We start from the raw sequence: 144,179 nt of genomic DNA on the forward strand, positions 1-144,179 counted from the left end.
CAGGTACTTACTCATTCTTCCTCTCCCTACTCTCCCTCATTTCCAGACGTAAATCCTGGCCCTATACTACCATCCAGCATGGAGGTTTGCTCAGTACCTTACACCCCAGTGGCAGACATGACAGTCCCTAGCTTGTCTGATCCTATCCGAGAAACTGCAGTATTAGCAGAGATCAGGGCTCTAAGTGCTCATAATAAAGCTATGCCTGCAAAAGAAGATATGGAAGCTTATATTGCCAGGCTGGAAAAGTCATGTAAGACAGAACTGACCTCTGTTCATACGGAGATTCTAAAAATTGATACAAGGGTCACCACCGTAGAAAATTCCCTAGCTGACTTAATGCACTGAGTAAATGCACAGGAGTCACTGATAGCAGCTCAAACTCATCAGATGCTGTCTCTGATGGACTCTGTGGACAATACAGAGAACAGGGGAAGGAGTAACAATAACAGGATATGGGGTGTCCCTGAGGAGGTGAAACAACAAAATCTGGAGAAAATGCTCTGCCACATTTTTAATTAAATTCTAGAGGTTCTCCTGGAGTCTCCTCTAGAATTAGACCACATCCATCGGTCTCTAGAACGCACATTGAACGACCCAGAACACTGTAGGACATTATATGCAGAGTCCACTGCTATCAAGTTAAAGGGGTATTATAAAATAAAAAGCGTGTGAACGCCTATTATTATATCACCAGGGCAAACACATTCCGTTACTTCCTGACCTGTCCTGGGTTACCCTACAAAAAAGAAAAGACCTTTGCCCTTGCCGAAATTCACTATGACAACACAATTATTTTTCATTCACCTAGGTCTTTCTATTCAGCCTACAGTTCATCAAGAAAGCAGCATGCACTTTTTCAGGAACTGCCTGTATCTCAGCTTTAGGCCTTACTGCGATGACGATTCATGATTGGTCCTCCCTCCCCTCAACACTATCAGACAATGCTTCCCCACATACTCAGACAACAGGTCGCAGACGTGTAAGAAACAGGATTGGGCAGAGACAGAATTAAGGTTTACCGAGCTCCCCATTAGCTAAAGCTTTTTCTTCAAGCATTTGAGGAACTCTCAGAGCTTATCACCCTGGACGCTGGACACTTCAGGCAACTAACCCCTCATCCAGTTTCTATGGCAAATGGAACCCTCTCCCACCTTAATCCCTATATACATAACTGTTTAAGATTTTTATTTCTGCAGACCCCCAGGAGAAATGGCAGTTCATTTTCACTCATCTTGTTCCATGGACAGGACTTTGACATCTTTCAACATGTGAAGGTGATAAAAAATTCCAGCAGGTTTGCTAGCTACGGAGGGTTGGAACATTACATCAACGCTAATCTTGGGGCCTACATCGGATATGTGAGTTATCCAATGTACTCATCTGGGGTTCCATTTTCCTTAAAAGAAATTATGCTGAGGTGGTACATGTATAGTGGCCCAGTACATCTATTCCTGGTCCACTCCATAAATGTCATACATGTATTGTCTTGTGTTGGTGCGCTGTACAAAAGTGTTTTGTCATTCTCCTATGTGTATTGCACAGCTGCAGCAAGTGAGGAGTTAAGGGTTTGCATGACCCTAGGAGATGCTTGCAATGTATCAATTTGTCTTGTCATGTGGTATGATTGAGAATATAAATAGGAGTGTGTGAGAGCGGGAAAGGGTCCATTGCTTCTAGGTTCCTGAGAGTTGCAACTCCCATGTGGTGAAGAATGGAGGAAGAAGAGCTCGTCCTGACTACCTGTAAGACAGCAACCGTGGCAGAGTGAGTCCTTTAAAAGAGAGAGAGCGTGAGTAGAAGAAGGTGCATACAGCCAGGCCAAGTGCAGAGGTACTTGCATACCCTCTGTGCTATGCTGGATGTGTTACAGGACATGTACTTTTTTGGGTTCTAGTTATCACAATCTATGACCGCTTGGTTATGTGCCTTATATGTTTGAAATTGTGCCTCACAAGATTGGTTTGAAGTTCACTAACAGTGTCTCGAGATAGGGAGAGACTTCTCTGCTAGAAAGCCCGCAACTAGAGATGAGCGAGCACCAAAATGCTCGGGTGCTCGTTACTCGGGACGAAATTTTCGCGATGCTTGAGGGTTCGTTTCGAGTAACGAACCCCATTGAAGTCAATGGGCGACCCGAGCATTTTTGTATATCGCCGATGCTCGCTAAGGTTTCCATTTGTGAAAATCTGGGCAATTCAAGAAACTGATGGGAACGACACAGCAACGGATAGGGCAGGCGAGGGGCTACATGTTGGGCTGCATCTCAAGTTCCCAGATCCCACTATTAAGCCACAATAGCGGCAAGAGTGCCCCCCCTCCCAACAATTTTTACTTCTGAAAAGCCCTCATTAGCAATGCATACCTTAGCTAAGCACCACACTACCTCCAACAAAGCACAATCACTGCCTGCATGACACTCCGCTGCCACTTTTCCTGGGTTACATGCTGCCCCCCCCCGCACGACCCAGTGTCCACAGCGCACACCAAAGTGTCCCTGCGCAGCCTTCAGCTGCCCTCATGCCACACCACCCTCATGTCTATTTATAAGTGCGTCTGCCATGAGGAGGAACCGCAGGCACACACTGCAGAGGGTTGGCACGGCTAGGCAGCGACCCTCTTTAAAAGGGGTGGGGCGATAGCCCACAATGCTGTACAGAAGCAATGAGAAATATAATCCTGTGCCACCACCATCAGGAGCTGCACACGTGGGCATAGCAATGGGGAACCTATGTGCCACACACTATTCATTCTGTCAAGGTGTCTGCATGCCCCAGTCAGACCGCGGTTTTTTATACATAGTCACAGGCAGGTACAACTCCGCAATGGGAATTCCGTGTGCACCCACAGCATGGGTGGCTCCCTGGAACCCACCGGCTGTACATAAATGTATCCCATTGCAGTGCCCTGGACAGCAGAGCTAACGTCAGATTAAATGCAGGTGGGCTTCGGCCCACACTGCATGCTCCAACCTGACCGGGGTTTTTAATTCATAGACACAGGCAGGTACAACTCCCTATTGTGAAGTCCCTGTGGACCCACAGCATGGGTGGCTCCCTGGAAACCACCGGCGGTACATAAATCTATCCCATTGCAGTGCCCATCACAGCTGAGGTAATGTCATGTTTAATGCAGGTGGGCTTCGGCCCACATTGCATGCCCCAGTCAGACTGGGGTTCTTTAGAAGTGGACACATGCAGTTACAACTCCGTGTGGACCGACAGCATGGGTGGCTCCCTGGAACCCACCGACGGTACATAAATATATCCCATTGCAGTGCCCAGCACAGCTGATGTAACGTCAGCTTTAATGCAGGTGGGCAAAAAATTAATTGGATTACACTGTAGGCGAGGGCCCCAAAAAATTGGTGTACCAACAGTACTAATGTACGTCAGAAAAATTGCCCATGCCCAACCAAGAGGGCAGGTGAAACCCATTAATCGCTTTGGTTAATGTGGCTTAATTTGAAACTAGGCCTGGAGGCAGCCCAGTAAAAATAAAAATTGGTTCAGGTGCAAGTTTCAACGCTTTAATGAGCATTGAAACGTATAAAAATTGTTTACAAAAATTATATGACTGAGCCTTGTGGGCCTAAGAAAAATTGCCCGTTCGGCGTGATTACGTCAGGTTTCAGGAGGAGGAGCAGGAGGAGGAGGATGAATATTATACACAGATTGATGAAGCTAAAAGGTCCACGTTTTTGATGGTGATAGAGAACAATGCTTCCATCCGCGGGTGCAGCCTACGTATTGTTTAGGTATCGCTGCTGTCCGCTGGTGGAGAAGAGAAGTCTGAGGAAATCCAGGCTTTGTTCATCTTGATGAGTGTAAGCCTGTCGGCACTGTCGGTTGACAGGCGCGTACGCTTATCTGTGATGATTCCCCCAGCCGCACTAAACACCCTCTCTGACAAGACGCTAGCCGCAGGACAAGCAAGCACCTCCAGGGCATACAGCGCGAGTTCAGGCCACGTGTCCAGCTTCGACACCCAGTAGTTGTAGGGGGCAGAGGCGTCACGGAGGACGGTCGTGCGATTGGCTACGTACTCCCTCACCATCCTTTTACAGTGCTCCCGCCGACTCAGCCTTGACTGGGGAGCGGTGACACAGTCTTGCTGGGGAGCCAGAAAGCTGTCAAAGGCCTTAGAGAGTGTTCCCCTGCCTGTGCTGTACATGCTGCCTGATCTCCGCGCCTCCCCTGCTACCTGGCCCTCGGAACTGCGCATTCTGCCACTAGCGCTGTCGGATGGGAATTTTTACCAGTCCTGTGGTATAGCATCACTCTCGAACCCCTTTCCTCTTCGGGTATGAGAGTGGAAAGGTTCTCCTTATACCGTGGGTCGAGCAGTGTATACACCCAGTAATCCGTAGTGGCCAGAATGCGTGTAACGCGAGGGTCACGAGAAAGGCATCCTAACATGAAGTCAGCCATGTGTGCCAGGGTACCTGTACGCAACACATGGCTGTCCTCACTAGGAAGATCACTTTCAGGATCCTCCTCCTCCTCCTCCGGCCATACACGCTGAAAGGATGACAGGCAAGCAGCATGTGTACCCTCAGCAGTGAGCCAAGCTGTCTCTTCCCCCTCCTCCTCATCCTCCTCCCCCTCCTCCTCAACGCGCTGAGATATAGACAGGAGGGTGCTCTGACTATCCAGCGACATACTGTCTTCCCCCGCCTCTATTTCCGAGCACAAAGCGTCTGCCTTTATGCTTTGCAAGGAACTTCTCAAAAGGCATAGCTGAGGAATGGTGACGCTAATGATTGCAGCATCGCCGCTCACCATCTGGGTAGACTCCTCAAAGTTTCCAAGGACCTGGCAGATGTCTGCCAACCAGGCCCACTCTTCTGTAAAGAATTGAGGAGGCCGACTCCCACTGCGCCGCCCATGTTGGAGTTGGTATTCCACTATAGCTCTACGCTGCTCATAAAGCCTGGCCAACATGTGGAGCGTAGAACTCCACCGTGTGGGCACGTCGCACAGCAGTCGGTGCACTGGCAGATGAAACCGATGTTGCAGGGTGCGCAGGGTGGCAGCGTCCGTGTGGGACTTGCGGAAATGTGCGCAGAGTCGGCGCACCTTTCCGAGCAGGTCTGACAAGCGTGGGTAGCTTTTCAGAAAGCGCTGAACCACCAAATTAAAGACGTGGGCCAGGCATGGCACGTGCGTGAGGCTGCCGAGCTGCAGAGCTGCCACCAGGTTACGGCCGTTGTCACACACGACCATGCCCGGTTGGAGGCTCAGCGGCGCAAGCCAGCGGTCGGTCTGCTCTGTCAGACCCTGCAGCAGTTCGTGGGCCGTGTGCCTCTTCTCTCCTAAGCTGAGTAGTTTCAGCACGGCCTGCTGACGCTTTCCCACCGCTGTGCTGCCGTGCCACGCGACACCAACTGCTGGCGACGTGCTGCTTCTGACACATCTTGATTGCGAGACAGAGGTTGCGTAGGAGGAGGAGGGTGCTTTAGTGGAGGAAGCATACACCGCCGCAGATACCACCAGCGAGCTGGGGCCCGCAATTCTGGGGGTGGGTAGGACGTGAGCAGTCCCAGGCTCTGACTCTGTCCCAGCCTCCACTAAATTCACCCAATGTGCCGTCAGGGAGATATAGTGGCCCTGCCCGCCTGTGCTTGTCCACGTGTCCGTTGTTAAGTGGACCTTGGCAGTAACCGCGTTGGTGAGGGCGCGTACAATGTTGCGGGAGACGTGGTCGTGCAGGGCTGGGACGGCACATCGGGAAAAGTAGTGGCGACAGGGAACTGAGTAGCGCGGGGCCGCCGCCACCATCATACCTTTGAAAGCCTCCGTTTCCACAACCCTATACGGCAGCATCTCCAGGCTGATAAATTTGGCTATGTGCACGTTTAAGGCTTGAGCGTGCGGGTGCGTGGCGGCGTACTTGCGCTTGCGCTCCAACACTTGCGCTAGCGACGGCTGGACGGTGCGCTGAGAGACATTGCTGGATGGGGCCGAGGACAGCGGAGGTGAGGGTGTGGGTGCAGGCCAGGAGACGGTAGTGCCTGTGTCCTGAGAGGGGGGTTGGATCTCAGTGGCAGGTTGGGGCACAGGGGGAGAGGCAGCGGTGCAAACCGGAGGCGGTGAACGGCCTTCATCCTACCTTGTGGGGTGCTTGGCCATCATATGTCTGCGCATGCTGGTGGTGGTGAGGCTGGTGGTGGTGGCTCCCCGGCTGATCTTGGCGCGACAAAGGTTGCACACCACTGTTCGTCGGTCGTCTGCACTCTCAGTGAAAAACTGCCAGACCTTTGAGCACCTCGGCCTCTGCAGGGTGGCATGGCGCGAGGGGGCGCTTTGGGAAACAGTTGGTGGATTATTCAGTCTGGCCCTGCCTCTACCCCTGGCCACCGCACTGCCTCTTCCAACCTGCCCTGCTGCTGCACTTGCCTCCCCCTCTGAAGACCTGTCCTCAGTAGGCGTAGCAAACCAGGTGCGGTCAGTCACCTCATCGTCCTGCTGCTCTTCCTCCGAATCCTCTGTGCGCTCCTCCCTCGGACTTACTCCAATTACTACTACCTGAGTGATAGACAACTGTGTCTCATCGTCATCGTCCTCCTCACCCACTGAAAGCTCTTGAGACAGTTGCCGGAAGTCCCCAGCCTCATCCCCCAGACCCCGGGAACTTTCCAAAGGTTGGGCATCGGTCACGACAAACTCCTCCAGTGGGAGAGGATTTGGAACCATTGCTGCCCATTCTGGGCAGGGGCCCAAGAACAGTTCCTGGGAGTCTGCTTGCTCCTCAGAATGTGTCATTGTAATGGAGTGAGGAGGCTGGGAGGAAGGAGGAGCAGCAGCCAGAGGATTCAGAGTTGCAGCAGTGGACGGCGCAGAATTCTGGGTGGATGCACTTTCTGCCATCCACGACAGGACCTGCTCACACTGCTCATTTTCTAATAAAGGTCTACCGCGTGGACCCATTAATTGTGAGATGAATGTGGGGACGCCAGAAACGTGCCTCTCTCCTAATCCCGCAGCAGTCGGCTGCGATACACCTGGATCAGGAGCTCGGCCTGTGCCCACACCCTGACTTGGGCCTCCGCGTCCTCGCCCGCGTCCACGTCCTCTAGGCCTACCCCTACCCCTCAGCATGCTGTATTACCAGTAGTGCAGAAACAGAACGCTGTAATTAAATGTGCCGCTTATTGGCCTGTGGCTGGAGGCTGACTTCGCTTATGGAACGCACAGCAGAGGCAGGAAAGAATTTTGCGCAAGCCTGCTGTAACACTTAGCTGGCTGCGTATGAATTAGGACAACTACCCCCAGCAGAGACGCAGTACAGTCAGGACGGTCACAGGCAGCCCAAATAGATTTTTTTTCCCAAATTTTTTTGGAAAAGCCCACTGCGTATATAGACTAGATATGTTTTTCACTGTCCCTGCCTCACCACCACTACTGGCCGTGGACTATGTAAAATTACTGCAGACTGTTTCACTCTGGACAGGATGACAGCGGTGATGTAAGAGGCAACACAGAGGCAGGAAAGAATTTTGCGCAAGCCTGCTGTAACACTTAGCTGGCTGCGTATGAATTAGGACAACTACCCCCAGCAGAGACGCAGTACAGTCAGGACGGTCACAGGCAGCCCAAATAGATTTTTTTCCCAAATTTTTTTGGAAAAGCCCACTGCGTATATAGACTGGATATGTCTTTCACTGTCCCTGCCTCACCACCACTACTGGCCGTGGACTATGTAAAATTACTGCAGGACGCAATGCTCTGGACGCAATGCTCTGCACGGCCGATATACAAAAAAAAAATGTGCAACACTGCAAAAAGCAGCCTCAACAGTACTGCACACGGTCAGATGTGGCCCTAAGAAGGACCGTTGGGGTTCTTGAAGCCTAAAATCACTCTTAACGCTCTCCCTATAGCAGCTCCGGCATCAGCAGCACTTTCCCTGATCTCTGTCAGAATGCATCTGTGGCGAGCCGCGGGAGGGGCCAATTTATATACTCGGGTGACACCTGATCTCGCCAGCCACTCACAGCAGGGGGGTCGTATAGGGCTTGAACGTCGCAGGGGGAAGTTGTAATGCCTTCCCTGTTTTTCTATTGGCCAGAAAAGCGCGCTAACGTCTCAGAGATGAAAGTGAAAGTAACTCGAACATCGCGTGGTGTTTGCCTCTAGTAACGAGCATCTCGAACACGCTAATACTCGAACGAGTATCAAGCTCGGACGAGTACGTTCGCTCATCTATACCCATAACCCATTAGGGACTTTGTGTCCTTGTATTAGGAAGCAGATTTAGTTATTTATTTCCCATTTTCATATTTTCTGTTTTAGATTTTCTAACCTCTCTTCTACAGACATATTGCCTGTTACTTTATTTTATCTACAGTAACTCTCCTCTACATCTCCCCTTCTTCTTCTTTCCTCTCTTCCCATATATTTTACTTGTATTTTCAAAACATAATTTGTCAGACTTGGCCACCTTTTTCTATTGCTCCATGGCCCAGTTCTGATGCTCATGTGCCAATTGTAGGTGCATTCAGTGATGGATGGGTTTCAGCATTGGGCACTCTGACTAGTCAGGAGCTACAGAGATCCAAACACAGCAAACAGCATTGTAGTGTGTTTTCTGACACACTTCTATCATAGTCGGTAGTAAAGCCCCATTTACACGCAACGATTATTGCTCAAAATTCATTCAAACGATGGCTTTTGAGCGATAATCGCTGTGTGTAAACGCTTCTATCTTTCACTCTTCGGCTGAACGATGATTTTTAGGTGAGCATAAAACCCATCATTCAGCCGGAGAGAGATGGCAGGGACCGCACGCTGTGTTCTCCATGGGAGCAGCTGATTACATTGTTTTCAGCTGACAGCCCACGATAGCCCATGCGAAGACAATGCAGCTGAGTGCAAAGTCCAGACCACATGCTATGATTTGCAAGCGGCTCCCGGAGGCTTATTTACAGGCAAATAAATGTAATAATCTGCTAATGGACATTAGTGCCCATTAGTAGTGTATGTAAAACGATCGCTGAAACTGTCAATCTTTCAATTGCTTAAAAGATTGTCTTTGTGTGTAAATGGTTCTTAAAGCGGTTGTCCCGAGAAAGCAAGTGGGGGTAAGCACTTCTGTATGGCCATATTAATGCACTTTGTAATATACATCGTGCATTAAATATGAGCCATACAGAAGTTATTCACTCACTTGTCTCCGTCCTCGCGCTGTCTCTGCGTCCCCGTCGCCATGGTGTCGTCTAATTTCTTCCTCAGCAGTCTGTTTTAGATGTGCTTGCGCAGACTGTCCTCTCCCCGCTGTGAACGAGCCGCTCCAGCGTGCCCGCGCGATACAGCTCGTCTGCGCATGCGCAGACGAGCTATCACTGCACGGGAGCGGCGTTTCATTCAGTACAAGTGCACGCCTCCACCGATGACGTCAGTCACCTGCTCACGTGACCGGCGTCTCAAGAGCGCGCATGAAAGTCTCCTGGAAGCGCGGTGCACCGTGGAACGCACCCTGGGACATCACAGGCGCCATCTTGGAAGAAGAACTTTATAAGTTATTCTTTCTTCAAAACGGTAAGTAGGAAAGCGGTTTATAACCGCTTTAAAGGGCTGCTTTATGCCGGGGGGTGACAGGGGGAATGGGCTAATAGTAAATTTTGAGGTTTTGGCTCGGGACAACCCCTTTAAGTTTTTCAGCAATTTGTGCTGCAGTAGTTCTAAAGTGTATTCGGACTAGATGTGTTAACCTTTACTTCCCATGCGCATCAATGAGCCTGGTGAGACCAGTAATCTGTGAGTGTAATTAGCATAATTACCCAGCTTCCTATGGGTCTATTGTGTAAAAACTGTTTGTGTGTGGTTAAAAACTTTGTTTGCTACTCATATGAAACCAACATAAGATTTAAATATTTGCTTTTGTATTCCAATTTTTTGTGAATATCTCGCAAAGGACAGGTCCTAGAGAGCTGAGGCATATTCTCCTCAGTGTCTACACATACATGTGAGGTATATATTTAGATGATGGTTTACTGCAGTACACAAGAGTCCCTGCACCTGTCAGGATTAGGAGGAGGACAGCAGGGTCTGAGCAGCAACCACTACAGTTCTTATCAGACTGGTTTACTACTACTAGTTAGCAACATAAAGGATTTTTAATGTAACAATATAAAGTAACAAATATATGTGACGCGTTTCGGGCAAAAATTGTGCATTTTTTGATGCTTGACAAAGATGCGATTAATGCCTCCAAAACGCGTCCGTTACTTTATATTGTTACATTAAAAATACTTTATGTTGCCATCCTGCAGCTCTAAATAGTCCCAGCATTTTTTGAGCGCGGAGAAAAAACTTTTTAAACTTTTTTCCTTATGGGTGTTTATTTCCCTGTTGCTCTCCATATTACCACCACAATTTGGATACATGCGGGACCTTGAAATCATTGGACCATAGAAAAGTGATCCAGGACTCTGAGGTGCAAGCGGGCTGTATTCCTATCTAGGAGCCCCGCTGAGCAGCGGGTAGGTCCTCTTTCAATTATTTCATGCATTCATTTATTTGATTCTGGTATATCACGGTGCAGTCCCGTTCATTTCTGGGTTTATTACTACAGTACACAGAGAGGGTCCTAACCAATCAGAGACTGTATGCAAATCCTAACAGTCCCAGCCAATCGAAGAGAAGTGAAGAACCCGTGTAAGGTCGCCTGCAGATGGCAGAGCCGAATTCTGAATGCGGGAGCCTGCAGTGAAATACAACCCCGACAGCAGCGGCATCTGAGCGTACCTGTATTTTTGCTTCCTCATCTGTACTGCGGATGGATCCAGCGGTTCGCAGTCGGACATGCGCAGCACAGATTTTTACTTTTTTTTCCCAGCACCATCGCTAGGCGATGACATGGAATCTGCGACCTGTCCAATGTTAATTGCGGACGGGCCATGGGTTCGATGGCTTGCATTGACATCAATGAAGCAAGCTGCAATTTTTTCTCCGCTTGCGGAAACTGCGATTGGTTTCCACAAGCGTGCAGGAAAAATGTTTTTCCATAGCATGCTGCAGATCCGCAGTGCAGACGCCCGCCGTGGATTTCGCAGCAAAAATCCACCTGTGTGCAGGCGACCTGTCTTGTTTGTGTGACTGCAGTCGTGCCTCATTCTGCTGGGGAGTTTCAGCATCCGATGATTTGTGAATAAGTCATGAACGGTCGGTCCTAGGGAGCCGAAACCGGGCTAAACCTTCCCAAGCGCCTGATTTAACCATGTAGCACATTTGGCGTATATTGGTCCAGTCGTTTGGCCGTACATAAAGAACACACAAAATATATTTTTAGACCGGCTGCACACGAGCGGGTCAGATTCTGCCCGACCGCCATCCGTGCGTACCGGGCTTTTCGCTATCTTTTCTGTATTGCGGAGGGTCCGCAAGGCTCGCTGTCAAACATGCGCTGTACTTTTTTTTTTAAAGACCTAGCGATGACGCGGAATCCATGACTTTTCCTTAAGGTTATTCCAGAAGGGCCGCGAATCGGACAACTTCCATTGATTTCAGTGAAAGCTGTATGCGCGTAATTCTCGCAAAAATAGAACATGCTGCGATTTTTCCTCTACGAGCGGAAAATCGCAATTGATTTCCAGTCGTGTAGAGGAAAAGGCGATTTTCCATAGGTGGACGCTGGCTCTGGATTCCGCAATGCAAATCCGTCTGCGTACAGCCGGCCTAACGTATACAAATACATCTATAATCACTCATATACCATGGCAACCGTCCTGCCATCTTGAGCCAGGCTGGGAAATACAACAGCTTTGTCTGCCACCAGGTTATTTACTTAGCGATTCGTTATGTCCGGCGCAGACATGACATGAGGATTTCTGTCGGGTAGAGTATCGTTTCTCCTTAGGGAGACACCAAAACGATGAGTGAGGAGGCTTATAAGGCCATGTAAGCTCCTCTGGGTAATATGCAAATAAGGGAGATGGAAGAATACCTCTGCAGCGCCACCTGTAGGAGGAGCACAGATGGCTATAAGTCCCCTCACTCACCTTCTTGGTGCTCTCCTGCATACGGATTCCTGCAGCAGGGTTCGCTCCGGTGCCCAGCGTACCAGTCTGGCAGCTTCTTCCTGCACTGCGGATGTGCCCACCGGCATTCTGTCGCGCATATGTAGTAGCCGCCAGCGCAAGATTACGCGGATCCTGCGATACTTCTGCAGTGCTCACTGCAGATGGGCCAGGGGACGGACGGCCTTCATTGACTTCAATGGAAGCCGGATGAGTGTAGCCCGCACAGAATCGCAGCATACTGTGATTTCCGCTCGTGGAGATGAAATCGTGATTCGCCATAGCATGCTATGGGTGGTATTAGCTGCGGACTCCGCAATGCAAACCGGCCCGTGTGCAGGAGGCCTTATGGAGAGATGTTACCCTCCCGCCCCGTGTCACACTAGCCTCTCACTAGCCCAGCCAGCACCCCCCCTGCACACCGATGAGGCCGCTTTCCGTGGACGGGATTCACTTGCCAGGCATTATCATAACCCTTGTCTAAAGAATCCAAGACTGCCTAGCAGGAGCGCTGCCTTCCAGTAGGTGGCGCTGGACGGGTAGTGTCCATCTTCCTTAGGAGGCTTTCTGTACCACCTTCTAGAAATTACCGCAGTTTCATGTCAAAGCTGCGCCCGGCGCTTACACTAGTGAGCCACTAGACGTCGCCAGAGAGCAGAGCGGGTTCCTCCTAGTAACTGGTGACGCGCGGTGTAGTGAGGGGGCCGATGGATGGGGAGGGGGGCGCTCTGCTGATGACGCGTTTCCGGGGCGCCAGCGGAAGTGCAGTCTGTCTTCTTCTGATTCTAGAACTTGGGAACTAAATGGCGAAAACCGTGGCCTACTTCTACGACCCGGACGTGGGGAACTTCCATTATGGTGAGCCGCTTGTGTGCCTGCTTCTGCCGGTGTATCAGTAGTGTGCGCCCCTCCCCCCCACCGGCCCGATACCTGTGTGTGGAGTTACTGAAAGGGTTAATTAGAAGATGCAGGGAATCCGGTAAAACCACAGAATTCGTCATACTGGCTGCACCCTGCTAGGCTCTGTGTCCATGGCAGCCACAGTCAGGTGCCCATATACCCCCAGCGGTATACAGCAGCTGGGCTACTGATTGGCTGCAGCGGTCATGTTGGTAACTGGCGCGTGACTGCGGCCGACACGTAAACAACGCCGCAGCGGCGGCGGAGACGTTACTAACTTAGTTTTAAAACCTTTCCTGCTTCTATAGCTTCGCCAACTCCTGGTATTCCTGTAGGGAGCCGTTCTGGCTTCTGCTGGCGCGTCCTGTGTGTGCATATATATATATATATATATATATATATATATGTGTTATGTCTGATCGCTGTGGGGGCGGTGCCCGTAGGCAGGACACCCGTGTGCGCATCTCTCTATAATGTCTGATCGCTGTGGGGGCGGTGCCCGTAGGCAGGACACCCGTGCGCATCTCTCTATAATGTCTGATCGCTGTGGGGGCGGCGCCCGTAGGCAGGACACCCGTACCCGCATCTCTCTATAATGTCTGATCGCTGTGGGGGCGGCGCCCGTAGGCAGGACACCCGTACCCGCATCTCTCTATATTGTCTGATCGCTGTGGGGGCGGCGCCCGTAGGCAGGACACCCGTGTGCGCATCTCTCTATAATGTCTGATCGCTGTGGGGGCGGTGCCCGTAGGCAGGACACCCGTGTGCGCTTCTCTCTATAATGTCTGATCGCTGTGGGGGCGGTGCCCGTAGGCAGGACACCCGTGTGCGCATCTCTCTATAATGTCTGATCGCTGTGGGGGCGGTGCCCGTAGGCAGGACACCCGTGTGCGCATCTCTCTATAATGTCTGATCGCTGTGGGGGCGGCGCCCGTAGGCAGGACACCCGTGTGCACTTCTCTCTATAATGTCTGATCGCTGTGGGGGCGGCGCCCGTAGGCAGGACACCCGTGTGCGCATCTCTCTATAATGTCTGATCGCTGTGGGTGCGGGCCCGTAGGCAGAACACCCGTGTGCACATCTCTCTATAATGCCTGATCGCTGTGGGGGCGGCGCCCGTAGGCAGGACACCCGTGTGCGCATCTCTCTATAATGTCTGATCGCTGTGGGGGCGGCGCCCGTAGGCAGGGCACCCGTGTGCGCATCTCTCTATAATGTCTGATCGCTGTGGGGGCGGCGCCCGTAGGCAGGACACCCGTGTGCGCATCTCTCTACAATGTCTGATCGCTGTGGGGGCGGCGCCCGTAGGCAGGACACCCGTGTGCGCATCTCTCTATAATGTCTGATCGCTGTGGGGGCGGTGCCCGTAGGCAGGACACCCGTGTGCGCATCTCTCTATAATGTCTGATCGCTGTGGGGGCGGTGCCCGTAGGCAGGACACCCGTGTGCGCATCTCTCTATAATGTCTGATCGCTGTGGGGGCGGTGCCCGTAGGCAGGACACCCGTGTGCACTTCTCTCTATAATGTCTGATCGCTGTGGGGGCGGAGCCCGTAGGCAGGACACCCGTGTGCGCTTCTCTCTATAAGGCGGGGCTCGCATGATTATAACTTAATGGCGTGTTACTTGCGCAGTGAGTGGAGATGGTCAAAGTACATTGATGCGTTCACGCTAATGTCAGGAAGGGCGCCGCACGTTGTGTTCTACAGTGTATTCTTTGCGACAGAGCCCTGTTGTTGTCTAAGGGCACGAAATATACACACTACGTACGAAATTACATTGCGTACGTGCGGCCTTTATGTGCAATGTCGCTAAGCGTCAGCGGGAAATAAAATAAGACGGCCTGTGAGATACGCCATTATGCGCAGTGAAATATCGCTGCGAGCCGCCGACCTTGTGGATTCATTGGCGTTACTCAATAGAAACACAAAAATGATGTCATGATGATTTTATTAGCTATTTTTTGAAAATTAAAAGTGAGTTAAGTTTCACATCGGAGAGATACCTTGTATCAGCCTGTAAATATGCACACATTTATATAAGAAGGCTCTTCATTTCTCATTTTTCCAAGGATAGATAACTTAGTTTCTCTAATGATATCTAGTAGTGTGCCGGACGGCTCTCAGATGGTGGGGATTGCTCTGCATGTGTATATGACATTAGGCAGCCCCCATCATCGGCGCTGCGCTGTCCGGCATAGTGTCATGCAGAAGTGCCCTCGACATCGGAGAAAGGGGTTAGACCTCGGCCGTAGGGCAATCTGAATGTCGGAAGAGGTCTCACGCTAGACTGGAAAGGGCAATCAATACCATGCTTCCCCAATGTCTTATATAAATTTTTTATGCAATTTTATTCAGACACTAAGGGCTCCTGCTCGCTGGCGAGGGCGATACCGGGCTCGCAATTCTTCTGAAAACTCCTGGCTGCGAGGCGTTTTCACATAGAAACAGCCTTGCATCCCTGCGGGGTTCCCTTCATCCCTGCCGTGGTGGTCACAGCTGCAGCAAGAGATTCCGATCTTCTCCCATTGGGGTGTCAATCGGGCTGCCGTCGGACCCATTAAAGACAACGGGCAATATCGCCAAAAAAAAAAAAAAAAGAGATGCAGCGATTCCACACACACACAGCATCGCAGGAGTGAAAACATTGCAAATGAATGAAAGCATAGAAAATCATCGGTTTCATAAACTAAATCGTTTTTTATTGTATGTAATAGACTCAAACTTGTCTTACAGATGTGGACATCAGACATGGAGTGTAAAGAGTCTCATTGCATGTAGTGCGAACACGTTCTACTGCGCTGCCCGCAGATCATGACTTGCATCAGTCCCTATAATCTCTGTAGCAGACACAACATCTGAGCCCTCCATCAGATGTAGACATGGGGGGGGGGGGGGGGTATGTCCAACTTACAGCCTTAGTGGAGGGCCCTGATGCTTCATGCTGTATGGGCATACCTTGGCATACTTTGCCCGTAGACTCCATATTTTCAGTATGCCTCAACATAGAAAGCAAAAACAGTGATTGATTACTACAGACAACTGCTTTAATGGGGGTTACCTCACCGCAGACAAACCCTTTCATTTGGGGTCCAGCTCCCAAGATCCTGGTAAACGACTGATCTTCATGGGGAAACTGTCTCATGAGGAATGACCCCTCTAGTGAAGCTCGCTGCTACCGTTCTATCTTCGAGAACCCCCTAATAGGGCATTTAGAGAAGTCTTAGCTCCAAGCAGTATATAGACTATATTCACATGTCGCAGCTTTAGCCTCATCCCATGCTCTACAAAGCTAATAATCTCTCTTCATTTTTAGGTACGGGCCACCCAATGAAACCCCACCGCCTCGCTCTCACTCACAGCCTGGTTCTTCACTATGGACTGTATAAGAAGATGATTGTAAGTATCATGGCGATGATTCTTTTTTTTGTTTTATCTTTCTAAAAGGGATTTTCCATATTTTAGCATTGATTGTGTCGGCCGGCTGCACACGAACGGATTTGCATTGCGGAATCCGCGGTCGCCTTCCATTGAAGTTATTGGAAGCTGTCCAACACGCGGCCCGTCTGCAATTGACATTGCGGATAGGTCGCGGGTACCCACGTCATCGCCTAGCGACGGAGTGGGAAAGATAAACATTTCGTTTGGACCATCCACAGTACAGATTCAAGGTTAGAAAGCGGGTACACACAGACGCCGTCCGGCCACAGCGACTGATTCTGCTGCCGGCGGAATCCGACCCGTTCGGCCTTATTGTAAGAATGCACCATCAATATTAGATTCTGAAAAAACCTTTTAGGCCTCATGTCCACGGGCACGCATGGATTTCACATGTGGAATCTCATACGGAATCCACCTGTGTCGGCGACCCTGCGTACCTGTCTGTGTCTCCTATCTTCTGTACTGCGGATGTGTGCAGACATGCCGGGCAGCACAGTACAGATTTTTTTTTTTTTTTTAAATCTCCTGCTTTTCCCACAGAATCTGCGGACGGTCTGTGGGTTAGATGGCTTCCATTGACTTCAGTGGAAGCCGTCCATGCAGGAACCGCAGTAAAATGGAGCATGCTGTGATTTTTCATCCGCTCGCGTGCATAAAGTGTTTTTCCATGGCATGCTATGGAGGGTTATTGCTGCAGAATCCAGAGGCAGGTCAAATTTTTTGGGACTTCAAAGGGGTTGTCCAACAAAACAATCGTATTCCCCATCCACAGTACAGGGGATAAGTATCTGATCAGTGGGCATCTGACTGCTGGGACCATTACCAGTCATGATAATGGAGGTTCCAGAAGGTCCCTGAATGAACAGAGTGATGGTCACATGTACACTACTGCTCCATCATTTGAGTGGGACTGCTGGAGATAGTCAAGCTCTTGTACTCAACTATATCTGGCAGTCCCATTGACATGAATGGAACAGCAGTGTGCATGCTGAACCACCACTCCCTTTATGCAAGGATGTTCAATCCCTTGTGATTAGTAGGGATTCCAGTGGTTGGAGCCTATCTTGTATATAGGGAGAGCTTTGCTTCATGGAATAACTCCTTTAATACATTTTGAGCATCTTTAGATGTCATTTGTGCCAGAAACTTAATTATCTGCAGGCTGTTGCTGTAGGGCATCAGTTGCATGTTAACAGCCGGCTGCTGCTGATGGCGTGGGATCAGTTGTTGAGCCCAAACTATCCTTGTTCCGTAAAAGTATGGCAGATCACATTCAGGCCTACCTGCCCATGGTGAAAATGTACATAATGGAGCGCAGAAGAGTTAAAAGGGTTTTCCTGGGAAATATATTAATAAGTTGACAATAGTTGATAAGCTGGGGTCTGTCACTCAGAACCCCGAGTGATCAGCTGAGCGGACGCATGCTGTCAGCACCACAATAACACAGAGGTCGGAGCGGAAGTCTCCACACGGACCTCTGCGTAGTGGCTGGTATGGCTCTAATTGAAATCAATGGGGGACGTGCCTGCAGTTACAAGTGCAGGCCACTATAAGGAGGTCGGTGCGAAGGCTTCCACTCAGACTTCTGTGTATTTGGAGCGGAAGTCTCCACGCCGACCTCCCACGTAGTGACCGACGGTTGTAAATGCAGGCAGGGCTCGCGTTGATTTCAATGAGAGCCATGCCTGCAGTTACAAGCGCCGGCCACTACATCCCGATAATGGACCCCGGCCGATCAACTATTGATGACCTATCCTGAGGATATCTCATCAATAGTATTCTCCCTGTAAAACCCCTTTAAAGCGGAAGCTCATAAATTTGAGAATTACTAAAATATAATTGTATTAGTTGTGTTAGTGGTGCTAAAATACTTCTGTGCTGCTAGAAGTGTTTTTTGTTTCACTAGGATTGCCCATTACTGTAGTTTGCGATCCAGACTGCAGCCACATGGGGGAGCCGCAGGGCACTTAAGAAATGACATGTCATCTTTTTTGCATTTGCAGGTATTCAAGCCTTACCAAGCCTCTCAGCACGACATGTGCCGCTTTCACTCGGAGGATTACATTGATTTTCTCCAGCGGGTGAGCCCCAACAATATGCAGGGTTTCACGAAGAGCTTAAATGCCTTCAATGTCGGCGATGACTGGTAAGTTGTGCTTCATCAAATGTCAGTCCTCGTTACTGAACTATTGAGGCTTCGGTGTTTAAAGTGAGGATTATATTGGAGAATTGCTGATAATGCAACTGAGAGCAGCCACAAGGAAAATAGAATCGTGCAACTGCTTTCTGACAACTTGCAGCACAAAACGGCTACCTGTACTGTGTCACACGCATTGTCCCATGTGGACAACCTTGTTCTACATGTCTTACTAGGACCTTACAGAGGAGGTCTCTTGGGGTGCCTGTACCTGCTGTGGTTGATCTACTGTAACTTCATGCATAGCACTGCTAATTGCTGTTTGTCACCTGGACTTAATTAGCGGTGATTGGCATGTGGCTAGAGCGGATCAACTGCAATGTGTACAGGCAGCCGTAAGCGCCATTTACACGGGATGATTTATGCGGAAGATTTGTTCAAACGACTGAAATTGCGCGCTAAGCCTTATGTCTAAATGCAAAAACATTGTTTATTATTCTTTATCACTTACTTTCAACCAGCATAAAAATCACCAGTAGATCGCTGACTTCTCCCCGCTCAGCTCTTCACATAGAATATGAAACCCTGGTGAGAAATCAGCGGTGATCTGCCTGTCTAAACACTCCGCACGAACATTAACCGTAGCGCTGGCGTCACCCGCTCGTGTAGTCGCTCCGTGTAAACCCAGCATTACTCAGGATCCCACTTTACTTACCCGAAGAAATTTCCGCAGTAAACGGTACTGCCAGACTCCACGCATGTATATCCAGACACCGTCTGCTCTCCATAGTGATTGGACGGACTTTCACCACCTGCAGTCAGCTGGTCCGGGCAATAAGGGCCTTGGATAAAGCTCAAGTACATCGGTAACTAGTCCAGTTCACCGCTTCTGACCACCACAATATTTCTCTTTTTTTTGCCACTTGTCTCTTTACAGCCCAGTGTTTCCAGGCCTCTTTGAGTTTTGCTCTCGCTATACCGGAGCCTCTTTACAAGGAGCTACACAACTGAACAATAAGGTATGTAGGAAACTTAATTCTAATCCTATCTATTTGCCTCTACCTGTCTAGACATTATGTAAAAAATGATTGCACAGAGACTAGAGGAATTATCAGCGGGACATTAATTTAGAATTAATTTCGTATCTCCACCACCTTCTTTCTCTGTGTATTTACTCGGCCTTAGTGATGTGACATGGCCACATAGTCTAATGGCTCTAGGCCTCTCTCTATGTTACTTTGGACAAAGCATCAGTGATTAATAAATACCTGGGAGCGCTTGCAGGGGGCAAGAGAAGAAATCCAATGGTAAGTACTGTGTGTTCTGTTAAACAGGTGTTTCTATCTTGTGAAATGTTTTTGGTGTGTTGAGATGTTCTGGTCATTAGTTTTGGCCTATACTTTTATAGGTTCATCCTTTATGATGTTGGTTATGCTTACTCTTCTTGCATTGATGTATTACTTTGATGTTTTACCCCAGAAGATGATTCTATACAAAATAATACATGACCGCAGACTGATTTGTATATATTATTTAACCACTTGCAGCCCAGGCCAGTTTTAGGCCCAATGTTTCAAACCTGACATGTTGCACTTTGTTGTAATATCTTTGGAATGCTATTACTGATTTGTGTGCTTCGGAGATTTTTTTTTTGTGTGACACTTTTTACTTTAGATTCATCATAAAATCCAAAATGTAGTGAAAGTTTTCAAAAAATTAGCATTTTTCAAAACTTGACATTTTCTGCTAGTCATACTTAGTCATACCACACACAATGATTAACATTTACCATATGTCCACGTTGTATTGGTATCGTTTTTTGTTTTTTTAAAATTTTCCTTCAATCTTTCTGGGAACGTTTTTAGTTTTGAAATGGGTTTGAGGGGCCTGGTTATTAGAAACCTGCTATAAAATTAACCCATTATAAAAACATAAAAGAAAAACTGCACCCCTCAAAGTATTCAAAACCACATTTAGGAGGTTTGTTAAAGGGAGTCTGTCAGAATGAACTTGCTGTCCAAAGTACAGGCATCATTTTCTAGAGCCAGAAGAGCCAAGTATCTGCATATATGGCTTAGCCACAGGTTTCTGCTGCGCTACTAGATGCAGAATCCATGTTGAAAAATCTACATCTGATTCTGTCATGTGAACGTACCCTAAGGCCCAATGTCCACGGGCAGGTTTGATTTGTGGAATCTGCAAATCAAGCTACCCATAGGGAAACCTGGGCGTCCGCAAATGAAATAAAGCATGCGGATTTGATTTGCGGACCATTTGGTTCGGAAAAAAAACTGCATCACGCTCTATTTCAGTACGGATCCCACACAGACAGCTTGCCGGCCGGCGCGTCCGCACATATCAGCAGTGAAGAAAAAGAAGACCCGGATGGGTAAGTGGAAGACCCGCAGTGTCCTCGACCCCAGGCAGGGTCTGATTCCGCTGTAGGCTCCCGCATGCAGAATCCGATGAGGCCTTACTGTGTGTAATGATTATACATGCCCATGTTCCTCCCTGGCAGGCAGTGAAGAGAGGGAGATAGTGTGAGCCTTCATAAAAGGTTATTTACAAGTAAAGTTTCCTGTGACTAGCTGTCGCTGCAATCACTCCAGAGGCCACATTGATGAGTCTCTGAGCCAAGCTGTGTGACCTCGGCTCTCTTGGAACAGCCTGGTTACAGAGCTGCATGCAAGGAAGCTGGAGGGGGAGCGCACCGCCGTGCTTTCTCACTGTGATGGCTGTAGTTGCAGACCATGCTGATTGGTCTCCGGGCAGCTCAGTGATCTGGGCCGTCATTAGACCCTGCGATCACAGAGCTCCTGCACAGCGGTGGGCATCAGGGGGGTTCTATGCAGACACTTTCTAAAACATCCCTGCAGAGATGGATAAGGACTGCATGGACATTGATAGTCTATGGGCGGTCTGCAAATGGTTACTATTTCTTTTGACCTGTTAGTTACGCTCTGATACTTGTTTGTGCGCAGATTTGTGACATTGCCATTAACTGGGCTGGAGGACTTCATCATGCCAAGAAATTTGAGGTAATTTTAGCGAATAACACATTATTAAGTATTCTCTGATGTTCTCTTTTCCTAATGTAATATAATTTATTCTAGGCGTCTGGCTTCTGCTATGTCAATGACATCGTGATCGGGATCCTGGAACTGCTCAAGTAAGACTTACTACTCTAATAACGGATTGTGCGGTCCAGAAGCATCAGCTCTGGGGACCTGTTTAATCTCATCTAGGAATTGTCCCATCATGCTTTACAGTATATTAGTGATTCGCTTCAATAGCTTTTCCCTAATATAGGGCATTTGCTGAATTAACCCTCTCATGCCCGTCAGCTTTAATGTTCTCCATTAGAAGGATACAGACCGATTTACCTCATTAGACGGATGTGACTTTCGCCTCAGCCTTGCAGGAAAATGTCCTCGTTATGGCCGCCTGCACACAGCTGTGTTAGATTCCACATACGGGATCCGACCCTGTGCCCGGCTGGCGACCCCACCTGTTTGATCTTCTAATCTGTACTGCGGATGGCCTGGATAGCACACATGCGCAGTATAGATTATGCCGACCATCGCTAGGCGATGACGCAGATCCCGCGACCTTCCCGCAATTATGACTGCGGAAGGGGCCTCCATTGACTTCAATGCAAGCCGTCCGCACGGAAGCTGCACAGAATTGCAGCATGCTGCGATTTCTTCCCCGCGAGCGGAAAAACTGCAATCGATTTCTGCTTGTGGGCAGGAAATCACGTTTTGCCATAGCATGTTATGGGCAGTATTTGCCGTGGAATCCGGAGGCGGTCGCCCACTCCGGATTCCACATTGCGTATCCGCCCGTGTGCAGGCAGCCTATATGGTTATAGTGGGTGTTGAATAAGTGTGACCTCTGGCTGGTCGCATCTCCCCAGGCAAAAAGAGCTGTTTACTGGGAGTCTCGGTCTAACATTTTAACCCATTCATTTCTTTTTCATCCCCACTTTCAAAAAAATCTTTTTTTTTTTTTTCCGACTGCAAGTGGGATAAAGCCTTGAGTTTTTTTGTGGGATGAGCACTATTTTTCAGTGGTACCAAATTTTGAAACTTTTACAGTATATGGTCTAAGTGGGATGAAATGGGGGTGGGATGGGGGGGGGACAGGTTTGCCATTTTTTGGAGGGAGTTTGTTTTTTATAGTGTTCATGGTGTGGTAAAGATGATATTCTGTGGGTCAGTACAATTATGTCAAGAGCAAATTATAATATAATTTCTTATCTATGTAGTACCACCTGAGGCTACTTTCATACGGCCCAAGAAACTCACACGAGTTTTATGCGTTCGAGACGCACGAGTATGAACCCTATTCTTTTGAATGGAGTTGTGTACATGAGTGATGTTTTCCCGGAGGGTTTCCATTTCACAGAAGTGATGCGAGGCCAAAAACGACCCCCATCTCTGTGAAAACGCGCTTGCCTGTGTATAGGTAGCCTATAGGAAAAGAAATGAAATAAAAGTTTTAAAAATGACTTTCTTTCACAGTTTTTGACCCTTATAACTTTTTTTCTTTATTTCTCATTTGATGGGTGTTGTGAGGGCTTGTTTTTTGCAGGGCAGGCTTTCGTTTCTAGTTGTACCATACAACTTTTTGACTGCTTTTTATTCAAAATCTTTTCTTGGAGACTGAGTGACTAAAAAAACGCATTTCTTTTTTTTTCTCTCTGACTGCATTCCCTGTGTGGGATATATAATGGGATATTTTAATACAGTTAATATTTTTTAATTTACCAGTAATTGTAAAAAAAAAAAAACTTAAATTCCCAAAGAGGAGTTGAATTTGCAGTCCCGGACTGCTATTGTAACTGATTGGCACAGAGGGGCGTACCTTCCCTTTGTCAAGCTATTTAAATGTCGCTGTCAGTTCTAACAGTGGCATCTAAATGGGGTAACTGCTGGGATCGGAGTTATCCCTGATCCCGGGTGTTGTGGCAAGATATCAGCTGTCAAAGCCAGCTGACACCTGCCGCATATTGATTTGCTCACTCCATAAATTGACGCTCAAAAACATGTTCAGTGGCTATTAGTAAGTGGCTAAAGGAGTTCTCTGTAAAGAGACAACCTCTTTAGGCTTCATGTCCACGGGGAAAATCAGGCCCGCTCCGGATTCTCCATGGAGAATCCGTAGCGGGTCCCTCCTGCCCCGCGGACATGAGGCATAAAAATAAGAATAAACTTACCTCTCGCCCGCTCCGGATCTTCCCTTCGCCGCGGCGTCATCTTCTGTGCGTCGCGGCCGGAACTTCTTTCTTCGGCCCGACGGATGCGCAGGGTGACGTCAGTGACGTGCCCCGCGCATGCGCCGGCCCGAAGAAAAAAGATCCGGCCGCGACGGAGAGAAGATGGAGCCGCGGCGAAGGGCAGAACCGGAGCGGGTGAGTCAATTCCGATTTTTGTCTCCGGACAGCTTCCATAGGCTTCAGTAGAAGCCCGCGGGAGCCGTCCCCACGGGAGACCCGCACGAAAATGGAGCATGGTCCAGATTTTTTTCATGCTCCATTTTTTTTTAAATCACTTTTATTGACCATCCGCGGGTATTTATCTACCCGTGGGTGGTCAATGCATCCCTATGGGATGCGGATCCGCGGGCAGGAGAAGAGTTAAAATCCGCTGCGGATTTTAATTCTTCTTTTGCCCGTGGACATGAGGCCTTAGGCTACCTCTGCGAGTGAAACTCGGCCGATATCACGCTCAGCAACCTGCATTTTACCCGTGGACGCGAGGCTATTTTCAGGCAAAAACTCCTCTGATCCTCTATAGACGATAGTATTTCACAGATCCAAAGTGTTTCCCATTAATTTTAATGAGACCCCTCACATGGCACGACATGTGATGCATTCAAGGTCCCATTGAAACCAATAGGCGATGCTTTCCGACGAACGCGTAAAGCTAGAGCATGCCACGATTTTTGTTTTCCACACTACATGTATAGGACTCCATTCAAAAGAATGAGGTTCATATTCACTCGAGATTTGTGTGTCTTGCAATGCGCAAGTTTCTCGGCTGCATGAAAGCAGCCTTAACAAGCAATCCTCATTTGTAATCATTCAAGGGCATCAGAGTCTTGAGCTAACAAACAGGTTGGTTTTTGGAAGTGTAACCAGGATAATAAGGGATATTTCAGGCATTTTTTTTCCTCCTGTTGATTGGCAAGGGTCCACCTCTCGGGATCCCCACCGATCAGTTGTTTCCCGGCACCACTGGAAGCAGAACGCACCGCTCATACTACAGCGGCCTGAGTTGGAAGTGGTGGCGCAGCTCCCATTGAATCCAATCCTGCACTACCAACTTAGGCCTCTGTAGTATAGACAGCATGATCTGCTTCCTGTACTGACAGCGGTGGTGGGAATCTGCTGATCTGCGGGGACCCCAAGTGGCGCTGATCATCCCAGAAAACCTACTTGAAGCTGTGGAATCTGCTTCTATCGCTTTATAATTGAAGGTCCAGTCACATGTTGCAAAAATCACTTAAGAAAAATGAAATCTGACCATAGTCTATAACTAGACCCCTTGGCTCCCGAAGGGCATCTGGCCATCATTGTGGCTCCCGAATAGCACATCTATTATAGCATATTACGTAAACCTTTTTCCACTTTGGCATGTGGAGATTCTGCAGTTAAATAGCAGTATGTCTGGATAAGGGATTCAAAGAGAAGGCCTAAGAGTATAGGAAAAACGTGATTCAAGGCACATCCGCGGTACGATATATTAAATGATGCTATCTTATGCTGTGGCTTGGCTTACTACAAATTGTAACGTTACGATAAGTCGGCTAGAAGGAAGTATCAGCAGAAACAGAGCGATCTTAAACCCAACTGTAGCAAATTGATTTTGCACACTAAGGAGATCTGAGAAGTAACTTGACTACAAGGCTTGATCTGTGAAATTACATAATCTGCATATATAATATGCTCATTATAAGGGCCTTTATCTGGACATATCCCGGCACACAGACAACGTCTTATCTACACAAGAATTCACACACATTAAAATTAGAATAAAATATTTTAATTCCTGCCATCGTCTTCTAGGCTTTATCCTCACGTGTAGCTTTTGTGTTTTACCTCCCAAAGTGCTTATGAGGTGCCGGCTTGCCGCATAGCCCTCTCTTTTTTTTTTTTTTTTTTCTAACACCGCTTTGGTTTTGTTTTCACATTAATGTTGTGGGTTTTGTTTTCCTGCTCCGTTATGGATTAGGAGAACTGACTCCACCGCCGAACAGATCGGTCTTATGATGGAACTAAACCAATTCTCATACATAAATGCAAAAGTGACTGCCTGTCTGTTACCTTTTCACGGCTGAACTGCTGAAGCAGTTTTGATGGAATGTGGCAGGGAGATAGCTTGCATCCTGAGGAAGGACATAGGCTATGGTTTATCCCAAAAATGTATATAGTTCTGTAGGGAGAGCAACAAGACAGATTTATTTTATTTGGTGATGCACAAGCGCACCTCCACTCTGTTGCCACGGATGGGAAGGGGGTGCACATCATAAGCTATGCCTACACAAACGGGCAGACACGTGAGGGCAGACGTCTTGACGTGCAGAGGGGAAGGTGGTGCACTTCATAAGCTGGGCCTCCCCAAATAGGCAATCATTCTTTTTGATAATCGTATTTCATTCTTTTTGATAATCGTATTTCCTATCCATTTTTACGTTTCAATATAAAGCAAAATGCAGATTAGATAACAAAAGTACAAATTCCACACGGACAAAGTCGCGGGTAACAAGCTAGTAGACTAATGGAGTTTGTCCAGTATCCGTTATGACGTCTGCGATTAAACAGAATTCAGCGACCGAGGCTCCGGATGGAGCACCAAATGCTGATCTGAGTGAAGCCTTAGCCATTTAACAGTACCTAAAATTTTTTTGAGACACTTCTCAGCAAGACTGATTATCAAACGCCCTGTTTCCAAGAAGGTGGAGGATTGTCTCTCCATTTGTGCGTGCAATCAGTGCATAGATGCCTTAAAGGGCTTTTCCAGGCAAATTCTATTGATGACCTACACTCAGGATATGTTATTAATAGTTAATCGCCGGGGTCCTGCCCTTCGTAATCCCCAGCCATCAACGGATCGTCCAACACTTGTGTCGGAGGCAGAAGTGTAATAGGAGGCTTCAGCTCCCACTGATTTTAATGGGATGAAGCTTCCACCTCTGACCCCAATTAGAACGTTCAGCCCCGCTGCACTGACAGCAGGCTGGGTGATCAGCTGATCACCAGGGATCCCGAGTGGCAGGTGTCCAGTGATTAACTATCATTGACCTATCCTGAGAATAGATCAATAGATTTTGCCTGGAGCCCTTTAAACTAGCTTCACCTTTCACTATGTGTGACATGTTAGAGTCCTCCCATGGTAAAATATTACATCTCTCTTAGTTCATACAAAACTTACATTAGAATATTTTAGAAATGCCCCTGCGTCTATATATTGCTTGTTGTGATGCCCCTTTCATTCTCTGAGTGCCCACCCAATGGGACAGATTTACTTTTAAGTGCCATAAAACCTTCAGGCATTGCAATACATTGACGTGTTTTATATACCCTTTTATCCCCACAAGGTTTGGAAAAGGGGCTTTGCGGAAAGGGCGTCTGACCTACATGTGCATCGTACACAGATTTTGCTGCAAAATCTGGCGTAAGCTAACTAATAAGTCTTATGGAGCTAGATACAAGTGCCTGAAGATGCACTCTATGTATCCTCCATAATAAGTCACTGATAACATTGGTGCCTTCTAAGACTGTCTAACTGCTAGGCTAGTTTCACACGGGTGACTGTGATTTTGCCGCAAGAAAATCGTGTACAAATCGCGTCTTTCCTCCCACGATTTTTGAGCGTCAGCAATGCTATTTCTTGAGCGTAATCTTACATCGCTGCCGCCCACCATAACATTTTGTTGTGCAGGGTTTTTAGCACGAAAGTCACTGATTTTCGCACCGCACGAAAATCGCAAGATTGTGCGTTGCGATAAAATGGAGGCTCCATAGGGAAACGTGGGAGATTTAAAAAAAAAAAAAAAAAAAAAAAGCAAAATGCAGGATAGGGCATGCCATGTTTTTTGTTTTATTTTTTTCCTCGCAACATCGCGTGAGTGAAAACAAAGCTAATGTGACGGAAACCATTGGTTTCATAATTCTGCTATTTTATCGCCCGTGTGAAAACGGCCTTAGGGTGCAGTCACATGGGCGAGCTTCATGCACAGTGTCTGACAGATTTCGATATGTCAGATCTTGCACGTGAAGAGAATGCATTGCTTGCGATTTTTCTCTTGGGCTGATGATCCAAGACTGAAAAAAAATGTAAAAAATGAAAATCGCTGCTAGAGATGAGCGAGCGTACTCGGATAAGCACTACTCGCTCGAGTAATGTGCTTTATCCGAGTATCGCTGTGCTCGGGTCTGAAGATTTGGGTGCCGCTGCGGCTGACAGGTGAGTCGCAGCGGGGAGCGGGCAGGAGAGAGGGAGAGAAAGATCTCCCCTCCGTTCCTCCCCGCTCTCCCCTGCAGCTCCCCGCTCCGTGCCAGCACCCGAATCTTCAGGGACGAGCACAGCGATACTCGGATAAAGCAAATTACTCGAGCGAGTAGTGCTTTTCCGAGTACGCTCGCTCATCTCTAATCGCTGCATGTCCCACTTTTGGACAATTCTTTTTTTAACTTTGTTTTCTTTATTAAAGGAAAATTTGCACAGTACATAATAACATCATGACGAAAATTGACTCAGTGTTCCATAGATTACATGCTGTGCTATAACTTGCTTAGTCGTAGTGGTATAACAACGTTTTCCTTGTATATTTTTTCATGTAGATAACAATAAACTTTAACAGATAAACCCGGACCGTCTATGTCGATTGTTTAAACTCTTTGTGGGATAAGGCTCTGCATTTGCTATTTGTTAAGAAGAGGGGGACACAGGAGTACATGTAGTGGGGGGGGGGGGGGGGGAGAGAAAGGGGGTATGAGCCTGGGAGTTCAGTCCGTGGATGAAGTGGAGTTGGTATCCAATCAAATATCCCATATTTTTTTAAATTTGTTTGGGCACCCTCTATTTTGGTAGATGATTTTCTCATAGGAGACTTACTATGTTTACCGACCGAACCCAACCTGAAATCGTTGGGACTCCGGCAGCCATCCAATGAGTGGCTATTGTTTTGCGTACCAAAAATAGTGTCTTCTGTAGAAAGATGCGGGTGTGATGCGGCCACTCCTCCTCCTCCAGTAGGCCAAACAGAATTGTCTTGGGGTCCATCCCAATGTTAAGGGGGGATGGTAATAGTGAGTTTATGAAGGATACAATCTCAGACCAGAATCCGTTTACCAGGGGGCAATCCCAGATCAGATGCCAGAAGTTAGCCTCTGGTTGACGGCATCTATGACAGGAGTTTGAGGAGGAATTGCCCATTTTATATAGTCGGCTGGGAGTGAGGTATGCTTGGTGGATAATACATAGTTGAATCAATTTGTTGTTGACTGCAGGGGAGACTAAGAGATGGGATTCCAATATGTCTGCCCAGTCCTCCGGTGATAAGGACGGGATGGCAGTTTTCCATTTATCGTAAGCTGAGGGCGGGTTATGGTCGGTTTTGGCTGAGAGGAGATGCGTATGAAGCGCCGAGATTAGGCCCTTAGGTCCCTGGGATCTGAGGATGCCGATTGTGGGGAATTTGGATATGTTTGTAGAGGTAGGTGGAAATTGGGAGTTCAGCGCATGCCTCAGCTGGAAATATCGAAATAGTTGAAGTTGTGGGGACTGTATTTTTTCGCATAGTTGATTGAATGTGAGGAGGCTCCCGTCCGTGTAGACGTCTCCCACCGAAACCACCCCAAAAGATCTCCAATATTGGGGGTCTGGGACCGACTGCAGGGCCTTAAGGCCAGGATTTTTCCATAGGGGAAGTTCACACATCACTCCTTTGTATTGTTAGATGGCCTTAGCCTCCTTCCACACCTTTAAGGCGAGTTTGTGAAGTGGTAGTGTATCGGAGGGATTGGTATGTTCTGGGAATTCCAGGAAGCTTAAAGGTTGTTACCTTTCACTTGTTTTTCCAAATATTGGTCAGCGATGGGCATTTCCCGTTCTAAGAACCAGCTCCGGACATTACGCAGCTGTCCGGCTAGGTAGTATATGTGCAGATCTGGAAGTGCCATTCCAGCCTGCTCTTTAGGTCTCTGTAGGGTCGAAAGGCTAAGCTTTGAGCGGGTGGAATTCCAAATGAAAGATGTGTTGAGGGAGTTGAGGGTTTGGAAAATGCGTTTGGGTACGAATATTGGCATATGCTGTAGTATGTACAGGCATTTAGGTTGGATGGCCATCTTTACCAGGTTTATGCGGCCGGCCACCGAAAGCGGTAATTTAGACCATCGCTCGAATTTATTTTTAACATTTTCCAGCAGTGGGTCAATATTATCTTCTATGGCGTTATTTTGGTTTCGGGACATATACATCCTTAAATATTTGAATGTAGAAACCACGGCTAGGTTGTATCTGGCAACGCAAGGATCTGTTATTGGGTTGAGATTTGTATATAGAATTGTGGACTTGGGCCAGTTGACATGTAGTCCAGATAGATGGGAAAATTTGTCAATTTGGGACATAGCGTGGGAGAAGGAGGTTGGAGGGTCTGACAAAAATAGGATTGTATCGTTCGCATATAAGCCCACTTTACTTTCAAGGCCCGCCCATTTAATGCCGGTTACATCAGGGGTAATTTTTGGACAATTCTATGTCAGTTGCCCATTATTTCCTGTGGCTGCAGAACAAAAAAAATATAGCATCCTTAGGGCTCCTTCACACTGGTGACTGCAATATCTGGTCGTAAATCATCCATGTGAGACCCCTGGTGGCGATGAGTTTTCATTGGCAGAGGATTGCGGAGTTCTCCTATTATTTTCCATGGGGCCCCCGCTGCTGCCGACTGCCCCATTCAAAATAATAGGCGATATCGCAAAAAGATAGAACATGCTGCGATTTTGTTTTTCTTATATAGAATTGCAATGCGATGCCATGCAGGAAAACATCGCAAATGTGAATGAACCCATTCAAAAGTATGGGTGTCATATCTGCAGGAGATTTATTTGTCTCGCAATGCGCAAATCTCACATGATTTTGACGCCAGTGTGAAGGCCCTCTTAAATAGATGCGATTTTCATGCGAGTGAGATGCAGTGTTTCCTATTGATACAACATGTCATTTTCACATGCATATTGCAGAGATGCAAAACGCATCAGACTCAGAAGAAATCGCAGGATTGCAAGTGCAATATCTGTCAGAGCTCCTCGGACAAATATCACACTCGCTCCTGTAAGTGCATCCTTACGTGAGATATTTACATGAGCGATTGTTTCCCCCCCCCCCCCCCCCCCATGCAAGTCGCATGGGGACAGAACAAATCCATTTGAATGGGTTCACTCGCATGAGCGATCCCCCACCCTCAGGATTTGTGTTAATCTCACTAACTTTAACAGTAAACGTTTTTCTGCCCCAGAAATGCTATGGAAAACTGCAGCATTTCTGCAATGTGTAAACGCACCCTTAAAAGGGTTGTCCTTTTTTTAAAAAATTTACCATGCACTGTTCCAAAGCATAATCAAATTGTCTATATTGACTATTCCTGGCTCCTCGCTTATCCCACGCTGCCTCTTAGTGTTTTGCGCTGGGTTTGTTCTGATTGCCTGCAGCAGCCTGTGACATCCCGTAAACACGCCAATGCAGGGATGATCTGGAGCTGCTGGCACTGGGCATACGGAGAGTCAGAAAAGGGGAGCATAAACTATTTTATTTTGGCGTGGGGAATACAAATTAGAGGAATTTAAGTCCGACGACCCCTTTTAAAATGTTACATAGTAGATGGTAAGAGCAAAAAGAGCTTGTACAGAGGAAACCGATTATGGAATGGTGTGGCAAGTTGGTGCTATTGAGCTCATCAGGATGCCATCTTTCCTTCATCTAGATGGGGGGTTGCGCCTTGGACAGTCCATTTATTTTGGCAGTACACTAGATAAAGGTAACAATCTTTGCACTGTTCTTTTGGCCACAGTGCACAAATGCATTACTTAGAGAAATATTAACCATCTGGCTACTAACGTCACATGTCCAAACGCCATACCCAACCAGGGTGTCAGTCTAGGGGACATCCGTCACACTCGTGGTATTCCCAGCGCTTGGTCTGCTCCAGCCTCTGAGCTAGCTCTCTCTTCAGCAGTGTGGCTGGAGGTTTTCACTCCTCCAACCACACCTATACAGCTGTCCCAGCCAATTGGCCTCAGTCTGCCTGTATTCCGGCCCCCTAAAGGCCATCTTGTGTACTGCATTACCCTAATGGCTAGAATTAATATATATGTGTTTGAGTCAGTGTGGCCACAAATGGTGGATGGTAGACACAGCCTCACAGAAAACTGGCAGGGGAACCACAGAGGAACTACCGATAGATAAAATAAAGGACACAGGAAAAGGTCAGAAAGTAAACATTTTAACATTATGATTATCTTTAAGTATCTAAGGCCTCCTGCTTATGAGCAGATATTTGCTGCGAAATCTGCAGCGGACGTCTGCACCATGGATCTGAAGCAAACACTGCCCATAGCAATTAAGTTTTCCGCAAGCGGAGGAAAAACTGCTGTTATCTACTTTTCCGCGCGGATGGCTTCCATTGAAGTCAGTGGAAGCCGTCCGATCTGTTGCCCTTCTGCAATTGACATTGCGGAAAGGTTGTGGATTCAGTGTCATCGCCTAGGGAGAAAAAAAAATCTGTATTGCGCATGTCCAACAGCTTGCCCTGCGGACCATCCGCAGTACAGATTAAAACGAACATCACCAGGTGTGCGAGGATGCCACTACGCCTAGGGCCGGGTTTCGCATGCGGAGCCTGGCTCTACAATGTGCAGGAGCCCTACCTATAGTAATGTAAGATGATATTCTTAGGGTCATTCACATCAGCACTTGGGGGGTCTCCATTTTCTTGACCCGGTCGGAAAGTAGGAAAAGCGTAGCCCCTGGCCAAAATAATTCATCCTATGATCAAACTGAATGACTAATGGGGTCCGTTTGGTTTCTGGCAACTCGCTGGCATTTTACAGGACAATAGCGGTGCAAGCAGCGCTGTAGAAACCAGCATCTGAAGAACCTCCAACACTGATGTGAATGAGACCTTAGACAACATGGAAAAGCATGGGGTGTGCAGCCCAAGGGGTGTTAACCTTCCCTAGTAACCTGTCCTTCCAACACATGTGGTTACTGCAATGTGGAACCCCAGTCTAGATCAGAGCGCTTTATTATAACGAGCCATACCGTGTAATCAGCAAGCGACCGACGCAGAGTCTCATCCTCTTGGAAGCACAACATAAAGGTCCCCTTTCACTGACTGGAGGAAATGACACATATATGTAAAAAAAATTATGAATCTTTTTCATCATGCAATGAATAAGCAATATTTATTGAAACAAGAATCCCCCGTTACGATCCTGGGCGTACGGTGCTGGAGGATAAGCACGCTCTCTCCTGGACGCTCCTGTGGTTTTTCTCACTGCTGCTCTGCATTTCTTCCTGGTGATTGCCTGATGGGGGTCTCCGCACTCGGGGCAGCTTCCTATGTTGGGTTATCTTCATACGACAGGAATAGCTAGAATAATACTGCATCTTGTAATAGTCTTAACGATTAATGTCTGTAATTATGACTTTTTTTCAGATACCATCCGCGTGTTCTCTATATAGATATTGATATCCACCATGGAGATGGAGTGCAGGAAGCCTTTTACCTCACTGATCGAGTCATGACTGTCTCTTTTCACAAATATGGAAACTATTTCTTTCCTGGAACTGGTAAGACAATGGAGGTAGAGTGAAGACGTTGTAAGCTCAGTGTAGAGATAAGTAAACTGCATAGAGTCTGGCGCATTCATGCTGTACTAATAAGAAAGGGGAGCCAAGCAGAGGAAAGACGCACATTAAAAGGGGATAGAAGATGAAATATAGTCCTTAAGTAAGGCCCAATGTCCACAGGCGGATTTTATTTATTGAATCCGCGTGGGGGATTCGCAGCTCTAGCCGCCCATCGAGAAGCATTGAGCATCCACACTTCATTTATGTCCTGCGGACTTTGATTTAAAATTATTTGCAGATGCCACGTACGGATAATAAATCACAGCATGCTCAATTTTAGTGCGGATGTGGCTCTATTCATCTCTATGGGAGCTTAGGATCCGCAGTACATCCGTAAATACATTTAAATGCATTTGCGGATCTGCTGCAGAATTGAAGGTTAGAAGCAATTAGGGATTTGGAGAAAAGGCTGGGAGGTGGGGGTTGCCAAATTTTTTTTTCCACGCGGATGATCCGCTGTGCATTTGCGTGGAAAAGAATTTGCCATCTCCTGAAGGAAAAAAATCAATTTTAAGATGATCCGCAGTGCATCTGCTGCGGAAATCCACATAAAAAATATCTACACGTGCCGTGGACATGTGAGCTAGGAAATCAGATCACAACTGTCACCTGGAAAATAGTGGAGGAAAAACTAGGCACTCTGAAAGAGGAGCAGGGCTGAATGGAGACGAAATCCCATACGGAGATGCAGGTAATGAGTTTGTGTCAGACCAGCACCACCTTCTGTCTGTTTAAACAACAGAGTAGAGGGAATACTTAGGCCTCATGTCCACGGGCACGTATGGTGGAATCCCGCAGCGGTGTCCACCCGTGCCCGCAGCCATGAGGCCAAAAATGACAGCATACTCACCTCTCCGGACACTGTGGGTCTCCCCTCCGTCGCGGCCAGATGTTCTTTGTTCAGCACGGCGGATGTGCTCGGCACACCGGCAGCGTGCTGCGCGCATGCGCTGTGCATACTTCTTTTTTAATCTCCTTACTCCCGCAGATTCGCGGCACAGCACAAAAACAGCTGTGGGTGTGCTGCGGGTCCGGACGGCTTCCATTGACTTAAATAGAAGCCGCTGGAGCTGTCCGTGTGGGAGATCCGCAGGAAAATGGAGCATACTGTGACTTCTTCACACCGGGGAAAAAAAATGACATCTGCATGCATTTTTCCAGAGCGTCATCCCGACGGCCCCATTACATATGGAGGTTGCCCTCTGACCCAGGTAGGGACAGGAAGAGTTTAAAAGCACCTCCCTTTCCACCCGTGCTTCAGTGTCTTCCTGTCCCTACGGTGGGACAGAGGAGCAGCTCCAGAGCTGCAGGAGATAGGAAGCTGCGGAGGCAAGAAGACTTACCGCAAAGAAATACTTACCGCACGCTGTGCGGCCCCCCTGGAGGGGTAGAGGTCGGGGCCGCACACTCAAGAGTCCCTGCATCCCCGACCTGCACCGCCGACGGAGCCGTCAGTCGCCTAGTAGCGCTGGTCTCCCTCGCGCGGATCGCATGTTCGGGCCGCCGCTGCTGTGATGGGATAGTTCCTCCTGGCAGGGGAACGGCAGCGGCGGCCTCCCTGGACCTCGGGCGCATAGCGGTGACGTCATCCGGCGTGGTGACGTCACGCGCACAACGTAGGGGGCGTGGCTACCGGCGAAAACCCGGAAATGGCGCCAAATTCGAAAATCCTCCCCATAAAAGCAGGCTAAACTCCATGGAGGTTCCTGCTGACTGCCAGACAAGTGTATGTGAGTATGTCTACCCGCGACAGCTCAGCACGTGAGGGAGAGATTGACACCCTACCAACTGTAAGTAGGCTATACGCCAAAACATGCGCAAATGGTCACTTGTACAGCGGATGCATATATGTTCCCTTTCTTGTCTCCCCTCTCCCCCACTTTCATGGGTAGATGGATAAGGAGGGTCCAAAGAAAATGGACCCGAGGAAAAAATCGAAAAAATGCGTCCTCTGCAACAAAAGGCTCGAGGAGAGCTATAAAAAACCCCTATGCGAGGAGTGAGTGTATTACCGCAAGTAATGCTCCTGAATCCAACGCTTGCACTGCTATAACAGTGAATTGCTCTGCCTTCACAGATGCACGGGGAAAATTCTCGCAGAGGAGAAAGCAGCATTCAAATCCGATATCCGCTGCATGATAAGGGAAGAGCTGCAGGCTTCCATGGCGTCCCTTCCCCAGGCCCAGCCAGGTCCGTCACGGGTCCCTAAAAGACCTAGACAGACCGAGTCGGCGAGTTCGATCTCCGGTGAATCGCTGGAGCTCCTATCCGAAGGGGAATTAGAGGACCCACCGGTTCCCATAGAAGACGAGAAGAAATATTACTTCTCATCAAACGACATTGCGCACCTCATCAAGGCGGTGAGGGAAACAATGCAAATTGAGGAAGATAACCCGCCGAGAACAATCCAGGATGAGATGTTTGGCGGCCTCCGATCTAGAAGAAAGATCATGTTCCCAGTCAACCAGACGCTGCAACAAGTGATCACAGATGAATGGCAGGAACCGGAAAAAAGGATCACTGTTCCAAAAGAGATCCGAAACCGGCTCGCATTCGCTACCGAGGACGTCCGCCTGTACAGGGAAACCCCCAAGGTGGACATCCAGATCGCAAAAGTGGCCAAGAAGACCCTCTTGCCCTTCGAGGACACCTCCCAGCTATCCGATCCGATGGATAAAAAAATCGACGGATTAATGAAGAAAGCCTGGGAGGCAACATCCCTCACCATCGAGGCTAACATAGCCTCAACCTCAGTGGCTAGATCCATGACGCTCTGGCTAAACAGGCTAGAAGCCTCCATAAAGGATCGGGCCCCCAGAGAGGAGTTGGCCAGCTGTCTCCCCCTCTTAAAAATGGCTACCGCCTTCCTGGCTGACGCATCAGCGGAGACGGTAAGATACGGGGCAAAAACCGGAGTCCTCAGCAACTCAGCGAGAAGGGCACTATGGCTGAAGACTTGGGCCGCAGACATTACATCCAAAAATAAGCTCTGCGCCATCCCCTTCCAAGGGGAATATATGTTTGGGCCCGTCCTGGACAAAATCCTGGAAAAAGTCGGCGACAAGAGTAAAACCCTGCCTGACAGACAACCTTTCAGGAAACCATCCTTCCCGAAGAGGACGCGCCAGCCTCCTCCCGAAGTTAAAGGGAAGACTGGAAGATGGTCGTACCCCAAGGGAGGTCGGGGTAAGGAAGTCCAACCCTCCCCTGAACAAACAGGGGGTAGATTAGCGGGCTATCTAAGCCAGTGGCAAGGGGTAACGTCTAACCCCTGGGTACTCCGAATAATCGAAGTAGGGTACCAAATTGAATTCCACTCGCTACCCCCTAGGAGATTCCTTATAACCTCCCCGGGGTCCCTACAGGAACAAGGGAACCTCATAAAAGGCGTTCAGGAACTTAAGGACCTAGGGGTCATTGCGCAAGTCCCCGATCACGAAAGGGGTGAGGGATTCTATTCCCCCCTATTTCTAATAAAAAAACCGAATGGTTCCATTAGGACTATATTTAATCTTAAAGCCCTAAATAAATTTATCTCGTACAAAAAATTCAAGATGGAAACAGTAAGATCCATCGTCCCACTAATAGATCGAGATAGTGTAATGTGCACCATAGATCGTAATAGAGATGGTAGCCTACTTCAGGCGGAATCAGATCCGCATATTTCCGTATCTGGATGACTTTTTGTTGGTGTCAAGGACGGAAAAGACCATGCGTATAGACCTATCCATGGTCTTATCCACCCTAAACAGTTTAGGGTGGATAGTTAACAAGCAGAAGTCCGACTTGAACCCTGGTACACAAAAGGTGTACCTGGGAGTATTACTAGACTCCCACATCCAGGAATCCCGGCTTCCATCATCTAGGAAGGAAGACCTCACCCAAAGAGTAAAATCCTTCTGTCAGACTACGGCGGTTTCCATTAGAGAAACAATGAAGGTGCTGGGCATCCTGACGGCTTGCATTCAGATAGTCCCATGGGCACAAGCCCATACCCGGCAATTACAAGGATTTATCCTTGCCAACTGGGACAAACGGCAGACATCCCTGGATAAGAAGGTGAGCCTGTCCGTCCGAGTCAAAGAGTCCCTACACTGGTGGACCTCACAGAGGAACCTAAGCAAAGGTACCTCTTGGTCACAAGAATCTACCGTACCCATCACAACAGATGCCAGCAAAACGGGATGGGGAGCCCAAGTAGCCGACCAAAATCTACAGGGGATTTGGGACCCCCAAGTAGCTAAACGCTCATCCAATTTCAGAGAACTAAGGGCAATCTGGGAAGCCCTTCAGGCGGCAGAACCCCTTATAAAAGGAAGGCATGTCAAAATCCTAACCGATAATATGACAGCTCTGTCATTTGTTCGTCACCAGGGGGGAACGCGACACCCGCACCTGCAACGACTGGCAACAGAGATACTCCGCTGGGCGGAATCCAACGTGCTGTCCCTCTCAGCGATCCACTTAAAAGGGTCCACAAACGTCGCTGCCGACTTCCTGAGCAGACAGAGCATCCATCCAGGAGAATGGGGACTGAATCAGCGAGTCTTCGACCAAATAATCTGCCAGTGGGGAGAACCGCAGATAGACCTGTTCGCCACGAAGAGAAATTCAAAGTGCCAGGACTTTTACTCGCTGAACCCCAGAGACAATCCACGCGGGGTAGACGCCCTGTCCCAAAGCTGGGACATGGACCTAGCCTACGCCTTTCCTCCCTTCCCACTGATCCCCCGCACCCTCAGGAAAATCCAAACCAGCCGGGCGTCAGTCATACTAGTTGCCCCTATGTGGGACAAAAGGCCCTGGTATCCCCTGCTAAAAGCCTTGGCGATCCGGGGTCCATTCCTACTACCAGCCGTAGAAGATCTTCTCCTCCAGGGCCCACTAACATACCCAGGGGTCGAGAAATTGAAGCTAGCAGCATGGATGCTGAAAGCATGATACTGCGTGGGAAGGGACTCTCCCATAATGTAATTACTACCCTAACAAAAAGCCGTAAACCTATCACGATAGCTATCTACGATAGGATATGGAAAAAATTCACAGAGTTCTGTAAAATAGAGCCAGGGAAAATCCCAGGAATTGACATTCCCGTAATCCTGGAATTTTTGCAGGCAGGCCTAGAAAAAGGCCTTAGTCCTAGAACCCTTAAAGTCCATACAGCAGCACTAGGGTCCTATCTAGATTTTCCCTTGGCAGAACACCGCTGGGTGCGTAGGTTTCTCAAAGGGGCAGAACGGCTTCGACCCTTTGTTAGAGAAACCTTTCCTACCTGGGACCTAAATATAGTCTTAACTAGCTTTTGCCAATCCCCCTTCGAACCCCTCTCACAACTCTCCTTGAGGCTGCTCACACTAAAAGTTACCCTTTTAGTTGCCATAACATCGGCTCGGAGAATAGGGGAATTGCAAGCATTACATTGTATTGAACCATACATGGTAATACAAGACGACAGGATTACCTTCAAACTAGACCCAGCCTTCCTTCCGAAGGTAGTGTCAAAATTTCATAGGGAGCAGACGATCACTCTGCCCTCCTTCTGTCAAAATCCCCGTAACGAGAAAGAGAGAGAATTTCATAACCTAGACGTTAGGAGAGCTGTTCTAGCGTACCTAGAGGCCACCCGCTCTTTCCGTAAAAATAATAACCTCTTCATTCAATTTCAGGGGCTGGCAAAAGGAAAGACGGCAACTAAGAGCACCATCGCGAGGTGGATCAAGACCGCCATCCAAGAGGCATATAAAGCCAGGGGTCTCGACCCTCCGGGAAAAATTAGAGCTCACTCCACTCGCTCTCTTTCCTCCTCTTGGGCAGAAAAAGGCCAGGCGTCTGCCGAGCAGATCTGCAAGGCGGCGACCTGGTCGAGTATACATACATTTACCCGACATTACAGGGTTAACGTCCAGTCGGACAAAGACCTGAGTTACGGACGTAAAGTCCTTCAGGCAGTGGTCCCACCCTAGGGCCACGTATAATTTGGTATACTCCATATGTAATGGGGCCGTCGGGATGACGCTCTGGAAAGACACGGATTACTTACCGGTAGTCCCTTTTCCAGGAGTCATCACGACGGCCCATAGTTCCCTCCCCTTTAAGAATAATTTATGTTCTTTAAATGTAAATATGACCGAATAAAGGTAAAATTTGGTTTAGTAAACATTGTCCACCGTAATGATTTATAAGTCACTGAAGCACGGGTGGAAAGGGAGGTGCTTTTAAACTCTTCCTGTCCCTACCTGGGTCAGAGGGCAACCTCCATATGTAATGGGGCCGTCGTGATGACTCCTGGAAAAGGGACTACCGGTAAGTAATCCGTGTCTATTTGCCCTATGGATGCTAATGCATATCCCTATGGGCTTTTGGAGCTGCGGATCTCCCCCGGGAGACATGCGCAGATTTTATAATTAAAATCTGCATGGGGACATTGGGCCTTAGGAATTTTAAAAGCCACAGTAAACAGCGGCAGATGACGTCATCAGGTCATGGGCAGTAAAATGAATGATATACAACAGACTTGAGCAGTTTAAAAATAGAATGTGCAATTAAAAGTAAGTATACAAAATGAATTACGCAAACGTTGAGAAATGATTCCATTTTCTCCAGAGATATGCAATAATTGTTAAAAACAATGTTAACACAAAACTGCTAATAATAAAGACAAATTCGCTAAAATCGGGGGGAAAAAACCAAGACAAAAACTGCACTCGCAGCCCAGCGATGAACAAAACCACCCAATGCAAGTTGCGTGTGGTCCTGCCACACCAATTATAGTGCTGCTGGTGAAAAGTGAGGACAAGACTGAGTTTAATTAAATTCACTAAGACAATATTAAGGAACCCATAGTTACAATTGGATAATTCTAATGATTATTACTAATAATTAGTCAGGAAGTGTAAAATACACCACTCAATTGAATGAATAAACTGGATAAAACAGAATTAGGGATCTGTCTAAGAGTAGAAGGGGGGAGGGGGACCTGATCTGTGTAAATTAAAAGCCAGGGGAAAAAAATGTTGTTAAAATTAAAATGATATAAAACTAGAAATGCCAAAATATAACCAATGAAGAAAAAAATGGAGCCGAGAGGGCACATGCTGTCATCGCCACTATGCACAGCTCGGAGCAGAAGCCACTGCTCTGACCCCTGTGTAGTGGCCGGCACTTGTAATTGCAGGCGCAGCTCTCATTGATTTAACCTGTTTGACACTTGTCTTGTTTCAGGTGACATGTATGAGGTTGGAGCTGAAAGTGGGAGGTATTACTGTCTGAATGTCCCGTTAAGAGATGGCATAGATGACCAAAGTAAGCATCACAAGATACTTCCTGGGTGAATAAGACTCTAGGGGCTTGTCCATAAAACATACAACAACCCCGTGTTGTCCATCACTTGCTGAGCACAGCATGAAGTAGTGGCGGGCACACCGATTCCAGCGCTCTGTCACCTATAAGGTAAAGCTTAGTAGATTCTGTGCACTTACAGAAGCCGCTGCACCCGGTAGGAGAGGAGTCCATATTATTCAAGAATTACTTTATCAGTGTGCTGTTAAATAGATAGAAGACTGTAAAGGCCCATTTAGACAACGATTTTAGCTCAAAAGATGTTGTTCAAGCGACTTTTTTTTTTTTTTTTAACAATAAGTTTTTATTGGCATTTTCGATACATACAAGTTATGCAAACATAAGTGTTGTAATTCTTCAACATTAATTATAAGCATTGCATGTTACATCTTTATTTGGTAGGGGGGGAATGGGGGAAATAGGGGGGAGAGAAAGGGGAGGGAAGGTGTAAACCTTAAAGGGGTTGTCTCGCGAAAGCAAGTGGGGTTCAGCACTTCTGTATGGCCATATTAATGCACTTTGTAATATACATCGTGCATTAATTATGAGCCATACAGAAGTTATTCACTTACCTTCCCTGCGCTGGCGTCCCCCGTCTCCATGGCTCCGTCTAACTTCAGCGTCTAATCGCCCGATTAGACGCGCTTGCGCAGAAGGGTCTTCTGCCTTTGGCTCGGCAGCAGCGGCGTTCTGGCTCCGCCCCCCTTCTACGCGCCATCGCGTAGCTCCGCCCCGTCACGTGTGTCGATTCCAGCCAATCAGGGGGCTGGAATTGGCACACATGATGGGGTGAGCTACACGATGACACGTAGAAGAGGCGGAGCCAGAACGCCGCTGCTGCCGGGCAGACCCGAAGGCAGAAGATCCTTCTGCGCAAGCGCGTCTAATCGGGCGATTAGACGCTGAAGTTAGACGGAGCCATGGAGACGGGGACGCCAGCGCAGGGAAGGTAAGTGAATAACTTCTGTATGGCTCATATTTAATGCACGATGTATATTACAAAGTGCATTAATATGGCCATACAGAAGTGCTGAACCCCACTTGCTTTCGCGAGACAACCCCTTTAATTTCAAGATACCTTAAAACGTGCTGAGAACTAGTTTATCGGTTGATCGTCCTAAAGTCATACAAGATTAGCTTAGTGGTTTCCAAGTGAATATGTGTTATTAGGAAGAGAAGAGACCCTGTTGGGCGATGGCGTTGTTTCCGGAGTTAATTCTCTAGGACTTAGAGAATATGGAGGAAGGGCAGAGGGGGGGGGGGGGAGACTGGGAAGAGAGAGTAGTGAGAAAAAGGAAATGGAGAGCCTCTTGATAGTTAGTCAAACTCTGGCGGCAGTTTCATTGTTTGGAGCCACCCTGCCCAGTCTTTCCGGAACTGAGCCAGAGAGTCCTTTTGAAGAGCAATACATTTTTCATGAACACAGTTTAGAGAAACGGCATCTTGCATTTCCTCTATGGAGGGGATATATTTAGATCTCCATTTCCTTGCTATGAGTATTCGTGAGGTGTGGAGTATGTGGCACACTATTACTCTGTGGTTTCTAGGACTGTTTCCTATGCCCAGTAGGAGCAGGGCTAGTTCAGGTTCGAGTTTCCCTGACTTAGGGAAAAGGTTGGATATGTATTGTGAGACCTTACTCCAGTAGTGGTGCAAGAGGGGACATGACCAAAATATGTGGAATAATGATCCGATTCCCCCGCAACCTCTCCAGCAGAGGGGGGACAACTCCCTTTTCATCTGGGACAGTCTTAATGGGGAACAGTACCATCTAGTCAGGAGTTTTTGATATTGTTCCCAATGCGAGGCGCAGGAGGTAGATTTGTGAGCCCATCTCATAGCCTCACACCACGTTTCCTGAGAGAATTTTTTGTTTAGGTCTCTTTCCCAGTTCAGGAAAATGATTGTTTTCTTGAATGTTTGTGTGCCAGATAAACAGGTGTAGATTGATTTAGAAAGTTTTTTCTGTAGAGTTATATTTGCATTTAATAACTCGTTCAAAGGATTTGGTAACGTAGAGAAGGTAATTTTGTGAGCTCTTAGGAAGTTGCAGACACGTAAATAGGTGAAGTGTTCCAGGGAAGGGACTGCAAATTTTTCTTGTAGTTGAGGGAAGATGAGTAACTTGTTGTCCAGGTACAAGTCTGAGATCTTCATGGTTTCTCTGTGAGGCTAGTTATTTAAACAAATATCAGGAATTCAATACTTTAGTGTGAGAAATGGGAGTGGGATTTTTGTAGATTTGCTTGGGTCAAGGTTTGATCCTGGGTTTAGTGCATTCCATGCTTTTAGTGTGGCTTTAACTGAGGGGGGGGGGGGTGATGTGGGACTTCCTGGGGGATAATTGAGTTTGCTAGAAGATACCCCTTCCAATTGGATATGCCCGTTAGATTGGATTCAGTGGAAGCCCATGTTTTGTTCGCCTCCATGTTGCACCAGTGTTTGCTCTGATCAATTAGAAAAGTATTGTGATAGTCTCGCAGGTTAGGAAGACCCATACCCCCAAATTTCAGAGGTCTGTTTAGGATGGAGAATGCCACTCTGGGTTTTGCTCCTCTCCATATGAATTGATTCATTTGTTGGTGAAATGAAAGGAATATGGAGTTTGGAATGGGGACGGGGATGGTCCTGAAAAGGTATAAAATGCGAGGAAGAATGAGCATTTTGTACAGGATCACCCTGCCCATCCAGCTAGGCTCGTATTTTGCCAGGCGGTCTAGTTCTTTTTGTAGTAGTATTTTTAGCGGGAAGAAGTTTGTTGAGGGAAGGTCTGCGACTGAGGGGGTTTAAGAATATGCCTAGATAAGGCAGGGAGGAAGGACACCATTGAAATGGGAATGTTGTTCTCAACAGTTTTTCATCTGTTTTGGATAGGTTAATGCCCATCATTTGTGATTTAGTGGAATTTGCTTTATAATAGGAAATGGCACTGAAATGTTGCAAGGTAGACATCACCTGGGGGAGAGAGGTTTTTGGGTTTGTTAGAGTTAGTATTACGTCGTCGGCAAATAGGTTTATTTTGTGCGTGTCTGTTCCTGTGGAAATGCCCTCAATATGTGGGTTGGACCTAGCTGCCTCCGCCAGCGGCTCCATCATCAAAGAGAATACGAGAGGCGATAGGGGACAGCCTTGGCGCGTACCATTGGTGATTTGGAATGGTTTAGATAGGACACCGTTAGTTAGAACCGAAGCTGATGGGGTAGTGTAGAGGGCGGTCACCGCCGTGAGAATTGGTCCGGAAAAAACGAATCGCTCCAGTACATGACCCATGTATCCCCAATGCACCCTATCGAATGCCTTCTCCGCATCCAAAGCGAGGAGCAGAGAAGGCATTCGTGCTGCACCAGTTTTGGCTATGAGGTTGATCAGACGTCTTGTTCCGTCTGGTGCCTGTCTTCCTCTTGTGAAGCCCACCTGATCGTTTTTAATAAGCTGGGGTAGGATAGGAAATAATCGGTTGGCTATTATTTTCGCATAGAGCTTGGTATCTGAATTTAGGAGAGAGATGGGGCGAAAGTTGCTTGTGGATTCTGGGGGCTTGCCCTCCTTGAGGATGGTGACTATGGTTGCTTTTAAGTTTTCAGGGGGGATTTCGCCCGTTGACATTATGTGGTTAAAAAATTTGCTTATATGTGGAAGCAAGACCGAAGAGAATAGTTTGAGGTATTCGTTCGAAAACCCTTCGGGACCTGGGGATTTGCCCGGCTTTAGTGATCGACTAGTTTGTTCTATTTCTTGTGGCGTGATAGGTTGGGATAGGTCTTGAATTTGGTTTTGCGAGAGAGATGGAATGGAAAGTGTGGATAAGAATGCATCAATTGCTAGGTCATTAGGTTGGGGAGTATCTTTATCATGGCTTAGATTGTAGAGTGAGTTATAGTAGTTACTGAATTCGCTGGCGATTTTTTTTTTTTTTTGTGGGCTGCAAATCTTTTTGTTTGTTATCTGAGAGATTAGATAAGGAATTCTTGAGTTTGCTTTGGTTGCTTTGACTTTGTTGGCCATTAGTTTACTCGCTTTATTGTGTGAGTGGTAGTGATACATTTTAAGTCTTTTTATGTGGTTCTCGTGATCTATTGAGAGGTGCGCTTGAAGCTCTGTTCTTGCTTTTTTTAAGGGAAGTAAATTTCCTAGGGACGGGTCTGCCTTGTGTATCGCAGCCAAATTGGAGACTTTTGTTAGTAAATCAAGTGTGGTTAAATTACGTTGCTTATTGTAATAAGCTGTCTGTTGAATGAAAAGACCCCTTGCGAAAGCCTTATGTGCATTCCATAGAGTTGAAGGGTGAGAGTTAAGAGCAAAGAATTCAGTGAGCATTTTCTCTGCCGAATTGGAGTTGTTTTTAAGAGACATGACGTAGGTATTATTTCTCCAGATAAACGCATTTGGGGGCGAATGGGATAGACGGAGGGATAAGGTAATCGGGGCATGGTCTGACCAGGTGATGTCTCCTATTTCGCACTCTGTTACCATTGGTAAAAGCCATTTTGTTGTTAGAAACATGTCGATGCGGGAGTAAGTGTTGTGTCTATTGGAGAAAAAGGTGAAGTCTCTCTCTGATGCGTGTTTACATCTCCACACATCATACAGATCTTCTTTCCGTAGCCAATCGTAAAGGTAAGGGGGAGCTCTGTCTCTTTTTGATGTTGAGTCCAAGTCTGGGCTATGGATGGTATTAAAGTCCCCGCATAATATAAGTTTGCCTTTAATTATATGCGAGATCTGTTTACACAGATCATTTAAAAACGCAAGTTGTGCAGTATTTGGGGCATAGACGTTCACTATAGTGAAGATCATGTTATTAATTTTACAAACCAAAGCCACATATCTTCCCCTCTCGTCTAGAATTTCCTTTTGTAGCTGGAAAGCAACCGTTTTTTTTTTTTTATTGCAATGAAAACGCTTGCTTTTTTCTTTGGGCCATTAGCGTAGAAGACTTGGGGAAAGTCCCTATCAGTTAGTCTGGCGGGGTCACTTTTTTGAAAGTGGGACTCCTGAACGCAAACCACCTCCGCTTTTGATCTTTTAACTTCTCTCCACAAAAGAGATCTTTTGAACGGGCTGTTCAGGCCTTTTGCATTGATGGATATAATTTTCAATGCCATCTTGGTTGACGTGGTTCTGCGCTAAGGAAACCGTGCATAGACAACAACCTTTTCACATAGCAAGAAATATCATTAAACGGTAACAAAGCTATGCCGTTTGTAAAGAATAAACATTTAGGTACCTTGTGGGGAATAACAAACATTTGGATAGGTAAAAGTAAGAGCAGAAACATAATCGTGCAGTGTGTGAGACTGTGCAAACTTGGGGAAAGTCTGCAGAAATATGGTGGTATAACCTGTTCTTGTAGAGCCAGTGATCAGCGACGTGAGCATTCTAGGTTGCATCTCTCCACTCCTACGCTATCTTGGGAGATTGGTTGTTTCTCCTGGTCTGGGTTTGGTCCCTTTCGGTTGGACGAGGAATATTCCATTCCTCCAGTTGTCAGGGAAATTTCAAGTACAGCACCAATCAGGCCCACCCCAATACCCCGCTGCCGGCGGTAAAGAAGAGACACCACACACGGAGGTCTGGTATAGTTCCTCACACGGGGACATAACTGCGCTGCCCTTTATTACAGATTACATGGGATCTTATACCCTTTGGTCTCATCACTAGGAATGGGTAATGGTCTCATTGGCTCAAATTCACCGCATAACCATATATGTAAAGTCCGGATTTCCGCCTGAGACAGTGAAAGTTATATACGTAGTTAAACAGTCGTTATCTAGATACGGCGCTTCTGGGAAAACAGCCAAGCATGCGGCCTTCGTATTTGGTTCTTCCTTGCGGTGTTTAAGATACATTTTGTCTTCGCCTTGCAAGGCCTTTGGAATATCTGATGTAAGGCGACAGATTAAGTTTTTCTCCTTTTAGAATTGAATAGAACTTGCATACAGGTATAAAAGCATAAAAAACATATGGCAATATATACATATACCCTCACACAGTAGCTCAAGACCCTTGTCTAGTGTGGTAATGACATGAGTTTTTCCATTCTTTGTGACGATGATTTTTGTTGGGAAGCCCCATTTGTATCTTACTTCATGGTTGCGCTGAAGTTATGGGAGACAGTTTCTTCCTTGCTGCTATTGTCGCTTGGGAGAGGTCAGCGTAGAGTGTAATGTTTTGAAACAGGGCTGGTAGTGTAGATATTTGTCTTGAGACACGCATAAGTTGCTCTTTGATGTGGAAGAAGTGTATTCGTGCGATTGTGTCTCGCGGAAAAGATGGAGGAACAGATTGGGCTCTTGTGCCCGGTCTATTATGAGGTCAGAGGCTGAGCATTGTGGGATAATCGCTTGAATTAGCCTCTTCAGAAATGCAACAAGTTCAGACGGAGGTGTTGATTCAGGAATACCTCTGAACTTAATGTTGTTTCTACGATTTCTGTCCTCCATGTCCGCTAGTTTGTTACGTAGGGATTCTACTTCCTCCTCCAAGTTGTTATGAGAGTCCACTAATGAGTTATGGGCTGCTGCAAATTCTCCCATTTTACGCTCTGTATGGTCCACTCTTTCTCCTAGTTCGTCCACAGTTGCAGTTATGCCCGCCAGGCTGTTGGCGATGTCTTTTTGTGTTGAGGTGTGAAGCGCCAGCATTGCTTCTTTCATGAATATCTCCGAAGCAGCATAATTGTGGGCTGGCATATCTTTTAGTGACAGTTCAGTTGTGTGGTCAGAGCCAGATGAGTAGCGGGCTCGCTGTTTTTGCGGGCTAGCGAAGTTTGAGTTGGTCTCCATTGCTCTTGCGTCAAGTGGGGAGTGTTGGGCGCCCCTTTTGCTGCATGTTGACACTATGTCGGCAGGGGAAGTACTGTTTTGGTTCTTGCGAGTTTGGTCTGGGTGGTTTTTGGCAGTCGGAGTAGGCCTTTTTATCGGAAGTTTGCTAGTGGGTGATGCCCGCGGGGAAACGCCTGTATCCCTGTGGAAGCTTGGAGTGTGGGCGAAATCTTTAGTGCCTTCTAGGATGGGACTCCCTGAGATACTAGGGGCTTCAGCCCTTGATTCTGAGGGGGCTTTCTTGGGAGAGCGGGGTCTGCCTTGTGGTGTGACATGGAGAGGCTCCTCGATGACATGAGCCTGAGAGGCTGGGAAGAAGCACTCATTGGTGCTTGGGGCACTGGATGCCTGTTCAGAGAGGTCCTCAGCTGTGGCAGAACGTAGGAGAAGTGTTTCACCCACCTGTGCTCTTTTTTGTAGGACATCAGCGCTTGTAGCAAGCAGTGCAGGAGAGCGCTCCACGGCCAGCTCCGTGAAAGCAGGGGAGCCGCGATGAGCGCTGATCCAGCCCTCTTCCTCCCTTCCTCCTTGAAGCACCGCTGGATGTCCCTCAGGCAAGCCTGAGTCGGCAAAGCAAGCTCCGGAGACCCGGTCCGAGCGGTCCCCAGTAACAGCGGTCGGGGCACCCTGCAGGGAACCTGAGACAGGAGAAGTAGTTAAGTTCTGTGCCCTTTCCTGCAGGACATCAGCGCTTGTAGTGAGCAGTGCAGGGGAGCGCTCCACGGCCAGCTCCACGGAAGCAGGGGAGCTGCGGTGAGCGCTGATCCAGCCTCCCTCCCTCTCTGTAGCGCTGTCGGAGGTCCCTCAGGTAAGCCCGAGTCGGCAGAACAGGCTCCGGAAACCTTGTCTGAGCGGTCCTCCGTAGCATCGGTCGGGGCACTCCGCGGGGAGCCTGTGACAGAAGAAGCGAGTGAAGTTCCGGAGCTCTGTCTCATGCGGTCGGCTGTGCTGTCATCTCGGGTGGGCTTGCAGGCAGCTTCTGCGGGGAATGAGAGGTGAGATTTCTTTTGCCCGTAGGCAGTTTAGGCAGGTTTCGTCCTCCGCCGCTGTTTCTGTTCTCTTCGGCCGTTCTCTCCCTGGCGTCCGGGGACTCCCGCCTTCCCCCCAAGCGCGGGAATGCAGGGCCGCCATCTTTTGACTCCTCTCCCCTGCCTCTTGTGGAATAAAAGTCTGTTAACTTTTTCGGGGACATCTTTCTCACCCTTCTGGGCATGCTGGTGTATGTTCGCCTTCTTCAGGAGTGGAATGAAGTCTTTTAACGCTGATTTTTTTGCTGTTTTCGTTGTCGCTATGCAAGTTAAGTGAGGAGCTACACTAGAATGCGACCATCTAGCTCTCCTCCTTGGCCACGCCCCCGTTCAAGCGACTTTTGAGCGATAACCGTTGTGTCATTTACAGTGCAAGATGATCGCTAGAGATGAGCGATCACCTTGCGCTGCCAGCAGAGGATGCAGAGGACAAGCAGGGTGTCCCCACATGCCTTCTGCATCCAGCTGTTTTCTGCACCGAGTGCCCGGCTGTTGAGCAGAGGATGCAGAAGACAAGTGGGCTGTCCCCGCTTGCCTTCTGCATCCAGATCTTTTCTGCACGGAGCGCCGGCTGTTATACAGCCGAGCGCTCCATGCCGGGTATGGAGAACAGAGCTGGACCGCTCTGTTCTTCATACTCAGCCTGTTATCAGGGAGCGGGATACAGCTGAAACAATAGTATAAGCTGTATCCCGCTGTGAATCCCTCATAAGCCTCATCATCCTCTTTCAGCATGCTGAAAGAATACGATGAGCGACGGCTTAACAAAATCTGCATGATGTAAGTGCAGTTACACACAACAATTATCGCTCAAAAGACGGCTTTTGAGCAAATTTTGAGGGATAATCGTTGTCTAAATGGGCCTTAAAGCACGTCTGGTTCAGGAGGTCACTTAAGTAATTTCTGCACTTTTCTCTTGCCGGGTACAGAAGCTTCTATTTGAGTGCAATAATCTACTAAACATTGACCCATAAGTGCCAATCATTGGGAACGGCATGTCTGGCACTACCTCACAGCAGAAGTACCTGACAGCTTCTCAGTAATACACAGTCACTGCATTATTCCATCTGTTACAAGTATTGCTTCTTCTCTCTGTATTTTAAGGTTACAGACACCTCTTCCAGCCTGTAATTAAGCAAGTAGTAGATTTCTATCAGCCCACCTGCATCGTTCTACAGGTAAAGATTGCAAACATGCTCTTTGGCAGATTGGCTTTTATCACAGTGAATGTGATGTCCCTAGGGGACACTGCACTTAGTATGTGAATGAATGTATGAACCACCTACAAAAATGGTTGATTTACAGAATATTCTCATCTAGAGCCGACCCACTCCCTCACCCGGTGGAAGCAATTTGCTTCTGTCTGAACACGGATGTGTAGAGGAGGAGTTTCATTCTTGCCTTGTATTCACATCTGTGTAGCCTCCATTTAAATCCTTATGCTATTGCTTTCAGTGTAAAGTGACTGTAGTCTCTACTGATACCTGCTTAGCACTCATACTACTAATGTACTGAAGGAAGTGCGGCACTCCATTTTCGCACGGCCTACAAAATAGCGTGAGATTTGTGCGTTGGGAGACGCACGAATATGAACACCATTCTTTTGTATGGGGCCATATACATGAGCTTTTTTTTTTTTTATCCTGGTGCAGGAAAAAAAAAAAAAAACGCAGCATGTTCCATCTTTGGGTTTTCCTTCGGAACGCCTCGCCCATTGTTTTCAGTGGGGCCGGGGAAAACATTGCACGCTGTGCGAAGGGCCAGCGATGCGAGGATTCCCATTGAAAACAATAGGAAACATTTGCTGATCCAGAGGATTGCTTCTTCCATGAAGTTATGCGAGGCGTTTTTAACACAAAAGCACCTCGCATCCGCAAGGAAATCGCATGTTCCTGAGCGCGATATTGGGCTGAGTTTCATGGCCCGATATTGCACTCGCCCGTGTGACATTAGCCTAAAGGAGGTGTAATGAGCTCCCCATCTGTGCGGCTCTATAGCCCCTTTAAAGGATAGATTTCAATTGCCGTACTTTCCTGTAATGGAATCCCCTCCCGTAGATATCGCATGTACAGACCAGGGCTGCTTCATCTCAGTTATAGACATTATGCAGCACATCTAGATGGTTTTGCATACAGAAATATTTTGTTAGGCGTTTTGTAATGGTTTGGAGGTAATTACCTGTTTTGCTAAAAGTACTGGTTATTTCCTTGTAATGTAATCGATCATCTGATTTTTTTTTTTCCCCCCATCTAGTGCGGCGCTGACTCACTTGGCTGTGATCGACTAGGATGTTTTAACCTGAGTATAAGGGGACACGGGTAAGCTGGACACTCATCCTTATTCTGTTTGCCATGGGCAAAGAAGTTATAGTAGCACTTCAGTCATTTGTTCTGGTCGTCTTTCTGTACACTATGGGTTAGTCTCTGGATATTTCCAGCGCCCGGTGGGTTTTCATCATTTTGATAGGAACATGTTTTGCTCTTCTTTCCATCAAATATGCTGGAACTTCCAACTGAGACGCCACATGGAGCCGGATGGATACATGAACATGGCCAACTGTATTAAATATGTATAGATATGTAAATCTTTCTTTTGTTCTCAGGCCTACCAGAAGAAGCCCTATAGGTTACACTAATAATGTTTCTACATATTTTACTTTCATGCTACGACCCAAATCCAGGGGATGCAATGCCGCCTGGTTTTGACATCTCTTCTGGCTCTACTAGGTGTAGATTAGTCATGAGACCTTTTAAATTGCATCACCAAATTCAATGATGTACTTGTGATCTATTGTGAACTCATCACCAAGTGCTTCAATACACCATTTGTATTTGGTGGTGTGCATTAAAGGGGTTGTCCCGAGGCAGCAAGTGGGTCTATACACTTCTGTATGGCCATAATAATGCACTTTGTAATATACATTGTGCATTAATTATGAGCCATACAGAAGTTATAAAAAGTTTTTTACTTACCTGCTCCGTTGCTAGCGTCCTCGTCTCCATGGTGCCGACTAATTTTTGGCCTCCGATGGCCAAATTAGCCGCGCTTGCGCAGTCCGGGTCTTCAGCAGTCTTCTATGGAGCCGCTCGTGCCAGAGAGCGGCTCCGTGTAGCTCCGCCCCGTCACGTGCCGATTCCAGCCAATCAGGAGGCTGGAATCGGCAGTGGACCGCACAGAAGAGCTGCGGTCCACGAAGACAGAGGATCCCGGCGGCCATCTTCAGCGGTAAGTATTGAAGTCACCGGAGCGCGGGGATTAAGGTAAGCGCTCCGGTAAACTTTCTTTACTTCCCTGCATCGGGGTTGTCTCGCGCCGAACGGGGGGGGGGGGTTGAAAAAAAAAACCCCCGTTTCGGCGCGGGACAACCCCTTTAAATGTTAGATAAACAGGGCTTTTTCCTTTCAGAAAACAGCGCCACACCTGTCCATAGATTATGAGTGGTATTGCAGTTCAGTCCCATTCACTACTGTGGATATATGCAACGCTGTTTTTGGGAGGGAAAAAAAGACATTTTTCAAAGTCCAGTTGTGTTTTTTGCTCCCCGCAGTGTACATAGTATGTATGTAAAGGGACGGTTATTTATGGCTTATGCTTTTTTGTTTTATCCATAGTGACTGTGTTCAATATGTGAAAAGTTTTAATATTCCCCTGCTTGTACTTGGAGGAGGCGGTTATACTGTCCGCAACGTAGCGCGTTGCTGGTGAGTATCTGTAGAGTTTAAAATAAACGTACGTAGCTATTAGTGAAATATTAGATATTCATCAGCTATTGTGTATATTTTAGTAGACACACACGTGCAGGCGCCACAGTATCCTCCTCCCATTTGTGGTAAACTTTGTCTTACTATCTGCGCCTTTTTTAGTATGCCCTGCATATAAGGAACTAAAATCCCCAGTCACATATATGGGTATCTGTGGACCGGGTATGCATTATGTCCTCCACAGTACACACCCCGCATAGTGAGCATTGTGCTTGACTACGGCCTCATGTCTACAGGCGGATTTGATTTGCAGAATCCGTGATATGCACCCACATGGAAGATCCGCAGTTCAAGCCACCCATAGGAAAGCATGGAGCGCCCGCACCTCTATGCACATGCAGATTTATTTTGCGTATTTTTTGTGCAGAAAAGAAATCGCAGCATGCTCCATTTTTGCCACGGATGGGCTCCATTGATCTCTATGTAAGCAAGCGATCCGAAATGCATCCGCAATTCAGTTACGGATTTGTAGGCAGATACCTCTCTGGTTGCTTGGAGAACAACCAGGAAGGTGGGGAGGAGGCAGAAGGCAGTCACTTTAGGCTTGCAATTTTTTTTTTTTTTCAGTGCAAACAATCTGCAGTACATCTGCGGGGGTGGGCGAGTGGGGGGGGGGGGGGGGTGTTAAAAAAGAAAAAACCCAATTGCCAGCAAGTATGTAAAAATTATTTCCGCACTAACTCGCAGGTCTTCTGCTGCAGAAATCTGCACGTGCCGTGGACATGAGGCCTTAGAAGCAAGCCTGCACTCTGTCTTGCAATAAGTATAGTTCTGTGAGACCATTTTCCTGCCACCACCAACCCCTGCATATTCAAAATCAAATCTGTATTTGCCTGCTAGTCATCTGGGCCCGGTACGGAAGAGCTGATTTTTTTTTTCCCCCTCAGGATACACATAGAAGCTGAAGGTTCTGTATAGTGTGAGATAACATATATCCCCGCACTGAGAACATACACACAGATGAGACAGTAATTATAAGCTGTAGATCTGACAAATGCAAACCCCCCTGACTGTGACCCGGCCACACAGCTGCTGGGTTGTGCAATCTAGCCGTATAGAGGAGTGCTAGAGACATAGAATCTTAAAATTAGAGACCTGTGCTCTTGCCCTTTCTAACTCATAAATGATTACTTGTCTTGATACGTAAGGTTTAATTTACACACTATTCAATTCAAACACAATGTATGTCAGAAAGTTCCATACAGTTTCTTATATTTAATAAATATGCTGGAGTCACTGGATAAGTTTGTGTTGCTTTTCAGGACTTATGAAACCTCATTACTAGTGGATGAAACAATTAGTGAAGAGTTGCCTTATAGTGGTAAGTGCTTGTGTCTGATACATACTAGTTTTTCTCTTACGTCCATGACTGCACCTATGAGAGTGCTTGCCTCCTTCCAGACAGGAAACAGGAACTTCCCAGATCTCTTTGGAGGAAGGAACACCCTTCACCTTTTCAGTTCCTATTTCTTATCGATAGGACAGGTTGGAAATTGCTGAGGTAGCAGCTGCTCAACTATTTAGTTCTTTTAAAGTTTTCTCCCAAACTCTAAAGGTATGGACAGCAGGGCTCACTTCCAAGCTCAGTGGCATGTGAGATTACCTGTTTTATGCAAGTCTCCCCTGGCTCTGGAGGTCAGGAAGGTTCTTTGCTCAAAGGATCCTGTGTTACTGTATGTGAAATCTCCACCACCACCACCACCCATGCGTCTCCTACTATCACCACTGATTGGGAAGCAGGGAGCTGGGGGAAGAAATGACAGCTTTCAAAGAGGATCTTCAGACAATCTGTATTGGATTTACCTTGCAGTTACAAGGGATTTAATTTCACTTTTGCCTTATCTCTACAAGATTAAAAACAATAAGAGATTTGCTCTCCGAGTGCTCAATCTCCGGACTCGGGACCTGATGGCCTCTGGCTACGGCTGAATAGCCTCTGGACTCCATGCCTACAGCGTTAATGGACTGTGGTTTGGCCTATGTCTTATGGCCTCTGGGTTTAGCCTGTGATCTTCAATAGAAAAGTCAGTAGTTGAAGCTTCTTTTTCCCCGCCATACACTTTCAGTAACAGCCCGGGTAAAGATGGCCGAGGCAAGACTGCTCTCTTGTTCTTATGCAACCATCAGAACATGTGGGTGGTTTTGGGTATATGGAGGTTACATTGTGTAAGAGTGGGTGAATACTGCCTCCCATCGAAAATTTTTGTCTAAGCAACTTTCTTTCTGAAGCCACATTCTTACGTGAAGGCGTAGCCATAAGGTGCCTTAACCCTTTCCAATCCACTGTCTGACCTCTGAAGACATTATGTTTTAAGGCTGTACAGCTCCGATGTTGGAAGACGTCCGTCGGGGTTCTCTTACTGTATATTGCCAGCCTCTCTGCTGTCGGAGCCTATCCAACGTGTCACCTCATGCAGTACTAGCTTTAGCCAGCAGATAGTGCCATTTTATAATTGCAGAAAAAGAGTAAGCCCCCTTGGAAACCGAGCTACAAATTGGATTGGAAAGTGTTAACCTTTTGATTTCATCCTTTATTAGAATACTGTTCCTTAGGATAATTGTTACTTTGACTTCAGCTGGGAGTTTTTACGTGACCAGCGATCTACATAAATTCTCCTAATTCAGTTTAGAGCTGAAACTACAACCTATGCTTAGGCTTGTCTGCTGGTTGTCTCCTCTACGTGTAATATGTTCCTTTCTTGAAATCATTCTTCCCTCTTTTATCAAGATCCTAGGAACTATAAAGAAGCAAGTTCTGTTATCTGGATGGCTGTAACGTAGAAACCAGTACAGCAAGGGCCACTTGGGTCCCAGAGACTACAAGCTGGCATACATTTCTGTAGGGTTAGATTGGCCATCTGGTTGGGTGGCACGGTTTCTACATCAGGAGTAGAGAGTGCCAATATTTTTATTTATCAAATTTGTAAGACCGCTTCTTGGCATTTCGCTAGCACTCGGTGGGTGGATTCTGCAATCCAGTGGGCTATTAGCCCTCAATAGAATAGTACTTCCAGTGATCCTTTAATAAGGACCTGATCACTATGGATGTTTACATGCCTCAGTTTGCTTAGATTATTCTTTATTTTTCAGAATACTTTGAATATTTTGCACCAGATTTCACCCTTCACCCCGATGTCAGCACTAGGATTGAAAATCAGAACACACGACAGGTGAGATGAGTTTTATCAATGCATAGACCTTCATAGGGATGTTCTTGTCTCTTAGCCGTAGTCTACTTATAGGTATAACACCCTATCCGTTTTAGGGTGTTTTTTCTCAAAATAAGCTCGACACTTCTACATTAAGGAATCGCACGCACAGTAATTGTTTTGCAATATATAATGATTATCAGAATTAAAGATAAGCTTCAGCCAGTCGGTGCTAAGCTTGTATATTGCATAAACCAAGCGGTCGATCAGTACTATGCTTGATTCTTGCACTACACGCAGGCTCATCAGCATCCAGTACACTGCTCCACTCCCCGCATCCTGCACACCTCGCTTTCCTTTGGCTTCGCCAACAGGGGGATGTGGCGTTAATATGCTTCAGCAGAACTGCTATTAATCAAATTAATTTGATTAATGGCTTGGGCCCCAGTTTCACCTGCTTTTACCCTTTTAACCCCTTAACGACTGCCCCATCGGGAAACTACGTCCTCAGAAAGTGGGCCTTAATCCTAGAGGACGTAGTTTTATGCATCCTCTTTGGATTATTGCCCACTGGCCTGAGGACGTGACAGCTCCATGCTGTCGGTGCCCGCAGGTAGCCGACAGCATGGAGCTGTCATCCCAGGATGCGGGCAGTCCCCCCCCGGCATTGCGATCGGCGCTAGCCAATGGCTAGCGCCGATCGCAAAAAAGTAAAGAAAACTGTCAAAAAAGTTAGTTCTTCAGCTGCCCTGCTGGATCGGCTCCACCAGGGCAGCTGAAATTACTTACCCGGCTTGTCGGCGGTGTCCCACGGAGATCTCGTCCTCCCGGACCCGCCGGCGGCCTTCTGCGCATGCGCGCCAGACGATGACGTCACGCGCATGCGCAGAAGCCCGGGAGCCCCCGGCAAATTTAAAATCTCCTGGCTCCCGGCTCCTGAAGGTAGCCGGGAGCCAGGAGGTGTTACCGGGGACCGCTGTGAGCGGTCCCCGGGCCCGCGATCGCCGCTGTCGATTAGATAGCGGCGATCGCGAAAAAGTTGAAAAAGTTAAAAAAAAGTAAGGTTTCACCTCCCCTCATGGAACGGATCCATGAGGGGAGGTGAAAATACTCACCCCCGGTCCTCTGCGATGTCCCGGGACCCGAAATCCCGGTCTGCGCATGCGCGCCCGATGATTGACATCGGGCGCGTGCACAGAGGGGCTCGAGCCCCGGGAAATTAAAAATCCCTCTGCTCTTGGCTGCCATGTGTAGCCAAGAGCAGAGGGATGTCACTGGGGACATGATCACTGTCATCCAATGGATGACAGTGATCATGTAAAGTAAAAAAAAAAGTGCAAAAAGTTAAAAAATAAAAATAAAAAAAGGGGTAAAAAGTAAAAAAAAAAGTGCAAAAAGTTAAATAAAAAAAGTGCAAAAAACTTGCATTTCATCTCCCCCCACGGATCATATCCATGAGGGAGGATGAAATGACGTACCTAAGGCCCGCGGATTTATCCGCGGACCTTACCCCAGCTTCTGCGCACGCGCCCGTCGCCAATATGGCAGGTGCATGCGCAAAAGCCGTGGTAATTTAAAATCTCCCTGCTCCTGGCTACAAAACTTAGCCGAGAGCCTGGAGATTTCACGGGGGGCCGCGATGAGCCGTTCCTGATCACGTGTTCGCCGTTATCCAATGGATAATGGCGATCACGTAAAAGTAAAAAAAAGGTGAAGGTTCATCTCCCCTCACTGATGCGATCGGTGAGAGGAGATGAAACTTTTTGCCGGAGGCCTCCGTATTTGCGACCCGACACAATCTTCTTCCGTGAACGTTCCCGGATTCTGCGCATGCGACCGCCGGCAAAACATCGGACACATGCGCAGCAGTCGGGGAGCTCAGGAAATTTAAAATCTCCTTGCTCCAGGCGACCAACGGTGGCCGAGAGCCTGCAGCAGTGACGGGTGGCCTCGTTGAGCGTTCCCCGGTCACGTGAAAAAAAGGTAGCGATCTACCTTAGGTCGGTCTCACATGACCGGATAGGAATTACGGATTCCGCATGCGTCTGATCCGCGGTAATACGCAGATCAATCGCATTGGATTACACAATTCCGCTCACATTAGTGGGTTGGAATTGCGTAATCCACTCGCAGAAAAGAGACCGCAGCAGGTTCTATTTTACTGCGGATATTGGCAACATAGAGCCAATTGTGCTCCATGGTCGTGGATATACCCGCTGCCCATACGTAACTACCTTGTATACGGGCTGCGGGTACCCGTGTCATCGCTAAGCGACGGTGCGGAAAATACAACCAAAAAAATATATATATACTGCGTATGACCGCCTGTGTGAGTAAGCAGTTATGCGCAGTACATTACGTGGCCGTACGCAGGGTCACAGCCGGGCTCACAGCTGGGATCCGCTGCGGGCCTCCGCAAGCAGATTCCACCTACGGCTGTGTGAGCCCGGCGTTATTCAGACCGCTACCTGTAATCCGTAATTAACAAGAAGCCCCGGGAACGCTCGCCTTCCTGCAGTTCCAGGAGCAGCTTGTTGAGCGCCTTCTGTGTGAGACCGCCGCATCTCATTAAGCTTACGGAGACTCACAGAGCGCCACTTTTTACACCCATACCCGCCACTGAGGTCAAGAAATACCCCCAAAACGCATGAGAGGAGGGGGGATACACGGTTTTATAGCCCCATGTACCCATCCCAACCAGCCTCTGTAATTACCCGTCTTTGGAAATATTACACAGTTCACATTGTTACTTTTATCTAAGATTTGGGTAACGCCGAAAAGGGCGGAGCGGTAGGGGTGGGTGTGTGTGTGTGTGGGGGGGAGGATAGTTTTTTAAGGTGTCAATTTTTATTCCGTACAAGTGGGCAATGGGGCCTGGAATGTATTCAGTTGTGCCCTGAAATCCAGCGGGCATTCCCTCCATTATGGGCCTAGCCATGTCTCCTGTAAGTAGATTAGGGCCACAAGGGGTATGTTTTTGAACACGGAACAAACGGGGGTATATACATTTTGGGGTGAAAGTCTTCATTCCTATGTACACTGTACAAAAAAAACGGCTTTTAAATTGACAAAATTGCCAAAAAAATGAAAATCGTAATTTTTTCCTTCTGCTTTGCTTAGATTTATTCAAATACTGTGGGGTCAAAATACGCAGTACACCCCTAGATGAATTCATTAAGGGGTCTAGTTTTTAAAATGGGGGTCATTTGTTGGGGTGTTTTATCGTTTTGGACGCTCAATGGCTCTGTAAGTGGGCAATGGGGCCTGGAATTTATACCTTTGTACCCTGAAATCCAACGGGTGCTCCATCCATTATAGGCCTAGCCATGTGTCCTTTAAGTAGATTAGGGTTACAAGGGTTATGGTTCTGAACACGGGACAAACGGGGGTATCCACTTTGGGGTGAAAGTCTTCATTCCTATGTGTGCTGTACAAAAAAAACTGTTTTTAAATTGATACAACTGCCGAAATAATGAAAATTGTAATTTTTCTCCTACTGCTTTGCTTAGATTTATTCAAAAATTGTAGTGTAAAAATACACAGTACACCCCTAGATAAATTCGTTAGGGGGTCTAGTTTTCAAAATGGGGTCATTTGTGGGGGCTCTCTGTCGTTTTGGCCGCTCAAGGGCTCTACAAGTAGGCAATGGGGCCTAAATCACCTTCATGCTAAATTTCTGTTCTGAAAGCCACCGATTACTCCTTTCATTTTGGGCCCCGTTGTGCATCCAGACAAAAGATTAGGGCCACAATAGGTATGTTTCTGAACACGGGACAAACTGGGGTATCTATTTTGGGGTGCAAGTCTTCATTCATGTGTGTGCTGTACAAAAAAAGCTGTTTTTAAAATGACAGAATTGACAAAAAAACGAAAATCACAATTTTTTCCTTTTGCTTTGCTTCAATTCTTTCAAAAACTGTGGGGTCAAAATGGGCAGTACACCCCTAGATAAATTCGTTAAGGGGTCTAGTTTTCAAAATGGGGTCATTTGTGGGGGTTCTCTTTGGTTTTGGCCACTCAAGAGCTCTACAAATGTGCTATGGGGCCTAAAACGCCTTCAAGGAAAATTTATGTTCTGAAAACCACCGACTACTCCTTTGGTTTTGGTCCCCGTTGTGCATCCAGACATAAGATTAGGGCCACAATGGGTATGTCTCTGAACACGGGAGAAACAGGGGTATCCATTTTGGGGTGCAAGGCTCCATTCATGTGTGTGCTGTACAAAAAAAGCTGTTTTTAAAATGACAGAATTGACAAAAAAACGAAAATCACAATTTTTTCCTTTTGCTTGGCTTGAATTCATTCAAAAACTGTGGGGTCAAAATGGGCAGTACACCCCTAGATAAATTCGTTAAGGGGTCTAGTTTTCAAAATGGGGTCACTGGTGGGGGCTCTCTTTGGTTTTGGCCGCTCAAGAGCTCTACAAAGTGCTATGGGGCCTAAAACGCCTTCAAGCAAAATTTATGTTCTGAAAGACACCGACTACTCCTTTCATTTTGGGTCCCGTTGTGCATCCAGACATAAGATTAGGGCCACAATGGGTATGTTTCTGAACACGGGAGAAACGGGGGTATCCATTTTGGTGTGTAAATCCTCATTTTCATGGGCTCTATAGGAAAAAAATATGTCTTTAAAATGACATATTTGCAAAAATATGAAATTTTATTTTTTCTCCTCTAAATTGAATTAATTTCTGAAAAAAACTGGTGGGGTCAAAATACTCATGACACCCCTCAGTGAATACATTAAGGGGTGTAGTTTTTAAAATGGGGTCATTTGAGGGGGTATCTATTATTCTGACACTTATGAGCCTTTGCAAACTTGGTTTGGTGCAGGAAAGCAAAGTGTCCCTCAAAATGCTGAAAAGTAATGTTAAATTTGTATGTCCTCTAAATGGTTAAAAAAAACACAAAAGTTTTTCAAGTGTGCATTCAGAATAAAGTAAACAGATGGAAATATTTATCTTATCAAAAATTTGTACAGTATGTTTGGACATATTTGAGATATTACGGTTGAAAATGTGAAAAAATGACAATTTTTTCCAAATTTTTCCAATATTGGTACTTTTAATAAATATACACAAATTATATCGGTCTCTTTTTACAACCTAAATGAAGTACAACATGTGGCGAAAAAACAATGTCAGAATCACTTGGATATGTAAAGCCTTTATGGAGTTATGCTACGTTGAACGACGCATGTCAGATTTCCAAAATTTGGCTCCGTCACTAAGGCGCAAACAGGCTTCGTCACTAAGGGGTTAATCCTTTCCAATCCACTGTCTGACGTCTAAAGACATTCTAATTGAAGGCTGTACAGCTCCAATGTCGGAGGATGTCCGGCAGGGTATTCTTACTGGCCACTCTGTTGTCGAGGGCCTCTCCAGCTTGTCATATACCGCAATGCTGGCTCTAGCCAGCAGATGGCACCATTGTATAATGGCAGAAAGGGAAAAACCCCTAGGAAACCCTGAATCCAAAAATGGATAGCAAATGGTTAAAATACAAGTGTTTTTCTTGCATTTTCTGTGCCATCGCGTGTCTACATCCTTTGGAAAAAAGAGCCATATTTGCTAAACCTATCTTTTTTTTTTTTTCCTTCTTCTTCCTGTAGTATTTAGATCAAATTAGACAGACAATTTTTGAAAACTTGAAGATGTTGAACCATGCTCCCAGCGTCCAGATCCATGATGTCCCATCTGATCTTCTGAGTTATGACCGTACAGATGAAGCGGATCCCGAGGACAGAGGAGCAGAGGACAGTTATACTAGGTAGTTCTTGTATAGTAACTGGCTCTTTAACTCTAAGGGTATTTGTAAATCCAACTGTATCAGTGTAATATATGAGAATTAACATTACATAATCTAAAACAGCATTATTCACATTAACTTTATGTCTCTCAATCTCATATCTATATATCACTCTATGGGGGGGCTCACACAAGCGTAATTTCATCGCATAATATGCAGAGAATGGAGTCAATGAAAGTACATTGATTTTCACTGACCCACTTACATTAGTGTATTTTATTGCGTATAATAGGCACATAAAAAAGATACACAGCAGAGTTCTGTTCTCTATGGGAGCGTAATAAATGCTGTACATACACTATATAATTGCCTATGTGAGGCGTTTACATGCAATGTCGCTAAGCGACAGAGTGGGGAAAAAAAAATGACAGCATGTGTGAGATATGCGGTCATGCTCAGTGCAAAATTGCTGCTGTACGCAGAGATGTGACTGCTCACCGCTGGCTCACACTGCGTTATACACGCAGCCTTTTGCGTATACGCTCGTGTGAACCGACACCAAACATTTATCTCTCCAGATTAATCTATTTTAGGTTGAGAGGCTCACGGTCGTATTTTTGAGCTGTGTGCTGTCTGTGTAATTCTACAGACAGTACACAGCCCCATTATAGTCTACAAGGTTATACACATTTTTCACATGGAACCATGGTCTGCATGAAAATATAAACTCCTGGCACGTCCTATGGTCGTCTGTTTTCATAGATGGAAAATGGGACAAGCAACCCCCCCCCCCCCCCCCCCCCACCCTTAATGTGTATTGTCTGTGTATGTCTGACACCTTGTTATGTGCTATTCGATGCAAGTTGTGTCTAAGTCCCTCAGGTGCATCTTGCAGTTATGGTCAGCCCAGCCCATTCTGTATGTGGAAGCCCACAGCGGAATCTGACCCTGCTCACAGCTGAGGACACTGCTTACCCGTCTGGGTCTTCTGTGTGCCTATTCGGGACTTCTATTTTCTTCACTATGGATGTGTGCAGAAGTGCTGCCCGGCACGCTGCCACACATGCACAGTGGAGTTTTTTTGTTTTTTTTTAAACTTATGCTTTTCCGCGGCCCGTCTGCAATTCAATTGTGGACGGGTCGCAGATCGGATGGCTACCATTGACTTCACTGGAAGCTGTCTGTGCGGGAACTGCACTGAAATGGAGCGTGCTGCGAATTGTTTTCCATACCAAAAGGTCTGCAAAACAAATCCACATGCTTTAATTCAGCTGCCGACGCCCATGCTTCCCTATTGGGTGGCTTGAGTTGCGGATCTTCCACCTGGGTGATCCGTGTGGATTCCGCAGATCACATCTGCCTGTAGACATTGGGCCTTAGGAAGAGTTTAATTTACCATTGTGGGTTCCATTGACATTAGAAGTCACAATGCATTGCTGGATCTGTTAGATGACAGGTATCGGCATCATCCAGTCGATCCCTATTGATTTATGGGTTCTGTTGTGGTTGCCGTCATTTTGATCGAAGAAAAGAACTGCCAACAGCGACTTATAATGGCACCTCTGACAGTAGTGTGAACAAAACCTTATATAATTGCTTGAGTTCAAAGTGCATAAAAATAAATAAAATCCCCTATGTTGGAAATAATCTGCACTGATGATTCTTATTCTATTTCTAGGCCCGAAGCTTCGAATGAATTTTACGATGGGGATCATGACAATGACAAGGAGAGCGATGTTGAGATTTGATCCGGATTTCCCCGCAGCACCCATATCAGACACTTGAGCCTTTGCATTGTCAGTTTTATGACCAATATTTACAGTATTTTTTTTTCTGAAGATTTTTGGACCAGATTAGTTTTTGCTCTCCAGCAAAGATGCACAATTTTTATTTCATTTTAATATTGGGATTTTAAAGATTAATTTTTGCAATTTGACTTCTCTGTATGAAGACCACAATGAAGCTTTTACTTAACTGCAGTCGAGGCTGTTTTTGGATGTTGGAGTCATGTGACCGATAAGACGATGCTTCACCTTTATCGGAGTGAGGGAGTATTTTTTATCTCCCCAAAACAAGTTGTATTGTTTTGATAAAACCGACTTTCATTGCTCAGATCCGCTATAGCAAAAGACCCTTGTGGAGCACTTAGTTTTGTTTGTAGTTGGCACTTCTTACTGTAAAGACTGTTCATTTGCTGAACTAACGTAATCTCAGAGGAAGAATGCTTATAGAAGACTTTACAATTGTAAATATGTAGGGAACAACATAAAGATTTTTAATATGCCGTCTTTTCTCATTTTAATTATAAACACAAATTACACTTTTTTTTTTTATTTCTAATGGCTTGGTATAGACCAGTGGTTCCCAAACTTTTTCAGCAGTGCTGCCCTTTTTAAATCAAACGTTTCTTGTAGAGACCTAAGGGTGGGTTAGGGGCGTGGTAAGGGGTGGGGCTTATCACAATATGATTTTTATCTCCATCGTTATATAAAGGACAGGGCCGTTAAAAAATAGAAAAATATAAAAAAAACCTTGAGGGAATGCTGGAGCACTAGATGGGCTATTGACATGCTGCGGTATTAAATCTCCACGAAAACCATGCGGTTATGGTGCATATGTCAATATCCGCACGTTTTTTGTGGAGACTCCCCCCACCCCCGATATTGGTGGGCCCAGTAGTAATAGCTTCTCCCATTGGTGCTCCAGTAGTAATAGCATCCCGATTGTGGACCCAGTAGTATTGGGGTCCCTCATTGCTGCCCCAGTAGTATTAGGGGCCCCCATTGTGACCCCAGTAGTGCTAGGGCGCCCCCTATTGCAGTGATAGGGTCCCTCATTGCTGCTGTGCTCTTCAGATGCATGGAGAGGTTTAGCAGTGCAGATTACAATAGGTACAATTAGGATGGCCATGGGCCATCTTGGAGTCTCTGGCCCAGGACGGTCGTCCCAATCGGCCTTATTATAATCTGCCATTGGTCTCGGCTCTACTCACCTCTGTAGCGGTGTCATGACAGTCTGTACTAAGGAAATCAGCATGCAGGACCTGTGCTCGGCATAGCAACGGAGTCCGCTTATGAGATCTGCGTTGCTATCGCGGCCGCAGGTCCTGCGTGCTGATTTCCTCAATACAGACTATCCAGACACGGCGATAGGGGTGAGTAGAGCGGGAACCTGGACACTTCATCGGAGCCCCTGGGAAGCTCTCGTGGAGCCCCAAGGGCTCTATGAAGCACACTTTGGGAAACCCTGGTACAGCTGGCATATATTTCTGTAGGGTTAGACCATCCATCTGGTTGTGTGGCACGGTTTCTACATCAGGAGTAGAGTACTTTATTTATCAAATTTGTAAGACCGCTTCTTGGAGTTTTGCTAGCACTCTGTGGGTGGATTCTCCAATCCAATGGACTATTGGCCCTCAATAGAATAATACTTCCAGCGATCCTGGTTTCCTGCATTTTGAGAGCCACAATCATGGTAACACGTTTACAACACCAAAGAGTTTTAGAATTTTAAACAAGTGTTCGCCCCACCTTAAACAATACTTTCTCTTTAGCATTACCTATGTTTATAGGTAAAAAAAATTAACCTAGCTGCAAGAAAAAGAACCAGAACTCTCCTCTTGTATTCCCTGGTGCTCCAGTGCTGCTGCTCCTGCGCTTCCCTGCTGGTCTTGCTTTACATACATGCAGCAGTGACGCTTCATACTGCTGCTGCCAGTTAATGGTCATGTACTATACTGCTGACATAACGTCGCTTTGTGGTGTTGCTATGGTACCGCCTTGTAAACAAAGACCAGAGGGACCGCTGGAGTTGCAGTGCTATACCAGAGCCTCAATGCCTGCCCGTATCACATCTTACATCCAAGCTAGAGGCAGTACAACAGGGTCCTAGAGCCCTCCTGTGCACCTGTATCACATCTTACATCCAAGCTATAAGGGCGGTGCAACAGGGTACTAGAGCCTCCAGGCCCACCCGTATCACATGTATCCAAGCTGCAGGCAGTACAACAGGGTCCTAGAGCCCTCATGTGCACCTGTATCACATCTTACATCCAAGCTATAAGGGCAGTGCAACAGGGTACTAAAGTCTCCATGCCCACCCTTACCACATCTTACATCCAAGCTATAAGGGCGGTGCAACAGGGTACTGGAGTCTCCATGCGCACCCGTATTACATCTTGTATCCACGCTAGAGAGGGTACAGCAGGGTACTAGAGCCTCCGTACCCGCCTGTATCACATGCTGTATCCAAGCTACAGGCAGTACAACAGGGTCCTAGAGCCCTCCTGTCCGCCTGTATCACATCTAGTATCTAAGCTAGAGGCGGTACAACAGGGTACTAATGCTTCCATGACTGCCCATATCACATCTTGTATCCAAGCTAGAGGCTATACAATAGGGTACCAGAGCCTCAATGCTTGTCCGTATCACATTTTACATCCAAACTAGAGGCGGTCTAACAGGATACTAGTGTCACCATGCTGACCCATACCAATACTTACATACAAGCTAGAGGCGACCCAACAGGGTACAAGAGCCTCCATACTCACCTGTATCACATCTTATATCCAAGCTAGAGGCTGTGCAACAGGGTACTAGAGCCTTCATGCCCACCCGTATCACATGTTGTATCCAAGCTACCAGCAGTAGAACAGGGTCCTAGAGCCCTCCTCGGCACCTGTATCACATCTTAAATCCAAGCTAGTGGCGGTGCAACATGGTACTAAAGTCTTCATGCCCACTCGTATCACATTTTGTATCCTAGCTAGAGAGGGTACAGCAGGGTACCAGAGCCTCCGTATCCGCTCGTAGCACATGTTGTATCCAAGCTACAGGCAGTACAACAGGTTCCTAGAGCCCTGCTATCCACCTGTATCACATCTTCTATCCAAGCTAGAGGCGGTACAACAGGGTACTAATGCTTCCATGACTGCCCATATCACATCTTGTATCCAAGCTAGAGGCTGTACAACAGGGTGCTAGAGGCTGTACAACAGGGTACTAGAGCCTCAATGCCTGTCCGTATCACATATTACATGCAAGCTAGAGGCAGTCTAACAGGATACTAGCGTCTCCATGCCCACCCGTACCATATCTTACATACAAGCTAGAGGCGGTGCACCACAGTACTAGAGCCTCCATCCTCACTTGTATCACATCCTATATCCAAGCTAGAGGTGGTGCAAAAGGGTACTAGAGCCTCCAGGCCCACCCGTATCACATGTTGTATCCAAGCTGCAGGCAGTACAACAGGGTCCTAGAGCCCTCCTATGCACTTGTATAATATCTTACATCCAAGCTATAAGGGAAGTGCAACAGGGTACTGGAATCTCCATGCCCACCCGTATCACATCTTGTATCCAAGCTAAAGGCTGTACAACAGCGTACCAGAGCCTCAATGCCTGCCCGTATCATATCTTACATCCAAGCTAGAGGCGGTCTAACAGGATACTAGAGCCTCCATGCTTACCTGCATCACATCTTACATCCAAGGTAGAGAGAGTACAGCAGGGTACTAGAGCCTCCGTACCCGCCCGTATCACATGTTGTATCCAAGCTACAGGCAGTACAACAGGGTCATAGAGCCCGCCTGTATCACATCTTGAATCCAAGCTAGAGGCTGTACAACAGGGTACTAATGCTTCCATGACTGCCCATATCACATCTTGTATCCAAGCTAGAGGCTATATAACAGGGTACCAGAAACTCAATCCCTGTCCGTATCACATCTTACATGCAAGCTAGAGGCAGTCTAACAGGATAATAGTGTTTCCATGCCCACCCGTACCACATCTTACATCCAAGCTAGAGGCGGTGCAACAGGGTACTAGAGCCTCCAGGTCCACCTGTATCACATGTTGTACTGCCTGTAGCTTGGATACAACAGGGTCCTAGAGCGCTCCTGTGCACCTGCATCACATCTTACATCCAAGCTCTAAGGGCGATGAAACACGGTACTGGAGTCTCCATGCCCGCCCGTATCACTTGTTGTATCCAAGCTGCAGGCAGTACAACAGGGTCCTAGAGCCCTCCTGTCCGCCTTTATCACATGTTGTATCCAAGCTAGAGGCTGTACAACAGGGTACCAGAGCTTCAATGCCTGTTCGTATCCCATCTTACATACAAGCTAGAGGCGGTGCAACACAGTACTACTGCCTCCATGCTCACCTGTATCACATCTTACATCCCAGCTAGAAGCCGTTCAACAGGGTACTAGAGCCTCCAGGTCCACCCGTATCACATGTTGTATCCAAGCTACAGGCAGTACAGCAGGGTCCTAGAGCCCTCCTGTGCACCTGTATCACATCTTACATCCAAGCTATAAGGGCGGTGCAACAGGGTACTGGAGTCTCCATGCCCACCCGTATTACATCTTGTATCCAAGCTAGAGAGGGTACAGCAGGGTACTAGAGCCTACGTACTCGCCTGTATCACATGTTGTATCCAAGCTACAGGCAGCACACAGGGTCCTAGAGCCCACCTGTTTGCCTGTATCACATCTTGTATCCAAGCTAGAGGTTGTACAATAGGGTACCAGAGCCTCAATTCCTGTCCATATCACATCTTACATGCAAGCTAGAGGCATTCTAACAGGATACTAGCGTCTCCATGCCCACCTGTACCATATCTTACATACAAGCTAGAGACGGTGCAACACAGTACTAGAGCCTCCATGCTCACCTGTATCACATCTTATATCCAAGCTAGAGGCAGTGCAACAGGGTACTAGCGCCTCCAGGCTCAACCGTATCACATGTTGTATCCAAGCTACAGGCAGTACAACAGGGTCCTAGAGCCCAGGGTCCTAGAGCCCTCATGTACACTTGTATCACATCTTATATCCAAGCTATAAGGGCGGTGCAACAGGGTACTGGAGTCTCCATGCCCACCCGTATTACATCTTGTATCCAAGCTACCAAGCTAGAGAGGGTACAGCAGGGTACTAGAGCCTCCGTACCCGCCTGTATCACATGTTGTATCCAAGCTACAGGCAGTACAACAGGGTCCTAGAGCCCTCCTGTCCGCCTGTATCACATCTAGTATCCAAGCTAGAGGTGGTACAACAGGGTACTAATGCTTCCATGACTGCCCATATCACATCTTGTATCCAAGCTAGAGGCTATACAACAGGGTACCAGAGCCTCAATGCCTGTCCGTATCACATTTTACATCCAAACTAGAGGCGGTCTAACAGGATACTAGTGTCTCCATGCCGACCCGTACCAATACTTACATACAAGCTAGAGGCGACCCAACAGGGTACAAGAGCCTCCATACTCACCGGTATCTCATCTTACATCCAAGCTAGAGGCAGTGCAACAGGGTACTAGAGCCTTCATACCCACCAGTATCACATGTTGTATCCAAGCTACCGGCAGTAGAAAAGGGTCCTAGAGCCCTCCTCTGCACCTGTATCACATCTTACATCCAAGCTAGTGACGGTGCAACAGGGTACTAAAGTCTCCATGCCCACCCGTATCACATTTTGTATCCAAGCTAGAGAGTGTACAGCAGGGTACCAGAGCCTCCGAATCCGCCTGTAGCACATGTTTTATCCAAGCTACAGGCAGTACAAGAGGGTCCGGAGCCCTGCTGTCCGCCTGTATCACATCTTCTATCCAAGCTAGAGGCGGTACAAAAGGTTACTAATGCTTCCATGACTGCCCATATCACATCTTGTATCCAAGCTAGAGGCTGTACAACAGGGTACCAGAGCCTCAATGCCTGTCCGTATCACATGTTACATGCAAGCTAGAGGCAGTCTAACAGGATACTAGCGTCTACATGCCCACCCGTACTATATCTTACATACAAGCTAGAGGCGGTGTACCACAGTACTAGAGCCTCCATGCTCACCTGTATCACATCTTATATCCAAGCTAGAGGCGGTGCAACAGGGTACTAGAGCCTCCAGGCCCACCCGTATCACATGTTGTATCCAAGCTACAGGCAGTACAACAGGGTCCTAGAGCCCTTCTGTGCACCTGTATCACATCTTACATAGAAAGCTATAAGGGCAGTGCAACAGGGTACTGGAGTCTCCATGCCCACCCGTATTACATCTAGTATCCAAGCTAGAGAGGGTACAGCAGGGTACTAGAGCCTCCGTACCCAGCTGTATCACATGTTGCATCCAAGCTACAGGCAGTACAACAGGGTACTAGAGCCCTCCTGTCCGCCTGTATCACATCTTGTACCCAAGCTAGAGGCTGTACAACAGGGTACCAGAGCCTCAATGGCTGCCTGTATCACGTCTTACATCCAAGCTAGAGGCGTTCAAACAGGATACTAGCGTCTCCTTGCCGACCCATTCCACATCTTACATACAAGCTACAGGCGACCATACAGAGTGCTAGAGCCTCCATGCTTACCTTTATCACATCTTACATCCAAGCTAGAGGCAGTGCAACATGGTACTAGAGCTTCCATGCCCACCCGTATCACATATTGTATCCAAGCTACAGGCAGTACAACAGGGTCCTAGAGCCCTCCTATGCACCTGTATCACATCTTACATCCAAGCTATAAGGGCGATGCAACAGGGTATTGGAGTCTCCATGCCCACCCATATTACATCTTGTATCTAAGCTAGAGAGGGTACAGCAGGGAACTAGAGCCTACGTACCCGCCTGTATCACATGTTGCATCCAAGCTACAGGCAGCACAACAGGGTCCTAGAGCCCTCCTATCCGCCTGTATCACATCTTACATCCAAGCTAGAGGCGGTGCAACAGGGTACTAATGCTTCCATGACTGCCCATATCACATCTTGTATCCAAGCTAGAGGCTATACAACAGCGTACCAGAGCCTCAATGCCTGTCCGTATCACATCTTACATGCAAGCTAGAGACAGTCTAACAGGATACTAGCGTTTCCATGCCCACCCGTACCACATCTTACATCCAAGCTAGAGGCGGTGCAACAGGGTACTAGAGCCTCCAGGCCGACCCGTATCACATGTTGTATCCAAGCTACAGACAGTACAACAGGGTCCTAGAGCCCTCATGTGCACCTGTATCACATCTTACATCCAAGCTATAAGGGCGGTGCAACAGGGTACTGTAGTCTCCATGCCCACCCGTATTACATCTTGTATCCAAGCTACCAAGCTAGAGAGGGTACAGCAGGGTACTAGAGCTTCCGTACCCGCCTGTATCACATGTTGTATCCAAGCTACAGGCAGTACAACAGGGTCCTAGAGCCCTCCTGTCCTCTTGTATCACATCTTGTATCCAAGCTAGAGGCTATACAACAGGGTACAAGAGCCTCAATGCCTGTCCGTATCACATTTTACATCCAAGCTACAGGCAGTACAACAGGGTCCTAGAGCCCTCCTGTCCTCTTGTATCACATCTTGTATCCAAGCTAGAGGCTATACAACAGGGTACAAGAGCCTCAATGCCTGTCCGTATCACATTTTACATCCAAGCTAGAGGCGGTCTAACAGGATACTAGTGTCTCCATGCCGACCCATACCAATACTTACATACAAGCTAGAGGCGACCCAACAGGGTACAAGAGCCTCCATACTCACCTGTATCACATCGTACATACAAGCTAGAGGCAGTGCAACAGGGTACTAGAGCCTTCATGCCCACCCGTATCACATGTTGTATCCAAGCTACCGGCAGTGGAACAGGGTCCTAGAGCCCTTCTGTGCACCTGTATCACATTTAACATCCAAGCTAGAGGCGGTGCAACAGGGTACTAAAGTCTCTATGCCCACCCGTATCACATCTTGTATTCAAGCTGGAGAGAGTACAGCAGGGTACCAGAGCCTCCGTATCCGACCGTAGCACATGTTGTATCCAAGCCACAGGCAGTATAACAGGGCCCTAGAGCCCTGCTGTCCGCCTGTATCACATCTTGTATCCAAGCTAGAGGCGGTACAACAGGGTACTAATGCTTCCATGACTGCCCATATCACATCTTGTATCCAAGCTAGAGGCTATACAACAGCGTACCAGAGCCTCAATGCCTGTCCGTATAACATCTTACATGAAAGCTAGAGGCAGTCTAACAGGATACTAGCGTCTCCATGCCCACCCGTACCACATCTTACATCCAAGTTAGAGGCGGTGCAACACAGTACTAGAGCCTCCATGCTCACCTGTATCACATCTTATATCCAAGCTAGAGGCGGTGCAACAGGGTACTAGAGCCTCCAGGCCCACCCGTATCACATGTTGTATCCAAGCTGCAGGCAGTACGACAGGGTCCTAGAGCCCTCATGTGCACCTGTATCACATCTTACATCTAAGCTATAAGGGCGGTGCAACTGGGTACTAGAGTCTCCATGCCCATCCGTATTACATCTTGTATCCAAGCAAGAGAGGGTACAGCAGGGTACTAGAGCCTCCGTACCCGCCTGTATCACATGTTCTATCCAAGCTACAGGCAGTACAACAGGGTCCAAGAGCTCTCCTGTCCGCCTGTATAACATCTTGTATCCAAGCTAGGGGCTGTACAACAGGGTATCAGAGCCTCAATGCCTGTCCGTATCACATCTTACATTCAAGCTAGAGGCAGTCTAACAGGATACTAGCGTTTCCATGCCCACCCGTACCACATCTTGCATCCAAGCTATAAGGGCGGGGCAAATGGGTACTGGAGTCTCTATGCGCACCCGTATTACATCTTGTATCCAAGCTAGAGAGGGTACAGCAGGGTACTAGAGCCTCCGTACCCGCCTGTATCACATGTTGTATCCAAGCTACAGGCAGTTCAAGAGGGACCTAGAGCCCTTCTGTCCGCCTGTATCACATCTAGTATCCAAGCTAGAGGCGGTGCAACACAGTGCTAGAGCCTCCATGCTCACCTGTATCACATCTTACATCCAAGCTAGAAGTGGTGCCACAGGGTACTAGAGCCTCCATGCTTAGCTTTATCACATCTTACATCCAAGCTAGAGGCAGTGCAACATGGTACTAGAGCTTCCATGCCCGCCCGTATCACATGTTGTATTCAAGCTACAGGCAGTACAACAGGATCCTAGAGCCCTCCTGTGCACCTGTATCACATCTTACATCCAAGCTATAAGGGCGGTGCAACAGGGTACTGGAGTGTCCATGTGCACCCGTATTACATCTTGTATCCAAGCTAGACAGGGTACAGCAGGCTACTAGAGCCTCCGTACCCGCCTGTATCACATGATGTATCCAAGCTACAGGCAGTACAACAGGGTCCTAGAGCTCTCCTGTCCGCCTGTATCACATCGTGTATCCAAGCTTGAGGCTGTACAACAGGTTACCAGAGCCTCAATGCCTGTCCGTATCACATCTTTCATGCAAGCTAGAGGCAGTCTAACAGGATACTAACGTTTCCATGCCCACCCGTACCATATCTTATATACAAGCTAGAGGCAGTGCAACACAGTACTAGAGCCTCCGTACCCGCCTGTATCACATGTTGTATCCAAGCTACAGGCAGTACAAAAGGGTCCTAGAGCCCTCCTGTCCGCCTGTATCACATCTTGTATCCAAGCTAGAGGCGGTACAAAAGGGTACTAATGCTTCCATGACTGCCCATATCACATCTTGTATCCAAGCTAAAGGCTGTACAACAGGGTACCAGAGCCTAAATGCCTGCCCGTATCATATCTTTCATCCAAGCTAGAGGCGGTCTAACAGTATACTAGCGTCTCCATGCCCACCCGTACCACATTTTTCATACAAGCTAGAGGCGACACAACAGGGTACAAGAGCCTCCATACTCACCTGTATCACATCTTATATCCAAGCTAGAGGCTGTGCAACAGGGTACTAGAGCCTTCATGCCCACCCGTGTCACATGTTGTATCCAAGCTACAGGCAGTACAACAGGGTCCTAGCGCCCTCCTCTGCACCTGTATCACATCTTACATCCAAGCTAGAAGCGGTGCAACAGGGTACTAGAGTCTCCATGCCCACCTGTATGACATTTTGTATCCAAGCTAGAGAGGGTACAGCAGGGTACTAGAGCCTCCGTACTCGCCCGTATCATGTGTTGTATCCAAGCTACAGGCACTATAACAGGCTCCTAGAGCCCGCCTGTATCACATCTTGTATCCAAGCCAAAGGCAGTAAAACAGGGTACGAATGCTTCCATGACTGCCCATATCACATGTTGTATCCAAGCTACAGGCAGTACAACAGGGTCCTAGAGCCCTCCTGTGCACCTGTATCACATCTTACATCCAAGCTAGAGGCGGTGCAACAGGGTACTAGAGTCTCCATGCCCACCCGTATCACATTTTGTATCAAAGCTACAGGCAGTACAATAGGGTCCTAGAGCCCTCCTATCCGCCTTTATCACATCTTGTATCCAAGCTAGAGGCGGTACAAAAGGGTACTAATGCTTCCATGACTGGCCATATCTCATCTTGTATCCAAGCTAGAGGCTATACAACAGGGAACCAGAGCCTCAATGCCTGTCTGTATCATATCTTACATGCAAGCTAGAGGCAGTCTAATAGGATACTAGCGTTTCCATGTCCACCCGTACCACATGTTACATCCAAGCTAGAGGCGGTGCAACAGGGTACTAGAGCCTCCAGGCCCACCCGTATCACATGTTGTATCCAAGCTACAGGCAGTACAACAGGGTCCTAGAGCCCTCATGTGCACCTGTATCACATCTTACATCCAAGCTATAAGGGCGGTGCAACAGGGTACTGTAGTCTCCATGCCCACCCTTACCACATCTTACATCCAAGCTATAAGGGCGGTGCAAAAGGGTACTGTAGTCTCCATGCCCACCCTTACCACATCTTACATCCAAGCTATAAGGGCGGTGCAACAGGGTACTGTAGTCTCCATGCCCACCCTTACCACATCTTACATCCAAGCTATAAGGGCGGTAAAAAAGGGTACTGTAGTCTCCATGCCCACCCGTACCACATCTTACATCCAAGCTATAAGGGCGGTAAAAAAGGGTACTGGAGTCTCCATGCCCACCCGTATTACATCTTGCATCCAAGCTGCCAAGCTAGAGAGGGTAAAGCAGGGTACTAGAGCCTCCATACCCGCCAGTATCACATGTTGTATCCAAGCTACAGTCAGTACAACAGGGTCCTAGAGCCCTCCTGTCCACCTGTATCACATCTAGTATCCAAGCTAGAGGCGGTACAACAGGGTACTAATGCTTCCATGACTGCCCATATCACATCTTGTATCCAAGCTAAAGGCTATATAACAGGGTACCAGAGCCTCACCGCCTGTCCGTATCACATCTTACATCCAAGCTAGAGGCAGTCTAACAGGATACTAGTGTCTCCATGCCGACCCGTACCAATACTTACATAAAAGCTAGAGGCGACACAACAGGGTACAAGAGCCTCCATACTCACCTGTATCACATCTTACATCCAAGATAGAGGCAGTGCAACAGGGTACCAGAGCCTCCATACCCGCCTGTATCACATCTTGTATCCAAGCTACAGGCAGTACAACAGGGTCCTAGAGCCCTCCTGTGCACCTGTATCACATCTTATATCCAAGCTAGAGGCGGTACAACAGGGTACTAATGCTTCCATGACTGCCCATATCACATCTTGTATCCAAGCTAGAGGCTGTACAACAGGGTACCAGAGCCTCAATGCCCACCCGTACCACATCTTACATACAAGCTAGAGGCGGTGCAACACAGTACTAGAGCCTCCATGCTCACCTGTATCACATCTTATATCCAAGCTAGAGGCGGTGCAACAGGGTCCTAGAGCCTACCTTCGAGTGCTCAGTTTTCCACAATAAATGATCCTTTTGCTCTGATACTGTAATCACTTTCTTATATCAATGTTACAATCACAGAGAAACTTTCATTTGATTCCAACACTTTCTTCTAGGGAAGGGATTTTTTTTGACAATGAGTATATAAATATATATATATATTTTAAATCAAAATTTGCACCAATGTTGTGGATTTTTACTCTGTTTTGGATACAGAAAAGCTGCAGACATTCTGGAGCAGCAATATGCAATTTTCAGGATATATTCAGACAAACAAATTATGGAAATTGATGCAGTTTTGGGCCAATCGCATGATCTGGGAACTTGATAAAAGGGGAAATCCAGTCAGTGAAGCTAACTTTGGTGACGTCACATCCACCGAAACGGTTTAGTGTTGTTTTTTTGTGTCTGTATAAACATTAAGGAGTGAAGATGTCACTAAGACTCCATTGAGAGGCTTTTCAACAAAAGGAAGAGTTTGCTAAAGGTTTCATCATAGGGCTACTTACAGCTGATTGATCTTTGTGTAGAAAGTCAGAAACCCAATGGATGCCGCAATCGTAGGTTGAATTTGACAATCGTCAGCAGAAGGAAATGTGCATCATCATAGTGGGCCTGGAGCACTGAGACGAACAATACACATATCCTGCAGCATGCAGTAGCTGCTCCACAATCCGCTGCTGGTGACATTATACGGAGTATATGGACAGATTACTGCAGCCTTTATCAGCATTGCCCCAACACTTCACACTGCACCCCAACATTCAGCACCCTCCTATTTATTATGTATCTTCATCCACTTACCAAATCCCTGCCTGCAGCATAAGGACCTCCCCCCGTCCCCCCCATATCCTTCACCTTATGCACACCAACATCCCACTCCAGGTACTACTGTGCATTCCTCTTAACACCTCAATATACATTTACTTCCAAGCCTGTACCCCGATATCAAACCATAATATCCAATGTTTATTAATGCAGCATCCCACAGCAGAGATGTACCCCAATATTCAACACCCCGTAGGGGCACCTTACACCGAGGGCAGTTCTCCGGTATTGCTGTAGTCTCATCATCCAGCCCCTGCTCCCCAATATCCATGTAAAGTCGCTGTCTTGGTTTCGTGATCTTGATGACTGACATTACCTTTCATCCACATGCCTGTATTCTCATCACCTTGTCTAATGTCCATCAACTCGCATGTCAAAGTGTCTCTAGCGCCTGCAGTAGCCCGATAATTGTTGCCAAGGTCCATGTGATGAAAGAGGGGGTGTTCAGGTCCTCGTTAATATAATATTGCCACATATACATCTCACCTGTCATGTCCCTATTGGTCCATGTATTACATGTTATTTTTAATCTACCCCAGAGGTAGTGGGGCTGTGTTATCCCCACCAAATTTGTCCACATGGGATGAGTCATATATGTACCAAGTTTGGTTGAAATTGCTCCAGGCGTTCATGAGTTATAGTGGCACATACATACATACATCCTATTTTATATAGATAGATTTACTATATATGTAGTTTCTATCCTCTATATTAATTAATAATAATCTGTATTATAGATTATATAATATATCGATAGATAGATAGATAGATACACAGATGTGCATACACACTGTATGCTAATGAGCCCAGCTGTCTGGCAGTTGAGACTACATTGTGATGTCATCAGTGTATTGTGACACGGGCAATATAGAACTATAAACGCCAGAGTTGGCGGCCATCTTAAGGCAGTCTCTGCTGCAGCTGGAAGTGGGCAGATGTGTCCTCCTGCATCTCCCCCGAAAAGCCACAGGAGCTGAAAAATGTTTATTTTTAAGGGAGCCCCTTTTTAATTTGGCCCACAAGAGGGAGACAGCGGCCTACAAAAATTCTACTATTGAATAAAGAAAAAAACGTAGGTTCAATTCTTCCATGGAGAGGAATAGGTAGGTAGGTCAGTTCAGTTCTTCTCATTTGGGAATGCTTATACGCAAAGCCTTATGCCTGGTGGGGCATGAAACATCAGGAAGGCTTGGGCCAACCTTTAAAAATGGAGCAGCATTTTCAGCAAGCTCAGGCAGCCTTCTGCAAGAACACACAATGCAATGCGGTGGATTTAAAATCTTTTGCATAGCATCGCCTTGTGAACCGCCCGCCCCTCATCCTCATTCCTCTTGCACCGGGCTCTCTCACGCATCTCATCCTAGGCTTGCAGTGCCTGCAGCACTCTTCCCCTCCCTCCTTTTGCAGGATGGTTCAGCAGGTGATTACTTTACAATCACTAGTTTCCCTCTGAAGGTGCGTCGCTCCGAGGGATCGCTTTGGCTGGTCGTATTTCGAGTGGGGAAGAACGGAACTTTTTCCCTGGGTTGACATTAATAGCACTATTAAGAATAATGATAGATTATTATCATCGTCATCATCATCATCAGCCTCAACAAAGGCTGAAGGATTTAAACGTACAGCAGGCCTTTTTCCCACCATACATAACTATAGATATGGATTATATATAAAAATAAATCTTGCTATTTGTAAAGCACCAATTTATTCCGCAGCGCTTTCAAGAAATTTACTTATCACCCTACACTCTAGCATTATACCAACCTCGGAATGATGGAAGGCTGTGAATTATAGATATGGATTATATCTAGATTATAGATAGATTATAAATATATATAAATTAATTATAATATATAAATAAATATTTATAATATATTATATGTAGTTTCTATCCTCTATATTGATTAATAATAGTCTTTATGATTATATTATATAATATATCGATAGATAGATAAATAGATAGATAGACAGATACACAGACATGCATACACACTGTATGCTAATGAGCCCAGCTGTCTGGCAGTTGAGACTACATTGTGAAGTCATCAGTCTATTGTGACACGGGCAATATAGAACTATATAGGCCAGAGCTTGGCGGCCATCTTAAGGCAGTCTCTGCTGCAGCTGGAAGTGGGCAGATGTGTCCTCCTGTATCTCCCCCGAGAAGTCACAGAAGCTGGATATTTTTTATTTTTAACAGAGCACTAGAGATGAGCGAGCATACTCGGCCACGCCCAGGGGCGTACCTAAAGGCTCAGGGGCCCGGGTGCAAAAGTTCAGCTCGGGGCCCCCCCACCCCGGGCCTCCACCCCACACGCCCCCGTACCCATACCCATATCGTGCTGCATACATGATCTGTCCCTGGCGTAATCTTTCCAAACATGATGCATTTCCTGCACTATATAAAGATTTGTTTGCAGCTCCGCAGGCCACTCTCACACACACCGCTTTTTACCGCTATTAGCACAGCGCCCCGAGTGCCGTACTAACCGCGGTACAACACTCCCAGAGATTTTAATGAAGTTACTCAAATTTGTGCTGGAACATGGTGTTTCTAACACTGTGATTTTCGAGAGCTGTCTGTTCTGTTCCTGCATTTTTGTGGTTTTTAACACCCATCACAATGATGGGGTGCATTGAAGAGTGCTGTCAAACGCTGTAACCTGTGTTCAAAAACGCTGCTCGAAATTACAGTAAAAATGCCACGATTTTGAGCTGCGTTTTCTGAACACGTGTGTGAGAGCGGCCTCAGGGGGGTCATGTTTATGTTGTACTTTACAAAGAAAAACACATAAAAAACCTGCATGCAGTATTTGAAGACCGCATACGGTATTAGGGTGACTGCCCACTAGAGTTTTTTTTTCACGGCGAAATTCGCAGCGTTTTTTTTTTCTGCAGGGGTCTATGGGACTTGTAATATTAAAGTCACGATCGCGCAAAACCGCGATTTCGCGGTAAATTGCGATTTTGCGCGATCGCTATTTTAGCATTACGAGTCCCATAGACCCCTGCAGAAAAAAAAAAACGCTGCGAATTTCGCCGTGAAAAAAAATGTAGTGGGTAGTCACCCTAAAGGAGCTGCACACACTATTAATAACAGCATGCGGTTTTGATGCGGTTTTTAATTGCGTGTAAAGGGTGCAAATAAATACAGTAAATCCAGGAAGATGTATAACTTATACCAGAGAGAGAGAGAGAGAGAGAGAGAGAGAGATAGGAGATAGATAGATAGATATGAGATAGATAGATATGAGATAGATAGATATGAGATAGATAGATAGATAGATAGATAGATAGATAGATAGATAGATAGATAGATAGATAGATAGATACATTGATAGATATGAGATAGATAGATAGATAGATAGATAGATAGATAGATAGATACATTGATAGATATGAGATAGATAGATAGATAGATAGATAGATAGATAGATAGATAGATAGATAGCTAGATAGATAGATAGATAGATAGATAGGAGATAGATAGATATGAGATAAATAGATATGAGATAGATAGATAGATATGAGATAAATAGATATGAGATATATAGATAGATAGATATGAGATAGATAGATAGATATGAGATATATAGATAGATAGATATGAGATAGATAGATAGATAGATACATTGATAGATAGGTAGGTAGATAAATAGGAGATAGATAGATAGATACATAGAAGATAGATAGATAGATAGATAGATAGATAGATAGATAGATAGATAGATAGATAGATAGATATGAGATAGATAGATAGATAGATAGGAGATATATAGATAGATAGATATGAGATAAATAGATATGAGATAGATAGATAGATAGATATGAGATAAATAGATATGAGATAGATAGATAGATAGATAATGAGATAAATAGATATGAGATAGATAGATAGATATGAGATAAATAGATATGAGATGGATAGATATGAGATAGATAGATATGAGATAAATAGATATGAGATAGATAGATATGAGATAAATAGATATGAGATAGATAGATAGATATGAGATAAATAGATATGAGATAGATAGATATGAGATAAATAGATATGAGATAGATAGATAGATATGAGATAGATAGATATGAGATAGATATGAGATAGATAGATAGATAGATAGATAGATAGATAGATAGATAGATAGATAGATAGATATGAGATAGATAGATAGATAGATAGAAATATAGATACATTGATAGATAGATAGATAGATAGATAGATAGATAGATAGATAGATAGGTAGATAGGTAGATAGGTAGATAGATAGGTAGATAGATAGGTAGATAGATAGGTAGATAGATAGATAGGTAGATAGGTAGATAAATAGGAGATAGATAGATAGATAGATAGAAGATAGATAGATAGATGATAGATACATTGATAGATATGAGATAGATAGATAGATATGAGAGATAGATAGATATGAGAGATAGATAGATAGATAGGTAGGTAGATAAATAGGACATAGATAGATAGATGATAGATACATTGATGATAGATATGAGATAGATAGATAGATAGATAGATAGATAGATAGGAGATAGATATGAGAGATAGATAGATAGATAGGTAGGTAGGTAGATAAATAGGAGATAGATAGATAGATAGATAGACAGACAGATACACACACATATATACACTTATCCCAGGGCTCGGTCCACTTCTCCTCCATGTGACAGCAGCAGCAGGAGAGGTAAACTCAGAAGCTTCCCCGTTCAGTAGGAAGCGGGGGGGGGGGGGGGGGGGGGGCAGCACATGATCCCTGTGCCCTGCCGTCTCATGTGACCTCCTCCCTCCTCCCCTGCCGGCCCATGTAAGTACCTCCCTGCTTTTCCTCTCAGGCTGGCTATTCTGACTGCCGCATCATGCGGGGGAAAGAACGGTCAGCCATTAATGCACTGAATGTGCATGGGGGTATGGGGAGGGCAGCCCCGGGGCCCCCTGAGCTCACGGGCCAGGTCGCCATGGCGACCCCAGCACCCCCTGACGCTACGCCTATGGCCACGCCTCTTTTTCGCCCGAGCACCGCGATTTTCGAGTACTTCCGTACTTGGGCGAAAAGATTCGGGGAGCGCCGTGGGTGAGTGGGGGGTTGCAGTGGGGAGTGGGGGGGAGAGGGAGAGAGAGAGGGCTCCCCCCTGTTCCCCGCTGCTACCCCCCGCGCCGCCACGCCTCCCCCCGCCCCCCCCCCTGAATCTTTTCACCCGAGTACTGAAGTACTCGAAAATCGCGGTGCTCGATCGAGTAATTACTCAAAACGAGTAGGTTCGCTCATCTCTACAGAGCACCTTTGGGGAAGACAGCGGCCTACAAAAATCTAATTGTCCGCTGCTCTGACATTTAAAAAAAAAAAACGTAGGTTCAATTCTTCCATGGAGAGGAATAGGTAGGTAGGTCGGTTCAGTTCTTGTCATTTGGGAATGCTTATACGCAAAGCCTTATGCCTGGTGGGGCATGAAACGTCAGGAAGGCTTGGGCCAACCTTTAAAAATGGAGCAGCATTTTCAGCAAGCTCAGGCAGCCTTCTGCAAGAACACACAATGCAATGCGGTGGATTTAAAATCTTTTGCATAGCATCGCCTTGTGAACCGCCCGCCCCTCATCCTCATTCCTCTTGCACCGGGCTCTCTCACGCATCTCATCCTAGGCTTGCAGTGCCTGCAGCACTCTTCCCCTCCCTCCTTTTGCAGGATGGTTCAGCAGGTGATTACTTTACAATCACTAGTTTCCCCCTGAAGGTGCGTCGCTCCGAGGGATCTCTTTGGCTGGCCGCATTGTGTGTGGGGAAGAACGGAACTTTTTCCCTAAAATGAGGAAAATTGGCTTCGACCCCATGGGGGTTTATTGCCTTCCCCAGAGTTGACATTAATAGCACTATTAAGAATAATGATAGATTATCATCGTCATCATCATCATCATCATCACCCTCAACAAAGGCTGAAGGATTTAAACGTACAGCAGGCCTTTTTCCCACCATACATAACTATAGATATGGATTATATATAAAAATAAATCTTGCTATTTGTAAAGCACCAATTTATTCCGCAGCGCTTTCAAGAAATTTACTTATCACCCTACACTCTAGCATTATACCAACCTCGGAATGATGGAAGGCTGTGAATTATAGATATGGATTATAGATATGGATTATATCTAGATTATAGATAGATTATAAATTAATTATAATATAATATATAAATAAATATTTATAATATATTATATGTAGTTTCTATCCTCTATATTGATTAATAATAGTCTTTATGATTATATTATATAATATCATAGATAGATAGATAAATAGATAGATAGACAGATACACAGACATGCATACACACTGTATGCTAATGAGCCCAGCTGTCTGGCAGTTGAGACTACATTGTGATGTCATCAGTGTATTGTGACACGGGCAGTATAGAACTATAAACGCCAGAGTTGGCGGCCATCTTAAGGCAGTCTCTGCTGCAGCTGGAAGTGGGCAGATGTGTCCTCCTGTATCTCCCCCGAGAAGTCACAGAAGCTGGATAATTTTTATTTTTAACAGAGCACCTATTTAATTCAGCCCACAAGGGGGAGACAGCGGCCTACAAAAATCTAATTGTCCGCGGCTGTGGCATTTAAAAAAAAAGGTAGGTTCAATTCTTCCATGGAGAGGAATAGGTAGGTAGGTAGGCAGGTAGGTTGGTTCAGTTCTTGTCATTTGGGGAATGCTTATGGGCAAGGCCTTATCCCTGGTGGTGCATGAAACGTCAGGAAGGCTGGGGCCAACCTTTAAAGATGGCGCAGCATTCAGGTTGCAAAAAAGTCCAATGCACGTTTCCTTATAAGGACATATTTCTTCATTCGATCCATAGACACGACAACGTTTTGACCGCTATTTGTGGTCTTTATCAAGCGGACAGAACGGTGTTGTGTCCATGCATTGAATAAACAAATATGTTCTTTTAAAGGAAACGTCCTTTGGAGTTTTTTGCACCCCGAATGCTGCTCCATCCCTAAAGGTTAGTCTGGATCTTCATGGATGAATACGCCACATCCTATGTGGAGCGTGCATCTCAGCCCACGTTCTGTGCTCCCCCTCTATTTCAGGGGCATTGTGGAGCGCTGCTGTCAAATAAGGTATTTTGTGTTGTAGAGGAAGTCTTGGGCCCGTGTAATTGGGGGTTCCAGGATACGTTGTAACTGAACAGTGCAATGACGCTGTGTCTGACCAATGTTTCCATCTTGGCTAATTACAGTGTCGTACAAAATATGCAGTGTAGTTGGCATATTAGCTGGTCTGCGGTTTTGCTTCCAACATTACCACACACACTTTGCTAGACGCAGCTACTCAGTGGATGCTGAGCAATGGACTGCCTTCTTATTTATAATATATTATATGTAGTTTCTATCCTCTATATTGATTAATAATAATCGTTATTATAGATTATATAATATATCGATAGATAGATAAATACACAGATATGCATACACACTGTATGCTAATGAGCCCAGCTGTCTGGCAGTTGAGACTACATTGCGATGTCATCAGTCTATTGTGATGTCATCAGTCTATTGTGATGTCATCAGTCTATAGAACTATAAATGCCAGAGCTTAGCGGCCATCTTAAAGCAGTCTCCGCTGCAGCTGGAATTGGGCAGATGTGTCCTCCTGTATCTCCCCCGTGAAGCCACAGGAGCTGGATAATTTTTATTTTTAACAGAGCACCTTTTTAATTCAGCCCACAAGGGGGAGACAGCAGCCTACAAAAATGTACTTGGTCGCTGCTGTGGCATTTAAAAAAAAAAATAGGTAGGTTTAATTCTTCCAAGCAGAGGAATAGGTAGGTAGGTTGGTTCAGTTCTTGTCAGTTGGGGAATGCTTATGCGCAAGGCCTTAGCCTGATGGTGCAGGAAACATCAGGAAGGCTCAGGCCAACCATTAAAGATGGCGCAACATTCGGGATGCAAAAACGTCCAATGCACGTTTCCTATAAAAGGACATATTTCTTCCTTCAATCCATAGACATGACAACGTTTCGACTGCTATTTGCGGTCTTTATCAAGCGGTCAAAATGTTGTTGTGTCTATGCATTGAAAAAAACAAATATGTCCTTTTGAAGGAAACGTCCATTGGAGTTTTTTGCACCCCAAATACTGCTTGGATTAATAGTCTCCGTCCTATCTGGAGCATGCAGCCCAGCCCACTTGCTGTGAATCCACACTATTTCAGGAGCATTGTTGAGTGCTGCTGTCAAATAAGGTAGTTATTATGCTTCTCCTACCTGTTCTGCTCCACGGTGCTGTTGCTGCTCTTGCTGAGCACAGCGGCAGCCGTCCCACGCTCTCACAGCTGGGGCATTGCAAGGAATCCGCTTGAAGCTGAGAAAGGAGAGCATAGCACAGCCTAGACAGGAGCCCAGCCAATCAGCAGCTGTAGGCGTACCAAATACCTCCCACAGCACAATCCCAGGTCTCCACTCATTTTTGTGGTGGAGACAAGATACACCAGTACCCAAGAATATAACTACTATAGTACTGCCCTCTATGTTCAGGAATATAACTACTGGAATACTGTCCCCTATGTACAAGAATATAAATACTAGAATACTGCCCACTATGTACAAGAATAAAACTACTAGAATACGGTCTCCTATACACAAGAATATAACTACTAGAATACTGTCTGCTATGTGCAAGAATAAAACTACTAGAATACGGTCTCCTATACACAAGAATATAACTACTAGAATACTGTATCCTATGTACAAGAATATAACTACTCTAATACTGCCTTCTATGTACAAGAATATAACTAGAATACTATCTGTTACGTACAAGAATATAACTACTAGAATACTGCCCCCTTTGTACAAGAATATAACTTCTATAGTACTCCCCTCTCTGTAAAACAATATGACTGATGTAGTTCTATCACCTACGTAGAAGAATATAACTACTATACTACTGCCCACTATGTACAAAAATATAACTGCTATAGCACTGTCTCCTATTTACAAGAACCCCTATTATAATTTATCCTATGTACAAACATATAACTAGTAGGTTACTGCCTCGCATGTACAAGAATATAACTACTATAGTACTGGCTCATATGTGCAGGAATATAACTGCCAGAATACTGTCCCCTATATACAAAAATATAACTACTAGTATACTGCCTCCTATGTACCAGAATATAACTACTAGAATACTATCTCCCATATACAAGAATATAACAAATAGGATATTGTCTCCTATGTACAAGAATATAACTACTAGAATACTGTCTCCTATATACAAGAATAAAACTACTAGAATACTGCCCCTATATATAAGAATATAACTACTAGTATACTGCCTCCTATGTACCAGAATATAACTACTGTAATACTATCTCCCATATACAAGAATATAACAAATAGGATATTGTCTACTATGCACAAGAATATAACTACTATAATACTGCCCGATAACTACTAGAATATTTTTTCCTATGTACAACAATATAGCTACTGGTATACTGCCTTCTATGTACAAGAATGTAACTACTAGAATACTGTCCCCTATGTACAAGAATGTAACTACTAGAATACTGCCTCCTATGTACAAGAATGTAACTACTAGAATACTGTCCCCATGTACAAGAATATAACTACTAGAATATTGCCCCCTATATACAAGAGTATAACTGCTATAGTACTGCCTCCTATGTATAAGAATATAACTACTAGAATACTGTCTCCTATATACAAAAATATAACTACTAGTATACTGTCTCCTATGTACAAGAATATACCTACTATAATGCTGCCCCCTATGTAAAAGAATATAACGACTTGAATACTGTCTCCTATGTACAAGACTATTACTGCTATAGTACTGCCTCCTATGCACAAATTTTTTTTTTGCCTCAGATAACTAGCTGTATAGCTATATATGTGTCAATATATATCGCTAGATAATAAATATATATATGTATATTCACATATACGCTCTCTGTAAAGAGTCATTTAGTGGACATGTGGCTAGGTGCACCGCAGCGCAAGGTATGGGCAGCTGGCACCAGAAGCTCCACCACAGATCCAGTCAGGAGCGAGGCTGATCCAGGGCAGCAACAGTAAGTACTGGATGATAAGAGGAAGCGGATGCCAACAGAAGCTCAGGATATTAGCAGCCTTATTGCAGGATTATTAGTATCCCCTGGGGAACTCCTCTCAGGGATGTTTCTACCATGTCGGTGGTTAGCCCTCCCCCCCCTCCCACCAACTCCGATATTACAGTAATTTACCAAATCACACAGTCATTAACTATCAATTGAAAACTACAAAGAGCTGCATGTCGGTTAACTTTTCTGACCGGAATATGTGAACCCGGCTTAAAACCCCATTCACACGGGTGTATTGTCAGCCCGTATATGCTATAGACGTAACGCAAACATATAACCCCAGTGATTTGCATTGGTGGATTCAGACATGCAATGGTTTATGGTTTTGTTTTTTACACAAGTAATAAAAAATTGCAGCTCGTCTTATTTTGGTTCGTATTTACAGACCAAAACTGCACATTCAAATCTACAAAAGTGTAAAAAAGGTCACTGCGGCTGTTACATGCGTATTCACTGCGTTTACGAAAGAAGTCAGTGTGAAGAAAAGCGGACATCATGAGTGAAAAATGCACAAATTGCTTTCAGGCCAAAATAGCATCCGGCCGTGTGAATGAGCCCTAAAGCGGAGATCTCACTGTGTGCAGTGTGTGACTTATGACATTCAAGGGAAAAAGAGATTTAAAACGTGTTTTTATAACATACGTGTGTTGTACAATTATAACCAGTGATAATCATCATTGATCGTATGTATAAAATGCATGAAAAATGCGCTGTGTGAGGCCAACCTACCTAGAGGCTTTGGGTTATCATCATTTACATTCCTATATATATATATATTATGATTGTAATGGAGTGATATGGGCCCTTTAATTTAGTTCTTGTGAGACAAGACATAACAGTTGTCCTCTGTGTAGTGCAGCGAAGTGGGCGGAGCCTGAAGTGGGCGGAGCTTCCAGAGGAAAAGTGGCAGTTGGTCAGTCAGACGCCATCTTGAAGCCCGATGAGAAGTGTTGGTCTTGCTGACAAGAAGGTAACCCGACTAGATTGGATTTTGCCAGGAACAGCTGGAGAAGCCAGGAGAGGAGAAATGGTGACAGTGGCAGATGAAGAAGAAAGAAGAGGCAACAGCAAGTCCTTCGGAGAGTCCAAGGAGATCTATCCTGTAGTAAAGTCCAGGCAGACAAATAGCGCAGCGGAGACCCATCTAGGGGCCAAATACGTTGGATTGGAGGACAGAAGGAACAGAGATTAAGGATTGGATTATTACCCGAGGACCAGTGATCTGCAGCTGTCAGCGGGGAAGCCAGTGCCGTCCGCAGTGTCAGCCTCAAGGAGCGCCAGCGAGGGGGTCAGCTGGAGTCGTAAGCAGCCAAGTCACTCAAAGATTAGCAGTCATTTAATTCACAGTTTAATGTTGTGGATTTTGTCTTGCATTTTGGGTGGACTTGCCGCAGATTTCACTATTTGGATTCAAAAAGGTGAAATCTGCAGCACATAGTTAACCTGCTGTGGATATAAAGTCTACAGCTAGAGATGAGCGAACGTACTAATTTCGAGTAATTACTCGATCGAGCACCGCTATTTTCGAGTACTTCAGTACTCGGGTGAAAAGATTCGGGGGGCGCCCGGGAGGCGGGGGAGGCGTGGCAGCGCGGGGGGTAGCAGCGGGGAACAGGGGGGATCCCTCTCTCTCTCCCTCTCCCCCCCACTCCCCGCAGCAACCCCCCACTCACCCACGGCGCCCACCGAATCTTTTCGCCCGAGTACAGAAGTACTCGAAAATCGCGGTACTCGGGCGAAAAAGGGGCGTGGCCGAGTAGGTTCGCTCATCTCTATCTACAGTGTATCCCTTGGGGAGATCGTCTGCACTCTATGGGGGAGATTTGTTAAAATGCCATCCACATGGCTTATATTGTAAATGCTGCTGATTCACCTTGCAGAAAGTCCACACCGAAAATCATTCTTGCCCCATGTGATGCACCCTAATGCTTTAGGAGGAGTCGGACCATTATTCTACATGTAGTATATTGGTGTGACTATTATATACATAATATATGTATACACACACACTGAATAGCCATTGAGATGTGAAGGAATAGAGTTAAAAGGGGTTTTCTGATTTGGTAAAATGTTTTGAAAACTGATAGATCGGTGGGGGTCCTACTGCTGGGACCCCCACTGATTGCCAGAACAGGGGTCCTGAGGTTTCCCAAATAAATGGAGTGGTGGCTCAATGAACTTCAAATGGTCACCTTTAGCAGTCCTACTGCAATTAATGGAGCAGCAGCTTTTATTTACGGCTCAATTCATTCTGCAAACTTCAGGACTACCATTCTGGCGAATGGCGGGGATGCCGGCAGTCGGACCCTCACCGATCTATCGGTTATCACCTATCCAGAGGGCAGAAAGAGAAAACATGAAAAACGTCACCTAACCAGAAAACCCTTAAATATAGAAATAGGACGTTGTTGCGTTTTCCTGAAATGGGCCGATACACTAGATACGATTTCCTACTGCGATATTTGGCCTATATGGTATTCATTGAGGACGCTTATCTATTTCATGTTTATCTAAGGAAACGGCTGTTATTCTTCAATGACTGAAGCGCTTGTAGTGATGACATACGGGTTCATTGCAACTTTTTCATGGATATTGGTAAAAATTGCATCCCTGGAAATAAAACTAAAATGCTGGTTATTTCATTAACCCCTTCATAACAAAGGTTGTACATCTATAGGAGCCGAACCCACGCCAAACACGGAGAGTACCAAATGTGTTACATAGCAGACATCCACCTTCATCTCCAGGGATCAGATGCCAGCTGCTTTATCCTACATTTTACACTCAATGCTGAATGTGGCATCTAAGCAGTTAGAGGAAATCCCTCCATCCCTCCCCTCCTCCCATGACCACAGGTGTAACTATATAGGGCATGCGGTTGCTCCCGGGCCCAGGAGCCTTAGGGGGCCACTAAGGCCTCTCCTCTCTATAGAGGGAGCCCAGTACTATGTATAAACCATTATAGTTTGGGGCCCTGTTACAGGTTTTGCATTGGGGCCCAGAAGCTTCACATTACACCTTTTCTAAGGGCTTAAGTTTGGGGGCCCGAAGATAAACTTTTGCACCCGGGCCCATGAGCCTTTAGCTACGCCCCTGAACACGACCATAGGGTGCCTATGGCTTACTATGGCAACCCAAGACCTAGTTAATGCTCCTGGGACTAGTTTGTATTAAGGCCTTTTAAGTATCAACAGTGACAAGGTACAATATAGAAGTATTGCAGTGTATTCTGTCAGCACGTTCAAGTCCCCTAATGGGACTAAAAAAAATTTAATAAAGGTTTTTAAATAAAATATATTGAAAAGTTTATAAGCTAAAGAATAATTATAATTGTTGTGACACAGTAGAAAGGATCACAGCACTACAGAGAATACTTCATATCAGTGTTGCAGGTTGTTCATATATTGTACATTCCTACATAGTATTTCAATGGAAGAAGTCTGAAGTAGAAAATGACAACAAATAAGGCAAGCTGTCAAAATGAACATTTCTTTCCAGTCTGGAGTTCATGGTGCTGTATGTATAAGAAGCGCTTTATGTACTCGGCCTTCCCATATGGTATGCAGAATACTGTGCCCCATTACAATAAACCTGTCAAGTCACCAAAATTCAGGGCTGCCAACAGTCCATAGAGTCATGTACAGTTCGCAAAAACTGGGTGCTATTTTTCTGACTTCTGTATTGTCCATCAAAAAAAACCGCACAGTTCATTAATAGAGATGAGCGAGCATACTCGTCCGAGCTTGATGCTTGCGGTACTCGTCTCGATTAAACGAGCACTGACCATTGAATTCAATGGAGCCGGCAATACAGCCGGCTCCATTGAAAGCAATGGGCTGCCGGCAATCGTGGGATGAATTGTTGGGAAGGGCTTAAATATATAAGCCCTTCCCTGCAATTCATCCAGAAATGTGTAAAAATAAAAAAAATATATATATATACTCGCCTTGTCCCGGTAGACGGAGTTCAGCGCGGCCGGCCTGCAGTGGGTGTGAAGGGGGTGTGAGTCAGACATGCCCCTGATTGGCTCAGCGCTGAGCCAATCAGAGGCAGATCTCACTCACACCCATTCATGAATTCATGAATGGGCGAGTGAGTGTTGCCTCTGATTGGCTCAGCGCAGCTCTCAGCTGAATGACAGCAGTTCAGCACCACAGTGCAGGGGACAGCAGGAGAAGACGCGGCTGTGCCCCGGCAGCTGAAGGGAGGAGAGTATCTATTTTTTTTGTTTTTTAAATCACTTTTAATTCATTTCCAGGGAATGGCTTATATGTGAAGCCCTTCCCTGAAAAAGAATTCAGGTGTGCCAGCGAACCATTGTCTTCAATGGAGTCGCCGGCAGCAGCAGCGGCTCCATTGAAGAGAATGCCTCATTTTTATTCTTTTTTACACTAAAATTTTTCTTTTTCAGGTAAGGGCTTATATTTTTAAGCCCTTTCCGAAAATTCATCCCACGCTCGCCGGCAGCCCGTTGCTTTCAATGGACTAACATCGTTCTTCTCTGCCACAGCTCTTACAGCTGTGGCAGAGGAGAACGATCGTTATGCTGACAAGGGGAGGGGGGAGGTCTCACTCTTGCCACTATTGTGGCTTAATAGTGAGACCTCGGAGCCCGAAATGCAGCCCTGCATGTTGCTCCTCGCCTGCCCTATCCATTTCTGTGTTTTTTACATGACTTTGGTGATTTGCTAAGATTTTCACAAATGAAAACCTTAGCAGAGCACCAGTCATATACAAAAATGGGGTTCGTTACTCGAAACGAACTCTCGAGCATCACTGCAAGTTCGACTCGAGTAACGAGCACCCCAGCATTTTGGTGCTCGCTCATCTCTATTCATTAATTTAAGCTTTCATTTCTGAATTTGCGCAGTGCGCATGTGGCAACATGGTTCCACTTCCGCAGCTGCCGGGAGAGGAAGGAGCATGTGATGAGAGGGAGGATCTCATTCACCCAATGCTTGTTCTTTGGGCACAAGGACGCAGCGGTTTTTTGAGAGATTTCCATCTCGGCTTTTTAAAAGCCATAACTTTATAATTTTTCAGTTGACTTGGCTGTATGAGTGCTTGTTTTTAATGAGGCAAACTGTAGTTTTTATTGGTACAATTCGAGAGCCGGGAGAGAAAACACAGCAATTCTGGCATTGTTTTTTTAGACTGTTAATCATGCAGCATAAATGACATGATACATTTATCACTTTAGCACTTATAATAGCAATCATAGGCATCAGCAAGCTGGGACACCATTGTCTGGCATTCTGTTGTCATTGCAACCCTCCGTGATTACATCATGAGTGTCCGATGGTGTCACAAGGGAGCATGCTACCTCTGTGAACCCTTTACATGCCGTCATCTACATAGATAGCAGAATGCAGATGGTAAAAAGCGCAGACTAATGTTCACTGATCTCAGGTGTTACAGCAGGAGGCTGGCAATCGGTAACAGCCAACTCTCGCTGCAAGATTGAGTGGGCTCAGCTTATAAACCCGCACCATCCACATGATGTTAAGTATACGTCCTGGCGCGTTAATAGCCACGCTGCCATGACATAAACTTACGTCATATAGCATTAGGAGGTTAAAGTCTGATAAAAGAACTGCCCCCAGGACACTGTCCTACACAAATTGGAGAAGTATGTCACTACCTCACTATCTGGACAGGTCAGTATACTGGGTATTGCCTAGTGATGGTGGAGAATTGGGAGGAGTTATGTCAGGGTATACTGTGAAAATGGTGAAATTTAAGGATTTCCCAAGAAACAGAAGAGTTAAAGGAAACCTGCTATAAACCTTAACACCCATTCATTTGTTAAAAAAGATCCGAGAGGCCCTACGCGGGACAGACCGGCCGAGAGGCCCTACGCGGGACAGACCGGCCGAGAGGCCCTACGCGGGACAGACCGGCCGAGAGGCCCTACGCGGGACAGACCGGCCGAGAGGCCCTACGCGGGACAGACCGGCCGAGAGGCCCTACGCGGGACAGACCGGCCGAGAGGCCCTACGCGGGACAGACCGGCCGAGAGGCCCTACGCGGGACAGACCGGCCGAGAGGCCCTACGCGGGACAGACCGGCCGAGAGGCCCTACGCGGGACAGACCGGCCGAGAGGCCCCCCTCCACTTGTTTGAAAAATTGATTGCTATACTCACTTATTTCTTTTTCTTTCCAGAGGCAGCACAGAGGCTCGCCCTGCTCCAGCCAACAAAGAGGCCAACACAGATGCTCGCCCCGCCCCAGCCAACAGAGAGGCCCGCCCCAGCCAACACAGAGGCCAGCTCCACCCAACACAGAGGCCCGCCTCGCTCCACCCAAGACAGAGGCCAAGACAGAGGTCTGTCCTGCTCCAGCCAACACAGAGGCCCGCCCTGCTCCTGCCAATACAGCAGCCAAGACAAAGGCCCCGCCCCGCTCCAGCCATCACAGAGGCCAAGACAGACGCCCGCCCCGCTCCAGCCAACACAGAGGCCAACACAGGGGGCTGCCCCACTCCCGCCAACACAGGGGGCTGCCCCGCTCCCGCCAACACAGGGGGCCGCCCTTCTTCAGCCAACACAGGGGGCCGCCCCGCTCCCGCCAACACAGGGGGCCGCCCCCTCCAGCCAACACAGGGGGCCGCCCCCTCCAGCCAACACAGGGGGCCGCCCCCTCCAGCCAACACAAGGGGCCTCCCCCTCCAGCCAACACAAGGGGCCTCCCCCTCCAGCCAACACAAGGGGCCTCCCCCTCCAGCCAACACAAGGGGCCTCCCCCTCCAGCCAACACAAGGGGCCTCCCCCTCCAGCCAACACAAGGGGCCTCCCCATACTTTAAGAGACTATTTTTTCCTACAAATGTTGGCAGTCAGAGACAGTGTTGTTTAGTAAAGACAGCATTGCCAAAATATTTGAAACTGTGCCACGTTTTGTGAATGTATCGCATATTTAGCTAACAAATAAAGACCTGTTGTTTACTACAATGTATGCTGTTTTTAAGTCCACCTACACATACTTTTAGTAGTAGCCTATGACCTGGTTCTTCCTTTGAACTAGGGGCCCACTAAGCTCTGAGCTGAGGACATACACTCTGGCAGGCCTTAAAGCAAGATTCTGCAAGATGAACGATGGTGTGAAAGCATATTGTCATTCAGTGCTAGGCAAGTACTTAAAGGGGGAACCACTGCCATTGCTACTGGCCACCCGGCCACATCCTACAGGTTATGTTGAGGGGTCAGTACAGCATTCTTTCTGTAGCTCTCATTGAGGAAAAAGGAAGCTATGGAAACAGCATAACACAGTTTACTCTGCTGTTCCCTTAACTCCTAGAATTTTTATAACAGTGTAGTGCTCTGGGACGCCATTTATTTCAATGAGATCCACAAAAACAGCCCTGCACTCAGTTCTCTTTTTTGACTAGTGCTCAGAACCAAGCTTTATGTTTTCGCATCTTGGCCATGCAAAGCACAGATGGGAATACCATTTTTTGAAAGCTGTTCAAAACTTTTACTATTGATGGCCTATCCACAGGATAGGTTATCAATACTTGATTGGAGGGGATTTGCTACTTGGGATCCCTGCTGACCCGTTGATTGCCAAGTCTCAATTGAAGGGGTTAAGTCTGCTGCAGATCTGCATTAGAGATGAGGGAGCGTACTCGGTTCGGGTGTTTTTGCACTCGAGCACCGCTTTTCCCGAGTAACTGACTACTCGGACGAAAAGATTCGGGGGGCGCCAGGGGTGAGCGTGGGGGTTGCAGAGGGGAGTGGAGGGATGGGGGGAGAGAGAGAGAGCTCCCCCCTGTTCCCCACTGCTACCCCCCCCCCCCCCCCCACTGCTCCACTACGCCACCTCCGAATTTTTTCGTCCGAGTAGACACTTACTCGGAAAAAGCGGTGCTCGAGTGCAAAAACACCAGAACTAAGTACGCTCACTCATCTCTAATCCGCATCAAAAGCTGTCAGTGGTGCTGAAGTTGACATGGATTTTCTGCTGTGAAAAGTCTGCACTAATTTGGCTACGTGTGAATGTACCCCTGAGGGTGCGTTTACATGTGACTGATTTGCTGCAAATTTTGTTGCAGATGTTTGTACACATCTACAGTAGATTCCACCCTATCAATTGCTTTCAAATCTCCAAAATATGCAACAAAATAAGCAACAAATCTGTGACATGGGAAAGCACACGGCGGATTCCATTGCAAAATGATAGACTTGTATGGAATCCACGTGCTATTCTGCCATTTACGTGCAGCGGATCTGGATGCAGATTTGGCCTAGTCAGTGGGCAAAATTTGCATGTAGATGCTGTGATACTGCATGGATTTGCATGAAAGTACATGTCTCTTTCCCCCAACCTCCATTAAAGGGGTTGGCAGAGTTTTGTTTTTTAAATTGTAGCTCAACATGCCTAAAATAAAAAAAAAAAGGAAGTAAAAAACTGAAGGATCTGATGCTGGAGCTCCACGAACTCGGGAGAAGGGAGTATACATTACTTTTGTAATACATTATTTTATGCACGGCAAGCAGGAATATAAAGGGAACCTGTCACGTCCCCCCTGCACCATAAACTATGTTATGGCGCCATCAGGTGACATGACGGGGTGAGGTGATGTATTTTTTAATATTCATCGATTCCCACGTTCCAGTGATGAGTCTCATACATGTTTTCCAATAGACTTCTATGGGATCACTGGAGTACCGTCAGGGGTCACAATGGCGACTGGGCCTTTGCACTAAGGGGGCCCAGAGATCTCCCTCCATCATAAACAAATGCGCATTCAGTGCATTAACGGCTGGTCGCACTGTCAGCTGCGCCGCACCAATCACGCAGCCGGAGACTCATCAACCTGCTGCTCCTGCCTCCTGTTGTACGGCGTCCGCATCTGTGTACGTTGCTGCTCTTCTCACCAAGAGAGGTGGTCCGGGTCCCGGAGTATGTATGCATTTGTCTATCCATCTATCTCTCTGCCACCTCTCTCTCTCTCTGCCATCTCTCTCTACTGCTGGTACAAGTTACACATCTCCCTGTATATACTGTATATAATTGCACACTTTACACACAATTAAAAATGGATCAAATACATGCGGTTTTTAATAGTTTATGTAGTTTCTTAAAAACGTTTGTGGTCTTTGAATACTGCATGCAGTTTTTTAATGTGTTTTTCTTAATTGTGGTTCAAAAGTGCAACAGAAAGCATAACCCCACTCTTAGACATGCGTTCAGAAGATGCATCTAGAAATCGTAGCATTTTTACTGCAATTTCGAGCAGCATTTTTGAATGCATAGTACAGCGCTTTTTAATGCGCCCCATCATTGTGATGGGTGAGGAGGTGCATTAAAAAACCGGGAAAACGGAAAAATAGAACAGGCAGCACGATTTGGGTATGGGTCTAGGTATGATGGGGGCCCGAGCTGAACTTTTACACCCGGGCCCCTGAGCCTTTAGTTACGCATGCATGCACAGGACTCTAAAAAGAGTGCCATGCATCGTCTTAAGAGGGGGCATCGTGGGAGTGTCTAAAAAATACATCACCCGGCTCCCTGTCACGAGTACTAACAGCGCCATAACTCAGTTTATGGTGCTGTAAGGATGAAATAGGTTTCCTTTAGTCTCATTCCTGAGGTCTCATCCATATTTCTGGTTCTATAAAATGCTGCAGACTTTTCACAATAAACTCTGCAATGGGGAATCCACAGCATTTCCAGTGTTCCCATATCCTAAGAAGGTATACAGTACAATAGAGGTACCTCTATGTTGTAGTATATTATCCGGCTGTACGGAGGGGACATTTCTCACAGCAACATAAGTAACCAACTCATCCCAGCAACCCAAAAATCTTCCCCTTAACAGCAGGGTCATACTAGCAGCACAGACCCATCAGCAGTCTCTGTCCTGTTCTTACCCCTCTTGTCTGCCCCAGTCTTACAGCTATCACTCACTAATACTCCTCCGTGACACCAGGGTCATACTAGCAGCACAGCCCCATCAGCAGTCTCTGCACTGGTCTTAGCCCTCTTGTCTGCCCCAGTCTTACAGCCATCACTCACTAATACTCCTCCGTGACACCAGGGTCATACTAGCAGCACAGCCCCATCAGCAGTCTCTGCACTGGTCTTAGCCCTCTTGTCTTCCCCAGTCTTACAGCCATCACTCACTAATACTCCTATGGAAAGAGACAGCTCTTCTCACCTGTGATCCCAATAGTAAATGTATGGATAGCAGCACAACCAATATTCCAAGATGAGAACAAACAAAGGTATAGGCGCACGGTCCTGAATGGGTCTGGACTAAAGACCCCCTTATCATGACTTCAGACAATCCAGTGGGTAGACCAGCATTCAGAGGCTTCTTAAAAATTCAATCTATCCTTTTATTCCTCAGCAAAAAATACGCTGCAACGTTTTGACCCAGATTGGGGCTTTTTCATGCTTTCATTTTTAAAAAGCCTCTCAGTGCTGGTCTACCCACTGGATTGTCTGAAGCTCTTCTCACCTGGTCAGTCAGAACAGCAGGTGTAATTCATGGGATGGACTAAGGATTGGGGGATCCTTTTTTAAAAATCTTCCACTTTCCCGCGTATTTGCGACACATCCGCAGTGTTAGCTGCGGGCGTGCCGCATTCCTGAGGTCCGCAGTGTTAGCTACGGGCGTGCCGCATTCCTGACGGCCTACATTGACTTCATGCTGAACTATTTCTCAGCGTGCGATACGCACGCCAGGAAGACAATGACATCTGCAGGTATTTAAATACCTGCGGATGCCAAATGATAGTATATGGGCATATTGAGCTCTGGATTCCGCAATGCAAATCCGGCTGTGTGCATTCGGCCTAAGGCTATGTTCATACCGGACGGAAATGCTGCGGAGTTCCTGCAGCAGAAATTTCTGTGGCAAGCTCCTCAGCGCTCACCTCCTAGGACTTTGGCTGTCAGCGCACTCGTTCACCCGATGCCCGGCAGCCTATACTGAGCGCAGTGCCGCTGGTCAGTTGATGGCACTATACTAACAGCCAAAAACGTCAAAGGTGAGCGCTGTTTCATCTGAAATCAGCTGCGGGTACGCAGCTGATTTTCAATCAAAACCGCACCAATGTTGCATATTTTGACTCTGTTTTGGATGCGATAATGCTGCGGACATTCTGGAGTATTGCGGCTCCGTGTGATCACAGCCTAACAGAGAAAATGCCCCACCGTGAAGAGTTTGTCACAGAATTTTCCAATTTTCAGGTTATGTTCAGAGAAACAAATTATGCAAATTGATGCAGTTTTGGGTTAATCACATGATCTGAAAACGGGATAAAAGGGGAAACCCAGTCAGTGAAGCTAGCTTTGGCGACGATGTCACATCCACAAAAACTGCATAGTGTTGTTTTTTGTGTACAGATGAAGATTAAGAGGTGAAGATGTCGCTAAGACTCAGTTGAGAGGCATTTCAACAAACAGACAAAACACAGCATTTTTCACGGAGCAAGATTGCATTTGTCCTTGTGATTAAACCCTACGTGATCCCTCTGCAGGCACATGGGAAGAGTTGCAACCACGCCATAACATCATTTTTTCCGGAAATTAAAAGTACAGGTAAAATATTCCCCACACCGGCATCCAGATGTAATTACTGCCCAGGCCGGTCATTTAACGGCAAGGTGGCAACCCTTGTAATGAATGGGACATACAGGGAGATGAGGGGACAATAATGAATGTGACACATGGTAGATGAGGGGACAGTAATGAATGTGACACATGGGGGGATGAGGGGAAAGTAATGAATGTGACACATGGGGGGGATGAGGGGAAAGTAATGAATGTGATACATGGGGAGGTGAGGGGACAGTAATGAATGTGATACATGGGGAGGTGAGGGGACAGCAATGAATGTGACACATGAGCAGATGAGGGGACAGTAATGAATGTGACACATGAGCAGATGAGGGGACAGCAATGAATGTGATACATGGGGAGGTGAGGGGACAGTAATGAATGTGACACATGGGGAGGTGAGGGGACAGTAATGAATGTGATACATGGGGAGGTGAGGGGACAGTAATGAATGTGATACATGGGGAGGTGAGGGGACAGTAATTAATGTGACACATGAGCAGATGAGGGGACAGTAATTAATGTGACACATGAGCAGATGAGGGGAGAGTAATGAATGTGACACATGAGCAGATGAGGGGAGAGTAATGAATGTGACACATGGGGAGATAAGGGGACAATAATGAATGTGACACATGGGGAGATAAGGGGACAATAATGAATGTGACATTGTGTGTTACTCCTTCATGTGGATCCATACAAAAACGCATTGGAAATTCAGCATGCAGATTTTGCCCATTAACAGAGCTAAATCCACGTACCGATCCAGAGCAAAAGCCGCGCGAAACAGCTGCAGGTTTACAGGCGGAATCCGTGGTGTGAACATTCCCTAATAAATGTGTCACACATGGAGATGAGAGGGCAGTAATGAATGTGACACACGCAGAGATGAGAGGAAGCTGATGAATGCGACACATGATTGTAACGTAAATAGTATAAGATAGAGAGCGCGCCCCCATTGTGCCAGACATAAATAGTGCCAGACAGAGAATGCCCCCATAAATAGTATCAGATGGAATGCCCTCATAATGACACAGAGCGCCACCCATAAATAGTATCAGATAGAGAGTGTCCCCACAAATAGTGCCACATAGTGTCCATGTAAACACATGCTAAATAGAGAGTGCTCCTATAAATAGTGTTAAATATAGAGATTCCCCATAGATAGGGCCAGATATATAGTGCCAGACTGTGCTCACATAATTAGTGAAAATGATTAATGCTCTCATGCATAGTGCCAGACAGAGTGCCCCCATAAATCGTGCTAGTTAGAGTGCCCCCATAAATGCCATCAATGACATTATGTGTAGGGTAGGATTATCCATGTGAATGCACTTTAATAAGCAGACACCAGAGGGAGGCACTGAGCCAACATAGTTACTACATACACTACATAGCTGTGCCATCTATAGACATTAATGTCCTCCTCGTCTGCGTTTTTGCTTTGTGGCATATGTGGACAAAAGGGATTGTTATCCACATGTAAAGAGACTTTCGTTAAAGGGGTGTCTTAATTGACATTTTTTTGTTTCTGTACTTTGGGTTTTTTCCTCCCCATTTTCAAAAAAACAACTTATTTATTTGCCCGTCAACATAACCATCTGAGGGCTTGCATTTTTGTAGGACGAGTTGTGTGTTTCAATTGTATCACTTAAATGTACCATATAATGTACTGAAAAACTTCTGAAAATTTCTAAGTGGGCTGAAGTACAAAAAACCCCTCAATTTTGCCATTTTTCTTTGGGGATGGGGGGTGGTCTTGTTTTTACAGTAAACACCTTGCAACAAAAATGACATGTTGACTTTATTCTATCAGTATAATTACAACAATACCAAATGTACCCAGTTTCCACGAAAATAAGACCTACCACAATTTTTCAGGATTTTTTGGGAGGCTTGAATTATAAGCCCCACTCTGAAAATAAGCCCTAGCTGCATTACATTTAAAAAAAAAATGAACACATTACCTAGCAGATGCAGTCCAGGCTCCTCCTGCTGCTCCCTGGCGCTCTGACGCGCTTCTTGCAGTTCTCAGATCATTTCTTGATTATGGGATACATAAATCCCACCTCCAAGTCGCAATGGCTCTGATTAGCAATGCGATGGCTGTGATTGGTTCATCAAGCGCTGCATTGATTGTTTAAGCGGCGATTGAAGAACCAATCACAGCCATTGCATTGTGGAGACGGGATTTATGAATTGGCCAATCAATGCCGCTGCTCAGCGTGTCGAAGCTCTGGAAAGAAGCAGGAGGGACCTGGACCGAGCCTGCTAGGTAAGTATAATAAGACATCTCCCAAAAATAAGACCCTGTGTCTCTTTTGGGGCAAAAATTAATAAAAGACAGGTGTTATTTTCGGGGAAACACTGTATGTGGTTTTTTTTGTTGGACTACTTTTATAAAATACAATATATATTTTTAAAAAGGAAATTGCTTTCTGTCACCATCTTCTGACCACCATTCCTTTTTTATTTTTGTATCGATTCGGTTGTGTGAAGCCTTTTTTGGGGGTGGGGACCTGTAGTTTCTATTGACACTATTTTCTATAACATTTTTTCTAGGACATAAGATAAGAAAAAAGGCACTTTTGGTATGATGTATTTTTTTCTGATGGTTGTCATATGTGGGATGAATAATACACTCTTTGTCAAAAAAATCAATTTGTCGTTTTGCTGCAAAGCTCATCATGCAGTTACATCTCAAGCAGATATGCAAATGATTAGAGTGGTGGCATGATTAGATGAACGGTCTTGTCACCCAAGGCCCTAAAAGTAGTTCCACCCTTGGCCTCTCAAAAGGCTCTCAAAGAGGCTCTCTGTAGAGCTTGTGGACCACTAGATGCTTCTACATTACGACCGAAGAGATTTTGCCCAGTTAACAGAGTTTCAGAAGGGGAACATTATTGGAATACAAGAACCTGGATGGTTGTATAGATAAATCGTCCACCACCTGGGCTGACCAGACTGTTAGGAGGTGTTGGGACCAGTGAGGGCACGTACACAAAGTGACCGGGCTCAGGACATCCTCAATAGACCACCAATATAGAGGATCATCTGATAGTCCGACAGGCTAATGCTCGGCCAAACACAACAAGATTGTTATAGGAATGTCTCCACAACATTGCCACACTTCTGTGGCCTGCCCAGACACAAGATTTATCGCCAATAGAACATGTATGGCACCATCTGAGATACCAACTTTGGCAGTGTATGAGTTTGCATGATTTAGAGCCGTGATGGCGAACCTATGACACGCGTGTCAGCACTGACACGCGTAGCCATAGTCGCTGACACGCGGCTGCTCACCCAGTTAATGAATACCGGCAGGGGCCGTGACTCCCCTGCTGGTATTCATTAACCAGCACTACTAACAGCGCTGATCCCGGCGCACACTGTGATGTCAGTGTGCAGCCAGGATCCTCCTCCTCCCGTCCCCCGACGTCTCTTACCTGTTGGTTCCGCGGGAGCGTCCAGGGGAAGAGGCATCCTGCAACACACTGACATCACAGTGTGTGCGGGAGATCATCGCTGCTGGAGGGCGCCGGGCACAGGAGGAGCGGAGCATCCACGAGGTAAGTATGTGGGTCTCGTGGGGGGCAGTCACTGCTGGGGTGCTGCTGTAAGGGGGGCAGTTAATGCTGGGGTGGGGGGCGCTGTAAGGGGGGAGGGTGGCAGATACTGCTGGGGAGGGCGCTGTAAGGTGGGGCAGATACTGCTGGCGGGTCGCTGTAAGGGGGGCAGATACTGCTGGGGGGCGCTGTAAGGGGGGCAGATACTGCTGGGGGGGCGCTGTAAGGGGGGCAGATACTGTTGGGGGGGCGCTGTAAGGGGGGGAAGCTACTGCTGGGGGGGGGGGGGCGCTGTAAGGGGGGCAGCTACTACTCGGGGGGGAGCGCTGTAAGGGCGGCAGATACTGCTGGGGGGCCGCTGTAAGGGGGGCAAATACTGCTGAGGGGGGGGGCTTGTAAGGGGGGCAGATACTGCTCGGGGGGAGCGCTGTAAGGGCGGCAGACACTGCTGATGGGGGGCCGCTGAAAGAGGGGGGCAGATACTGCTAGGGGGGCCTGCTGTAAAGGGGGCAGATATTGCTGTGGGGGGCCTCTGTAAGGGGGGCAGATACTGCTGGGGGGAGGCAGATACTGCTGTGGGGGGCAGATACTGCTGGGGGGGCGGTAACGCTGGGGGGCCGATACTGCTGGGGGGCCGCTCTGCGAGGTGCTGACGCTGCTGGCGGGGGGGACCGCTCTTGGTGGTGCTGTCGCTGCTGGGGGGCCGCTCTGGGTGGTGCTGTCGCTGCTGGGGGGCCGCTCTGGGTGGTGCTGTCGCTGCTGGGGGGCCGCTCTCGGGGGCGCTGTCAACGCTGGGGGCTCATCATTACTGAGATAAGTGAGGGGGAGGCTGGGAGAGGCAAGGGCCTGTGCTATGGGTGTGTTGGGTTTATTAAATACAGTTATACTTTACAATTATACATTTTTGTTATTTAAACTATAAATATCACGAATTTATGGATTTTTTCTCGAAGTGACACACCACCCAAGTTATGCTTTGATTTTTGGTGAATTTTGACACACCGAGCTTAAAAGGTTGCCGATCACTGATCTAAAACCTCAGTTACAGCAAATATGGACCGATATGCTGCAGGATACCATACTGCACCTATATGCCTCCATGCCCGGCCGTATCATATCTTGTATCAAAGCTAGAGGCTGTACAACAGGGTACCAGAGCCTCAATGCCTGCCTGTACGACATCTTACATACAAGCTAGAGGCGATGCAACAGGGTACTAGAGCCTCCATGCTCACCTGTATCACATCTTACATCCAAGCTAGAGGCAGTGCAGCAGGGTACTAGAGCTTTCATGCCCACCCGTATCACATATTGTATCCAAGCTACAGGCAGTACAACAGGGTCCTAGAGCCCTCCTGTGCACCTGTATCACATCTTACATCCAAGGTAGAGGCGGTGCAACAGGGTACTAAAGTCTCCATGCCCGAAGATGGATGGTCGCACGTGAGTGAAGCTCCCCAGGGTATCCTAACATCCTGAGATTATCCTGGCCGCATACCCTTAACTGACCCACCGGACAAGTCCTATTTGTCACCTTGAACTTGCTGAGGTGGCTGGCTCGAGCTGAGGAGTCCAACTTTCTCCTGAGTTCCCCCTGCACCAGACCAGCGCTGAGCGGGAACGGCTCGCGCACCAACAACCCCCCACCACCGCCATTGCTCAGACACCTGTGGCTGGCACCCGACGAGCGCCTGCATCTCCCTGTCACTGCCGGCGACCAGAGCACGCCCCGCTCCCCGGTTGAAGAATTGTGCTGAGGAGTCGCTGAGAGAGTCCACGCTTTAACACCCCTTCACCGCCGGCTCCGGACATACCCGACGCGGCACGCTGCCTCCCGCTCCCGCCGGCACTGGGTGAGTGTTCCACCTCCCACCCGAATTCCGGAGCGTCTTGCAGAAGACGTGAGAGCACCGGAGCGGCTCCGCGCCGGCACCCCCTACGCCGCCGCTGCTGCCTTCGGCCCTGCGGCCGGCGCCGGACGAGACCCGCCAGACCTCCACAACCTACCTCTCCCTGCCGCTGCCGGGGACAGGGGGACACTCCTGCTACCCGCTTGAAGACCTGCACCTGGGGGGGGGGGCCAAATCGGATGCCGGTACCCCTTCACTGCCGGCTCCAGGCACACCCGGCGCAGAGAGCCGATTCCACCTCCAGCCGGAGCTGGCCTGCGACCAGCGCCTGACAGGTCCCGCTGGACTTTCATTATCTACCCCTCCCTACAGCCGACCGGAGGACACCCCACTCTCCGCTATAAGACCCGCGCCGCTGAGGAGGACCGAACCGCACGCCACCACCCCTTCGCTAACAGCCCCAGCCGCACCATACGTAGAGCGCCGCTCCCAGCCTCTGCCTGTGTTGGGGCAGCGCGCCACTTCTCACCCGAACTCTGGCCCGACAGGCCAGATTAGCCAGAAAGCAACCGTAACACCCACATAGAATATCCGGCCGGTTGGATTCTCAAGCAACGAGACCCGTGGCCCGGCAACCCAGTCGGAGCACCTCCTGGGAAACCCCCCCCCCCACGGAACGAGGAGTGTCAGGACGGATCCCTAGCTCCAGGAGGAGCCGCCAAAAGTAAGCAGACGACGGGGGGAAGAGGGGATAGCTTGGGAGGCCTTGCCAGACCACTTATAGTCACCGGGTGGAAATCCCCCCCCTCCCCTATTGATACTGACAGCCATTTTGTGAACACGACTGAAGGTGCAGGGGACCAATACAGGCTCGCCAATAGACGACAACACAACTTGAGACATCTCAAATAACTGTTAAACACAACTAGAGCAACCTCCCTGCCTCGACTAACCGGACTGGGATCTGGGACTAGCGACACTGGCTTCATAAATAATCTGCATTTAAAGCTGCATTTACAGCGCAACATTGCTGTACCCCTTACTTATCAGATATACTACGGCTAAATAAGCCCAACGCCACGGATTCTAAACGATTACCTGGGACTTTACTCTGCACTGCAGAATTACCCCCAAGACCCATAAGGGAGAAAACACGACCAATCCTATTTAATTAAACAAGACAACACTGCGGTGCTGGCGAGTGTCTCACTGACTGCACAGATTACACAACTACCCACCATGAGCACCCGCGCCAAAGGCGGCAACGCCGCAGAGAGACTTAATGAATTCTCTCACACTGAGGGAACTGAACACACACCACGCTCGTCCCGGACCACACAGGCCAGAGATAATGAAACCGACTCGGAACAAAACCCAGAACCTACAATGCGCCAGCTACTAGAAGCCATAAATATTTGTAAATCCTCCCTCACTGGGAAAATAGATGAAGTTAAAGGGGTTGTCCCGCGCCGAAACGGGCTTTTTTTTTTTCAACCCCCCCCCCCCCCCCCGTTCGGCGCGAGACAACCCCGATGCAGGGACGTAAAAAAAAACCGCTCAGCGCTTACCTTAATCCCCGCGCTCCGGTGACTTCTATACTTACCGGTGAAGATGGCCGCCGGGATCCTCTTCCTCCGTGGACCGCAGCTCTTCTGTGCGGTCCATTGCCGATTCCAGCCTCCTGATTGGCTGGAATCGGCACGTGACGGGGCGGAGCTACACGGAGCCGGCATTCTGCACGAGCGGCCCCATTGAAGACAGGAGAAGACCCGGACTGCGCAAGCGCGGCTAATTTGGCCATCGGAGGCCGAAAATTAGTCGGCACCATGGAGACGAGGACGCTAGCAACGGAGCAGGTAAGTATAAAACTTTTGATAACTTCTGTATGGCTCATAATTAATGCACAATGTACATTACAAAGTGCATTAATATGGCCATACAGAAGTGTATAGACCCACTTGCTGCCGCGGGACAACCCCTTTAAATCAGACGTCACCTTATTACGACAAGATTTACAAAACATACGGGGCAGGATGCACGAAATGGAAGACCGAATCTCTAAGGTAGAAGACACCCTACACCCGCTCCCAAAAGCGGTCCAAAAAGCCGCGAGACAGGCAGAATTTTGTCAATCAAAAACAGACGATCTTGAGAACCGGCTACGGCATAACAATGTACGCATAATAGGTCTCCCAGAGAGAGTCGAAGGCTCTCAACCAGAATCCTTTGCAGAGAACGGGCTTAAAACCACGTTGGGCGAGGACGCTTTCTCGGCCTCCTTTACGGTAGAAAGAGCCCATCGAGTCCCGACTAAACTACCAGCTCCGGGTGCCCCGCCGCGTCCATTTCTGGCAAGAATCCTGAACTGTAGGGACCGGGACGCAATACTGCGTCAGGACAGGCTGAAAGGCCCCCTCAAATATAACAATTCGGCAATCTCTATTTTCCCTGATTTTTCAGCGGACTTGCAGAAACAGAGAGCCTCTTTTATGGATATCAAGAAGAAGCTTCGAGATAGAGGCATTCCATATTCCATGGCATACCCAGCCCGCCTACGGATTGTGGCAAACGATAAAGTGATCTTTCTGCAGTCCCCAGCGGAAGCCATGGAGTGGCTCCATATGCATCCTGTGTCTTCCGAGGCTGTGTAACACCCATGCAATAATTAAGGATAATGTATATTCTCTTTCTAAAGTGCTCTCAGACCCATGATCCACTGGCTTATCGGTGATACCACAAAAGAACAAACTGAGGAGCCACACTTCTCCTCTAGGTTCATGCCGTCTCCGAGGCACGGGCCGGCGACCCGGCAACCACCATAGCAGCAATAGCCAACGACTTGAAGTTCGGAATGAATCCCCTATAGGCCAGCGGAATATCCCCCACTCACAACCACAGCTACTCTCCACTAGATTGTAGCTTACCTTTTCTTTCTTTCTTCTTTTTCCTAGTCATCCGCGAAATATTTGGGTTAAGCGGAATGGCAATTGTTAACTGTTTAAATTGTTATCAAAGTGTATTAGTTGTGTTACAAGTAAACCTGCGCTGGTATAATTTTTTTTCCCCAATACAATAAACATGCTCATATTATTTGAAACACCCGGTCAAATCACACGTCATGATATTTTCTAAAGTCTTTGTCCTGCCTTAGCTGGAACGTGAGAGGCCTGGGCACCGCTAACAAGCGCAAAGCAGTCTTTTCCTATATTAAGCGATTCAACCCTCACATCGTAGGCCTGCAGGAGACTCACCTCACCATAGATAGAGTTGACTCTCTTAAAAAACCACGGGTGCAATGGGCATGCCACTCTTTTCACACCTCTCTCTCCAGAGGGGTCTCTCTCCTTATACACAAATCACTAAGATGGAACCCCATAAACACCAAAAGAGATCCTGATGGTAGATTTATATTCGTACACGCCGAAATTGATTCCAGACCCTACGTTATCATATGCATTTACAACCCACCTCACAACAACCTCCACCTCATACAGGCAGCGATAGCATTCGCTCACCAGTTCCCCTCGGCATACGTCATCTGCATGGGCGACTTTAACAGGGTAATGAACCCAAATAAAGATAGATTTCACCTGCCCTCTGGACCCCACACCACAGTTGACTCCCCAATGAACAGCTCTTTGAAAGCGTGGGATGGGTAGACCTCTGGCGCTCGAAACACCCTGACACTCTTGAATACACATGCCACTCTACAGGCCATAACACGCTGTCAAGAATAGATTATATACTATCCTCCTCGACATTGGCACTCCACATAATGGATATAATACACTGCCCGCGAGGCATATCCGACCACAGCCCAATATTACTAACACTCAAATTTCCTAGTCTTAAAATTACCCCCACTTGGAAAATTCATCCATTTTGGCTCAAACTCCTAAAAAATAACGATCAAACCCCAATACACATATCAATGTTTATGGAAGCCCACGAGAACAACACTCATTACGCCCTGAAATAGGACACCTTTAAGGCATACCTTAGAGGATGCCTTAAATCAGCCATCTCCTACATCAAAAAAACAACATCCCAAATCGATAAAGAACTTGAGATTCAAACATCAGAAGCCGAAAAAAATCTACATATCCGACCCTACAGACTCCAACAGAGTAAACTGGCTTGGCCTAGCCCGTCTCTATAAGCATCAAATATACGAAAAAACCAAACGTAAATTATTCTTTACGAAACAGCACTATTTTGAATTAGGCAACCAATCAAGCCATCTATTAGCGAACCTAATTAGACAGGAAAACCAAGCCAACATGATCCTGAAAATCAAAAATACACAGGGCACAGAACTCACAGATGCACAATCTATAACAGCTCGTTTCAAAGATTACTATGCAGACCTCTATAGGTCATCCTCGCATAAATCTCTCCCCGACATCCATAACTATCTACAGGATCTAACATTTCCAACACTATCCGTTGAACAAATAGAACAGCTGGAAGCCCCAATAACAGCTGAAGAAATTCAATTAACTATTAAAGACATGGCACCCAATAAGTCCCCTGGACCAGATGGCCTCCCAATAGAAATATACCGGAAATATAGCGACCAACTAATTCCACTCCTACACGAGACTCTACACCAAGCCCAATTGGAAAACTCCCTCCCTCCTTCCTTATATGAAGCGTCTATTATAGTCCTTCTAAAACCTGACAAAGACCCAACGGACTGCAACTCCTACCGCCCCATCTCACTAGTAAATGTGGATTATAAAATCCTAACCAAAATTCTGACCACTAGGTTAAACCAAGTAATTTTATCTATCATACACCCTGATCAAACAGGCTTCATGCCAGGCAAATCCACTACGATTAATATCCGCAAAGTACAAACGGCCATTCAGCTAGGCAGACAATACAACATGCCCTGGGCCCTCGTGTCACTGGACATGAAAAAAGCATTTGATTCTCTGGAGTGGAATTTCTTAGAAGCCTGCCTAACCCGTTTCGGGTTCGGCCCCAAATTTAGACAATGGATCAACATCATATTAGAGATGAGCGAACACCAAAATGTTCGGGTGTTCGTTATCCGGAACGAACTTCCCGCGATGTCCGGGTGTTCGTTTCGAATAACGAACCCCATTGAAGTCAATGGGCGACCCGAACATTTTTGTATTTCGCCGATGCTCGCTAAGGTTTTCATGTGTGAAAATCTGGGCAATTCAAGAAAGTGATGGGAATGACACAGTGACGGATAGGGCAGGCGAGGGGCTACATGGTGGGCTGCATCTCAAGTTCACAGGTCCCACTATTAAGCCACAATAGCGGCAAGAGTGCCCCCCCCACTGTCAGCATAAAGATCGTTCTCCTCTGCCACAGCTGTAACAGCTGTAGCAGAGAAGAACGATGTTTGCCCATTGAATTCAATGGAGCGGCAATACAGCAGGTTCCACTGAATGCAATGGGCTGCCCGCGATCGCAGGATGAATGGTCGGAAAGGGGTTAAATATATAACCCCTTTCCTGCAATTCATCCAGAAATGTGTTACACTAAAAATATATACCGGCGTATAAGGCGACCGGGCGTATAAGACGACCCCCCAACTGTCACCTTATACGCCGGCAATACAGTGGAGCAAAGAATAAAAAGCATTACTTAGGTTTTTAGATGATCTGCGGCACTCCTGCAGGCTGTCACTCCCTCCTAATCCACGGCAGACAAGCTTTCTCTATGAAAGGCTTTAAATCCCTGCCTCCAGAAAGACACGTGCCTTCAGTCAATCACAGCCAATGACAATGATGTCATTGAATGGCTGTGATTGGCTGTGTTTCTGGAGGCGGGGATTTCAAGCCTATTTTTAGTGTAACACATTTCTGGATGAATTGCAGGAAAGGGGTTATATATTTAACCCCTTTCCGACCATTCATCCTGCGATCGCCGGCAGCCCATTGCATTCAGTGGAACATGCTGTATTGCCGCTCCATTGAATTCAATGGGCAAACATCGTTCTTCTCTGCTACAGCTGTTACAGCTGTGCCAGAGAAGGATTTGTCTTCTATATGTTCTCAAAGGGGTCGGCGCTGCTGCCGCTGGCCCCATTGAGCGCATATAGAATGCATCCATAGCGAACCGCGGGAGGGGCAGACTTTTATATCAGGCGGACACCTGATCTTCCCAGCCACTCACAGCAGGGGGGTGGCATAGGGCTTAAACGTTGCAGGGGGAAGTTGTAATGCCTTCCCTGTCTTTATATTGGCCAAAAAAAAGCGCTAACGTCTCAGGGAAGAAAGTTAAAGTAACCCGGACACCGCATGGTGTTCGTTACGGATAACGAACATACCGAACACCCTAATATTCGCACGAATATCAAGCTCGGAAGAACACGTGCGCTCATCTCTACATCATATATAAATCCCCGAAGGCTAACGTGATAGTGAATGGCATCCCCTCGGCAGAATTTTCGCTTACAAAAGGCACCCGCCAAGGATGTCCCTTATCTCCAGCTCTATTTGCCATAGCCATAGAAGCCTTGGCAATCCGCCTACGATCCTCTACTAACGTAACGGGCATTAAATGGGTGGGAATTGAGAGTAAAGTGAGCCTCTACGCGGATGACACCATCCTTTTCCTATCAAACCCTGACACCTCCTTCTCTCACGCCATGACCCACATTGATAAATTCTCCAAATTCTCCGGACTTTACATAAATTGGACCAAATCCACAATTATGTACACGAACATTAACCCTAAAATCGACCCCCATGTTACCAGATATGACCTGGCAATAGTCTCTAGGTTTAAATACCTGGGGATAATTATGTCACGCGAACATCACAACGCCATAGATGACAACATAATCCCCCTACAAGAAACCCTAAGACACAAATTTAAGAAATGGCCTAATTTACTGTTATCAGTAGCGGGCCGCATAAACGTGGTTAAAATGGCCATCCAGCCTAAATGTCTTTACATTTTACAACATATGCCACTACAGGTCCCCAAACGGTTCTTTCAATCATTTAACTCTCTTATCACATCATTTGTATGGAACTCCACTCGTTGTAAACTGAGTCTTACAACGCTGCAAAGGCCGAAGGATCGTGCTGGGATGGCCCTCCCAGATCTCCGATTATATTACCTGGCAGGACAGCTGAGGAACATCCAACCATGGTTCTGACCCCGAGAAATGCCCACTGCAGATCGCTATATGGCGAAACAAGTAAAGGGCAACAATTTACTAATCTATTTAGAATTTCCAGAATGTACAAACCCATCTGAAATCCTACCATTACACAAGCTGGCGCTTAGCGTCTGGAGAGAAGCCAAAACACTCCAAAGGTTCCAAGATGTGGTGTCAGACCTCCCCCTCTGGGACAACCCCGGCCTATCAGCCCTACTCACCATTCCAGACACTCACTACTGGACCAACCTTGGAATCACCACGCTAGGAGACATATATAAGGATGGAATATTTCCTACACTCACCCAGCTATGTGAGCAGCTCCAAACTCCGCACCTGCAACTATTCAGGTACTTTCAGCTAAGGCATGCATTGAGCACCCAATTCCCTCCGAACTCCACCCAAATTTCAAAGTTCCCTACGATTGGTATATTAAAATCGCAAGGCCCTAAAGGTCTGATCTCATCCCTTTATACACATTTACTATCAGCAAAACTAAACTCCAACCCACTCCCCGTCTTCGACAAATGGAAAAATTACATCCCATCCATAACACCCGAAGAATGGGAAGAAATAGAAGAATCCCATTTATCAGTATATCCTGCCATAAATAACAAATTGATCCAACTATATATTATTCACCAATCATACCTTACTCCTAGCCGCCTATTTAAAATAGGGAACACCCATTCAAACACCTGCCACAGATGTAACCAACCGAATGCGGACTTCTGGCACCTAATTTGGAACTGCCCATTTGTCAAGACCTATTGGTCCAATGTAATAACCCTTATATACCAACTATTAGAATCCCCCTACAGTATAAATTTAGACCCCAAAATAACCCTATTTGGAATTCTGGAGGAGGAGCGGTGGCCAATATACACCCGTATATTTCTTAAAGAAGTACTCTTCCTAGCACGTAAAGAGATAGCCATTAGAGATGAGCGAACGTACTCGGATAAGCACTACTCGTCCGAGTAATGTGCCTTATCCGAGTACCGCTGTACTCGTGCTGAAAGATTCGGGACGCGCTGCGGAGCGGGGAGCTGCAGGGGAGAGCGGGGAGGAACGGAGGGGAGATCTTTCTCTCCCGCCCGCTCTGCCCCGCTCCCCGCTGCGACTCACCTGTCAGCAGCGGAGCGCCCCGAATCTTTCAGCACGAGTACAGCGGTACTCGGATAAGGCACATTACTCGGACGAGTAGTGCTTATCCGAGTGCGTTCGCTCATCTCTAATAGCCATGCATTGGATGGCCATAGACCCACCCTCGATCACACAATGGATCCAGCTCGTAAACTCGATAATACCTTATGAAAAAGTTATATATAAAAACAGAGTTTGCCCAAACAAGCACCATAAGATCTGGGACCCATGGCTGGAGGCCCACTCCACGTTACCCACAGAATAAACAAAGTTTCATTGGTAATAACACGACCAGCGCAGGTTGCTTCGGTTCAATAGGTTTATGTTTATTGTTTAATTCAAATTCCGGATACAAATAGTATAGAGAATTTACTTAGTTAAAAAAAATAATAAATATGTTATTAAAACCAGCAGATACAGTTCAAGGTCGTAAACTTCACTCTATAATATTAAGCAGTACTTTAAAGTATGTATATTCACATGTCTTGGAATGCCTGTAAATGCAAAATAAGTGTATACATGCTACATGATTAAATGCTAATACCATACACCTTTCTTTTCTGTATCGTATAATTTCATGTGATAAATAAAGCAAAGTTTAAAAAAAAAAAAATCTCCATGCCCACCCGTATCACATGTTGTATCCAAGCTGCAGGCAGTACAACAGGGTCCTAGAGCCCCACTGTTCACCTGTATCACATCTTGTATCCAAGTTACAGGCAGTACAACAGGGTCCTACAGCCCTCCTGTGCACCTGTATCACATCTTACATCCAAGCTATAAGGGCGGTACAACAGGGTACTAGAGTCTCCATGCCCACCCGTACCACATCTTACATCCAAGCAATAAGGGCGGTGCAACAGGGTACAGGAGTCTCCATGCCCACCCGTATTACATCTTGTATCCAAGATAGAGAGCGTACAGCAGGGTACTAGAGCCTACATACCCACCTGTATCACATGTTGTATCCAAGCTACAGGCAGTACAACAGGGTCCTAGAGCCCTCCTGTCCACCTGCATCACATCTTACATCCAAACTAGAAGCGGTGAAACAGGGTACTAGAGCCTCCGTGCCCGCCCGTATCACGTGTTGTATCCAAGCTACAGGCAGTACAACAGGGTCCTAGAGGCCTCCTGTGCACCTGCATAACATCTTACATCCAAGCTATAAGGGCGGTGAAACAGGGTACTGGAGTCTCCATGCCCACTCGTACCACATCTTACATCCAAACTATAAGGGCGGTGCAACACGGTACTGGAGTCTCCATGCCCACCCGTAACGCATCTTGTATCCAAGCTAGAGAGGGTACAGCAGAATACTAGAGCCTCCGTACCCGCCTGTATCACATGTTGTATCCAAGCTACAGGCAGTACAACAGGGTCCTAGAGCCCTCCTGTCTGACTGTATCACATCTTGTATCCAAGCTAGAGGTTGTACAACAGGGAACCAGAGCCTCAAATGCCTGTCCGTATCACATCTTACATGCAAGCTAGAGGCAGTCTAACAGGACACTAGCGTCTCCATGCCCACCCGTTCCACATCTTACATACAAGCTACAGGCGACCCAACAGGGTGCTAGAGCCTTCATGCTTACCTTTATCACATCCTACATCCAAGCTAGAGGCAGTGCAACATGGTACTAGAGCTTCCATGCCCACCCGTATCACATGTTGTATCCAGGCTACAGGCCGTACAACAGGGTCCTAGAGCCCTCCTGTGCACCTGTATCACATCTTACATCCAAGCTATAAGGGCGGTGCAACAGGGTACTGGCGTCTCCATGCCCACCCGTACCACATCTTGCATCCAAGCTATAAAGGCGGTGCAACAGGGTACTGGAGTCTCCATGCGCACCCGTACCACATCTTGTATCCAAGCTAGAGAGGGTACAGCAGGGTACTAGAGCCTTTGTACCCGCCCGTATCACATACTGTTTCCAAAGCTACAGGCAGTACAACAGGGTCCTAGAACCCTCCTGTATCACATCTTGTATCCAATGGGATAAAGAAAGAAAAAAACCTCAGCGCTCACACCATAGAATAAGTAAAAGTGAGAATGTACTGAAGGAAATAAAGATGATGTCACTTACTTCGCGGAGGCGCCTTTAGGGTAGGCGCCTCCTAATCCCAGTAGGCGTATCAAAAATGGCGTCAGCCTTGTAATCTGTAGCAAATGAAGGTTAACAAGCTGCCACGTCCAGCTATCTATGGTGTGAGCGCTGAGGTTTTTTTTCTTTCTTTATCCCATTTATGTCTCTCTCCTTCATGCCATGATTGGAGCTTTCCTCTAGCCGCTCTCTCTTATGAGATTGTTCACAGCACCTATGAATATTCGTTTGGATATCAGGATTACCCACCTACTACACTCTCCAGTATCCTTCTAGTGAGCGCTCTACCCCTACTCATCACATCTTGTATCCAAGCTAGAGGCTGTACAACAGGGTACTAGAATCTCCATGCCCACCCGTATCACATCTTGTATCCAAGCAAAAGGCTGTACAACAGGGTACCAGAGCCTCAATGCGTGCCCATATCATATCTTACATCCAAGCTAGAGGCGGTCTAACAGGATACTAGCGTCTCCATGCCCAGCCGTACCACATTTTACATACAAGCTAGAGGCGACACAACAGGGTACTAGAGCCTCCATGCTCACCTGCATCACATCTTACATCCAAGCTAGAGGCGGTACAACAGGGTCCAAGAGCCTCCGTACCCGCCCGTATCACGTGTTGTAACCAAGCTCCAGGCACTATAACAGGGTCCTAGAGCCCGCCTGTATCACATCTTGTATCCAAGCTAGAGGCTGTACAACAGGGTACTAATGCATCCATGACTGCCCATATCACATCTTGTATCCAAGCTAGAGGCTATAAAACAGGGTACCAGAGCCTCAATGCCTGTCCGTATCACATCTTACATGCAAGCTAGAGGCAGTCTAATAGGATACTAGCGTTTCCATCCCCACCCGTACCATATCTTACATCCAAGTTAGAGGCGGTGCAACAGGGTACTAGAGCCTCAAGGCCCACCCGTATCACATTTTGCATCCAAGCTAGAGAGGCTACAGCAGGGTACTAGACCCTCCGTACACGCCCGTATCACATGTTGTATCAAAGCTACAGGCACTACAACAGGGTCCTAGAGCCCTCCAATCCGCCTGTTTCACATCTTGTATCCAAGCTAGAGGCGGTACAACAGGGTACTAATATTTCCATGACTGCCCATATCACATCTTGTATCCAAGCTAGAGGCTATACAACAGGGTACCAGAGCCTCAATGCCTGTCCGTATCACATTTTACATCCAAGCTAGAGGCGGTCTAACAGGATACTAGTGTCTGCATGCCAACCCGTACCAATACTTACATACAAGCTAGACGCGACCCAACAGGGTACGAGAGCCTCCATGCTCAGCTGTATCACATGTTGTATCCAAGCTACAGGCAGTACAACAGGGTCCTAGAGCTCTCCTGTCCGCCTGTATCACATCTTGTATCCAAGCTAGAGGTTGTACAACAGGGTACCAGAGCCGCAATTCCTGTCCGTATCACATCTTACATGCAAGCTAGAGGCAGTCTAACAGGATACTAGCGTCTCCATGCCCACCCGTACCATATCTTACATACAAGCTAGAGGCGGTGCAACAGGGTACTAGAGCCTCCAGGCCCACCCGTATCACATGTTGTATCCAAGCTGCAGGCAGTACAACAGCGTCCTACAGCCCTCCTGTGCACCTGTATCACATCTTACATCCAAGCTATAAGGGCAGTGCAACAGTGTACTGAAGTCTCCTTGCCCACCCTTACCACATCTTGCATCCAAGCCATAAGGGCGGTGCAACAGGGTACTGGAGTCTCCATGCCCACCCGTATTACATCTTATATCCAAGCTAGAGAGGGTACAGCAGGGTACTAGAGCCTTCGTACCCGCCCTTATAACATGTTGCATCCAAGCTACAGGCAGTTCAAGAGGGTCCTAGAGCCCTCCTGTCCGCCTGTTTCACATCTTGTATCCAAGCTAGAGGCGGTGCAACACAGTACTAGAGCCTCCATGCTCACCTGTATTACATTTTACATCCAAGCAAGAAGTGGTGCAACAGGGTACTAAAGCCTCCAGGCCAACCTCTATCACATGTTGTATCCAAGCTACAGGCAGTACAACAGGGTCCTAGAGCCCTCATGTGCACCTGTATCACATCTTACATCCAAGCTATAAGGGCAGTGCAACAGGGTACTGAAGTTTCCTTGCCCACCCTTACCACATCTTACATCCAAGCTATAAGGGCGGTGCAACAGGGTACTGGAGTCTCCATGCCCACCCGTACTACATCTTGTATCCAAGCTAGAGAGGGTACAGCAAGGTACTAGAGCCTCCGTACCCGCCTGTATCCCATGTTGTATCCAAGCTACAGGCAGTACAACAGGGTCCTAGAGCCCTCATGTGCACCTGTATCACATCTTACATCCAAGCTATAAGGGCAGTGCAACAGGGTACTGAAGTCTCCTTGCCCACCCTTACCACATCTTACATCCAAGCTATAAGGGCGGTGCAAGAGGGTACTGGAGTCTCCATGCCCACCCGTACTACATCTTGTATCCAAGCTAGAGAGGGTACAGCAGGGTACTAGAGCATCCGTACCCGCCTGTATCCCATGTTGTATCCAAGCTCCAGGCAGTACAACAGGGTCCTAGAGCCCTCCTGTCCGCCTGTATCACATCTAGTATCCAAGCTAGAGGCGGTGCATCAGGGTACTAATGCTTCCATGACTGCCCATATCACATCTTGTATCCAAGCTAGAGACTATACAACAGGGTACCAGAGCCTCAATGCCTGTCCGTATCACATTTTACATCCATGCAAGAGGCGGTCTCACAGGATACTAGTGTCTCCATGCCGACCCCTACCAATACTTACATACAAGCTAGAGGCGACAAAACAGGGTACAAGAGCCTCCATACTCACCCGTATCTCATCTTACATCCAAGCTAGAGGCAGTGCAACAGGGTACTAGAGCCTTCATGCCCACCCGTATCACATGTTGTATCCAAGCTACCAGCAGTAAAACAGGGTCCTAGAGCCCTCTTGTGCACCTGTATCACATTTTGTATCCAAGCTAGAGAGATTACAGCAGGGTACCAGAGCCTCCGTATCCGCCCGTAGCACATGTTGTATCCAAGCTACAGGCAGTACAACAGGTTCCTAGAGCCCTGCTCTCCACCTGTATCACATCTTGTATCCAAGCTAGAGGCGGTACAACAGGATACTAATGCTTCCATGTCTGCCCATATCACATCTTGTATCCAAGCTAGAGGCCATACATCAGGGTACCAGAGCCTCAATGCCTGTCCGTATCACATTTTACATCCAAGCTAGAGGCGGTCTAACAGGATACTAGTGTCTCCATGCCAACCCGTACCAATACTTACATACAAGCTAGACGCGACCAAACTGGGTACGAGAGCCTCCATTCTCACCTGTATCACATGTTGTATCCAAGCTACAGGCAGTACAACAGGGTCCTAGAGCTCTCCTGTCCGCCTGTATCACATCTTGTATCCAAGCTAGAGGCTGTACAACAGGGTACCAGAGCCTCCATGCCCACCAGTACCATATCTTACATACAAGCTAGATGCAGTACAACAGAGTCCTAGAGCCCTCCTCTGCACCTGTATCTCATCTTACATCCAAGCTAGTGGCGGTGCAACAGGGTACTAAAGTCCCCATGCCCACCTGTATCACATTTTGTATCCAAGCTAGAGAGGGTACAGCAGGGTACCACAGCCTCCGTATCCACCCGTAGCACATGTTTTATCCAAGCTACAGGCAGTACAACAGGGTCCGGAGCCCTACTGTCCGCCTGTATCACATCTTCTATCCAAGCTAGAGGCGGTACAACAGGGTACTAATGCTTCCATGACTGCCCATATCACATCTTGTATCCAAGCTAGAGGCTGTACAACAGGGTACCAGAGTCTCAATGCCTGTCCGTATCACATATTACATGCAAGCTAGAGGCAGTCTAACAGGATACTAGCGTCTCCATGCCCACCCGTACCATATCTTACATACAAGCTAGAGGCGGTGCAACACAGTACTAGAGCCTCCATGCTCACCTGTATCACATCTTATATCCAAGCTAGAGGCGGTGCAAAAGGGTACTAGAGCCTCCAAGCCCACCCGTATCACATGTTGTATCCAAGCTGCAGGCAGTACAACAGGGTCCTAGAGCCCTCATGTGCACCAGTATCACATCTTACATCCAAGCTATAAGGGCAGTGCAACAGGGTACTGAAGTCTCTATGCCTACCCTTACCAGATCTTATATCCATGCTATAAGGGCGGTGCAACAGGGTACTGGAGTCTCCATGCGCACCCGTATTACATCTTGTATCCAAGCTAGAGAGGGTACAGCAGGGTACATGAGCCTCCGTACCCGCCTGTATCACATGCTGTATCCAAGCTACAGGCAGTAAAACAGGGTCCTAGAGCCCTCCTGTCCGCCTGTATCACATCTAGTATCCAAGCTAGAGGCGGTACAACAGGGTACTAATGCTTCCATGACTGCCCATATCACATTTTGTATCCAAGCTAGAGGCTATACAACAGGGTACCAGAGCCTCAATGCTTGTCCGTATCACATTTTACATCCAAACTAGAGGCGGTCTAACAGGATACTAGTGTCTCCATGCCGACCCATACCAATACTTACATACAAGCTAGAGGCGGTCTAACAGGATACTAGTGTCTCCATGCCGACCCATACCAATACCTACATACAGGCTAGAGGCGACCCAACAGGGTACAAGAGCCTCCATACTCACCTGTATCTCATCTTACATCCAAGCTAGAGGCTGTGCAACAGGGTACTAGAGCCTTCATGCCCACCCGTATCACATGTTGTATCCAAGCTACCGGCAGTAGAACAGGGTCCTAGAGCCCTCCTCTGCACCTGTATCACATCTTACATCCAAGCTAGTGGCGGTGCAACAGGGTACTAAAGTCTCCATGCCCACTCGTATCACATTTTGTATCCTAGCTAGAGAGGGTACAGCAGGGTACCAGAGCCTCCGTATCCGCCCGTAGCACATGTTGTAGCCAAGCTACAGGCAGTACAACAGGGTCCTAGAGCCCTGCTGTCCGCCTGTATCACATCTTCTATCCAAGCTAGAGGCGGTACAACAGGGTACTAATGCTTACATGACTGCCCATATCACATCTTGTATCCAAGCTAGAGGCTGTACAACAGGGTACTAGAGCCTCAATGCCTGTCCGTATCACATCTTACATACAAGCTAGAGGCAGTGTAACAGGGTACGAGAGCCTCCAGGCCCACCCGTATCACATGTTGTATCCAAGCTACAGGCAGTACAACAGGGTCCTAGAGCCCTCCTATGCACCTGTATCATATCTTACATCCAATCTATAAGGGCGGTGCAACAGGGTACTAGAATCTCCATGCCCACTCGTATCACATCTTGTATCCAAGCTAAAAGGCTGTACAACAGCGTACCAGAGCCTCAATGCCTGCCCGCATCATATCTTACATCCAAGCTAGAGGCAGTCTAACAGGATACTAGAGCCTCCATGCTTACCTGCATCACATCTTACATCCAAGGTAGAGAGAGTACAGCAGGGTACTAGAGCCTCCGTACCCGCCCGTATCACGTGTTGTATCCAAGCTACAGGCACTATAACAGGGTCATAGAGACCGGCTGTATCACATCTTGTATCCAAGCCAGAGGCTATATAACAGGGTACCAGAGCCTCAATGCCTGTCCGTATCACATCTTACATGCAAGCTAGAGGCAGTCTAAGAGGATACTAGCGTTTCCATGCCCACCCGTACCACATCTTACATCTAAGTTAGAGGTGGTGCAAAAAGGTACTAGAGCCTCCAGGCCCACCCATATCACATGTTGTATCCAAGCTACAGGCAGTAAAACAGGGTCCTAGAGCCCTCCTGTGCACCTGTATCACATCTTATATCCAAGCTAGAGGCGGTGCAACAGGGTACTAGAGTCTCCATGCCCACCCGTATCACATTTTGAATCCAAGCTAGAGAGGGTACAGCAGGGTACTAGAGCCTCCATACACGCCTGTATCACATGTTGTATCAAAGCTACAGGCACTACAACAGGGTCCTAGAGGCCTCTTATCCGCCTGTATCACATCTTGTATCCAAGCTAGAGGCGGTACAACAGGATACTAATGCTTCCATGACTGCCCATATCTCATCTTGTATCCAAGCTAGAGGCTATACAACAGGGTAACAGAGCCTCAATGCCTGTCCGTATCATATCTTACATGCAAGCTAGAGGCAGTCTAACAGGATACTAGCGTTTCCATGCCCACCCGTACCACATCTTACTTCCAAGGTAGAGGCGGTGCACCAAGGTACTAGAGCCTCCAGGCCCACCCGTATCACATGTTGTATCCAAGCTACAGGCAGAACAACAGGGTCCTAGAGCCCTCCTGTGCACCTGTATCACATCTTATATCCAAGCTATAAGGGCAGTGCAACAGGGTACTGGAGTCTCCATGTGCACCCATACCACATCTTGCATCCAAGCTATAAGGGCAGTGCAACAGGGTACTGGAGTCTCCATGCCCACCCGTATTACATCTTGTATCCAAGCTAGAGAGGGTACAGCAGGGTACTAGAGCCTCCGTACCCGCCTGTATCACATGTTGTATCCAAGCTACAGGCAGTACAACAGGGTCCTAGAGCTCTCCTGTCCGCCTGTATCACATCTTGTATCCAAGCTAGAGGCGGTGCAACAGGGTACTAGAGCCCTCCTGTGTACCTGTATCACATCTTACTTCTAAGCTAGAAACGGTGCAACAGGGTACTAGAATCTCCATGCCCACAAGTTTCACATCTTGTATACAAGCTGGAGAGGGTACAGCAGAGTACTAGAGCCTCCATACCCGCCCGTATCACATTTATCCAAGCTACAGGCAGTTCAAGAGGGTCCTAGAGCCCTCCTGTCCGCCTGTATCACATCTTCTATCCAAGCTAGAGGCGGTGCAACACAGTACTAGAGCCTCCATGCTCACCTGTATCACATCTTACATCCAAGCTAGAAGCGATGCAACAGTGTACTAGAGCCTCCAGGCCCATCTTTATCACATGTTGTATCCAAGCTACAGGCAGTACAACAGGGTCCTAGAGCCCTCCTGTGCACCTGTATCACATCTTACATCCAATCTATAAGGGCGGTGCAACAGGTTACTGGAGTCTCCATACCCACCCGTACCCTAGAGCCTACGTACCCGCCTGTATCACATGTATCCAAGCTACAGGTGGTACAACAGGGTCCTAAATCCCTCCTTTCCGCCTCTATCACATCTTGTATGCAAGCTAGAAACGGTGCAACAGGGTACTAGAGCCTCCAGGCCCACCTGTTTCACATGTTGTATCCAAGCTAAAGGCTGTACAACAGGGTACCAGAGCCTCAATGTCTGCCCGTATAATATCTTACATCCAAGCTAGAGGCGGTCTAACAGAATACTAGCGCCTCCATGCCCACCCGTACCACATTTTACATACAAGCTAGAGGGGATAAAACAGGGTACTAGAGCCTCCATGCTCACCTGCATCACATCTTACATCAAAGCTAGAGGCAGTACAACAGGGTACTAGAGCCTTTATGCCCACCCGTATCACATTTTGTATCCAAGCTACAGGCAGTACAACAGGGTCCTAGCGCCCTCCTGTGCACCTGTATCACATCTTACATCCAAGGTAGAAGCGGTGCAACAGGGTACTAGAGTCTCCATGCCCACCAGTATCACATCTTACATCCAAGCTAGAAGCGGTGCAACAGGGTACTAGAGTCTCCATGCCCACCCGTATGACATTTTGTATCCAAGCTAAAGAGAGTACAGCAGGGTACTACAGCCTCCGTACCCGCCCGTATCACGTGTTGTATCCAAGCTACAGGCACTATAACAGGGTCCTAGAGCCCGCCCGTATCACATCTTGTATCCAAGCTAGAGGCGGTACAACAGGGTACTAATGCTTCCATGACTGGCCATATCACATCTTGTATCCAAGCTAGAGGCTATACAACAGGGTACCAGAGCCTCAATGCCTGTCCGTATCACATCTCACATGCAAGCTAGAGGAAGTCTAACAGGATACTAGCGTTTCCATGCCCACCCGTACCACATCTTACATCCAAGCTAGAGGCGGTGCAACAGGGTAGTAGAGCCTGCAGGTCCACCTGTATCACATGTTGCACTGCCTGTAGCTTGGCTACAACAGGGTCCTAGAGCCCTCTTGTGCACCTGCATCACATTTTACATCCAAGCTCTAAGGGCGGTGAAACAGGGTACTGGAGTCTCCATGCCCACTCGTACCACATCTTACATCCAAGCTATAAGGGCGGTGCAACACGGTACTGGAGTCTCCATGCCCGCCCGTATCACCTGTTGTATCCAAGCTGCAGGCAGTACAACAGGGTCCTAGAGCCAACCTATCCGCCTGTAACACATCTTGTATCCAAGCTAGAGGTGGTACAACAGGGTACTAATGCTTCCATGACTGCCCATATCACATCTTGTATCCAAGCTAGAGGCAGTACAACAGGGTACCAGAGCTTCAATGCCTGTCCGTAGCACATCTTACATACAAGCTAGAGGCGGTGCAACACAGTACTACTGCCTCCATGCTCACCTGTATCACATCTTACATCCCAGCTAGAAGCGGTTCAACAGGGTACTAGAGCCTCCAGGCCCACCCGTATCACATGTTGTATCCAAGCTACAGGCAGTACAGCAGGGTCCTAGAGCCCTCCTGTGCACCTGTATCACATCTTACATCCAAGCTATAAAGGCGGTGCAACAGGGTACTGGAGTCTCCATGCCCACCCGTATTACATCTTGTATCCAAGCTAGAGAGGGTACAGCAGGGTACTAGAGCCTACGTACCCGCCTGTATCACATGTTGTATCCAAGCTACAGGCAGCACATAGGGTCCTAGAGCCCTCCTGTCCGCCTGTATCACATCTTGTATCCAAGCTAGAGGCTGTACAACAGGGTACCAGAGAATCAATGCCTACCCGTATCACATCTTATATCCAAGCTAGAGGCGGTCAAACAGGGTACTAGAGCCTCCATGCTCACCTATATCACATCTTACATCCAAGCTAGAGGCGGTGCAACAGGGTACTCGAATCTCCATGCCCACCAGTATCACATCTTGTATCCAAGCTAAAGGCTGTACAACAGGGTACTGAAGCCTCAATGCCTGCCCGTATCATATCTTACATCCAAGCTAGAGGCGGTCTAACAGGATACTAGCGTCTCCATGCCCACCCGTACCACATTTTACATACAAGCTAGAGGCGGTACAACAGGGTACTAGAGCCTTCATGCCCACCCGTATCACATTTTGTATCCAAGCTAGAGAGAGTACAGCAGGGTACTAATGCCTCCGTACCCGCCCATGTCACGTGTTGTATCCAATCTACAGGCATTATAACAGGGTCCTACAGCCCGCCTGTATCACATCTTGTATCCAAGCTAGAGGCAGTACAACAGGGTACTAATGCTTCCATGACTGCTCATATCACATCTTGTATCCAAGCTAGAGGCTATACAACAGGGTACCAGAGCCTCAATGCCTGTCCGTATCACATCTCACATGCAAGCTAGAGGCAGTCTAACAGGATAATAGCGTTTCCATGCCCACCCGTACCACATCTTACATACAAGCTAGAGGCGACCCAACAGGGTACAAGAGCCTCCATGCTCACCTGTATCACATCTTACATCCAAGCTAAAGGTGGTGCAACAGGGTACTAGAGCCTCCAGGCCCACCCGTATCACATGTTGTATCAAGCTACAGGCAGTAAAACAGGATACTGGCGTCTGCATGCCCACCCGCACCACATCTTACATCCAAGCTATAAGGGCAGTACAACAGGGTACTGGAGTCTCCATGCCCACCTGTATTACATCTTGTATCCAAGCTAGAGAGGGTACAGCAGGGTACTAGAGCCTCCATACCCGCCTGTATCACATGTTGTATCCAAGCTACAGGCAGTACAACAGGGTCCTAGAGCCCTCCTGTCCGCCTGTATCACATCTAGTATTCAAGCTAGAGGCGGTACAACAGGGTACTAATGCCTCCATGACTGCCCATATCACATCTTGTTTCCAAGCTAGAGGCTATACAACAGGGTACCAGAGCCTCAATGCCTGTCCGTATCACATTTTACATCCAAGCTAGAGGCGGTCTAACAGGATACTAATGTCTCCATGCCCACCCGTACCATATCTTACATACAAGCTAGAGGCGGTGCAACACAGTACTAGAGCCTCCATGCCCACCTGTATCACATCTTATATCCGAGCTAGAGGCAGTGCAACAGGGTACTAGAGCCTCCAGGCCCACCCGTATCACATGTTGTATCCAAGCTGCAGGCAGTACAACAGGGTCCTAGAACCCTCCTTGGCACCTGTATCACATCTTACATCCCAGCTATAAAGGCAGTGCAACAGGGTACTGGAGTCTCCATGCCCACCCGTATTACATCTTATATCCAATTTAGAGAGGGTACAGCAGGGTACTAGAGCCTCCGTACCCGCCTGTATCCCATGTTGTATCCAAGCTACAGGCAGTACAACAGGGTCCTAGAGCTCTCCTGTCCGCCTGTATCACATCTTGTATCCAAGCTAGAGGCGGTGCAACAGGGTTCTAGAGTCTCCATGCCCATCCGTATCACATCTTGTATCCAAGCTAGAGAGGGTACAGCAGGGTACTACAGCCTCCGTACCCGCCCGTATCACATGTTGTATCCAAGCTACAGGCAGTTCAAGAGGGTCCTAGAGCCCTCCTGTCCGCCTGCATCACATCTTGTATTCAAGCTAGAGGCGGTGCAACACAGTACTAGAGCCTCCATGCTCACCTGTATCACATGTTGTATCCAAGCTACAGGCAGTACAACAGGGTCCTAGAGCCCTCCTGTGCACCTGTATCACATCTTACATCCAAGCTATAAGGGCGGTGCAACAGGGTATTGAAGTCTCCATGCCCACCCTTACCACATCTTACATCCAAGCTATAAGGGCGGTACAACAGGGTACTGGAGTCTCCATGCCCACCCGTATTACATCTTGTATCCAAGCCAGAGAGGGTACAGCAGGGTACTAGAGCCTCCGTACCCGCCTGTATCACATGCTGTATCCAAGCTACAGGCAGTACAACAGGGTCCTAGAGCCCTCCTGTCCGCCTGTATCACATCTTCTATTCAAGCGGTTGCGTGCAGGCGTCAGCGTGTGAGCGGTTGCGCAGAGGGGGCAGCGTGTGAGCGGTTGCGCGCAGGGGGCAGCGCGTGAGCGGTTGCGCAGAGGGGGCAGCGCGTGAGCGGTTGCGCAGAGGGGGCAGCGCGTGAGCGGTTGCGCAGAGGGGGCAGCGCGTGAGCGGTTGCGCAGAGGGGGCAGCGCGTGAGCGGTTGCGCAGAGGGGGCAGCGCGTGAGCGGTTGCGCAGAGGGGGCAGCGCGTGAGCGGTCTTTGCAGGAGGCAGCGAGTGAGTGATTGCACATAGGCAACAGCGTGTGAGCAGAGTGTGAACAAGTCTATCTTCACCACTTCCACAAGTAAATTGTAGATCCCCATTAGGATGAGCTTCATGCCTGGCAATGTCATCCAGTGTGCTACTTGTGCAATGTATACGGTCCTTGATCAGCCGATCGAGGGTGCATACTGTTGCGCAAGATGCGTGCACGTCACACATTTAGAAGCCCAAATCCTGGATCTAAATGGGCAACTGGCAACACTGAGAGCCATTGACATCATGGAAAGGAGTTTGGTGCTCACTGAGCAGGCACTCGCTGGGGTAGAGGCAGGGGCAGATGGTGGTACGGAAGAGCAGGGGGAGCAGGCAAGAAGCTGGGTGACAGAAAGAAGGAGGGATAGAGGGAAGAGAACCAGGGAGGCTAGTCCTGAACTGGCACAACCCAACAAGTCTGCAAGATTGGCAGATGAGGGGGATGCCATTACAGAGCCAGCACCGCTGCAGCACGACACGCCCTCTGAACGCCAGGGGGATGACTGCTCCAGTGAGAAGGGGACGGGGAGCGTAGGGCAGGCTAGACAGGTCCTAGTGGTGGGGGACTCAATTATTAGGGGGACAGAGAGGGCAATCTGCCATAAAGACCGGGATCGTCGAACGGTGTGTTGTCTTCCTGGCGCTCGAGTTCGACACATCGCGGATCGGATTGACAGATTACTGGGAGGGGCTGGCGAGCATCCAGCGGTCATGGTGCACGTTGGCACCAATGAACAAATTAGAGGTCAGTGGAGGGCCCTCAAAAATGATTTCAGGGACCTAGGGTCCAAGCTTAGGGCGCCGTCCCCCAAGGTAGTTTTCTCAGAAATACTACCTGCACCTAAAGCCACACTAGAAAGCAGCAGGTTCTTAGGGAGGTAAACAAGTGGCTCCGGAGTTGGTGTAAGAAGGAGGGATTTGGGTTCCTGGAGAACTGGGCTGACTTTGCTGTCGGCTACAGGCTCTGCTGTAGGGATGGGCTGCATCCTAATGGGGAGGGTGCAGCTGTGCTGGGGGAAAAGATGGCTAGAAGGCTGGAGGAGTGTTTAAACTAGGGACTGGGGGGGAGGGCAAAATGAGAAATAGTGGGGTAGCCAGTGTAGACAGCGACCTGGGTCAAAGAAATGGGAATGGGGGTCGAGAGGGGGGGGGGGTTAGTACAGTTAGAAATGTGAGGTCAGCCATTAGTACGAATAGCAACAAAACGAATTTAAAAAACAAAAATAACGATATCAATTGTATGACCACAAATGCACGAAGTCTGATTGGTAAAGTGGGTGAGATTGAAGCAAGAATTACTGATGAGAGTTATGATATAGTTGGATAACGGAAACATGGCTTGATGATAAGTGTGATTGGGCGCGAATTTACAGGGGTACAATCTCTTCAGAAGAGACCGAAGGAACCAGAAAGGGGGAGGGGTATGTCTGTACGTAAAATCGAACTTAAATCCGAGACTACGGGAGGACATAGGGGTAGGAGAAGAACAGGTGGAATCTCTGTGGGTAGAAATACAGGGAAGAAAAAATAACAAAATCCTGATAGGGGTTTTCTATAGACCACCAAAAGCAACAGAAGAAACTGAAAACTTACTATTAAGGCAGATAGAAGAAGTGTCAAACCGCAATGAAGTAATTATAATGGGGGACTTTAATTATCCAGATATAATATGGGAAAATGAGACCTGCAAATCTTACAGGGGTGATAAGTTCTTGAGAGTAATTAAAGATAATTATCTGAACCAACTGGTGCAGGAACCAACAAGACGGAGGGCCATTCTGGACCTAGTACTAACTAACAAACCGGACCGAATAAAGGGGGTACAGGTTGAGGGGCACTTGGGGAACAGTGACCACAATATAATCAACTTCCAGCTGTCATTCAATAAGAAGCCTTATCAGGCAGCGACAAACAAACTCAACTTTAGTAAAGCAAAATTTGATGAGCTTAGAACTATTATCGGCAACATTAATTGGGACAACATCCTCAAAAATAACAGTACAGAGGACAAATGGGAGAAGTTCAAAAGGATCCTAATCACTTCATGTGAACAGTTCATTCCCTTTAAAAATAAAAGAATCTCAACCAAAAGGAAACCAATGTGGCTCAACAAGACGGTAAGAAGGGCAATAAACGAAAAAAAGAAAGTGTTCAAACTACTAAAGCAAGAAGGCAGCGAAGAAGCACTAAAATCGTACAGGGAAAAAAAACAAAATATGCAAAGATACGATCAAAATTGCCAAGGAGGAGGCGGAAAGACTGATCGCCAAAGAGAGCAAAAACGACCCAAAACTATTTTTCAACTATATTAACCCTTTGCAATCCAATTTTGGATTCAGGGTTTCCTAAGGGGCTCTCTCTTTCTGCCATTATACAATGGCACTATTTGCTGGCTAGAGCCAGTACAGCGGTATATGACATGATGGAGAGGCCCCCGACAACAGAGCGGCCAGTAATCTACAATAAGAATACCCTGCCGGACGTCTTCAGACATCAGAGCGGTACAGCCTTCAATCAGAATGTCTTTAGACGTCAGACAGTGGATTGGAAAGGGTTAACAGCAAAAGGATTTGCAGGGAGAGCACTGGCCCTTTAACAAATAATGCAGGGGAAATCATTGAAGATGATGGAGGAAAGGCAAATCTACTAAATAGTTTCTTTTCAAGCGTATTCACAAACGAAAAGGAAATGCCACACGAGATACAGGGGAATAAAATAAACCCCTTGCAAAATATGTCATACCTAGCGCAGGAGGAAGTGCGGAACAGGTTAAAGAAGATTAAAATCGATAAATCGCCAGGCCCAGATGGAATACACCCAAGGATACTAAGGGAACTAAGTGATGAGTTAGCTAGGCCGCTATACCTAATATTTCTAGACACTATCAAGACCGGTGTTGTACCATTGGATTGACGCATTGCCAACGTGGTTCCAATTTATAAAAAGTGAGACTGGCAACTACAGGCCGGTAAGTCTCACTTCAGTAACGGGAAAAATTTTCGAGGGGATTCTGAGAGACGCCGTCGATGAGCACCTCAAGGAGAACAAGGGAATAACTCCTCACCAGCATGGATTCATGAAGGGTCGCTCATGTCAGACAAATCTGATCAGTTTCTACGATGAAGTAAGCTCTAAGCTGGACCTGGGAGAGTCTATGGATCTCGTATATCTGGACTTCTCTAAAGCGTTTGACACCGTGCCACATAATAGGCTAATATACAAAATGAGACAGCTTGGATTGGGTGAAAACGTGTGTAATTGGGTTAAAAATTGGCTCAATGATAGAAAGCAGAGGGTGGTAATAAATGGTTCATATTCTGATTGGGCCACAGTCACTAGTGGGGTGCCACAAGGTTCAGTATTGGGCCCCATTCTGTTCAATATATTTATCAACGACCTGATAGAGGGACTGCACAGCAAAATTTAAATATTTGCAGATGACACAATTATACCAAATAATTAATGCAATGGAGGACAATGTGCGGCTACAAACGGACCTAGATAAGCTGGGGGCTTGGGCAGAAAATGACAAATGAAGTTCAATGTTGATAAATGTAAGGTTATGCACATGGGCAGCAAGAATGGATGTTACCAATATTCACTTAATGGGGTACCGCTAGGGAAAAGTGATATGGAAAAAGACCTGGGGGTACTAGTGGACTATTGACTAAACTGGAGTAACCAATGCCAATCAGCTGCTGCAAAGGCAAATAAAGTTTTGGGATGCATTAAAAGAGGTATAGGGGCGAAGGACGAGAACATTATTCTTCCATTATATAAGGCACTTGTCAGGCCTCACATGGAATACTGCGTGCAGTTCTGGTCACCGGTGCTCAGGAAAGATGCTACGGTATTGGAGGGGGTTCAAAGAAGGACAACTAAACTAATACATGCAATGACGGGACTGGCATACCCAGAGAGGCTATCCAAATTGGGACTATTTACTCTAGAAAAAAGAAGGTTAAGAGGCGACCAAATAACCATGTATAAGTACATGAGGGGACAATACAAGGATCTCTCCCAGGATCTGTTTATACCCAGGACTGCAACGGTAACAAGAAGGCATCCGCTACGTTTAGAGGAAAGCAGGTTTCATCACCAACATAGAAAGGGATTCTTTACTGTTAGAGCAGCTAGACTGTGGAACTCTCTGCCTGAGGACGTAGTGATGGCAAAATCCTTAGAGGAGTTTAAAAGGGGACTAGATGTCTTTCTGGAGAGGAAGGATATTATAAGCTATAAATCTAAGATTATTTGTTAATCCGGGTATACAGGCAGGTAGGAACTATTAGGGGTTGATCCAGGGAACAGTCTGATTGGCATTAGGTAGTCGGGAAGGAATTTTTTTCCCCAAAAGGGCTATTGGCTTCTGCTCTTGGTTTTTTTTGCCTTCCTCTGGATCAACAAAACAGGAGGCTAGACAGGCTGGACAAGACAGACATTGTCTTCATTCAGCCTTACGAACTATGTTACTATGTTACATGTTGTATCCAAGCTACAAGCAGTACAACAGGGTCCTAGAGCCCTCCTGTGCACCTGTGTCACATCTTGTATCCAAGCTACAGGCAGTACGACAGGGTCCTAGAGCCCTCCTGTGCACCTGTATCACATCTTACATCCAAGCTAGAGGCTGTGCAACAGGGTACTAGAGTCTCCATGCCCATCCGTATCACATCTTGTATCCAAGCTAGAGAGGGTACAGCAGGGTACTACAGCCTCCGTACCCGCCCGTATCACATGTTGTATCCAAGCTACAGGCAGTTCAAGAGGGTCCTACAGCCCTCCTGTCCGCCTGCATCACATCTTGTATTCAAGCTAGAGGCGGTGCAACACAGTACTAGAGCCTCCATGCTCACCTGTATCACATGTTATATCCAAGCTACAGGCAGTACAACAGGGTCCTAGAGCCCTCCTGTGCACCTGTATCACATCTTACATCCAAGCTATAAGGGCGGTGCAACAGGGTATTGAAGTCTCCATGCCCACCCTTACCACATCTTACATCCAAGCTATAAGGGCGGTGCAACAGGGTACTGGAGTCTCCATGCCCACCCGTATTACATCTTGTATCCAAGCCAGAGAGGGTACAGCAGGGTACTAGAGCCTCCATACCCGCCTGTATCACATGCTGTATCCAAACTACAGGCAGTACAACAGGGTCCTAGAGCCCTCCTGTCCGCCTGTATCACATCTTCTATTCAAGCGGTTGCGTGCAGGCGTCAGCGTGTGAGCGGTTGCGCAGAGGGGGCAGCGCGTGAGCGGTTGCGCAGAGGGGGCAGCGCGTGAGCGGTTGCGCAGAGGGGGCAGCGCGTGAGCGGTTGCGCAGAGGGGGCAGCGCGTGAGCGGTTGCGCAGAGGGGGCAGCGCGTGAGCGGTTGCGCAGAGGGGGCAGCGCGTGAGCGGTTGCGTAGAGGGGGCAGCGCGTGAGCGGTTGCGCAGAGGGGGCAGCGCGTGAGCGGTTGCGCAGAGGGGGCAGCGCGTGAGCGGTTGCGCAGAGGGGGCAGCGCGTGAGCGGTTGCGCAGAGGGGGCAGCGCGTGAGCGGTTGCGCAGAGGGGGCAGCGCGTGAGCGGTTGCGCAGAGGGGGCAGCGCGTGAGCGGTTGCGCAGAGGGGGCAGCGCGTGAGCGGTTGCGCAGAGGGGGCAGCGCGTGAGCGGTTGCGCAGAGGGGGCAGCGCGTGAGCGGTTGCGCAGAGCTGGCAGCGCGTGAGCGGTTGCGCAGAGGGGGCAGCGCGTGAGCGGTTGCGCAGAGGGGGCAGCGCGTGAGCGGTTGCGCAGAGGGGGCAGCGCGTGAGCGGTTGCGCAGAGGCGGCAGCGCGTGAGCGGTCTTTGCAGGAGGCAGCGAGTGAGTGTTTGCACATAGGCGACAGCGTGTGAGCAGAGTGTGAACAAGTCTATCTTCACCACTTCCACAAGTAAATTGTAGATCCCCATTAGGATGAGCTTCATGCCTGGCAATGTCATCCAGTGTGCTACTTGTGCAATGTATACGGTCCTTGATCAGCCGATCGAGGGTGCATACTGTTGCGCAAGATGCGTGCACATCACACATTTAGAAGCCCAAATCCTGGATCTAAATGGGCAACTGGCAACACTGAGAGCCATTGACATCATGGAAAGGAGTTTGGTGCTCACTGAGCAGGCACTCGCTGGGGTAGAGGCAGGGGCGGATGGTGGTACGGAAGAGCAGGGGGAGCAGGCAAGAAGCTGGGTGACAGAAAGAAGGAGGGATAGAGGGAAGAGAACCAGGGAGGCTAGTCCTGAACTGGCACAACCCAACAAGTCTGCAAGATTGGCAGATGAGGGGGATGCCATTACAGAGCCAGCACCGCTGCAGCACGACACGCCCTCTGAACGCCAGGGGGATGACTGCTCCAGTGAGAAGGGGACGGGGAGCGTAGAGCAGGCTAGACAGGTCCTAGTGGTGGGGGACTCAATTATTAGGGGGACAGAGAGGGCAATCTGCCATAAAGACCGGGATCGTCGAACGGTGTGTTGTCTTCCTGGCGCTCGAGTTCGACACATCGCGGATCGGATTGACAGATTACTGGGAGGGGCTGGCGAGCATCCAGCGGTCATGGTGCACGTTGGCACCAATGAACAAATTAGAGGTCAGTGGAGGGCCCTCAAAAATGATTTCAGGGACCTAGGGTCCAAGCTCAGGGCGCGGACCTCCAGGGTAGTTTTCTCAGAAATACTACCTGCACCTAAAGCCACACTAGAAAGCAGCAGGTTCTTAGGGAGGTAAACAAGTGGCTCCGGAGTTGGTGTAAGAAGGAGGGATTTGGGTTCCTGGAGAACTGGGCTGACTTTGCTGTCGGCTACAGGCTCTGCTGTAGGGATGGGCTGCATCCTAATGGGGAGGGTGCAGCTGTGCTGGGGGAAAAGATGGCTAGAAGGCTGGAGGAGTGTTTAAACTAGGGACTGGGGGGGAGGGCAAAATGAGAAATAGTGGGGTAGCCAGTGTAGACAGCGACCTGGGTCAAAGAAATGGGAATGGGGGTCGAGAGGGGGGGGGGGGGGGGGTGGTTAGTACAGTTAGAAATGTGAGGTCAGCCATTAGTACGAATAGCAACAAAACGAATTTAAAAAACAAAAATAACGATATCAATTGTATGACCACAAATGCACGAAGTCTGATTGGTAAAGTGGGTGAGATTGAAGCAAGAATTACTGATGAGAGTTATGATATAGTTGGATAACGGAAACATGGCTTGATGATAAGTGTGATTGGGCGGCGAATTTACAGGGGTACAATCTCTTCAGAAGAGACCGAAGGAACCAGAAAGGGGGAGGGGTATGTCTGTACGTAAAATCGAACTTAAATCCGAGACTACGGGAGGACATAGGGGTAGGAGAAGAACAGGTGGAATCTCTGTGGGTAGAAATACAGGGAAGAAAAAATAACAAAATCCTGATAGGGGTTTTCTATAGACCACCAAAAGCAACAGAAGAAACTGAAAACTTACTATTAAGGCAGATAAAAGAAGTGTCAAACCGCAATGAAGTAATTATAATGGGGGACTTTAATTATCCAGATATAATATGGGAAAATGAGACCTGCAAATCTTACAGGGGTGATAAGTTCTTGAGAGTAATTAAAGATAATTATCTGAACCAACTGGTGCAGGAACCAACAAGACGGAGGGCCATTCTGGACCTAGTACTAACTAACAAACCGGACCGAATAAAGGGGGTACAGGTTGAGGGGCACTTGGGGAACAGTGACCACAATATAATCAACTTCCAGCTGTCATTCAATAAGAAGCCTTATCAGGCAGCGACAAACAAACTCAACTTTAGTAAAGCAAAATTTGATGAGCTTAGAACTATTATCGGCAACATTAATTGGGACAACATCCTCAAAAATAACAGTACAGAGGACAAATGGGAGAAGTTCAAAAGGATCCTAATCACTTCATGTGAACAGTTCATTCCCTTTAAAAATAAAAGAATCTCAACCAAAAGGAAACCAATGTGGCTCAACAAGACGGTAAGAAGGGCAATAAACGAAAAAAAGAAAGTGTTCAAACTACTAAAGCAAGAAGGCAGCGAAGAAGCACTAAAATCGTACAGGGAAAAAAAACAAAATATGCAAAGATACGATCAAAATTGCCAAGGAGGAGGCGGAAAGACTGATCGCCAAAGAGAGCAAAAACGACCCAAAACTATTTTTCAACTATATTAACCCTTTGCAATCCAATTTTGGATTCAGGGTTTCCTAAGGGGCTCTCTCTTTCTGCCATTATACAATGGCACTATTTGCTGGCTAGAGCCAGTACAGCGGTATATGACATGATGGAGAGGCCCCCGACAACAGAGCGGCCAGTAATCTACAATAAGAATACCCTGCCGGACGTCTTCAGACATCAGAGCGGTACAGCCTTCAATCAGAATGTCTTTAGACGTCAGACAGTGGATTGGAAAGGGTTAACAGCAAAAGGATTTGCAGGGAGAGCACTGGCCCTTTAACAAATAATGCAGGGGAAATCATTGAAGATGATGGAGGAAAGGCAAATCTACTAAATAGTTTCTTTTCAAGCGTATTCACAAACGAAAAGGAAATGCCACACGAGATACAGGGGAATAAAATAAACCCCTTGCAAAATATGTCATACCTAGCGCAGGAGGAAGTGCGGAACAGGTTAAAGAAGATTAAAATCGATAAATCGCCAGGCCCAGATGGAATACACCCAAGGATACTAAGGGAACTAAGTGATGAGTTAGCTAGGCCGCTATACATAATATTTCTAGACACTATCAAGACCGGTGTTGTACCATTGGATTGGCGCATTGCCAACGTGGTTCCAATTTATAAAAAGTGAGACTGGCAACTACAGGCCGGTAAGTCTCACTTCAGTAACGGGAAAAATTTTCGAGGGGATTCTGAGAGACGCCGTCGATGAGCACCTCAAGGAGAACAAGGGAATAACTCCTCACCAGCATGGATTCATGAAGGGTCGCTCATGTCAGACAAATCTGATCAGTTTCTACGATGAAGTAAGCTCTAAGCTGGACCTGGGAGAGTCTATGGATCTCGTATATCTGGACTTCTCTAAAGCGTTTGACACCGTGCCACATAATAGGCTAATATACAAAATGAGACAGCTTGGATTGGGTGAAAACGTGTGTAATTGGGTTAAAAATTGGCTCAATGATAGAAAGCAGAGGGTGGTAATAAATGGTTCATATTCTGATTGGGCCACAGTCACTAGTGGGGTGCCACAAGGTTCAGTATTGGGCCCCATTCTGTTCAATATATTTATCAACGACCTGATAGAGGGACTGCACAGCAAAATTTCAATATTTGCAGATGACACAATTATACCAAATAATTAATGCAATAGAGGACAATGTGCGGCTACAAACGGACCTAGATAAGCTGGGGGCTTGGGCAGAAAAATGGCAAATGAAGTTCAATGTTGATAAATGTAAGGTTATGCAAATGGGCAGCAAGAATGGATGTTACCAATATTCACTTAATGGGGTACCGCTAGGGAAAAGTGATATGGAAAAAGACCTGGGGGTACTAGTGGACTATTGACTAAACTGGAGTAACCAATGCCAATCAGCTGCTGCAAAGGCAAATAAAGTTTTGGGATGCATTAAAAGAGGTATAGGGGCGAAGGACGAGAACATTATCCTTCCATTATATAAGGCACTTGTCAGGCCTCACATGGAATACTGCGTGCAGTTCTGGTCACCGGTGCTCAGGAAAGATACTACGGTATTGGAGGGGGTTCAAAGAAGGACAACTAAACTAATACATGCAATGACGGGACTGGCATACCCAGAGAGGCTATCCAAATTGGGACTATTTACTCTAGAAAAAAGAAGGTTAAGAGGCGACCAAATAACCATGTATAAGTACATGAGGGGACAATACAAGGATCTCTCCCAGGATCTGTTTATACCCAGGACTGCAACGGTAACAAGAAGACATCCGCTACGTTTAGAGGAAAGCAGGTTTCATCACCAACATAGAAAGGGATTCTTTACTGTTAGAGCAGCTAGACTGTGGAACTCTCTGCCTGAGGACGTAGTGATGGCAAAATCCTTAGAGGAGTTTAAAAGGGGACTAGATGTCTTTCTGGAGAGGAAGGATATTATAAGCTATAAATCTAAGATTATTTGTTAATCCGGGTATACAGGCAGGTAGGAACTATTAGGGGTTGATCCAGGGAACAGTCTGATTGGCATTAGGTAGTCGGGAAGGAATTTTTTTCCCCAAAAGGGCTATTGGCTTCTGCTCTTGGGGTTTTTTGCCTTCCTCTGGATCAACAAAACAGGAGGCTAGACAGGCTGGACAAGACGGACATTGTCTTCATTCAGCCTTACGAACTATGTTACTATGTTACATGTTGTATCCAAGCTACAGGCAGTACAACAGGGTCCTAGAGCCCTCCTGTGCGCCTGTGTCACATCTTGTATCCAAGCTACAGGCAGTACGACAGGGTCCTAGAGCCCTCCTGTGCACCTGTATCACATCTTACATCCAAGTTAGAGGCGGTCTAACAGGATACTAGCGTCTACATGCCCACAAGTACCACATCTTACATACAAGCTAGAGGCGACCCAAAAGGGTACAAGAGCCTCCATGCTCACCTGTATCACATCTTACATCCAAGCTAAAGGCGGTGCAACAGGGTACTAGAGCCTCCAGGCCCACCCGTATCACATGTTGTATCCAAGCTACAGGCAGTACAACAGGGTCCTAGAGCCCTCCTGTGCACCTGTATCACATCTTACATCCAAGCTAGAGGCGGTGCAACAGGGTACTAGAGTTTCCATGCCCACCCGTATCACATTTTGTATCCAAGCTAGAGAGAGTACAGCAGGGTACTAGAGCCCTCCTGTGCACCTGTATCACATCTTGTATTCAAGCTAGAGGTGGTACAACAGGGTACTAATGCTTCCATGACTGCCCATATCACATCTTACATCCAAGTTAGAGGCAGTCTAACAGGATACTAGCGTTTCCATGCCCACAAGTACCACATCTTACATACAAGCTAGAGGCGACCCAAAAGGGTACAAGAGCCTCCATGCTCACCTGTATCACATCTTACATCCAAGCTAAAGGCGGTGCAACAGGGTACTAGAGCCTCCAGGCCCACCCGTATCACATGTTGTATCCAAGCTACAGGCAGTACAACAGGGTCCTAGAGCCCTCCTGTGCACCTGTAGCACATCTTACATCCAAGCTATAAGGGCGGTACAACAGGGTACTGGAGTCTCCATGCCCACCCGTACCACATCTTACATCCAAGCTATAAGGGCGGTGCAAAAGGGTTCTAGAGTCTCCATGCCCACCTGTATTACATCTTGTATCCAAGCTAGAGAGGGTACAGCAGGGTACTAGATCCTCCGTACCCGCTGGTATCACATGTTGTATCCAAGCTACAGGCAGTACAACAGGGTCCTAGAGCCCTCCTGTGCACCTGTATCACATCTTACATCTAAGCTAGAGGCGGTGCAACAGGGTACTAGTGTCTCCATGTCCACCCGTATCCCATGTTGTATCTAAGCTACAGACACTGCAACAGGGTTCTGGAGCCCTCCTGTCCGCCTGTATCATATCTTGTATCCAAGCTAGAGGCTGTATAACAGGGTATCAGAGCCTCAATGTTTGCCCGTACCATATCTTACATCCAATCTAGAGGCGGTCTAACAGGATACTAGCGTCTCCATGCCCAACCGTACAACATCTTACATCCAAGCTATAAGGGCGGCGCAACAGGGTACTGGAGCCTCCATGCCCAGCTGTATTACATCTTGTATCCAAGCTAGAGAGGGTACAGCAGGGTAGTAGAGCCTTCGTACCCGTCCGTATCACATGTTGTATCCAAGCAACAGGCAGTACAACAGGGTCCTAGAGCCCTCCTGTCCGCCTGTATCACATCTTGTATCCAAGCTAGAGGCTATACAACAGGGTACCAGAGCCTTAATGCCTGTCCGTATCACATTTTACATGCAAGCTAGAGGCAGTCTAACAGGATACTAGCGTTTCCATGCCCACCCGTACCACATCTTACATACAAGCTAGAGGCGGTGCAACACAGTACTAGAGCCTCCATGCTCACCTGTATCACATATTGTATCCAAGCTACAGGCAGTACAACAGGGTCCTAGAGCCCTCCTGTGCACCTGTATCACATCTTACATCCAAGCTATAAGGGGGGTGCAACAGGGTACTGGAGTCTCCATGCTCACCCGTACCACATCTTACATCAATGCTATAAGGGCGGTGCAACAGGGTACTGGAGTCTCCATGCCCACCCGCATAAGATCTTATATCCAAGCTAGAGAGGGTACAGCAGAGAACTAGAGCCTCCGTACCCGCCTGTATCACATGTTGTATCCAAGCTACAGGCAGTACAACAGGATCCTAGAGACCTCCTGTCCGCCTGTATCACATCTTGTATCCAAGCTAGAGGCGGTACAACAGGGTACTGGAGCCTCCATGCTCACCTGTATCACATCTTGTATCCAAGCTAGAGGCGGTACAACAGGGTCCTAGAGCCTTCCGCAAGTGTTCAGTTTTCCATAATAAATGATCCTTTTGCTCTGATACTGTAATCACTTTCTTATATCAATGTTACAATCACAGAGAAACTTTCATTTGATTCCAACACTTTCTTCTAGGGAAGGGAATTTTTTTGACAATGAGTATATAAATAAATGTTTTTTTGTTTTTTTTTTAAATCAAAATTTGCACCAATGTTGTGGATTTTTACTCTGTTATGGATGCGGAAAAGCTGCAGACATTCTGGAGCAGCAATATGCAATTTTCAGGATATATTCAGACAAACAAATTATGGAAATTGATGCAGTTTTGGGCCAATCGCATGATCTGGGAACCTGATAAAAGGGGAAATCCAGTCAGTGAAGCTAACTTTGGTGACGTCACATCCACCGAAACGGTTTAGTGTTGTTTTTTTGTGTCTGTATAAACATTAAGGAGTGAAGATGTCACTAAGACTCCATTGAGAGGCTTTTCAACAAAAGGAAGAGTTTGCTAAAGGTTTCATCATAGGGCTACTTACAGCTGATTGATCTTTGTGTAATAAGTCAGAAACCCAATGGATGCCGCAATCGTAGGTTGCAGGCCTTTTTCTCACCATACATAACTATAGATATGGATTATATATAAAAATAAATCTTGCTATTTGTAAAGCACCAATTTATTCCGCAGCGCTTTCAAGAAATCTACTTATCACCCTACACTCTAGCATTATACCAACCTCGGAATGATGGAAGGCTGTGAATTATAGATATGGATTATATCTAGATTATAGATAGATTATAAATATATATAAATTAATTATAATATATAAATAAATATTTATAATATATTATATGTAGTTTCTATCCTCTATATTGATTAATAATAGTCTTTATGATTATATTACATAATATATCGATAGATAGATAAATAGATAGATAGACAGATACACAGACATGCATACACACTGTATGCTAATGAGCCCAGCTGTCTGGCAGTTGAGACTACATTGTGATGTCATCAGTGTATTGTGACACGGGCAGTATAGAACTATAAACGCCAGAGTTGGCGGCCATCTTAAGGCAGTCTCTGCTGCAGCTGGAAGTGGGCAGATGTGTCCTCCTGTATCTCCCCCGAGAAGTCACAGGAGCTGGATAATTTTTATTTTTAATAGAGCACCTATTTAATTAAGCCCACAAGGGGGAGACAGCGGCCTACAAAAATCTAATTGTCCGCGGCTGTAGCATTTAAAAAAAAGGTAGGTTCAATTCTTCCATGGACAGGAATAGGTAGGTAGGTAGGCAGGTAGGTTGGTTCAGTTCTTGTCATTTGGGGAATGCTTATGGGCAAGGCCTTATGCCTGGTAGTGCATGAAACGTCAGGAAGGCTCAGGCCAACCTTTAAAGATGGCGCAGCATTTGGGGTGCAAAAACGTCCAATGCACGTTTCCTTTAAAAGGACATATTTCTTCATTCAATGCATAGACATGACAACGTTTCAACATTGTGATGTCATCAGTCTATTGTGACACGGGCAATATAGAACTATAAATGCCAGAGCTTGGCGGCCATCTTAAGGCAGTCTCTGCTGCAGCTGGAAGTGGGCAGATGTGTCCTCCTGCATCTCCCCCGAAAAGCCACAGGAGCTGAAAAATGTTTATTTTTAAGGGAGCCCCTTTTTAATTTGGCCCACAAGAGGGAGACAGCAGCCTACAAAAATTCTACTATTGAATAAAAAAAAAAACGTAGGTTCAATTCTTCCATGGAGAGGAATAGGTAGGTAGGTCAGTTCAGTTCTTCTCATTTGGGAATGCTTATACGCAAAGCCTTATGCCTGGTGGGGCATGAAACATCAGGAAGGCTTGGGCCAACCTTTAAAAATGGAGCAGCATTTTCAGCAAGCTCAGGCAGCCTTCTGCAAGAACACACAATGCAATGCGGTGGATTTAAAATCTTTTGCATAGCATCGCCTTGTGAACCGCCCGCCCCTCATCCTCATTCCTCTTGCACCGGGCTCTCTCACGCATCTCATCCTAGGCTTGCAGTGCCTGCAGCACTCTTCCCCTCCCTCCTTTTGCAGGATGGTTCAGCAGGTGATTACTTTACAATCACTAGTTTCCCTCTGAAGGTGCGTCGCTCCGAGGGATCGCTTTGGCTGGTCGTATTTCGAGTGGGGAAGAACGGAACTTTTTCCCTGGGTTGACATTAATAGCACTATTAAGAATAATGATAGATTATTATCATCGTCATCATCATCATCATCACCCTCAACAAAGGCTGAAGGATTTAAACGTACAGCAGGCCTTTTTCCCACCATACATAACTATAGATATGGATTATATATAAAAATAAATCTTGCTATTTGTAAAGCACCAATTTATTCCGCAGCGCTTTCAAGAAATTTACTTATCACCCTACACTCTAGCATTATACCAACCTCGGAATGATGGAAGGCTGTGAATTATAGATATGGATTATATCTAGATTATAGATAGATTATAAATATATATAAATTAATTATAATTAGAGATGAGCGAACGTGTTCTTCCGAGCTTGATATTCGTGCGAATATTAGGGTGTTCGGGATGTTCGTTATTCGTAACGAACACCATGCGGTGTTCTGGTTACTTTCACTTCCTTCCCTGAGACGTTATCGCGCTTTTCTGGCCAATTGAAAGACAGGGAAGGCATTACAACTTCCCCCTGTGAGGTTCAAGCCCTATACCACCCCCCTGCTGTGAGTGGCTGGGAAGATCAGGTGTCACCCGAACATAAAAGTCGGCCCCTCCCGCGGTTCGCCTCAGATGCCGTGTGAGTTAGTGAGGGACAGTGCTGTTTGTACCGTAGCTGCTGTAGGGAAAGAATTGGTAGTTAGTGTAGGCTTCAAGACCCCCCAAAGGTCCTTATTAGGGCCACTGATAGCTGTGTGTTGGCTGCTGTTAGCAGTGGCAATTTTTTTCTTCTCAAAATCGCCTCTGCAGACCGTTGCACCTGGCATTAGGGACAGAAGTGCTGCATAGGCAGGGAGAGTGTTAGGAGTGAGTGTAGCCTTCAAGAACCTCAACGGTCCTTTCTAGGGCCATATTTAACCGTGTGCAGTACTGTCCAGGCTGCTGTTAGCTGTGCTGCATTTTTTTTTGCTTCTCAAAATCGCCTCTGCAGAGCATTGCACCCTCCATTGATACTGCAGGGAAAGAATTGTATAGGCAGGGCCACAACACAGTTATTATTCATTGAATATACGCAGTGCTGCCTTTTGCTTGTAAAACAAGTGAAAATAATTCTATTTGTCCTGCCTCTGTCCGTCCCAAGGGCGGTGGACACGTGTCGGCTGCGTGTGCAACCTTTAAAAATCAGACGCACCCAGCTACGTTTTACTCCTGGCTTTGCCATTTGCTTTCCTTAATTGGGAAAAAAAATACCTGCTCTGCCACAGTTAATAACTCTGCTACCCTCACGTTCTGTGACACATTAGCAGGGACACAGCACAGTTATTAAACTTCTCATGTTCATAGAATATACGCAGTGCTGCCTTTTGGTGCAAAAAAACGGAAAATAATTCTATTTGTCCTGCCTCTGTCCGTCCTAAGGGCGGTGGACACGTGTCGGCTGCGTGTGCAACCTTTAAAAATCAGACGCACCCAGCTACGTTTTACTCCTGGCTTTGCCATTTGCTTTCCTTAATTGGGAAAAAAAATACCTGCTCTGCCACAGTTAATAACTCTGCTACCCTCACGTTCTGTGACACATTAGCAGGAAAACAGCACAGTTATTAAACTTCTCATGTTCATAGAATATACGCAGTGCTGCCTTTTGGTGCAAAAAAACGGAAAATAATTCTATTTGTCCTGCCTCTGTCCGTCCTAAGGGCGGTGGACACGTGTCGGCTGCGTGTGCAACCTGTAAAAATCAGACGCACCCAGCTACGTTTTACTCCTGGCTTCGCCATTTGCTTTCCTTAATTGGGAAAAAAAATACCTGCTCTGCCACAGTTAATAACTCTGCTACCCTCACGTTCTGTGACACATTAGCAGGGACACAGCACAGTTATTAAACTTAGATTATACATTCACTAGAGGCAGTGGGGCCTTTCGTTTTCAAAAAAGGGAAAAAATTATATTTGGCCTGCAGTCTTGCGCCAATTTATTAGCTGCCTGTGAAATCAAATCACTGGTAATACAGCATGCTGAGGGGTAGGGGTAGGCCTAGAGGACGTGGACGCGGCCGAGGACGCGGAGGGCCAAGTCAGGGTGTGGGCACAGGCCGAGCTCCTGATCCAGGTGTGTCGCAGCCGACTGCTGCGCGATTAGGAGAGAGGCACGTTTCTGGTGTCCCCACATTCATCGCCCAATTAATGGGTCCATGCGGGAGACGGTTATTAGAAAATGAGCAGTGTGAGCAGGTCCTGTCCTGGATGGCAGAAAGTGCTTTGAGCAACCTATCGTCTACCCGCAGTTCTGCGCCGTCCACTGCTGCAAATCCGAATCCTCTGTCTGCTGCTCCTCCTTCCTCCCAGCCTCCTCACTCCACTACAATGACACCTGCTCAGGAGCGGGAACACTCCCAGGAACTGTTCTCGGGCCCCTGCTTAGATTGGGCAGCAGCGGTTCCTCTCCCACCAGAGGAGTTTATCGTCACTGATGCCCAACCATTCGAAAGTTCCCGGGGTCCGGGGGAAGAGGCTGGGGACTTCCGCCAACTGTCTCAACAACTTTCTGTGGGTGAGGAGGACGATGACGATCAGACACAGTTGTCTTGCAGTGAGGTAGTAGTAAGGGCAGTAAGTCCGAGGGAGCAGCGCACAGAGGATTCGGAGGAAGAGCAGCAGGACGATGAGGTGACTGACCCCACCTGGTGTGCAACGCTTACTCAGGAGGACAGGTCTTCAGAGGGGGAGTCAAGGGCATCAGCAGGGCAGGTTGCAAGAGGCAGTGCGGTGGCCAGGGGTAGAGGCAGGGCCAGACCGAATAATCCACCAAGTGTTTCCCAAAGCGCCCCCTCGCGCCATGCCACCCTGCAGAAGCCGAGGTGCTCTAAGGTCTGGCAGTTTTTCACAGAGACGCCTGACGACCGACGAACAGTGGTGTGCAACCTTTGTCGCGCAAAGCTCAGCCGGGGAGCCAACACCAACAGCCTCACCACCACCACCATGCGCAGACATATGATGGCCAAGCACCCCGCAAGGTGGGACGAAGGCCGTTCAGCGCCTCCGGTTTGCACCCCTGCCTCTCCCCCTGTGCCCCAACCTGCCACTGAGATGCAACCCCCCTCTCAGGACACAGGCACTACCGTCTCCTGGCCTGCACCCACACCCTCACCTCCGCTGTCCTCGGCCCCATCCAGCAGTGTAGTTCAGCGCACCGTCCAGCCGTCGCTTGCGCAACTGTTGGAGCGCAAGCGCAAGTACGCCGCCACGCACCCGCACGCTCAAACGTTAACCGTCCGCATAGCAAAATTCATCAGCCTTGAGATGCTGCCGTATAGGGTTGTGGAAACGGAGTCCTTCAAAAGTATCATGGAGGCGGCGGCCCCGCGCTACTCAGTTCCCAGTCGCCACTACTTTTCCCGATGTGCCGTCCCAGCCCTGCACGACCACGTCTCCCGCAACATTGTACGCGCCCTCACCAACGCGGTTACTGCCACGGTCCACTTAACTACGGACACGTGGACAAGCACAGGCGGGCAGGGCCACTACATCTCCCTGACGGCACATTGGGTGAATTTAGTGGAGGCTGGGACAGAGTCAGAGCCTGGGACCGCTCATGTCCTACCCACCCCCAGAATTGCGGGCCCCAGCTCGGTGGTGGTATCTGCGGAGGTGTATGCTTCCTCCACTAAAGCACCCTCCTCCTCCTCCTCCTCCTCCTCCTCCTCCTCTGTCTCGCAATCAAGATGTGTTAGCAGCAGCATGTCGCCAGCAGTCGGTGTCGCGCGGTGTGGCAGCACAGCGGTGGGCAAGCGTCAGCAGGCCGTGCTGAAACTACTCAGCTTAGGCGATAAGAGGCACACGGCCCACGAACTGCTGCAGGGTCTGACACAGCAGACCGACCGCTGGCTTGCGCCGCTGAGCCTCCAACCGGGCATGGTCGTGTGTGACAACGGCCGTAACCTGGTGGCGGCTCTGCAGCTCGGCAGCCTCACGCACGTGCCATGCCTGGCCCACGTCTTTAATTTGGTGGTTCAGCGCTTTCTGAAAAGCTACCCACGCTTGTCAGACCTGCTCGTAAAGGCGCGCCGGCTCTGCGCACATTTCCGCAAGTCCCACACGGACGCTGCCACCCTGCGCACCCTGCAACATCACTTTAAGCTGCCAGTGCACCGACTGCTGTGCGACGTGCCCACACGGTGGAACTCTACGCTCCACATGTTGGCCAGGCTCTATGAACAACGTAGAGCTATAGTCGAATACCAACTCCAACATGGGCGGCGCAGTGGGAGTCAGCCTCCTCAATTCCTTTCAGAAGAGTGGGCCTGGTTGGCAGACATCTGCCATGTCCTTGGTAATTTTGAGGAGTCTACCCAGGTGGTGAGCGGCGATGCTACAATCATTAGCGTCACCATTCCTCTGCTATGCATCTTGAGAAATTCCCTGCAAACCATAAAGGCAGCTGCTTTGCGCCGGAAACGGGGGCGGGGGAAGACAGTATGCCGCTGGATAGTCAGGGCACCCTCCTGTCTATTTCTCAGCGCGTACAGGAGGAGGAGGAGGAGCATGAGGAGGATGAGGAGGAGGGGGAAGAGACAGCTTGGGCCGCTGCTGACGGTACACCGGCTGATTGCCTGTCATCCTTTCAGCGTGTATGGCCTGAGGAGGAGGAGGAGGAGGATCCTGAAAGTGATCTTCCTAGTGAAGACAGCCATGTGTTGCGTACAGGTACCCTGGCACACATGGCTGACTTCAT

At 47.3% G+C, this 144,179-nt stretch overlaps 2 protein-coding genes across 3 annotated transcripts; both read left to right on the top strand.

Annotated features, from left to right (window-relative positions):
- Positions 1–12,751: 12,751 nt before the first annotated feature.
- Positions 12,752–63,551, top strand: HDAC3 (histone deacetylase 3). The gene is made up of 15 exons (XM_066590629.1): positions 12,752–12,877; positions 16,234–16,316; positions 18,362–18,504; positions 19,433–19,514; positions 21,477–21,533; positions 21,609–21,664; positions 33,220–33,353; positions 40,635–40,715; positions 49,708–49,781; positions 50,857–50,921; positions 52,215–52,304; positions 53,627–53,685; positions 55,455–55,534; positions 61,127–61,284; positions 62,942–63,551. Exons 1-15 carry the CDS (start codon positions 12,823–12,825, stop codon positions 63,009–63,011), a joined length of 1,287 nt encoding a protein of 428 aa, XP_066446726.1. The 5' UTR covers positions 12,752–12,822; the 3' UTR covers positions 63,012–63,551.
- On the top strand, positions 34,589–39,570 carry LOC136611240 (lamina-associated polypeptide 2, isoforms alpha/zeta-like). 2 transcript variants are annotated; one of them, XM_066590630.1, is made up of 2 exons: positions 34,589–36,599; positions 39,080–39,570. In XM_066590630.1, exons 1-2 carry the CDS (start codon positions 35,549–35,551, stop codon positions 39,106–39,108), a joined length of 1,080 nt encoding a protein of 359 aa, XP_066446727.1. In that variant the 5' UTR covers positions 34,589–35,548; the 3' UTR covers positions 39,109–39,570. The 2 variants fall into 2 exon arrangements, 1 of the variants encoding a protein (XP_066446727.1); XR_010790239.1 differs by lacking the exon at positions 34,589–36,599 and adding an exon at positions 37,869–38,383.
- Positions 63,552–144,179: the final 80,628 nt, after the last annotated feature.

Source organism: Eleutherodactylus coqui, chromosome 2 (assembly GCF_035609145.1).
Source record: "Eleutherodactylus coqui strain aEleCoq1 chromosome 2, aEleCoq1.hap1, whole genome shotgun sequence".
Classification (NCBI taxonomy): Eukaryota; Metazoa; Chordata; class Amphibia; order Anura; family Eleutherodactylidae; genus Eleutherodactylus; species Eleutherodactylus coqui.

Excerpts from the sequence above, each read along its gene's own strand:
- HDAC3 (XM_066590629.1), top strand. The coding sequence starts at position 12,823 with ATGGCGAAAACCGTGGCCTACTTCTACGACCCGGACGTGGGGAACTTC. Across the intron at positions 21,665-33,219 it reads GGGATCCTGGAACTGCTCAA|ATACCATCCGCGTGTTCTCT; the intron begins GTAAGACTTACT and ends ACTTTTTTTCAG. Across the intron at positions 49,782-50,856 it reads CCACCTGCATCGTTCTACAG|TGCGGCGCTGACTCACTTGG; the intron begins GTAAAGATTGCA and ends CCCCCCATCTAG.
- LOC136611240 (XM_066590630.1), top strand. The coding sequence starts at position 35,549 with ATGATAAGGGAAGAGCTGCAGGCTTCCATGGCGTCCCTTCCCCAGGCC. Across the intron at positions 36,600-39,079 it reads GTACCCCAAGGGAGGTCGGG|GGGCTGGCAAAAGGAAAGAC; the intron begins GTAAGGAAGTCC and ends ATTCAATTTCAG.